We start from the raw sequence: 113,447 nt of genomic DNA on the forward strand, positions 1-113,447 counted from the left end.
TTCTTCGGGATATGCAAGATATGTTGCATATTGCACGAGATAATATAAAAATAGCTCAAGATAGAGCCCGTTTTTATGCCGATCATCATAGGCAAACTTGTGTATTCAACCCTGGACAGAAGGTATTTTTACGTGTACCGCACAATTCTAAGACATTGTCTACGGGTAAGTGCACTAAGTTAGCCCCATGGTTTTGTGGACCTTTTACCGTCCTCAAACGCATCGGGTCATCAACCTATCGTATCGCTCTTCCCGATGGTGTTGGAATTCATCCAGTCTTTCATGTGAGTCGTCTAAAAGAACTTTTAGGTTCTGGCAAGAATACAGTTACAACTGAAACTCTGGTTACTTCTGAAGAATTATCTTCTAAACCACATGTACTAGAAAGAATTCTCGATGTTAAAACAAAAAAATTACATATTAAAGAAATCCGAGAATTTAAAATAAAATGGATGAGTAAATCAATAAAAGATGCCACATGGGAACGCGAAAATACTCTCAGAACTAACTTCCCTAACTTTCCATTGCAAGAGTGCAATGTTTTAAAGAGGGGGAGTATGTTACGGGCATGACCATATAATATCCTGTGGTGAGAATTTACCGTAGTATTATATACACGTGGATAAGTGTGAGGGTTAAACGAGAGTGTAAAGAAGGGGAGGATTACTTTTAATCCTCGGGATTGAGACAACCCATTAGGCCAAGTGTGAGCATGGCTGGGGGCCTTGGGTATCGCTATAAATAAGAGGCCTAGCTACCCTCATTGGATTATCTTGTTGACTATGTCAAGATTTTGTCTTGTGGTGGGTCAACTCTTGTAGCGAGCACGCCAGCACTAGGTACGACTCGACGCCACGACGGTGGTATGGGACGCCGATCAAGGCTCGAGTCCGTCTCGATCCCTTCGCTCGGGGGTGGTCGGGTGGATCGGCACCCTTCTTTCTCTCTCTCCTTTCTTTCTATCTACCTAGATCTATCCTTATCTAATAGTTACTTTAGTACATGTCTCTAATACTTATGATGGGATAGTAAATGTCTTGCTTGGCAAAGGCCCATCCCATGTCTTCCTAGCCTCTACAAAGTCCTCTACTAAACTATCCTGCAACCATTTTGTATCTACGGGATCTTCTATAATTTCTTTCCTCTTCTTATTCCATACAGAAGATGATTGAACCATCCTTGACAACAATAATGTGGTAGACCTGCCACTTTGTATATTGAAATGTAGAGAGGTCTAACAAAGGTAATGAGAGGAGCAAACCTAGTGTCTCACAACTTAGGTCGAAATAGACAGGTCATGAAGTTTGCACTCCGCTCAGATTTGAGTGAATCTAACATGCTCAATCCATCCGGAAGGATCCAAAACCCCCAAAACAACTCAAACCTTGTCCGATTCCGACTCCAAATGAGGGAGATATGAGACTTGAAAGGTGGACTCTGTCTCTGTGTGTCACGTCATGCACATAACACCAATCATATAACAATGATGTTGCATTCCAGCATATGCTTTGAAGACCTCTATTGACAATAACCATGTGATTGGTGTAAAATGATTAGACATGGCTAAATAAATAAAAAACTAAAATGAAGACCGAATTTCAAATATTGGTCCAATCCAAATCCAGATTATTTTAACCAAAGAATTATGAATATTCTCAATCAGGTGGAAACCCAGTTAATTAGATAATGATGGGAAGGGTTAACAATCAATGACCATGTGGTAAAATAAAATTTCATATATTCTCTTTTCCTAAACACCAAAAGTTAATAAGGTGCAACATGTCGATAATAATACTACATCCAAAGTGTAGTAACTTTTGCTTGGAATTTCGATAATAGTTGTTAGTTTATCTCAATCATAATTACCGAGTCTTCAAGAATAACAGATCTTACCAATGATCAATTGACTAATATAAAAAATTTCCCCAATCAAATGCAAAATATTCATACGTACATACATAGAGAGAGAGAGCATCATGACTTTCCTACCTCAGCTAGCATCTTTCAAAATTCAAATTAACAATGAGCTCGCTTGCTCTCTTGGGTTCGAAACCCAATTTTCTTATCTCTCAATTACTCTATACATATTTACTAGGTGCCATTGTGGAGTGTCTCCATTGGACAACCTTACCAATTGACTTACATCCATCTGAGCAACATTCTCTCTCTCTATATATAAAAAAGTTAAGCTCATTTGGTAAGAGCATGTGCTATGAATAGGATGTCAAGGGTTTGAGTCCAACTCAGACCATAGGAGATTAAGTAAGTGCACATTGAGATTAGCTTTTACATGGGCCAAAGAACGTGAACGACGATCAAAGAACATTGTCGTCCGTGGGATTAAAGAAGAGAGTATGGAAACACCCGCATCCCTTGGAAAGGCCATTGGTGAAATTTTTAGCATGCATTATGGGATGTTAGATGTGAATGTATATGGGGGCACACCGAGTTGGGAAACATGGTGTTACTCGCTCCGGAGAAAGGCCTATTGTATGCACAATGACAGATGATACAAAGCGCTGGATCGTACTCGAAAATAGTTGGGTATACCTCAAAGGTACACAATGCTTTGTGAGTGAAGATCGTACTATCTCACAACAAAATGCTCGTCGTAAAGCATATGAAGAAAGATTGAAAAATAAGGTTAAGGATGTGCCTAAAGATGGAAATGTAGGCAAATAGGAACACATGATCTATGAGACTAACCCACGCCCTTTACGACTATGCTTTTGGAATTGCAATGGATACCCATGGAATGCGGGATTTAGCATAGAGGAGTTCACCGATGACTCGGATATCACAGTTCTTGTTGAAACATGGGAGCATGATACTCAAGGGATTCAAGGTTTAGGAAACTATAATGTACACTCTTTGATATGGAAGAAAAATCCAAGACAAAGAAGAGGACAAGGAGGGGTGGCATGTTTGATTAAGAAGGAAATAGAGAAATATGTGTCAATCATAAAAAATGATGAAAATAAATGCTACATATGGCTCAAAATAGAAACACCTAATGATTTGCCCACTTTTGTAGTTGGATGTTACATTCCTCATCAAGATTCTAACTTTTATGCTTGTTTGGATAAAGATCAACCGTTTGCCAATCTAGAAGATGATATTGCTTATTTCAAATCCAAAGGGGAAGTTATTGTCTTTGGTGACATGAATGCTCGTACAAGAAATTTCCAACTTGATTCACAAGAATCTTTCATGCCACATATCTCAAGGATGCAAGAGGATATGCAAATGTATAACCGCTCTTCTAGCGATGAAAAAGATTCGGACCAATTTGGGAAGTTACTCCTACAAATGTGCAATAGTACCCGATTGCTTATTGCAAATGGTATTTCCTTATGGCCCAACACTAATGGTTTTACATGTAGAAAACACAACGGAAATAGTGTGATTGACTATGTGCTACTTTCCGAAGGTATTTTGGATCGTATACATAAATTCTCACTTGGTGAATGGACACCGGAATCCGATCATAGGCCTTTATGTATTGATCTCAAATGTATGCATAGGTTTGATTGTGAGAAGGCTATTGAAGATAATAAACAACCGCACTTGAGCATGAACCTTAAGCGAGCACCCATGTATTCCAAGATGGTTCAGGATATGTTACAAATGACAAAGATACAACATGGTGCCACACTATAATGCAGATGGGAAGCTTTCGAGAAAGTCATTCTCTCATGTACAAACAAATGTTTTTCGACCAACCGCACATCTTGGAAATGCACCAAGAAACTTAGGAAAAAATGGTTTGATAAAGAATGTCGTGAAGCTCGAAAGTGCCTTATCGTTTTGGATGTAGTTAAGGATAAAGAGAATTACCAAAAGCATTTGCATGAGTATAAAAGGCTTATTCAAAGAAAGAGAAGAATATGGGAAGTTACTTAACAATTTATCCAAACGCAAGAGAAAGCACATGCATGTGCTAAATTTTGGGGAAATCTAAAGGGGAAACGTGTTGAGAGTTATGGTGACTTAACGCTTCACGACTTGTCTATGCATTATAAGAATTTATATGAGTTATCTCTTGCCGGAAAGACGATGTGTTATGGTTCTCTTTCACATATGCCTCCCTTCTTTACAATTGAAGATATATGCATATGACTTAAGAAATTGGCCTCTCGAAAGGCAAGCGATCTTCAATGTATAAAGGCTGAAATGCTCAAATGGACGGGAAAGGAAGCACATATATGGATAAGCGATATGTTTAATGATGCATTGCAACATGGTATGCCATACGATTGGACTACAAATTGGATCAAACCTTTACATAAAGGTGGAGATATAAATAATGTAAACAACTATCGAACCATCATGGTTGGCTCATTAATGGCAAAACTATTTGGATGTATAATGGAATCAAAGATAAGTGTATGGGTTGAAAAAAGTGGTAAGAGAGCTTATGGACAAGCTGGCTTTCGGAAACACCATACCACCATTGATCACCTTATCACCGTTCAAGTATTAATGGAGGAAAGTCGCCTTAGAGGTAGAGGTTTATATTGTTGCTTTGTAGACTTCAAGAAAGCTTTTGATATGGTACCTCGTGAGCATCTTTGGAGGTGAATGGAAGAACTTGAGGTGCCAAGTGAATTTATGCTTACAATTTCCCGAATTTATGAGAAGGTTATATGTTGTAACTTGTGTGCGCATGAGAGATAAACTTTCAGATTTTTTCAAAAGCACTATTGGTGTTAAGCAAGGATGCCCACTCTCACCAACACTATTTGGTCTATGCATTGATGAATTGGAAGAAATGGTTACCAAGTTTGCAAAGGAAGAATGTGTTGAAGAAGTTGCCATTGGGAATGTTGTAATTATGCTTTTGCTATATGCAGATGATGTAGTGCTTTTTGCAAATACTTTAGGAGATGCACAAAAGCTTATGAAGGCATTGGAAAATTTTTGCATGCATACTAAATTAAGTGTCAATAGCTCTAAAACAAAGATTATGCTTGTGAAGAGCCAAAAAAGAGATAAACCATGCATTATGTACAACAATGAGCCACTTGAATGTGTGGAAAGCTTCAAATATCTTGGCCTTGAAGTTCCTTCAAATCATAGATGGAATGAATGTGTTACACGTCGCTTAGAGGCGGGTAAGCGAGCATACTATGCATTTGAGAACACATGCAATCTTGTAGATATTAAGTGTTGGGTCCTCAAGAAATATCTTTTCGACACTTTGGTGACACCGGTTCTTCTCTATGGGGTGGAAGTATGGGGCGGTAGCATCCCTAAATCTATGTGGAAAGAGTTTGAAAATGTCCAAAAGCATTTTCTTACCAAGTTTCTACAAGTTAAGAAACAAACGCCCTACACCCTTCTTCTCCTTGAGACGAGATCGCTTCCCATTGAGATCATGGCCATGGAAAGGGTTGTTGAATACATGCTTAAGGTTCAAAAAAGTCCCTCACATCAACTTCCTAAAATTGCGTGGCAAGCAAGCAAAAAGATCCAAAAGATGCATAAAAGCAAAATTTTGTGTTTCGGTTGGATGCAAGATATAGAAAAATGGTTTGGTAGATGGGATGCGAGACACTTGCTTCATGATGCATCATTAGATTCCTCTGTAAATGAGGCATTTTTGCAACGCCAATGTATCATGACATGGGACAAATGTGGAGGCTCACGCTTCACACATTATACTAGACATGTTGCACCTAACTACAAAACCATATTCTTTGCGGAACGGGGAAATCATACACATCCCTACATGTTAGAGCCCATACCGTTATCTGCCATTCGAACCATTGTTTCCATGCGACTTAGCTCACATGCATTGCGATGTGAAACAGGGCGTTGGGGCACAAGTGATGAGAGTGGTCGGCTATGCACACTTTGCCCTAAACAAGTTTGCGAGTCTGAGTATCACACTTTGATACAATGCTCTGCCTTTGATCATATTCGACCATGCTTTCCACATCTCTTCGATCGAGCAACGACAATGTGCACTCTCGATTGCAACATTCATTAGTAAAGTTCTTGAACATCGAGAGTCACTACTCACTTTCACACGTATCACATGAAATGTAATATTTTTGGTCTCATAGGTCATATTTGACCTCCGAAGATGATAATATAATCTATCTATCTATCTATCTATCTCTCTCTCTCTCTCTCTCTCTCTCTCTCTCTCTATATATATATATATATATATATATATATATATTGTGGTGTGCGTGTGTTCCTTTGTGCCACCCTTTTAGCACACCCTTTTTAGCTAAGCCAACCCAAATGGGTACCTTTGTATCAACTATAAATTGAGCAAGAAGAAAAAAGTTAAGTAGGTTGGTTTTGATCTTTTATGTGCATTTCACATATTGGTGGAGATGCAGGGTACCAGTCCCCCACGTCCAAGCATCCGCCTCTTCCACTTCGTAGGTATGCATCACTCTTGCCACCATCAATCACTCGACCCACGCTATCTTCTTAGTCTCTAGTAGTAGTATCTCTTCCATTAGCATTGCCTTAGTTCACCAGTTAGGCCTCCCAACATCCACCGCTCCCTCCATCCAAGTCCTTTTTGGCGATACCAACATCTATACTACTCTCGCACGCAAGCCCATTGCATCGTCATCTTAGGCAATCTCCCTTTCTCACACCACTTTTATGCATTGCCCCACCAACTATTCCCCCTCACCTAAGGTTGCAATTGGCTCCTCAAGCATCACGCTATAATTGATTTCACTACTCACTAACTTCTTGTCCCACAAGCTCTCTCGATCCCCCTTGTACACGATAGCCCTCTTGTCCCCCCCTCAACCAAGTCCAGGTCGTCCTCAGTCCATAGGAGCGATTGATCTTTCTCTGCCAATTGATCTTTCCTTGATCCCCCTCCTACACGATAGCCCTCCTATCCCCCACCTCAGCCAAGTCCTGGTGGCCCTCGGTCCACAAGAGTGATTGATCTCTATCCGCCAATTACTGGCTCGTTTTCTGTCACTAGCCCCGTCCAATTATTATCTTATGTTGAGAGACAAGCTCAACATTTGTGCGTAATATGATGCGTAACCAGTGCGTAGACTGGGTGCATAAAATCGGTACGCATAACATGGTCATAGCGGTGTGTAAACCGCGAGGCCGTTTGAAAGATATTCCTCGTAAGGAATAGTTTTGGGAGTAAGTGTCGAGGTTCATCTATGAGCAGTCAAGTACTGTCAGTACTTGTGTCAACCCGATTGTCAGGGCTTGTATAAAAGGTGCTCACTAAGCACGGTGTATGTACAAAGATTTAGTATTTTTGAATTTAAGTTTTTGTGTATTCTCTCTCTGTCTCTCCTATGTACTGTGTATACTCAAGCTCTCCATTAAACCTGGGTATTTTCTCTGTGTTCGTTTTTCTATTGCTTTCGCACATAATCTTTTCATCTTATCAGGGCCGCCAGTTCCATGTGGATGCCCTCAACATCGTTACAGCTCAACGAGGTGTCCAACAGGTGTTTAAGTCCCCATACCCTCCTCAGACAAATGGCCTCAATGGACACCTCAACAAAACCTTCAAGAATGGGGATTGCCGCTTACATCGATCTATGCCACAAAACCTAGGATCAAATCTTGCCTTTTGTCACCCACACCTACAATACATCAGTACTGACGTCGACACGAATCAACCCTTTTTTAGCACTCTATGGGCGTAACCCTTGCCCCCCACTAGAATCGTCTATAGATGTCCAATTTCAAAACCTGCCAACATGGATAGTGCCACTTGGGAGCTCTATCTCCAACAGATGCTCCCCCTCCTTTGACAAGCCATTGCTCCTGTTCCTACTCCTGCTCCTCAGACTCTTGTTTCTCTCAAGGGGGAAATGTGGTGTGCATGTGTTCCTTTGTGCCACCCTTTTGGCACACCCTTTTTAGGACGCATGTACCAAAGCCGACCCACCCTTTAGCACACCCCTTTTAGCTAAGCCAACCCAAATGGGTACCTTTGTATCAACTATAAATTGAGCAAGAAGTAAGAAGCTATGTAGACTGGTTTTTGTCAGGAATAGTACTAAAACAGAGATGGAATTAGTACTAAGAACAGCAGTACTATTAGTACTAAGAGGACGGGACTGCGTAAGATTCCCGAGAGAGGAAGTGAGAAGAGGAGAGAGAGAGAGATAGCGAGAATGAGAGAGATGATGACAGCAGCTATATATTATGTGAAAAGATAAGTACAAGCGGCTAAGAGGCTTAAGACTGGCGTTGAACCAATTTGGTTCAAAACAATGCCTTGTGCCTCCTTTTATAGTGTTTTTAGGAATAATCTTGAAGCTTCTAGAATGTTCCAGAGAGATCTGGAATATACATCAATTTTCTATGATAAAGTATAAATGAAAATAATATCCTACAAAATACAATTCCTAATCTAATGGTAAGAGCTCGACCCATGTAGCATAAAGTCATGGGTTCGAGTCTTGCCATGACACTATCTCCCCCTTAAAGACGACGAGTGGAACGAGTCGGCGCTAACTGCGGACCGGGTTTGTCCGGATACTTTCGGTGGAAATCAGCAAGAAGATCTTGGGCATTGGCAACATTCTCGACGGGTTCCCAAGTACGTTCGCTCGGACTATAACCGAGCCAATCGACCAAGTAATAAAGTTTGTTGCGAACAAGTTTGGAATCGAGGATGGCAGCAACTTCATACTCCGGGCCGGCGTCCAACTCCAGCGGGGGCGGCGGTGGTGTCACACGATCGGGAATGGTGTTTGCTTTATAAGGTTCAAGAAGAGAACAATGGAAAACCGGATGTATCTGAAGCTGCGGAGGGAGATCCAGGCGGAAGGTGACATCATTAATCTTCCCCGTAATACGGAAAGGACCGAGTCGTCGATAATCCAACTTGTCGCACGGTCGAGTAGTCTTGATGTGACGACGTAAGAGCCATACTCGATCTCCGATGGCAAAAGAGGAGGGAATCCGATGACGATCCGCATAAGTCTTCTGTGTGTGTTGAGCATGACGAAGGTGAGTAGAGAGATCCATCTGGATCTTGCGTAGCCTCTCCAAATGGTCCTCGGCACGAGGGTTGGTAGGTAGCTCCGGAGTGTCGATCACCGACCAGCGAGGATGGAAACCGGTATAAGCGAGAAATGGGGAGACCCGAGTCGAGGAGTGAATAGCATTATTATACGCAAACTCCGCAAAGTGGAGAATCTCGGCCCAATCGTCCTGTTGATAACTTAGGAAACACCGGAGATATTGCTCCAACGTTTGGTTCGTTCGTTCCGCCTGTCCGTCAGTTTGAGGATGGTAGCCGGAGGAGAGGTTGCAGGAGACCTTGAGCATCCTGAAGAGATGCTGCCAAAATTTGGAGACAAATTGCGGGCCTCGGTCACTGATAATACTGTCTGGTAGGCCATGATGCCGAAATACCTCACGCATAACAAGAGCGGCGGTTTCCTCGCTAGTGATGGCTTTAGTACATGGCACAAAATGTGCCATCTTCGTATATCGATCGACGACGGTTAGGATAGCATCGAACCCCTTCGAGACCGGTAGATCTGTAATAAAATCAAGACAAATAGACTGCCATGGCTTACTTGGAATTGGTAAAGGTTCCAACAAGCCATATGGATGGTGTCGTGGCATCTTTGCTCGGCAGCAAGCATCACAGGTCCGAACGTAGTCGTCGACAAAACGGCGCATGTGGGGCCACCAAAAAGATCGCTGCACTAACTCCAACGTCTTGGTACTACCGAAATGTCCCGCCGTATGGGTGTCGTGACAATGTTGGACGATTTGAAGGCGACAGGAGCAATCGGGGACATATACGCGCTTTTTAAAGAATAACAAACCATCATGATATTCGAATTGTCGGTAGTCAATACCTGGTTGTTGAGACTGAGAATAGGATGCCCGAGAAGTATCAATGTGCGCCAGGATGTCTTGAGCAAAACTATCCGTCTTCAAGGTTGCACGTATGTCATCGGTAATCCGTGAATCCATCGGGGTGTGAAAAATCCGCGTCGTGTGCAATCGGGTTGGTCCCAAGATTACTTGCTTTTGATTATCAAATGTTGCGTCACCAGGACGAGGTGCAAGATATGAACGCCGTGATAGTGCATCTGCTTTTCCTTGCTGCTTCCCCGGTCGATATGTGATTTCGAAGTTGAAACGCGTGAGGAATTGCGCCCACCGAGCTTGCCGTCGATTTAGTACGCGAGCGTTCTGAAAATAAGCAAGATTTTTATGATCGCTAAAGACAATGACCTGATGTGGAGAGCCCTCTAAGAAATGCCGCCATTGTACAAATGAATCCACGATGGCTAATAACTCCTTGTCATGTATTTCGTAGTTGATTTCTGCGACATTGAATTTGCGCGAATGGAAAGCCACCGGATGCAACTCTTCTTTATCGCCTTGTTGAGAAAGGATGCTACCGAGGGCGAAATCTGATGCGTCGGCCTCCATGATGAATGGTTTGCTTGTATCCACATGAGCTAGAATCGGTGCTGATGTAAAGGCTTTCTTAAGATGCCGAAAAGCCATATCTGCTTCGATGGACCAAAGAAATGCTTGGCCCTTCTTCGTAAGTTGTGTGAGAGGTAAAATAATCTTCGAGTAATCCTGTATAAACTTACGGTAGAAGTTAGCAAAGCCTAGAAAACATTGTACATCTCGTACCGACCGTGGAATTTGCCACTCTAGTACAGTTTGGATTTTAGCTGGATCCATGGCGATGCCCTTTGAGGAGATGACATAGCCTAGAAATTCCACTTGCTTGCAGTCAAAGCTACATTTCTCTAGCTTGGCATAAAGACCATTCTCGCGGAGTCGCTTTAGTACTAATAGTACATGAGAATCGTGCTCTTCCTGGGTCTTCGAATAAATCAACAGATCATCCAGATAAATGATCAAACAGATATCCAAGAGGTCTCTGAATATATCATTTGCCATGTGTTGGAAGACTGCGGGTGCATTGGTTAGGCCAAACGGCATAACAGTATACTCGAAATGCCCATACCGCGTGCGAAAAGCGGTCTTCCACTCATCTCCCGGTCGGATCCGCACGAGATTATACGCTCCTCGTAGGTCGATTTTAGTAAAAAACTTGGCACCATTAACTCGCTCTAAAAGACTTGATATAAGAGGAAGTGCATACCTATTCCGGATGGTGACTTTATTCAATCCGCGGTAATCAACGACAAGACGAAGTGAGCCATCTTTCTTCTTGACAAAGAAGATGGGTGCACCGGCCGGAGATTTCGAATGACGGATGAACCCGCTTGCCAAGTTCTCCTCTATGTAGGCTCGAAGGACTTCTAACTCGGTGGGTGACAAGTTGTAAATTGGTCCCCATGGTGGCTCGGTTCCTGGTTGTAAATCGATGGGACAGTCATAGGGACGGTGATGAGGGAGGGTACCGGCTTTTACCTTGTCAAATACATCGGCATAAGGATGATATTTTGCCGGAAGTTGTATTGAGGAGTCCTTCTTAATAGTGCTAGAAGGATGTACTGATATGGCAAATAGGAACATTGCCTCCTTGGGTCCTTCTTCGCGTAGTTGATGGAGTGAAATGGTCGAAACTCGGTGAGTTGATTCTTGGGGTGGTCGATATCGGACTTCTCTTGTTCTCCAATCTATGGCTGGATTATGTAATTCAAGCCAAGGTAATCCTAGGACAATGGGATGCTCTGGACTACTAATTATATTGAATGATATTATACACACAAAACTACCTAGGACAACTTGAATGGGTTCTGATTCTTCTACAATATTCCCGGAAGCAATGGGACAACCATCAATGACCACTACAGATGCGGGACAAGGAAGTTTTCTTAAGGATATCTGAGAAGCTTGGGCAAAATTTCGATCCATGAAACAGGAATTAGCTCCGGAATCTAAAAGTGCTAGGACGGGTACTGGGGGAGTACTTTTAGTACTAACAATGACTTGGGCTAGGAACACATTGCTAACTTGCTTGGAAGGAATGGAACCACTAATGGGCTGTACAGATCTAGGGCTGTTGTCCAACCAAATGGCTCCTATTTTGGCTGGACTCAATCGTTTAACTCTTCATCTAATTGACTAAGGATTTCAAATTTATTTGAGATACTTGGGCTATTAGTACTATGAATACTATCTGACACTCTATTAGTACTATTAATACTATCAGACACTCCAAAGGGAAGAATTGACTCGGGTTTAGTACAGGCGACGATTTGATTTACCTGTCTTCTTGGCCTATGGGGACAATTGATGGCGATATGTCCTGGTCCACCGCAATAAAGACATAATCGATTGGCACGTCGTCGTTGCTTTTCTTCTTCCGATAACGGGCCGCGTCGACGCATGGTATCGATCTCCATCGGTGTCGAAGTATTTGCTTGGGTTGTGTCTCGTGCAAACGGTTTAGCCGCGACTGCGGCGTAAGTGGGCTCTGGCCTAGAGCGTGGTATCTGTAATTGACGTTCTGAACGCCGTTCAAAAAGGCGGTTGTCACATCGAACGGCTCGACTGATTGCCTCCGTAAGAGACTTTGGTTCTTCGGGGAAAGTTAGAAGTAGATCTTTGACATCGTTTCGCAAGCCATAGCGAAACTGCTCCATTAGTGCTTGATCATCCCAGGGTATATCTGAAGCAAGTAGGCGGAAATCCGCCGCGTAGGCAGAGGCTGGACGATCGCCTTGACGCAATCGCCGGATCTTGTTGATCGCCGTCCTGATGCTGTCGGTGTCTCCAAAGCAGGCTTTAAACTCACCAATAAAATCTTCAAAGTTATTAAGTAAGGGTGATTGTTTTTCTAGAAGCGGAGCAAACCATGCCAAGGCTGAGCCGCTAAGTAGCGTGCCTATTAGACCGACTCGAGATGCATCAGTGGGATATCGGGAAGGATGCATCTGGATGACTAAGCGTACCTGATTAAGGAATCCCCGGAATTGCGAACGCGTTCCATCGAATTTCACAGGAAGTCCAATCTTAGGCTCTTTATGAAATCCTTGGGAACTGGATCCTTGTTGTTGCAACGCTGCTTCGAGTTGTTGTACCCGTAACGCTAACTCCCCATGTTGTTGTTGCGTTTGTTGTTTTTCTAGAGCGATTTGTTGCAGATCCCCTATCAGCCGTTGGTTTTCTTGTTCCAGGGCAACAAACTTTTCTTTTAGGCACTGTAGCTCGGAGAAAACAGATTGGTATTCTTGGGCGCTAACAGTAGCCATAGTATAGGGAAAAGGGTAGGAGGATGAGGGAGAGTGACAAGTAGGCTAGAGACCAAAATTGGTTCAAACTGTCAGGAATAGTACTAAAACAGAGATGGAATTAGTACTAAGAACAGCAGTACTATTAGTACTAAGAGGACGGGACTGCGTAAGATTCCCGAGAGAGGAAGTGAGAAGAGGAGAGAGAGAGAGATAGCGAGAATGAGAGAGATGATGACAGCAGCTATATATTATGTGAAAAGATAAGTACAAGCGGCTAAGAGGCTTAAGACTGGCGTTGAACCAATTTGGTTCAAAACAATGCCTTGTGCCTCCTTTTATAGTGTTTTTAGGAATAATCTTGAAGCTTCTAGAATGTTCCAGAGAGATCTGGAATATACATCAATTTTCTATGATAAAGTATAAATGAAAATAATATTCTACAAAATACAATTCCTAATCTAATGGTAAGAGCTCGACCCATGTAGCATAAAGTCATGGGTTCGAGTCTTGCCATGACAGTTTTGATCTCTTATGTGTTTAACTAGCAATGGGCACGGTTTCGGCTCAAACCGAACCGAACCGTTAAACTGTGGCTTAACGGTTTATCGGTTCAAAATTAAATAATGAGTTTGGTTTGGTTTAAAGAATGAAAGTTCGGTTTGGTTTCTGTTCGGTTCGGTTTAACATTTATCGGTTTATCGGTTTATCGGTTTTATCGGGCTAACGGTTTCTATTAATTTGGTTCGGTTTATAGGTTTATAGGTTCTTACCCTAGCCCTAAATTTTCAATTTTATAAATTATACCCTTCCTAAATTTTCTATTTTATAAATTATACCCTTCTTATTTTTACTATGGACCTAATACTAGTTAGTAGTAGTAAGTACATACTACAAACTACAGTGTATCTACAAATAGACAGACACAACTATCGAACAGAAAGGATTCAGGAGGCGCACTACACAGGTGGCATTGTGCAGGTTGAGGCGGCAACCACCAATCACCACTTCCAATCACCACTTCATTGCTCTTCAGACTCCAGACTCTCCATAACACAGGTATGATCCATAACACAGGCTAAGTTTTTCCTTTTAGTTAACATGAAAAAATTGCAGTCTTCTCTTTGACTGATGAGTTGAAGATCATTTTAGACATGTATGAGAAGTAAATCATGCTCTTGATGGTGGAATTTATTATCACATCGTTTTTAATAAATTGGATTGAAACCTTATCATTTCCGGGTTTCCTCTGCATTACATTTGTATAGTGCACCATAACATATAGTTCCATTGCATTTAATCGGTTTCTCACAAATTGGGCCGAACCCTTATCACTGTTCCCAGTACTTTACTTTATATTTGTATTGTATTGTGCAGCCAGAACTTCAGTGCATGGGATGTTAGTTTCATTGCGATTTACTGCTCTATGGAATTATTTATATATACAAGATTCCTCTTGACATTATCTTTATGCTTATTAGACTCGGGATTTGGCTTATGGTGCTTCATAAAATAGGTCCAAAATTCTCTCTCAGATTTAATTATAACTAAATTTGATTAAATCACATAACTTAACATCTTCCCTCACCTGCTTTTGAAAGGCCATTGGCAAGGAAATTATAAGTGTTTATGTTGGGCACTTCTCCCTTTTCTTTCATCATCTTAAATAATGCAACATCTCCTGGTTTCTCTTCTTGCTAGAAGGAATAAACAAGAAGGTTACATATATACAAGTTTGTTAACAAAACATGTTGAAGCATCTTATCATACATCCCATAAGCTTGCTTTGGAAACCCTGCTTTCACCAATGCATCAATCATTATGTTAAATGTATGGGAATTGGGAATACAATCATATTTCTCCATCCTTTCAAAGGCTGTGACAGAAGCTTCAAGCATTCCAACATAAGCATAGACCTTGGCAATAGCTGTGAAAGCATTCGGTATCAAACTAACTTGATCCTTAACTATGTCTTCCATGAGAAATTCTATGGTCTTGAAATCCTTTGCCTCCCCAAGAATCTCAAAAAGCCACCAAGTTGAGCTAACTTAGCAATGTAACAATGTATCTTTCTATGTTAACATGTCTATCTTTCTATGTTTTCCATTAGACATAATGGTTGTTTTACTGTTCTTAGCTAACTTAGCAAACTTTCTACTTCATTTATTTTTCTCATTATAATGTATTTGAAATGTGCTAATTGAGTTAATTGAATTTTATAGGACACCATAAAATGGAATCATCATCTCAAACTGATGCTGCAATGAACTCATCTTCAATTGATGTTAGTCGTGGGTCAACAAGTAGCTCAAGAAAAAGGCTACGCACATCATGGACAGATGCTCACATCATATTTTATATGGATAATGGCACACCTCGACGACGATGCCATCATTGCCATGTTTGTTGGTCTTCTACAACATCCACAGGCACTATAGCCAAACATTTAGCAGAAAAGCATCGTTTATCAAGCGGCCCAGACCAAAATTCAGGTATATCACAGCACATTCAATCTTCAATTGAGTCAGGTAGAGTATCTCATGTTTTAGAGAAGAAAATTGATGCTGCCATCGTGAAGTATATTGTGAAGGGAACATTGCCCCATGCACATGTGGAATCACCTGAATTTAAGGAGTTCATGCAACAAATTGTACCTGGATATCAAGTAAAGTCAAGACGCACAATTAAGCGTTCTATCCTAGAAATGTATGTGGTGTTGCGTCGTCAGGTGATAGATTTGCTATCGAAATGCCAATCAAGATTTTCCATAACATTTGATGGTTGGTCAAATAGTAGTTTGAAGGGCTTTTACTCAGTGACACTTCATTGGGTATGTCATGAAACAGCAAGGTCAAGGTCAATGTTATTGGATTTTGTGCATGTATTTCCAGGTGTTGGATCAGGGAAGCGTTGTGCACATGCCCTTTTTGCTCGACTTCGATCCTTTGATATTTCTAGTCGACTCTTAGCTACAATTTTTGATGGAGCGAGTGATGCACAAGTAGCTGCAAAAGAGTTGAGCATGTTGTTACAAGATGAGCATGGTAAGGAAATTTTGGCTCCATCACATATGTTAAGATGTATGGTTCACACTTTTCAGTTGGGTATCAAGGCAGCATTAGAGGTTATCTCACCCTCAACAGAAAAGTTGAGAACAGTGCTCCATACTATTAGATCTAGCAAGGTTCGAAGGGAAGTGTTTAGGAAGTATGCTAGGATGGTTGAGCATCATGAAAGGGAACCCCCAAGGCTCGATGTTGTTACAAGATGGAATTCTACCTTGGAAATGTTTAGGCAATCTATCAAGGATAAAGATGTATTGAACTTTACAATTTCAGATTTAACAATATCAAGTGATTTCAATGGTAATGTCTTGACCAGAGAAGATTGGAGTCACATACATGCCATGGCGGAATGGCTAGATACACCGGCCGAGGTTTCTACTTTTCTGGGAGGCTCAAGATATCCTACATTATCACTAGCATCGCTAGCATATAATTGTTTACTAAATCATTGCAATCAATTTTTAGATTCTTCGCTTCCAGGATCATCTAGATTCACACAAGAGGTGCTTCAAAGAGCATCTGAGAACTGCTTGCAATATTTAATTAAGTATCAAGAATCGTTAAAGTCTATTCAATCTCGCATAGCAATGTTTCTTGATCCCAAGTAATGCTTACCTTTATATCGTACAATTATCATCATGATTTCTGATTTTTTATTTGAGTTTAAAACCATTTTATTTGTTTGATAGATTGCCTCTTCCAAATAATCATACAGAAAGAGAGTTAGATATTAAGTTGGTTGAAAGCATGATTGAGTCCCACTATCACTCGTTCTCGAGTGATGTTGAACCACCTTCAGCTTCAACCACAATACATGAAAATGATAAGAATTCTAAAATTTGGACGTTAATGGGTGTAAATAATAAAAGTCTTATTTCCGATTCATAGTCAGAAATTCAGCACTTTATGAGACTTCCTTCGGCTAGCACGGACAAGGATCCTTTACAATGGTGGAATGATAATAAATCGACAATGCCTTCACTATATAGGATAGCATGTGATTACCTCAGTATACCAGCATCATCAGTACCTGCTGAAGAGGCTAATTCGGCAGCAAAAATGACCTTTGATAATAGGATAAAACTACATTCATGCACTTTCAAAGCTGAAATGTGCGTTCGATCATGGATGAATGTTTTAAAAGAATGTAATGTTCAAATGTTAGATAATTTTCACATCAGTTATGCGGAACTAACAATGAATTTGGATGATCTTGTTGCTGAAGACGAGGTAATAGATTACATATCGCATGATAGTCAAAGGAAAATTAAGGTATGCATACTTGTTACTTGGTTGTTTTTTATTTGAGTCTTTACTTAAAGTATTTTTATTAATAATTACTTACTTGTTTTTATGTATTTTATATGTACAGGAATCATGTTGATTTTTGACATGTTAACGACAATAGTGGTTGCAATTGGAGATCTTCAAAGTCATTGTAATTTTTATTACATGTTGTTTACTATTTTGTTTTTAGTCGATTCTTTAAATTTGTTATTATTGTGAAATGCTCTCAAGAATAGCCCCTTTTTCATTATGTCTCAAGTTACATTTTATAGACTCTCTCTTAGCGTGGAGGGTGTTCTCCCGCTCCAATTAGCTCTACTAATTATGGGGCTTGGTGGGGGCCTAGTTTGGGTGTGGTGCATGAGGCTTGGTAGGGGCCTAATTTGGGTGTGGTCTATGTGTGGTGCATGGGGCTTGGTAGGGGCCTAATCTAGGTGTGGTCCATGTTACCACCACAATTCCCCCTTGTAAAAAAAAAAGTTACTGTGCAGTCGAAGCGCGACGAGGCGTGGACGACGGTTCTAGACGGGGGGATGACACGGGCGTGGGCGTAGGCATGAGTGTGGGCGGGGGCAGTGGTAGTTGATGGAAGGGCTTCATGCGAGACTGGTGAGCAAAGGTAGAGCGGTTGTTGGAGGCGCGGCGGAGCAGGTATGTAGTGTCGCGTATCTGCTTTTGAACTTCGAAGGGACCGATCCATCGGTGCATGAGCGATTCGCTGAGACCGCTGTCGTAGTGTATTTCGTACACTACGTGAAAAAGTAAAAATAATATAACTGATTTAATTACATATAAATAAATAAAATAATATATCAAGATATTTATCACGTGCATAGGGCAGGATTTGAACCCTGTACCTCCACATAGCCAAACCTCAACTTTACCATTATACTACCTTATCTTTAGTGTTCTATAAATAGATTTAATAACTATAAGTGCTTTATTTGCGCCTACCTTTATTAAAAGGTAAATCGTGCATTTTTAGAGTGTGTGAATATTTTATAGAAAAAAACGCAAGCAACTAAAAAGTGACTCGTGCACATCTAGCGTGCATGAGCACTATATTTAGCAAATAAAAGCAAGGATTAGAAAAGCATCACATGCATATTTAGTGTGCATGAACATATTAGAAAAAAAAGCATGTAGCTATGCTTAGTCTCTCCCATCACTACATAAGGATGGGGAGCACAATGTAATAGTGTGTGAAATATTTGGAAATTGGATATATTTCCGAAAACACCAACCGATTAATATAATCGTGGGATTCACGAAAATAATATAATCTATACTTGTGGGATTCACAAGTTTCTTATATCTTTCTTTCAATCTAAATACATATTCTTATCTAAATATTGATTAATCGAATACAATACACTCGTGGGATTCACGAAATTTCTATCTCTCTTTCTAATAATCTATTTATTACTAGCCTCATCTCATATTCTTCTTTCTCCTAGTCCAAAACCTCGGCGGTTCCCACCCGACTCACGCAACGATCCGGAGCCGAAAGGCACGACACCGCGACGACGGATGGGGAAGTAGACGAGGACTTTGTCACCGACGTGGTATTGATGGTCGACACGGCCTATATCGTGTTGTCGTTTTTGGCGTAGTTGTGCCTGGTGCAGGTTGCTCGTGAGGGATTTGCGGAGGAGGGGCTGGAGTTGTTGTAGGTGGGACCACCAAGACACTGCGTCAGCGTGGAGTCGTGTGGTTGGTTGCGGGACTGCCACTTCTGGGGGTAAGCGCGGGTCCCTTCCGTAAAGGGCCCGAAATGGGCTAATGCGGGTAGAGGCTTGCACAGTTGTGTTGTAGGCATGCGTAACGAAGGGCAAGATTCGGTCCCAGGTTGAGTGCAGCGGATCGATGTAGGCTGAGATTTGTTGTTTTAAGGTTCGATTGAGGCGCTCCGTCAACCCATTCGTTTGCGGATGGTAGGGTGACGTGAATAACTGTTGGATTCCTAGTTGTGTTGAAACGAGGCGTAGGAGCTCACCGTTGAACTGGGGTCCTCGATCAGACAAGATTTGGAGTGGGCAACCGTGGGGGAAGATGATTTTCTCCAATAGTTTGGAGGCGATGGTCATAGCCTTTGCATCTGGGATAGCGGCCGTCTCAGCCCAACGCGTCAAGTACTCGGTGATGACGAGGATGAATTTGTTCCCTCCTTGTGACTCGGGAAAGGGGCCCATAATGTCCCATCCGACGATTTCAAATGGAGCATCTGTGTGAACTGAAAAATGCCTTTCCTAGTGCGGAATGCAGTTTTGTGGGCATCGTGAGGATTCATCGGGATCTGCCAATATCCCGAGGCTAGATCGAGGGAGGTGAAGTATTTTGATTTGCCAAGCTGGTCGAGGAGGTCATCGATACGCGGGAGGGGGTATCGGTCATGGGTGGTGACATGGTTCAGTTGTCGGAAGTCGACACAAAAGCGGTAAGAACCATCCCCTTTCTTTACCATGTGTGGCTCCGAGATCCACTCGCTCTTGGAAGGTGTGATAATCCCTTGTTGGAGCATAGTTTTGACGGCGTTGTCGATGCGCTCGTGGTCGAGAGGCGAGCGACGTCGGGGAGCTGCGTTGATGGGGCGGGCGTTGCCTGTAGGAATCGTGTGGTGAATCGGAAAACGGACCGAGGGAGGTTTTACAGGTGGTGTAGACAACGAGGGAAAGGTGGCGAGGAGCCGTCTGATGTCTTTGATGCGCTCCGCCGGTGATATCAGGTACTGTGTGTTGCTGATGTGGGTGGTATCCCGCGGAGTAGTGAAGAGCGCGATCGGAATGTGATTTGGGAGGATGAGCTGTTGTGCGGAGAAATCGAGACAGGCTCGACTATGGAGGAACCAATCACATCCCAAGGTGATTGGGAACAACTGGCGCGGGAGGACGTAGAAACGATGGTGGATCTGGGCGGAACTAATGGTGAGCATGCACCTGACTTGCGTATGTGAGTGGTACACCCGTTGTTGGTCGCCGAAGAGGATTTTAATGGGCGGTGCGTGGCTCGTGGGAAGTTGTAATTGGGTGACTAAATCTACGCTGATGGAATATATGCTGCTGCCGGAGTCGAGGAGAACTTCTTGGGTCGTGTGCTGGAGGCGGGCGATTGTGGTACAAACGGGCGAAGTTGATGAAGTGGAGGCGTGGACGTGCGGGGGCGGCTCGATCGTGGGAGAAACGGGAGAAGTTGAGGACGTGGAGACGTGGACGTGCGGGAGCGGCTCTCCCTGCGGCACCCCGCGCATTAGTTTTCCGGGAGCTCAGAGAGGGAGGCAGCGTCAGCCAATTGGACGTTATGCTTCTGTTGGTGATTCTGCCACTTTCGGCAGTGACGCCGAATGTGGCCATAGTTGTTGCAGTAGAAACATTTGGGGCGTCCCTGGCTGTCTCGTTCGGGCAATGCACGCTTGGCACGTAATTGCGCGTTCTGGATGTCGATGTCCATGGGAGTGACGGCTGGTATAGTGTTTGTATGATCATGACTGAGATTACCTGGTGTGTGCATGTCGTGCGCGTCTGCAGCTTCGATGCGTTGGGCAGTGAGGATGGCTTCGTGTAGTGTCGTCGGGCCTTGATCGCGTACACGGCGGCGGAGGTCATGTCGTATACGCGGCCAGAAAAAAAACAACTTCATGTCCTCCGACATGTTGGCGTCAGCCCGGCGTAGGACCTGCACAAAACGAACCGTGAACTGGGTGATGGGTTCGCGTGGTTGTTGGGTAATTGACTCAAGTTGTTGTAGGGCCGTCTGGCGGGAGTCTTGATGAGCAAAATTCCGAATCATGGCTGCCCGTAACAGATCCCAGTCGTTGCGTGTCTCTTCGGGTTGTTGTACAAGCCATGTTGTTGCGATATTCTCGAGGAGTGTCTTCATCTCCATTGCCTTCCGAGGGTGTGGCCACTGGACCTGGTAACTGGCCACCATTTCGAAATGATCCAGCCAAGAGAGGACGTCTTCCGATGGTAGGCCGGAGAACGGTTTTGGGCGAACTCGAGAGTCCGGGAGATTTTGTTGTGGCTCGGATCGTGCTGAAAGAAAGGACAACATGGCTTGGTTAGTATGGTTAACTTGTAAAATGATGTTGGACAGAGCTTGAACCAGTTGGTCGATTGGCGATGTGGGCTGGTGTCCTTGATTGTGTTGTAGGAATTCCGGATTCATCGAGTTTGCGTTGCCGTCGTTGTTGTCGTGTTGCATCGTGGCGGGCGTTGTTGGGGTCGTGAGTTGGGGTGGCTTGGCCCGTCTTCTCCACCAAGATGTGAAATGCTCTCAAGAATAGCCCCTTTTTCATTATGTCTCAAGTTACATTTTATAGACTCTCTCTTAGCGTGGAGGGTGTTCTCCCGCTCCAATTAGCTCTACTAATTATGGGGCTTGGTGGGGGCCTAGTTTGGGTGTGGTGCATGAGGCTTGGTAGGGGCCTAATTTGGGTGTGGTCTATGTGTGGTGCATGGGGCTTGGTAGGGGCCTAATCTAGGTGTGGTCCATGTTACCACCACATTATGAATTACTTAATTCTTTTGTATATTTTATACTTTCAGGAATCCCTTATTCAAATATTGGAAACAAAAAGCTGGATTAAGTTTACATATATGGTCCTATGGATTTGGAAAATTGGAACTCTATTATATGGATTGTTGTTCTTAATTGGAAATTTGGAACTCTATTGTATGGATTTTTGTTATCATTCCAAAAAACATTTATCTTTTTATGTAATATCTTATCATGTTTCACAAATTAACAATTTTCAGAAAATGTGTTGTGAATTTCTGTTATTTTATAGTGTTCTAGTCTTTGATTTGGTACAATTTATTGTTTCGTGTTGCTTGGATTATGTCAAAACCAATTTGGTTTGGTTTGGTTTTGATGTTTGATACACTGGTTTGGTTTTGATTTTTGGTAAACCGGTTCGGTTTGGTTCTACATTTTACATAAACGGTTTGGTTTTAAATGGTTTGGTTTCTCATACCTATTAAACGGTTTGGTTTAAATGGTTTGGCTTAAATAGTTTGGTTTAAATGGCTTCAAATTTTTTAAATGGTTTGGTTTGGTTTTTATTCTGAATAACCGGTTTGGTTTGGTTTGGTTTGGTTTCAAGGTCAAGAAACCGAACCGAACCGAAACCGAACCGCGCCCATTGCTATGTTTAACTATATGCGTGCTAAAAAGGATGTGCTAAAAGGGTGGGTTGGCTTAGGTACATGCATGCTAAAAAGGGTATGCTAAAAGGGTGGCACAAAGGAACACATACACGCCACATTTCCCCCCTTAGAGAAACAATGAGGTTTATGCCATGGGGATGGAACGGGGGTCAGAAGTTAGGCCTAGGGTGGCATAGGGCTTGATGTGGGCAACATGGGAGGAGGTGAATCGACCGTTGGAATCGTGTCAGAGCAAGTACGTGGTGGATCTGATGGCATGAACTACAGTGAACGAGCCGAATCCCTCGGTGCTTCTGGCATTGTTGTGCGACTTGTAGGTTTCAGAAGTTGGCTTGTCGAAGGAGGGGGAGGCATCTATTGGAGATAGAGCCCCCAAGTGGCACTATCCATGTCTGCAGGGTTGGAATGGACGTCAATGGACGATTTTGGTGGGAGGCGGGGGACACACCCATAAAGTGCTCGAAAAATAACTAATTCGTACGGCCATCGCTTGCTGTTGAGGCATTTGGTGAGGCCATTTGTCTAAAAGATCAATCGCTCTTGTGGATTGAGGGCCACCTAGACTTGGCTGAGGTGGGGGACAGGAGGGCTATCATGTAGGAGGGGGGTCAGGGAAGCTCGTGGGACAAGAAGTTAGTGGACAATGAAATAAATTATAGCACGACGCTTGAGGAACCAATCCCAACCTAAGGTGAGGGGGCAGAGTTGGTGGGGCAAGACATAAAAGTGGTGTGAGAAAGTGAGATTGCCTAAGGTGACGTTGCAATATGCTTGCGTGCGAGAGTGGTATAGATGTTGGTGATTGTCAAAAAGGACTTGGATGGAGGGAGGCCTAACTGGTGAACTAAGGCGGTGCTAATGGAAGAGATACTACTAGAGACTAACAAGATAGTGTGGGTCAAGTGATTGATGGTGGCGAGAGTGATACATACCTACGAAGCGGAAGAGACAGATTCTTGGACGTGGGGAATTGGTACCCCGCATCTCCACCAATATGTGAAATGCACATAAGAGATCAAAACCAACCTACGTAGCTTCTTACTTTTTGCTCAATTTATAGTTGATACAAAGGTACCCATTTGGGTTGTCTTAGCTACATGCGTGCTAAAAAGGGTGTCCTAAAAGGTGGCACAAAGGAACACATGGACACCACAATATGTACATCCCAAATAATACTAAAAAACGTCCACATTTTTTAGATTTGAAAAGAGAAGGATGAGAATATCCATAAAAGCTAATATTACCTCCTTTCCAAGGGTGAGTGAAGGGGTGGGGGAGGGGGTATATGAGATCTTGCAAAAGAGATAGATGATTTGGTGCTCTTCCCTCCCTCCCTCCCTCCTGTTCACTTTCAGCAGGCAGAAGAAACAATCACATGCGGGATGTTGCTAATCAATCCCATTGTAGATATATATATACATATACCTTTAACTACTCTTCTAGCATATAGAGAGAGCCCAACGAAGATGAATCCCTCATCATACATGTCAAGCTCAGACATTCTAAACTCTCCGTTTTTCCCCACTCGTGGAAACTTCTTTCAATGTTCTTGTATTGGAGGTGCCACATTTTGAAGTTGATAGGTATGTATATGTAGACATGTGGTTATGATCTCAATCGCCAAATGATCCCCTCCTCATATGTAACGATCCTCATAATGGCATTTTTCTTGTTAATGATGAACACAACCATCTATGTGTTGTCAACGATAGTAGAGATCTTGTGGATATGAACACCTTTGTGGACTCTATATACATGTGGATGAGTGGTACTTGCATTATTTCTTGTTTTGTTTTGAGTTCTTTTTCAAGGGCGAGACTATTTAGATGGAGGCATGCCATTTGTAGTTCTCTTGGGCTACAAAATGCAATGCATCGTGTTGGAAGAATATTGTTACTTCTCAAAATGAAGTTATGATGTCATTATAAGGACATGTCACAAGAACCATCATATGAGTCAAATCAAGTTTGTTACCATTTTAACGGGAGTTGAATCCATTGATGTGTTCCCTATATTTGTGAAAACTAAACTAACTATTTTTGTGTACCTATTGTCATAAATATATATACATGGCCAAACACCAACAAAGAAAAACAAAAGATGAGATTCCTCCATGATATGATCAATTATGACAAATCAAGAAAGTGGAATAAAAAACAATGAAATTGTCAATAGAACCCGTAAATATCACTATATCAACATGATATTTACAATTTGATTTACAAAAAACGAATTATGTACAAGTATATCATAGTTTCCCATACACCATTTGATGGAGCATTGCCAAGGTGAGTAATTGATTTGTATTGCTTGGAGAACACAAGGTTTGGAATCAAAGTTTTATTCTCACACATCAATGCCACCCATATATCAACTCTCCTAAACTACATGCCATATCAATGAATCAATCTATTCTCAACCTCACTATTTCTTTTTGTTGTGTTGATTTTATGAGGTATATGATACGTAGGAATCGACAATGGCTCAATTCAAGCTTGAACCAAATGGTTAAACCGTTTTGAAACGGTTTCACGATTTAGTTTAGGCTTGAGCTTCGTTTGGGATGGCTCAAGCCGAACCAAACCAAACCGATTTGGGCCAAACCAATTTCCAAACTGGTTAAGGCTTAACAACTTGGCTAAATCAGTTCCAAAACAGTTTAGGCTTAATCAGTTTGGCCAAACCGATTAGCCATAACTAGTGTAGGAACCGGTTTGGTTCAAGTTTGGAAACTCCCAAACCGGTTAAGGCTTACTCATTTTGGTTTGGACTAGGCCAAACTGGTTAAGCTGAAACCGAACCGTTGTCGATTCCTAAGTGTATGCCTTTTATTACCGTGTGCATTCTTGCTTACCATCAATAATATTCCCTTTACTACTATGCCTTTTACTACGAATGTTTTGACTTGACTTGCCAATGACAACTTCCATACTAACAACTCAGAACCTCTTGTATACATTCCATCGATGCAATCATCCATCTACCAAAAATTAATTGAATATTTCGTTTCTCTAGAAACTACCATTCGAGTAAATTCATTTTCTATGTCAATAAACCGAACAATGTTGTGCAACCTCGTTAGTTCGACAAGGTTACCAATGTGACCCTTTGTATGGATGATAACTCAAACAAGCTGTAGGGAAGGGGAAACTTCCACATATTGGACATTCCTGGATTCGTTCTACACATGTAAATACAAACAAATGGCAAGAAATAAATAAATGAATAGTTAGCACAAGTTACAATCTCACGAGTGATTAGACCAACAAAATTTAGAAAGTAATCATGTTTCATTGGTGAGATTCTGAGAAATGCAAAATTTAAACCAGACAATGCTGCCAATGATTGCACAGCTAATGTAGCTTCTACAAAAAGAACAAACTGAAATGCTTAAAATTATAGGGCAAATGAATAGCAAGGCCTATTTATGAATATATTTTTCTATATCTTTATTCCAATAATTATTTGGCATCAAGCATCTGCAATCTTTCCTGATGCCAGTAACTCTTTCACATAGTGTTTTCATCTTCAAACACGGAAGAAGATTTTATAAGAATAGACAAAAAAATTGGAAATAGTGACATTGTGTATGCCCACATAATCACAATCATTATCTATTTACTTATTCCCAATAGTAGCTTCAACCATCAGCAATCTTTCCTGATGTGAAGCTGTTCACTATCAAGACTGAAATGCAACCCCTCAGTGCGAAAAATTTATGTTGGTAAAGGAAAGAAATTTCATACTATTTTTTCTTACGATTGAACTCCATATACTCGAATTCGCCTCTGAATGGGTGTTCTGCAAGATGGGCATTCTCTGAGACCTTGCTTTTGATGCAATTCGTTACACTTAGCACATACAATCTGATGTGCACATGGTAGGAAAACAACCGACATCTCTTCACTAAGACACATTACACATTCCCGATCTCGACGTACATCCGCCTGAGGCTTCTTCTGCATGTCAGCCATTTCCAAAAGCAATTTCAAATGCATTTGCTTTAGATTCTTCTCAGAATTCCTCGAAACCATTTCCCAGCTCAAAGGTGATGGTTGCAATCCTAAGGATACCTTGACCTTTGCAATCTCCTGCTCCAGCTTTTTCACTTCATCACGATGAAGTTGACACTCAGCTTCACATTTCTCTTGCAATGCCTCTACCCTCCTCTTCGCAGATCTCTCTAGTTGTTCCCTTGCCATTTTCTCAGTTCCAGCTTGCCGAAGTGCTTCTTCCTTGGCTGTCTTCTCTTGTCTCCATCTTGCCTAACATTTAAGCAGGAGGTGGAGAAACTATTCAGTTTGGCTATTAACCTTTGCTTTTAGGTCACAATGCAAACTTACGCATCCTATAATATAAACAAACAAATGCTTCTAGTTCACTAGCCATTAACGTATATTTATTCATCCAATAAAGAAAAAGCTCACCTCGGTCTGACAAAGTCGATCTTTTGCTTGTGAGAGCTGCCCCAAAATGTAAGATAAATTCCGTTTTCCATCAAGGATATCTTCCTGCAGCTTCAGCTTTTGTTTTTCCCATCCTTGTGATTTTTTTGTTGATTTATTTTCCCTTTTGGTAGCTTCTTGGCATTCGGAGACTGATACCATTGCGGCGAGTTTTGCTGCTTCCATCTCTGCTCTAACCTCTGAATTTTCAGCTTCCAATCTCCATGCTGTTGAGTTAGCTCGATCTACTTGACTTACCGCCTTGCGTAGAGCATTCTCCATTTCAGCCAATTTTTTCATCGTGCTCTCTTCCAAAGCTTGTTTCTCTTTCTTCAAACGTATGTACTCATCCCTTTCTTGCCTAAGGGCCTTGAGTTCGCTGCTATCCTTAGTTAATCTCCTTGCAGCTTGCATGACCTTTTGTTGTGCCCAATCAGTCCATTCCTGAAGTTGGGTTTCAATGTACTTTACACGGTCAACAAGCTGCCAAAGCATAACAGTCTTCCTCTCTTCTGCATTTGGGTCAATGCATCCCTGAACCTGGCTAGCCAACAAACTGTGACCTGTCTGAGAAGAAGCAATCTCCTTACTGGAATCAATCATATGTGAATTGCCTGCACCTTCCTTGGCTACACTGTCGATTGGAGAAGATGACGTTGCTAAAGAAAGATCCACTCCGCTTGCCACTAGGACTCCTTCAATAGTAGAAGCATTGTCACATGATGAATCTTGAAAACCAGACACTGTAGGCAACAGCCTCCCTATGTGGAGGTCTGTCTGCAATGGCTGATTACTACCAGGTTGTAGCGCAACATTTGGGCAAACATTATTGAAAGCCCTAGCTTTATTAGAATCATGCCGAAGGGATGTTGCTTGAACTGACAACATTGAGCATCTTGAATTTGAGCTGGCATCAGAGCATTGCGGAAAAGCAGCCATTTGCATGGCTTGACGCGATGTATCTGATGTATGCGCACTTGGAACCATATGGTCAGGCTGCCAAGTCTGAAGTTTTTCTGCATACTCCAATTTATTATTGCACTGCTGAAAATACAACCCTAGGTTTGCAGAATGTTCCTCCAACGTTGGAATATGAGGCAAAGAAAGTTTATAAGAATTCGCAACACTTGGATTGTGTAAGGTGTTCTGTTGAATCGAATTTACCGCTTCGTTTTTTGTAGATGTAGCGACCGGAAAACGTGTGCTGTTCGAGGAGGCGGACAGTTTGGAGGTAGTTTTCCGAGTTGCTACAGAAACCTTGCCAACATGAGAGGATGAAAAACTTGGAGTGGAGAATGCAGAGGGGTTATTATTATGAGATGATGATGATGACAGTGTCTGTGAGCTTATCGATGAGGCAGGTGTTTGTACAATGTATTCTGATAAAGGGATGCACGCTACATTGTTGTTGGGGGGTGCATTTGTGGGCAGGGAATCGAGATTTGATGGTGTGGGCTGTAAGCGAACATTGGACACTACCCCATCCTTGTCATTCGAGGCTAATAACATTGTATCTTCCTCCGAGGTGCATGCAAGGAATACATTCAAATCAGACATCAGTAAGAACCACATAGCATCTCCCTTACTCATATAAGGCCGAACCTTTCTTAGCATACAAATCATCTCTGTGAGGACATAACTCTCCAATTGTTTCAAGTCTATGAAATCTGGAGCAGAACTACCAACTCTCACTTCCTTATTCTGCAACCAAGTCAATGAACTTTCTACTAGGCTCGCAAGGGCATCCTGCCCATTCCATCTTCCATTTTTTAGCACAGCATTTAAAGCGTCTTCATGGCTAAAATTAAATGACGCAATTTTCTTAATTGCATCCTTGTAAACAACATCCAACATACTCATCAATATCTCTTCTAACTGAGCTTCCAAGAACCGATCCCAATCCGAATCCAGGATCTCAGTATGCTCATCGTGTTGAAGACCTGTGGAACAATCGCTCGGTTGCAACCTACAGTCCATTGATGGCATGTGGGTAAGGCCTGTGTGATTCTTAGGATGACTAAACTGATTTGATAACATCATGTGGTGTGCATAGCTACAACATCCAGCAGTGCAAGGAGAAGGGTTTGTATTGTGAGGATCCTTTGCGTCACTAATGGAAAGATTACCATCACTGCTTATCATGCCATTCTTGATACTCTCACCAATGGGAATACAAGCAAGCGATGAAACTGCAGACAACTGTCTCTGTTGATCTGTCCTGGATTTCCTCTTGTTGCGGCAACCTTTGTCCAAGCTGCTGGATGAAGGAGAATCAGCTGAAGAAGAGGCATTCAAAAAGCCACTACGCATTGTTCCTGTCAGGTAAGGGATAAATCAGTGATCGCATCCAAACACAAAACATATAAATTAGTTGAAGCTTTTTCAATCTGTTTTGAATCAAATTCTCTCTTTGGTTATGATCTGACAATGCCCATCCAATTGGACAAAGAAAAACAGCTGAAAGAAGAGAGGATTGATCAAGGGTACCTTGAGTCGGATGATGAAGAAGAAGCTAATGGCAATAGAAGTCAGTGCTAGTACTGATATGGTCTCCTGATAGCTGGTTTTTGTCTCTCCTGGATTTATCAGAGTTTTGCATCAACAAAGTAGACAATGTATAGTCTAAGCAATTCTTCAACTAGTTTTTAACGCAAAAAGCACCAAATAAATCAAAATCTGGGAACAATAAGTTTTCAAAACCATACCTGGATTGCAAAGACAAGTCTATGACAATAAAATTTAGTGCTAATGGCTGATACAGTCTCCTATTGGCTTGTTCTGTCTCTTTTGAATTTATTGGAGTTTGTATCAAAATACCAAACATAAGAAATGACGCGGCTTCTTTGACTCTATTGAAACAAAAATGCCTTGAATCGTCACATTGCTGTGCCCTGTGGATGAAATCAAATAGCAGAAAACCAGAAGTCTTAGATGGGAAGGAGAACACTGAGGTGATATAGCACATGGAAATTCAGCACTAGTACCGATATGGTTTCCTGTGACATATCCCAGATAGATTTATAGAATTTTCCATCAAGATACACAAATTCAATGGTGAGACCTTCAACACTTACTGTGTCAAAATATCTCTGGCTATCACCTACGTATGAAATCAAAATACAACATTTGCAGAAGCTTCTGCTACTCTTTTGAAGCAAAATACCTCTTCAATCAGTATTCCGCTATGCCTTGGGATAGAATCAAAGTTTAAAACGCATAAACGTAGGAGCTTCATTTAGTTTTTGAAGCATGATCCCTATCTGAATCAAAATATGTCTTATGTCTAGGGATGGAAATCCAATGCAAGACATTTGAATTATAGAACTCTTTTTGAAGCAAATTCTTGCTGAATCCAACAAAATCTGGCTTGTTTCGTAGGAATGAAATCAGAATACAACACATTGTAGAAGCTTACGCTACTCTTTCTGAAACAAAGTATCGCTTAGAATGAGAGAAAAAAGCTTCCTATATGCTAGGGATGACATCAACGGCAACGCAAAAAAACAGACGTCACAGAGCTGAAAACAAGCAAGAATTAAGCATACCTTCGCGATCCCACGGTAAATACAGCGTGGATGCTGGTGCGAAGTTCTTCTCCTTCTTCTTACCTGGGAAGCTGAAGATGGGAGCTTCTGTTCTGCTGTTAGTATTGTTCTTCTTCCTGACTGGCTATGGCGGAATAGAATGAAACAGGAGATTTTGATATAATACTAACAATAATATTAATAATAATAACAACAAACAATAATAATGAACGCTGTGTTTGGGTTTCTGCTTCGACAGAGATATGGGCGCTTTCACACCTGCGTCCATCATAAGATCAAAAGACCTTGTCTCCCACCACCTATGGTCAGTGGTCACTATTGGGTTCCATTAACCTCTCTTGCCTTTCTTGTTGTACTTGCGCTCTCGTACCTAAGAATCGGTGACAATTCATTTTGAGCCGCGAAACCATAGATTAATGGCTATTCGGTTAGGTTTTGGTTTAGAAATTGGTGAGCCGTTTAAGGGTTTGGTTTGAGCCTTTTATCAACCTAATATTGGTTTGGGGAATGTTGTTTAAATATCTACTAAATTATGTAATACATCTACTAATATGTAATGTTATTCTAAAGTTTTAGTTAGCTTTGAACCCTAACCATTCTTTGAGGTTTTAGTTTTCTTTCTTAACAAGTTGAAATTTGAGTGTAAATCACTAATAATTCAATCTGAGTTCGATTTGATCTTGAAAATCCTCAAACTGTTGAAGGTTTCATATTTCAATTTAAGTTTCCCAATATATTGAAAGGTTTGCATTCGAGACTCCCAAATTGAACCGAGGCATTGCCGATTACTACTCGTAGCAAGAAAGGTTCAAGTGTATCCACTCTCGACATGGTTACTACAATAAAAAAGTTGAACTTTTCGACCTCAAATTCCCATTGTTTTGACATGTGGCTCACTATATGGTTGCAAAACTCCATGTATGATTTGTTTTAATGAGCACCCATATAACATTAACATAGTCCTTGTTTTCTCCTTTCTAGTTCAAATTCAATTTATTTGGAAGTACTCCATGTAGCAATATTGCTTACAGAGGTGTTGCTTGTGATGTCTCTTGTACAACCTTTTCAAGAAGCATGCATAAACTTGGTTTGACATCTATCACTCTCAATAGGCTCTCTCAAATCACATACCTCTTGTAAAAAAACAACCTCGTGAAAGTTCATGACCCAATACAATGCTCAAAACAGCCCCCAAAGTGAATTTATGTTCTTTATTCGAGTTTTGTGACCACCTTTCAAATTCATTTTGTTTTAGGGTAATTGTATAGAAAAAAATGTGTTGTTTATTCATGATTCATAACTGTCTTTTAAATCTCCTCGATTACTCATGGTGATATGACATTGTAGCATTTTAGAGACACTAGTAAGCCTTTATTTCTAATTATCTCAAACTATTGTGACAAGGTGCAAGTCTGGCTAGTGGTGCATCTCAATCCACAAATGCATGGATATTCATATAGCATGGTCAACTATGAATTTAAATTTTCGATATTTGATAAATGATAATAAATATAATAAGATATTAAGGAATATAATGGACAAAGGGTGATTAACCACATTTAGCAATGGGTGCGGTTTGGTTTCGGTTTGGTTTGGTTTCTTGGCCTTGAAACCAAACCAAACTGTTTAAATTTTATGAACAATTTAGAACCAAACCAAATCGGTTTATCTTAAATCAAAACCAAACCAAACCAAAAAACCTATAAACCTTCAAAACTTTTAAACCTTTAAACCAAACCACATAAGCCGAAACTGCTAAACCTTGAAATTCAAAACCGAACCGAACCGAACTGAAACCAAACCGGATCATAATATTTGAAACCAAACCAAACGGTTTATATTATCTTTGAACCAATAAACCGATAAGCCATGGCTTAACGGTTCGTTTTGGTTTGAGCTGAAACCGTGCCCATTGCTAACCACATATCATAGACTCTTATGGGTTTACCGTAGTTTTTAAGATAACTAGTTTCCCGACTTACCTTAGAGTGTTTTTGGTTGACATGAAAAATTGAAAGAGCATTGATAGCATCAAGATGATAGGCAAATGAACCAATTTGCTTTAGGCCTATGAAAACTCCACAATGGCATGGTCTGACTATTTTAGCAGACATCAATAAATAAAGCTTTGGAGCTAGGAGGTGCATCTAATAAAACGATTTTACCAAGGTTAAGCGTAGGAGGATGCGGCCTATTGTGATCGACATAAAGAGGTGTTATAACTTGAGCAATAATGATATTATCTAACACCAATATTTAAATTTGTACACTTAAATATTAGAGACTCAATCATATTGAATAACATTTTGTGGTCATCCATCTTTAAAATATTATTGCGATCAACATGATATTGTTGGTTGTAAATGTAGATGGACAAATATCATCAAAACTTCAAATCGTTCGCTTATTATCCCGATCGTCCAATGAACTCAAGTGTTTATGTTCTTAGTTGTATTTACAAAGTTAACATGCTTAACTTCACGACATAAGAATCTGATATTTTTTTAGCAATGGTGAGGGAAATACTTTGATGAGAGTTTCTTTAGGGATGTATCTATGCACATGGTGGCTCAGAATATTTGTTATTGCAAGACATGCATTCATATTCACAAATCATGGATATCTATTGTTTGACATCTCATTGAGAATGAGGGTGTAGCACATCGGGGAACAATCGAGGTATTATGATGGGAATTACTTAATGGAAGCATTTCACTTAAAAGCCATGATTCTTCATGTGTTCGAGACTTGGTTTTGGTCACAATCTAGTAAACAACATTGCAAAAAGAGTTAATTGTGTCTTTTCAGTCTTTGTGTTTGTCTCGAAATGAGAGATTGTGCTTCAGTTTAATTTCTTCTTTTGTTTGGGGGTCAAAGAGGCGGGAGATGAAATTGAGGCTTGATCTTAGAGAATATTGGGGTTTGTTAAAGCGCAATGATTATTACACATATTACCCAATTATGGGTTTAATTGGCAAACAACTACAAACTATAACATATCTTTATACTTGGGTGATGATGCCATGATGCTATATCCACCACCTAACTCATCGGGTAGTAAGACATGATTGGAATGTGTTTTGGCATGTTTACCTTGCATTGGGGCCAAAGTTTAGGGTTAACCATTTGCAATTTCCTTTTCCAACTTTAACATTATCAATAATGCCTCTTGTAATCTATTTTCAATGATCATATACTTCATAACATCATACAAGCCCCCCAACAACCTTTTACTCCCCACATTTTAAATCACTTCATAACGTCAAGCACTCACCTAGAGAGAGACCGAGAGAGAAAACCTCATAAAGATTAGTTTAATAAGAGTCGGGTTAACAAATTCATATTCATAAGAGGGAACTTAAGTGGCGAGGCACGAAAGTGATAATGGTGGTTTGGACATGAGTTGATATATACATACATACACACACACACACACACACACACACACACACACACATTCATTAGGCCTTCAACTCATTTTTGATTTAGCACAAGAATGAAAGGAAGGCTTATTATGCCTCTCAGTGGACGACATCAACAAGAACCCCGACTTAAAAGGAGTGAGAACCATCAAGAAATGGGAGAGAGCCCTTCTTACAAGCTATCGACGCTTATCTCCTTCTAACGTAGAGCCAACGGGCCTCCCTTACTATATAGGGTAGTCGAGGCTCCCTGCCCTATTGATTGATTCCACACGAGCAAAGGAGAAGATTGTTCGAGTAAACCTCGACTCATATTGTGCTTGCCACCTGGCCCATCGTCCCCATAAACTCCTACTCCTTAGGGTTTAGGGTTTCATCTGGTTTTCGTTGAAATGCTTCTCTCTCTCTCTCTTTAGGAAGGACACCAACCACCTTTTGTTGAGACCAGGGTTTTACTGCCATTTGTTCGTTAAACCTCGCACCGTACATACACACCCACGTACGTTCACAACAGACACACATATACATATATGTACATATGTGTGATCGATTCTCTCTTCCATGTGACGCACACAGACAGACAGTGGAAGCTCGCCATTTCTTCTTCTTCTTCTTCTTCTTCTGCTCTTCTTCCTCCCGAGAGAGAACAATCAGAGCGAGCAAGCCTGCCAATATATATCTTACCACGTCTTCTTCTGCAGGTTCCTTGTGACAATATCTAATATCCTTTATCTTCCGAGAAAGGGAGAGATAGATAGAAATTTTACTCCTATCTTGCAACCCCTTCTGCGGCATCTCTGATCATGGTGAGGCATCTTTCTTGACTAAGGAGCAAAGCTGTGTAGGGATATGGCGACCGTGGAAGAAGTAGGGGTCATCATCAGCAAAATCCTTTCTGACAAATCGAAGCTTCGGGAGGTAAACATTCAGGCTTCGTGAAACTTCTCTCTTGAACTTTTCTTGTAATTGTGGAAATAGGACGTTTTCCTAAATTTTCCACGTCTTCTTGCTCTTCCGTTCCTCCATTTAATCCATATCCCGAGTCTCTCATTGCTTCATCTCCAGTTTACCATGAAAAACATTACATTTTCTTCTGTTAATTCTTTCTTTCCTCATTTTTAGTGTCTTCTTTCTCTGCATTCCCGCCATTTTCCATTCATTTCTCTGAAAAATGGCGTTTTCCCATCGCTTTCCTTCATTTTCTCTGTTCTTCTCTTTCTGCATCTTATTCATTTTTCTATTTCTTTTCTCTATTATATGTTTTTATGCAGGAAGGTGTAAAGGAACTTCTGAGCTATCTGGACAGATCCGGAAGTGTGAGCTTATGTCCTCTACTGGATCAGCAATCTGCTAATTTAAGCCACTTCGATAAGCTTCTTTGTAAGTTCTGAAATGTTACTCCCAGAGAGGTTTCTTGTTCAATATATTCTCCAAGCTACACAAATTCTAACTTCCACTTAATTCCATATCTGTGATTCATTATTCCAATAATCTTCTCGATAAGTTCTCACATGCTTCTTCTAGAGTCTTTGCTTGTTTAAGCTATGAATCCATTTATACCGGATGCTTTCACTGGCATACCTTTATGTAATTCCAAGTTATGTCTCCTAGAAACATTGCATGTTTAAATTATAATGGATTCAACTTTCATTTGATGTTATTTCTTTCCAAGTTCTAACAGAAATCTCCCAAAAATTCATTGTTCATTCTATAAAGAATGCGGCCCCCATTTATACCAAATTTCTTAACATGGAAAGGTCTCCAGAAACAATTCAATAAAATAAATTTATATCTCAGAAGCACATCTATCTCACAGCTGTAAAATATTTGGCACACAATATGCCTACAATATGTATGAGTAGTATTTAATAAATAGTCTATCTTTTTTAAATACTTAGAATATGTATTTAAAGATAAAATATGTAGAATACGTTGAATACTTCTTGTAGTTATGCATCTAACAATTATTTTATCTCACTAATTCTCATACAAGTATCACACAGAAAACTTCATGTAATGAAGGAATCGCTCCAAAAACGTTTCTCAAGGAATAAATCATTCATCTACAAAGTTTTTTTGGCCAAATTATTACAATTTATATTACTAGGAAACTTAAAATACTCGTTAAATACACGGAATATGTCAAATATGTGGAACATTTTGAAATTGCAGTTCTAAATTGTAGAACCGTTCAAATACTTCAGAGTATTCTAAAATGTAGTTTGTATGTATAATATGTGGTTTTCAACAACTATGATCTATATATCTCAAAAGCTGTTTGTTTTCTTCCTAACTTAATTGCTTTTTTCTGTGTTTGTGTCGTTAATCCTTTCATCTATCAATTTCGAAAGATCTGGGAAACATATTGTTTCTAACCATCACCTAGTTGAGTTATGAGATAGACAGTATACCTTTTGGTGGCACTACTCAAGTCACAAAAGTTAAATCTTGACAAATCCATCCAGTCCTACTGTCTGAGTTGTCTATATACCTAAATCATGCTAAAAATAAAGGAATCCAAATGTAACTCAAAATTAAGTTAGCCATGTTTCTTGCAGCTTCAACCTGGCCAGGTATAGTTCGAGCTCTCTGCCAATGCAACAAAATGGAGTACAGTTCTAGCAAGAAGAGGGCTCCCAAACCAATTTTTTCAAAAGCCCTCAGGAATGTAATCCAGAAAATGGAAGAACGTATTCGAACAGGTAGCTTTAGTAGACTTATGAAATTCTCCCTTCTGTAGATATATTGCGTCTTTCTAGTTGATCAGATATCCATCGGGTTCACACTAGATGATCTTTATGTGGTAAGAGAAGGAAGGACTCTATTTTTCTTTCATTTGAATTCTTTGATGTTGTCTAGTTCCTAAAATTTCAAGTTTTTTCAGGTGCTTGTGTACTTCTTGCCCAAGATATAAGGAATCTCTTCTCACATTTATTAGAAGGTATCATAGAGGCCCCAAGCTTCCTCTCTGATTATAGTCATGTACTTCGTCAGCTGCTTTCAGTTTCAGACTACTGTTCGCAAATGACTAGGCCGGTTTATGCAAGTAAATGTGACCCCAAGCTCTTTCCTGTGAATCTTTATATTGAAGAATTTTGTAACTTTGACTGGAAATGATTTAAAAGTAAACTTATTTTTCTTTTGCAGAGTTTGTGCTCCTTTTCCTAGAAAAAATGAAGGCTCTGGTGTATGAAAATACAACTGAAATCTCATTGTCTAAAGAAGAAGCATTTCGCACTGCAACAATATTACAAAGCCTATTGCAAAATCCTTCTGACCATTTCATGGAAAAAGTCAGAGAACCATTAATTGAGGGCTTGAATAACATTTTTATGCACTTGAGGTTTGTCCATGCTTGTTAAATTTGTGAATAATGGAATATAAATGTTGGAAATTTCTTTAGGGCACATTTAAGTTTAATGATTGTCAAATTTATGAACCATTGAATATAAATGGAGGAATGCTCTAACGATAATCTATGGTCTCAAGAATGTTTGATTGATCTCACAAAAACTTTTCTAGTTCAGGCATTATGATACACAATCTCAAGTATCTAAAATAGAAGAATCGGAAAAACTGAGACTTGTACTTCTCAAAGGGTAATGTGGTGCCTTCTAAGAATTTCAAGAACCAGGAAAAATCTATGTTCCTACTGGTCTAGGATTCTGTGAATGACTTCGGGTTATAGTTTGTGGGTTAAAGAGTTTTAGATTATTTGCGAAGTTATGGTTTCTGCTGTTTCCTATGGTAACTCTCCAAACATTGCTCTATATTGGGTTTCAAACAACATGTCTCATGATAGGATCAGGTCACAAACCAGAACGGCTTTAAAAAAATAGCGTAGGGTATAAGCATGTAATCTCTCATTGTAAGGTCTTTCACTTCAATTGGCTCGTGTAAGGCCATCACAATCCCATCTTCTCAGAAATAACAGTTTCTATGCCTAGTTAACTTTTTGCTAATGCTCTTTTTGCTTGTCTATACAGCAATGAAGGAAGAGTGGCGAGAAAACTGCTTGCATCTTTAAATATGCTTCTGCTGAAAGATGGCGTGAATCTTGGTGATTTGTTGATTGACATCCATTCTAGCATTAAGGGTTTTGTAGCCCGCACTTGGAAAGTAACACGTGATCGAGAACTCAAGGTACATTGATATGCATCCCTTTGTATTTTATCTCAAATATAGGATGGTGTACCATGCATGATTTCTGATCATGCACATTATTTGTAGGATGAACTCGTGTTGTATGGCAGGCTGCAATTGAAACTAAGGGCTGTAGTCGTTTTCTTGGAGGGTGAATTTATAGAAGAAATGTTGCAACTGGTTGAGAAGGATCTAGATCAAGCTTGTGCTTTAACTTTTTTATCTGGCTCATATCGGTATGTTGATTAGTCAAGAAGGCTGCTGGGTAAATGTAATGTCTAAGTTGGGGACTCCTTGTATACAGTATAAATAAATTTCTTTAAACCTTTGCATTGTTTGTTTTGTAAGGTTTGATGGAGGTAGAGATGGTGGAAAATCCTGCACCGTCACGATAGGAATGCGACACTTTCTCGAGTTTTCAGCGTCAATTTTATTTCAGGTGCAATATTTATATTTATTATTCTGTAGCTCTATGAAGTTATTACAACTAATGACAAATGTGGATCTGAGCTTCAATATTAATGGAATATAAATCTACATATTTCTACCTGTAGGCAAGTTTGAATGCTGGATCCAGAGGCCTTGCATCATCAAAGAAGCAAAAGAAACAAGATGTTTTTGCTACACTAACTGAGCGCCTTAATAATGGGAATACCTTGTGGTAATGTTGTGCTCAATTAGGCAATATATATGGTAGATTATACATAAAGTGGATAGACAAGTAAAGTGTCAACAAAATGACATATTTCAGCAGTGATATGCAAATATAGGTAGAACAAGATTTACTTTCACCTTCTACTTTCACTTTGCTGATTGCATATCATATATAAAGATTTATGTGACAAAATCATTGGACAATAAATTAAACAAAAAAATCAAGTTTAATTCATTGAAAATGGAAAAGTTAAAGATCAGTTCTGGAAGGTTCATGTATATTTCAGGCTAAATAGACACGATTTCAATAGCTATTTTATTTCAGCAGGTAAAAAACTTGTGCTTAAAAGGCACAAATCGAGTACCTGATGGTCAGACGTAATCAGATTTAAATTGCTAATGTGCATGAAAAATGATTAAATTTGATCAAAGCACTTGTGGTGTGCTTTCGTTTGTGGATTCTTTTCTCATCTTTAGATGCACATTTTTCTCGCGGAAGATGTGTGAAAGCCATTATTGGTCCTGTTCTTTTGGTCTCCCTTTTCTACTTGAGTTTTGATACCTAAGAAAGAACCTTCTCATCATTCACATTCACAGAGGTAAATTGTTTTAGACATTTTAGTTCTTGCAATTATGTTTGAATGCATTTGATGAAGACAACCAATTATTCCTCTGAATCCTAAAGAGCTTTTTGCTCATTCAAGATGTCTTTGATTTGGCTGGTTTCTTTATAGAAACATCATGAAATATTCCATGTTTGTACCCCAAAGAATATTTTGTCCTATTTAGGGCCTGCACAGTCTTGTGAAAGATTGGAACTGACTGGTTTTTAGACCTGGTAAAAATGTTTTTGCTGTCTTTTTCTACTATTTGACTGAAATGACATCCATTAATTCTGATAAGATTGCACGCTGGCACATAACAATGTATAATAAGTTTCCAGAAGGCACTGTAACCATTTTATCAGTTGGAGAACGACAAACCAACTCTAAGCTTCCTTGTAGCGGAAACTTACCACTGTTCAGTACTTTTTCTTAAGAGAGACATGTTTTTGTTTGAATAAATGTGTACAAATCACATTTTAGTTTGAATAAATGAAGCCACTCTGTTTTTTTTCTTTTTTTGCCTTGCAAATTTAATCGTAGAGTGCTAAGTATATTCATATACAATGCAAACTTACAAATTTGGCTAGAACTTCTTTTTAGGTGGGGAACTTTTTGTCTCTTGGTTCGCACCCATTATCAGGGTATATCTCTGGAGGTAATGTTCCAGTGGTTAAAGAATTTGTGTGGAATTTTGGAAAGGTGAGAAAGCAAAACCTTATTTCATGGTCCACGGCTTTGGATTTTATGATGCATTATCTAATCACTAGAAACATTGATGTTCCTTTGGGTTTAGATCTTTGTTAGAGGCTTCAAGAAGTACCCAAAACTTTGAATCTCTAATATGGATTCTGAGGTAAAAGTTAGCTTTTCCATACAGTACAACTGAAATATGAAGTCTTCTGGAAAATATTCAGACATTCTTGAAATCTGTCAGAAAACAACAGTCAATCTACCTGCTTCTAGGTTCTCATGTCTTTATACTTACAATTTCATTATATTGATAGGTGTCTCCAGGAGTTATGTTTAGTGTGGCCTGCAGTTTTATGCATCAGAAGTAGAGAGACTACCCCTCTAACCTCTCAAGACAAGGTAAATCTTATCAACATCGGGCAATTTATTCTATTAAATTCTGGACATGTGAATTATGCTTTTCATCTCCAGATCAAAATAAAATTTCTGTTGGCATGCAGTCTAAAAGTCTTTGGGAGTCTGTTTGGATGATGCTACTGCAATGGATACCTCTGTTTAGTGGTACTGCAATATTAGTAAGTATCCTATGAAAATGCTATTGTCCAATTAATGATGTATAAGCGATATGAATACCTTGTAAGTTCAAAATATTTTCTATATTAGTTTATGCAAAGAAAATAAAATTGTAATCAGATTACATCAATTCTAGATTTCTATGGTGATTTTATTTATAAAGAGTGCTTTGCAAGCGTTTTACCAAACAGGTTTGATTTTCTGCAGGTTGAAGAGTCATTTAAACTTTTAGGCTATCTATTACTGCAGGTATCTGGAAAAAGTTCACTTGATTTGTTTCTATACTTCACATCTTGGAACTTGCTTGTAGACTTCTGAATCACATTGTTGTTTTGATGTATGCGTAGAAACTCTTGTCAATATACCCTGTACCGCAAGATTTTTGGTCACTGAGACCCTTCAGTGAAACACCCTGCGGGTAAATGTTGCTTTTACTAATATTGAGTTTTGGATTTTATGATGCTTTGTGACCTTGAAAATACTTATTGTCAAATGTCCAGGAGCGTGTTATTCTTCATCGCTTCATTCTTCTCCTGTTCACCACAACAGGTTTTCTTTCTTGCAAGGAAACAGTGTAAAATTTTCTTGGTGCCTGCATTAATGCGCTAAGTCTGTTGTCCAATTGTTCAGGTTCCTTTCTTTGAGGATTTAGAGTTGTGGAAGAAATTGTTGACATGGTCAGTGCTAACTCCGGATAAGCAGGTAGGGACCTTTTTTTATGTATGTTGACAAAATGAAATCTATAAATGCGATAATATAATTTTCTAGTGTATATGTAGAATATTACTGTGAGCTACTTCATGTATTTTTTGGTTTGTTAAATTCTGAGTACTGTCAGAAGTTCATATTTAGTGTGAAACTTTTAATTTAGCAGAACCATTACATCTCTAGGTATGATACAAGTCTTATTGCTACCTTTTATGTATGAAGATCTTCTTTTGGTGTTATAATCTAGTTTCTTGCAGTCATAAGTGTCTTGTAATTTAATTGATTTTGTAAGTTTTTTCTGAGATGCAGGAATACCTACAGCTAAAAAGTGCAGCAATTTTATCTTTGTCTACTGGTTATGTGCCTCTGTCATTACAGCATTTGAGTAAATCATCTTGTTTTTTTGAAGAATTGGATGATTGGGCCAAGGTTTCTATCGCTTTCTGTAATTTCACGTTTTAATGTATCTGGGGCAGCTTATAACTTGGTGCATTTATTACTACTTAGGTTGAGCACTTAGGTGAGACTACCGAGAAAGATCTTCATGCACTTGATAAAATAGAAATTTCTCTAGCAGAATGCGGTTCTTCTGAATTTGACCAGGTTAGAATAATTATATGCTGGCTATATTGCTTGAAAGTAGTGTGTTCTTTTGATAGTTTTGCCTTTTATTGGAAAACAGCAGATTGCAATAACTCAGCAGACAAGGAATAATCCCTTCCCTGTAACACAAGTTCTTTTGAAGGAATTGGCAGATGTGATTGTGAAGAAAGTCTCTATGCTAACTGAACCAAAAACACAAGGAATACTGGAACAGTCCTTGAACTTTGCTTCAATTATTATGTCATGCATCTGCAATATAGTGAGCACTTTGCAAGGAAGGTACACTTTCTGTTCTAAAATGTAAGATACTTTTACATAGTTCTTCGTCAATGGTTCTATAACTAGTGGCATTGTGCACAAGTGAAATAGCAATGCAAAAATTGTCCATACATCATATTATACATTGAGCCCATGATCTATTAAGATCTGAAGGTAGTCACCAGGTTATTTGTTTTAGCAAAGTTGACTCAGAGTCAACGAAAGTGAGTCACAGAGCCACACCGTCACTGTCCTCGTATATTTTCTGTTGTTCACTTCATCATATTTGATGTACAGACTGCGCAAAAGAATGTAGAGCATACAAGTGTCACTGTAAGCCTTCTGGGGAGGCTGTTATAAGAAGTTAGAACATGTTGTGTTCAGATGAGTTTTTAACATTGGTTTATGGCATATTTAGAACGCCTGCATACTTTCTAACATTCTGGCTGGTGAAGCTCACTTTACCTTGGAGATGCTTGTGATTGTATGATGTGGGCTCAGTATCTTTCAATGAATGGAATAGAGTCATTACATTAACACATCCCTTATCTAGCAATTTATACATAGAAGTTCGTTTTAACATGCTTTCTCTAATATTTAACATAGTAGGCATGATGTAATGCAGGGGTCAGGTGAACCAAGAGTGGTCTTCTGAAGGGAGAGTGTATGATGCCCTTTCTAGAATTGTTATCAATTGCATTTCAATAGTGAAGGATTCTGCAAATGGGCTTCTCCAAATTAAGGATAATGTAGCGCTTGATAGCTTGTGCCAAAATGTCTCAGAGGTTTTCCTATCAGACCTGAGGAAAAGTTTGAGTATGCTGCTTTCCGGGACATCACACATTTCAGAATATCAGGCTGACAATGTGGGCCAGTTTTTGACTTTACTACCTCTCTTTGAAAGCTTTCTCCTCTCTATTGACAGTTTATTCAAGGCATGTAGAGATTTTCAAGGAACTGTTGATGCTTCTTGTGGGACATTGCCTTGTAATATTGATTATGTTGCTGAAGAATCTGTGGACGCCAGGATTTTGGATGCAGATTTTGATAATGTCAGTAGAGCAGTTATTAAAGATTCAAGTTGTGCTTATGATACTAGTACAGGGGATTCCCTGAACTTCAAGCAGAAGTGGATGATAGATTGTGTGACCATTATCACACTTTTTGCTTCGAGGCTCCCTGAAAAGACTTGTGACATACTTCTAGGCTTACTACGAGAAGAAGAACATCCAAAGGTGAGACTGTATATCCATTCAGGTGCATTGTTTAGTGAAGTAATGTTTGAATAGAAATATTTGTTTTGGCACAATTAGGTACGGAGGAAAATTATACTATCATTGTGCAAATCAGTTACATATAAGCGTCCAGATCATGTGGTTTTTGTGGTAAGGTAATGTTTTTCGTGTTGCTACTTTCTGTCAGTATGAATCTAAAAAACTTTCCTTACAGGTGGATGATCTTCGATCTGAATCCCAGTCAATTACTAGGAGTCTGGGAATGGATGCTTATTTTGTAGTTATAGCTGTTAATACGTTACTCAAAACTTTATTAGCATCCAAGGAAATCTATGGAACACTTGAATCTGATAAATCTGAAGGAAAGTGGAGCCATTCTGAGAAGGTGAATGCAACCCCTGAACCCCCTTCTAGTTTTCCTTTGAAAAATATTAACCATTCTGGTAACCTTGAATATGCGTAGGCAACATTTTCCTCATGCGATATGATCCTCGTTTATTTGGTTTCTTACCATGTTAGTGTGCAATGAAAATAGTATCACCAAGTTTTTCACTGCATAGGTTCATGACCGGAGAAGATACAACCTTTTTGTACAAATTTACAAATGGGAACTTGGATTTTCCTCATGCGATATGCGTAGGAAACCTTGAATATGCGTAGGCAACATTTTTCTCATGCGATATGCGTAGAAGATATAACCTTGAATATGCATAGGCAACATTTTCCTCATGCAATATGCTCCTCGTTTATTTGGTTTCTTACCATGTTAGTGTGCAATGAAAATAGTATCACCAAGTTTTTCGCTGCATAGGTTCATGATCGGAGAAGATACAACCTTTTTGAACAAATTTACAAATGGGAACTTGGATTTTGGTGCTTTAATGCCGAACAGTCTATAGATGTTTGATACATTGGACATTTGCTTTGCTATTTCGTACTTACTTTAGTTATGTGCTGTTAGGTCTTCAAAGAACTAGCAAAACTGCTGGATGATGCAAGCCAAAACAATTTCCCTTTTTGGCATTTGCGATGGAAGTTTGCAAAAGCTATTAAAAAGCTTAACATTCTAGACCCAGTTGCAACTGAGGTAATGAATTTCTGAATTGTTTGGTGTCCTATATATGCTTTCATTTTTGATATTTCTGAATGTTACAAGTGATGGTATTTCGTCCATTATTTTCCTATCTCTTTTGATAGGTTTTGCTCGATAAGTTCTTAGGCATGCTTCACGATGTAGACTACAGAGTAAGGTGGATTATGTCAAAAACAATAGACGTCTTGTTTCAAGTATACACAGGACATCAAGATTTGTTGCAAGACATATGGTGAGTTCTCAGACATCACTCTCAGTATGTTTTTCACTGCTGAAGCTAACATGCTAGATTAAGCTTTTTATTCAACTGTTACATTATTTGGATTCTACTTATATTAGGACTGTGAAATGACTTCTCACGCAGTTCAAATATTGGACTCAAGATGGTCATGACTACAAAGGAAAAGACGGTAACTGCTGCAGAAGTTTCTTTGACAACAAAAGACCGTTGTCTTGCAGAAACGGCTTTAATTACATTGGCTGAGGTTGCAGCTGCCAGTGAGAAAGTAGAGGTTGAGGTATACATTTACATTTTCAACTTTTTTGTTGTATGCATGTGATGGAATCATAGATTGACATATTCGCATTCGTGGGATTTTCCATTCGAATGCAAACGAATACGCATACATTCGTGTGGTCAAGTATTCGTTTTAAAAAAAAGGAAAAAAAATGAGATGAACTCCCTCCTTTTAGTTTCTTAGGAAAAAAAAAGGGACTTGACAATAAAAAGGGGATAATAAAATAGAGAGTTTAGAGAGACTTGACAGTAATAAATTTTCATTGGAGATCTTGATTCTTTACTAAATAAATAAATAAATAAAATTAAAATTTCGCTTTATTTTTAATAAATAAAAAAAATAAAAGAAAGGTTCATTAATTCTTCACCTTTTCTTTTCCCAAAATTTATGGATATTTTTATGTGACATTAAAATTGAGACTTCACATTAATCATGTTTTCAGAGTAAATATAAAAATATTCGTTTTTTTAAATAAAAAAATCAATTATTTAAATAAAATAAAGGTTCATAAACTCTCCTCTTTTTTTATTTGACACTAGAAAGGAGAGCTTATATTAATCATATTTTTATAATTTATTAATGAATAATTGTTCTATTTTTAGTGAATTAAATTTATTTATTTTTAAATTAATTAATTACTTAATTGTTTGTATATTTATTTTACAAAACGAATGGTTTTTAAATATTCTTAGGGCCATTTTGTATTCTCGAATATTGAGAATATCACGCATGGAGAATATGACGAATATCACGCATGTGTCAATCTATGGATGGAATTATGATTCTATTCAACAAGAAAGCTCCTTAAATGCCATGATGGTGCCCTCAACATGGTTGCATCCATAACAGATTATTAGATTAACATGATGACATTATGCAAACAGAGGATATATTTTGCTTTGCTAAAGGATATAATGCAGAATGGACCAGGGAATTGAAACTGGGGTTGTGAGTATTACTAAATGTGAACCATTTGCAAATGTGAACCATTACTTGAGATGTTTTATCTAAAGGCGAAAATCTTATGTGCACGTGGGAGTTAATAAATCCTCTTTTAACACACAATCATCATATCAACAAACCATAGTAATAATATGGACAAAAATCATTAGGTTGCTTATTTATGGTTCTCTTCATACTAAATTTGTGCAAGTTGGCTTTTGCTTATCCTAGACACACTTGTTTTTTAGAGACCTGTCTCTGTAATTATAATAGAAGGCTAATACATTTTCAGATGCTTTATTTTCCACATCTTTTTTCGTCGGTGTGAAATTCATCATACACTGTCTGAATTTATATATCGCAGCTAGTAAAAGACTTAATTATTGCTGTTTTTGCAGGCTGTGTTTGTAATATGTGCAAATGCTGCTGTTTTTCCTCGTGTGAGGTTTGGTCCACTAAATATGTATTTAGTTTAATCCTTAGAAACAAATATTTCCTCTTCACAGATTTACATGTTTCTTACAGGTTCTTATCACGAGTGACTTTGGATAGACTGGCAAGGAAAATGCAATATCCTAACCGTTGGAAGGTATAATTTGAGTCTACATTTATAGGCTCCTTCAATTGATGGGTTATCACACTATTTCGACTTATGGGTTATCACATTTATAGCTTCCTTAATCAGATTTAGTGTAATGTTTTTGCTGGCAGTATTTGTCACATCATCTGTGTTCAATTTTCTCATTTTGGGTTAAGGTGCAGTTACCACTTCCTAAATTAGTTGAGGTAAGCCAGTTTTAACTTTTGAATGAGAACTTTTGGAAGACAGTAATGTGAAATAAAAAATCGACTGGTAAAATAGTAATTAAATTTCAACATTCCTCCTATTTTTATGCAGATTAGGGAGCTTTTGGTTTATAAACTGGAGCCTATTGATTTCTTAAATTACTGCTGCCCATGGCTGTTACCTTCTCTATTATTTTACAACAGTGATAATGAGCTTAAATGGCTTGCGAAGGTGACATTGGATAGAACAGAATCGTCTTGTCATGTGGTGTTAATGATGAAATGGGAAATAAGTATGTGTAGATAGTAATCAGAATTGACCCTTATGTAGGTGATATCTAAATCAATTTCAGACCTGGTGAAAGAATTCTCTGCTGCTATATTTTCTGCTTTACTTCCTTTGTACTGTCATGGAGACGAGGCAGAGAAAAGGGTAGCTGTGTCTGTTCTTCAGGGGAAGATGCTGGTATTAGCAAATCTGTCAGAGGATGACAGGGATAAACTTATCAAGAAAAATATGGTTTGTAAAATGTTTCACTACATGCTATTGTTGAACCTTTGGGAACATTTTTGTTAGTGGATTACTTCATTATTAAATGTTTGTATTTATTTGTACTTGTCTTGTCATCCAAGAAAGTTAAAAACTGGCAGTTTGCTTTGTCATCACTATAAGAATGAAGAGGTTTTGCTAGTTCATAATGAGTACTTGGTTGCTGTTCACGTGATAGGTTTCCATTGTGAATGGTGTATTACAATTGTGCTCTTCAACTGAACAGCCTTCATTTCCTTTGTTTTCCAAGAAAGATGTTATATCTTCAGTGAAAATTGTAGTAGATGGCTTTTGTGGGAGGTAAGATACTGGTTTTGAGAATGGTTTTGTTTACTGCAAAACACATTGTAGATATTAGTTACAGGCGTACTGAATGAATTTTTGCCCAACTGGATGCTAGTGACTCTTCTGTGTGTCAGAATGGTAATGACATGGTAGGAGTGGAGGATGTGCTAAAGATTTTCCGGGCAGATCGTGTGTTTATGGTATGAATTGAAGCTGTTTCTTTTCATGACTTAAAAAATGCAAAATGTCACCTGATAAACAGTTTTATAAGTCTGAAAACTGAACATCTTTTATGCAGTTCATACTGCAAATTCATCTTCAGATCAAATCAGCATTTAATTCGCGGCATTGTCGAGCGAAACTTGCTGGATTGGCATGCCTGATATATGTCATAAGGAAAAATGTTGCAGTTCCAATCATTTGCCGGTAAATATGAATCTTTAACCTTCTTTTATTTTCTCATCTAAAATCTATGAAATAGAGAAAAATCAGTGCTTGATAGAAATAAAGTAATTGGGAGAGATGATGGTAGTTAAGATATTTTCCCTAATGTTTAAAAGGCAATCTCCAAGGCACACACAATCATTACATAGAAATTTCTATTTTCCTCTGTTATCGACAAATAAAGGCCATTGTTTCCTGCCATCGCAGGTGCTTCCCTTGCTTTGGAGACCCCGTCATTCGGGATCGACCTATGCTAGAGATATTTCGAAGACAAAAGTTATAATATATCTAACTTCACAATCTCACATGTGCCGAAAACCAGATTCCCTCGTCTGTTTTGATCTAACTTGACAATATTATTTTGATGTGTTGTTCTCAAAGACGAGACAACACTTAAGATGTAATCTCTTGTTTGGTCTTTATAGGCCATTTTGGCCACATTACATAGAGAGATTCGGGGGTTCCGGAGCACGCCTAGCAGGTATAGCTATACAAATATTACTATATGCTGATGACATTGTGCTGATTTCTGACTCTCCGGAGGGACTACAAAGCCATCTAAATGCCTTAAAACGATTTTGTACGGACAAAGGTTTGTCAATCAACATGGACAAAACTAAAGTGATGGTGTTTAACACCACTCAAGCATGGGTAACAAGATCAGAACCAGAATTCTTCTTGGGAGAGGAAAAGGTGGAATACACACGCTCTTACACATACCTAGGTGTAACATTTACAGGACCTGGGTTCTCCTTACAGGAGGCTGCTAGTGCCCGACTTTCTCATGGATATGCAGCCCTTGGTGCTCTCGAGAGACAATGTGCAGATCTGCAGTTCCAAGAGCCACAGACTAAGCTATGGCTATTTGATACACTTGTCACACCAACTCTTCTCTATGTAGTAGAAACATGGGGACAGAGTCTTAACAAGGCAAATCATTGGAAAGATTTAGAGAGACCTTTAGTGTCAATGATTGCCCGCATGATAAGGAGCAAACCATCGGTGCCCCACGATATAATTTAGGCAGAGATGGGAACAACACCTATAATAACCGAGGCATTGTTCCGATCAATGACATTTATCCAACGTCTTTGGGAGCTACCTAAACGAAGGTACTCAAGGTTGGCACTTATGTCATGAAGACAACTCGCTGAAAATAGAGACACTCATTGTTGGTATGCTGAAATGCAACAACGGTTCGAGTCACATGGGATGAGTATAAATGCACTACCGCCGTTCCAATATAGCTTGGACTGTCCCCACCTAAATATGACCAAAGTGGAAAAAAGAATAGAGTGATCCGGACTTATATTATTAACTTGGAAAACAACATAACATGGATAAGCCCCAAAATGCCACTGGGTACAAAGATGGCCCACTATAAGACGCACTTCTTACATACATCAGAGGATGGATTCGTCATCAGGCCACCTTATATGGACATACATCTATCCTATGGCTGCGTAGTGTGGGCAGTTGCGAACTCCATCACATCATCTACAGATTGAGGTAGGCAGATATACACGACTACCTCTAGAAGAGAGAATTTGCCAATTGTGTCATCAAGGAGTGGAATCTGAGGAATACTATGTTTGTCATTGTAGTGTCTTTTATGAAATCAGAGGGAGATACCATTGCCTCTTTAAACAAGGCTTTGGCCCACTACGCAAGGTAATGGAATATTAGGACCAACGATGCCTAGGACTTTTCTTGCTAGAGCTCAAGAGACATCGGGAAAAGTTGTTGAAGAATACAACCACACAAGCTCATCCACAAAGAACAATCACAACTTTCTTTAGCCCCATCACTCCTACTAATCCTACAAGTCCATAACAAATGGGCTCTAGACCAGGACATAACAAAGGGGTTACAATTGATCTGGCAATAGCAATTTGCCGTGCACGTAGGTCCTGCCCCCATGGACCAGTGTCATCGACAGATAAAAAGCCATTATCTCCCGCCATCGTAGGTGCTTCCCTCGCTTCGGAGACATTTCTATTTTGGATCGACCTATGCTAGAGATCTTTCGAAGAAAAAAGCTACAATATACCTAATTTGAGAATCTCACATGTGCCAAAAACCAGATTCCCTCGTTTCTTCTCTTTTCATCTTATTTACTTTTATATTTATTGTGTAGTATTTATTTTATTTTGATTTGTTCTCAAAGACGAGACAACACTCAAGATGTAATCTCTTATTTGGTCTTATAGGCCATATTGGCCTCTTAAAAGACGTAAATATATTCTTTCTTTCTTTCTTTGTGTGAAAAATAACGGCCTGCTGGCCTGCCTACGATGATCGTTAAGACATTTTCTACGAGAACATAAGGTTCTTCATTCAAAACAGAAGAATTTTTTGACCGACGGAATTTTGTGCATGTGTTAAATCAAGTAGTTGAGTTAGAGCTCTTTCATGCTTGAATAATGTTGATGTTGAATTCACTTTCTATTTGACATTTTTCAGCTATCTTTTCCACATACTCCTACAGTCACTAGAACTGCGAGACCTGCATGAGGAATGTTGCGAGATTATTGGAGATATTCTAAATATACTATCTACTTTGCCAAAAGAAGTATCATCTGAAGTTCTTGGACCCCAATTGCAGGTTCCCAAATTCAAATATATCATTTATATGCCATAAAATTTATAAGCTGTAAATTTTCCTATTTTTAGTAAGTGCATGCATTAATTTTAATGACGTCTTGTTATTTTGTGACAAAATTTGCAGCTTGTTGTATCACATCTCGTTTCAATCTGTATAGCACTCTTTGAAAAAGATGGTATAATTGATGTAACAAGTTCGCCTGTTTATGCTTTACTAGAGCGAGTAACAATTCATGGAGATTCTTCTACCCATGGATACATAAAGGCAAGTGGACGTATCCTATCACCACTGTCAATGATTTCTGTGAAGATTAGTAATAGACGGGATGGTTGGTATCTCCTTTGTACTATAGGATGCCACCTGAAAGTCCTCCCAGGCTTCAGATTTGTTCTTCTGGTAATTCAAGTACAATTTTATGATTGAGATCTATGTGGTATTTTGTGACATGTCCATATGTGTATCTAGATACTCGGCACTGACTCCTAACTACGGCTTATAGCTTGGGCAATGAGTGACAAGTCAATGATATTCTTGCAGTTAAGAAGCATCAAAGGATCTTCCAATAAAGACTCCTACAGTAGCTATAAGTTCATTAGTTGGATTATTACATTCCCGTTTTTGGAAATTTTGGTTTGAATAACGGATTCTTACTAATTTGCATTAAGAACATAGTGTTATTTTGTGGTGGAAGAACTTCATTTGACATGTGATATGATACGTACTCTAGAACTTCTATGCTGGATTTTGGTTTTCACCATTTGTTCTAATCATTTTGCTTGTAATTTAATAATGCATGTGTCTACAATTTTCATGCTATCACCCAAAGATGGGAAGCATGTATAAATCTATAACATGTATTGTGTCTGTTTTGCCAATGACGTCAGTTGTCAGGTTTGATTGTGTAAGTTATATGTGGCAAGCAGTTTTGCCAAGAAATTGAATTATATTTTTCCTGTTGTGATATTAGCTTCTGAATATTTTTCAGGAACTTGCTCCCTTTCCTGAACTTCATTGTTTTGAAAGAATCCGTACCTTCCATTCAAGACTATGTGCTAAATTCAATGTAGTTTTTGACTTTGGGAAGGTATAGTTTAATCAATTTTATGCCATATTATTGAGTATTCAAGACTCAATGCTGATTTCTGTTAAATGGTTTGCCATTGTTTCTAGTATGTGGTGAAGATATCTGAACTTCCTCATTCACTGCAGCTGAAGAGGTGCTTTCTTACCTCAACAAAATAAAGGGGAGGAGATTAGTTAATTATGTAAAGTTGTTCTATAATGCTGTTCAAAGCAATCACACACTATTCTGAGTTGTAATTTTAATAGGAATACAATTGTAGTTTGCTATTTTTATTTTTATTAATGCAATGGAAAGCTTTCTAAAGGAACTTTGAATTGAGATTTTCATCAAGAATTTATTTTGGTATGGTTTAGGAGACGAGACAACATTTTAAGATTAATCTTTGGTTGGTCTTATATGCCATTTTGGCTTCGTAGAAAGACTTCAATATTTCATTCACTTTATAGGATATGGTATTTGTGTCAAGGTTGTCATATGGATCGATTTGTGCAGTTTGCAGAATCTGCATCGAGTGTACATGAACAATAAGGAGAGCTTTCTGGTGCAAGGTGGATGCTTCAACACATGGAATGACACTCAAAAGCAGGCCTTAGCACTCTTAAAATTTGTTAGACAATGTATAAGTTACAATATCAGTGATGTGATAGATTTTGCAGGAGATTTTATTGCAAGGGTGATTCACTCAGCTGTGCTTATACGTTTTGAACTTTCCTGAAGGACATGCATAAATGAATCGCCATTAACATTTTTCTCACCTTTTATGATCTCTAAACAATCTTGCAGATGGGAATAAAAGATCCACATGCAGTTGTGCTTGGATTACCAGAAAATAATGATTCTGTACCTTTCGTTCACCTAGGAAACACATCATCCATGGGCACTGAACAAACTAATGGTGTCTCAGAAGATCTGTGTAAGATGATATTGCTTCAACTGAAAAATTATCTTATCGATGAAGATGTTCTGGTGATTGAGCTTGCTGCTCAGACTCTGAAGGTGAATTGATATTTTCCTTAAACTATTCTTGAACTGAAAGATGATGATAGGACAGGGCATAATCCTTATGTGCTGAGAGGTCATTGTTTCTCTCCATTGTGCTTTGTTGAAGGTCAGCATGTGTATATTGAGTCTTGTGTGTCTGTCTGATAATTAGTTTGCTCTCCTGGAAAGATAAGATACCACAAAATATTTAGCAGTGTATGCTGTTGGGATTGAGGCCGACTCATGCATGGAAAGATTTCTGGATTAACATTTTGTAATCCAATGTAGTGATTTCTGGAGAAATATTTCTGAGACCAGCTTGTATTTTAACTGAAGGATTTATTCAGGTTTAGCCCTACTACAGAATCTGGAAGGTAAGAAAGAACAATGAGGAAACCTTGCTTTGTCATCTGGGAACTTGAACCATAACATTTCTTTGGACTATTTGTGATGACTTAAACTGGCACATCTCATGGTTTATATCCTCACTAAGCTCATAAATAAAATCTAATATGCAGGATGTGTTACTGAGCTCTGATAAGGCAAGATTTGATGATGAGCACGCTTGAGAGTGTATCTATATCTCAAAATTTGCTACATGATTACATCGTACCCTGTCAGGAAAATTAATTTTCTGTATTTTGGTTTTCTTTTCAGCCAACAAAGTATGTTATTTTTCAATACTAGTTATCAGGCCATGGCTGCCTGTGTCCATTGAATACTTCTATCATTCTTCTCTTGTCTCTGGCTTACTTGGACTTCTTCTATGTAGCCATACAATCATTACATATATCGAAGGTATTTAGTTCTAGATACTGGTTATTGGAAATGGTTTGGTTTGGTTCAGTTCGGTTTGGGAGTCTAAAACCCAAACCATTTAAAATTTTTGAAACTTCAACTGAACCAAACCTAGCCATGAAACCTTTAAACAGTAACTGTTAAAACCAAACTGTTTGAGGGATTTTATGGTCTTATGTTAACATATCTTTCATTCTGTCTCATAGGCCATTCTGGCCTCTTATGAAACATTAATATATTGCGCGTTCCTTCTTTTTGTACCTAGAAAACAGTTCAAACCCAGTTTCTGATCAATGTCAGGTTTAAGTCTGATTTCGATGTGGCCAGTTGGCGTCATGAAAGATTGGGTAAAAAAGCTGCAAGCACTTGCTTTTTCTTCTAGAATAATTGTGGATATTTAATTATTTTGCTTTGCTGCCATACTGTCTCTCTCCTACCTCATGTACGCTGCAATGCAACAAGAGTATGTACTTACATGAGGGCAGTTTGATGCCAAAGCCTACTAGTTTTCATGTATTATTAAAAACAATTTTAAGAGACTACATTCACATCCTTTTATAGGGTAAATGACCTATAAGGCGCAACCTGATATTACATCTTAACATGTTTTCTCGTCTTTGAGAGAAACAAACCAGAATTAATATAACTAAATATAGGTTACTATAGAATCTAGATATCTAAGAACGTAAGATTCTGAAATTAGAGAGGCAGAAACTTATGCCTTCGAAAATCTCCAGCATGGGTTGCTCCAATGTGGGAAGATCTCTGTAGTTTGAGGAAAGCAGCTACAGTGCTGGGTGATGCTGGCCTTAATTTGTTGAGGGTAAGGGTAATAGGACGTGGTCCAAATGGTTGTGGCTGACATGCACAACGTATTGCTATAGTCTGATCTATTGTAAACTCATTCCAGTGTCTTGGAATGATGGAGTTGAAGAAAGTCGTGATTGTTTATGTGGGAAGATCTCTGTTGTTTGAGGAAAGCAGCTACAGTGCTGGGTGATGCTGGCCATAATTTGTCAAGGGTAAGGGTAATGGGACGTGGTCCAAATTGTTGTGGCTGACATGCACAACGCATTGCTATAGTCTGATCTATTGTAAACTCATTCCAGGGTCTTGGAATAATGGAGTTGAAGAAAGTCGTGATTGTTTTGCTTATATTGTTCTTCAACAGTTTCTCTCTGTTGAAACAAATACAAGCACTTGCTTTTTCTTCTAGAATAATCGTGGATATAATACCTGATATTAAATCCATCCTCTGCTCTATGTGAAAAGAGTGCCTTATAGAGGGTCATCTTTCTTCCAAGAGATGTTGTGTAGCTGATTCATGTTCTTTCATTTTCTAATTTAATGATATTGACTTGGATCATTCCATTCTTTTTCACTATAGTTAGTTTTAATGTGGACATACTGGAATGAAGTTGGTGCAATTATAAGTATGCCATTAAACTGGAACCATTCTTGCATTTCAGCATACCAATACTGATTATCTCCATTTTTAGCCCTGTTTGGCGACATAAGTGCTGGTCTTGAGTACCTTTGCTTAGTGGGTTCCCAAATTCGTTGGACACTGGTTACTGGTTGTATAATGTCTTGGTCAAAATTGGGCAATCATTTAGACTAAAAGCCTCTCCAAATCTGTCTTGTCTTGGTTCCCAAATTTCTACTTCATAGAGAAGATTTGGTGTTACAAGTGTATGAAACCACCACAATCTAGTTTGTGGTTCTTGGAACTGGATATTTGCATATTGTCTTCTGAGGGCACTGAATGTAATAAGAAGGGTTATGTCGAAGTCAGTTTTTAAGCCCTTGCTGTACTGCACACAACACACAACTGTCGAAGACACTGCCATTGACGAAGAGAAGGGAGAAGGCTAAGCAAAGAACAAGGACAAGAAGGGAGAAGGCGAAGCTTACTCTAGTGCATGCTGCATATCCACGAGACTGCTAAGCACAGGCAGCGTCCTGTAGTGAGAACCGAGGCCCTGTGAATGCTACTCCTATATACGTGTAGGATAATGTGTATGCCATATTTTCGTCTCCCATGAAGAATTTCTGTTCTAATCTCGTTACCCAATGTCAGTGGTGTAAAACCTCACTTTAGTTATATCAATGTTGACCGACAAATCGTCATCTGTAAAAAATGACTTTGTAGTTGCTCCAGAGAGTCTGAGATGAACACAATATCATCGGCATATAGTAGTATCGGTATAGCTACCCTGCATATGCAATTTCCTAAATCACCCGATCTCTTTATTTAATTAGATCTCTCATCTATGTAAAGATGGCAGAAAGAGGGTGACGGTGGGCATCCTTGTTTACTCCAATTGTGCTCACGACGGTGTTCAAAAACTCAATAGGAGTGCACAATTTTCTTGACAATAACTCATACATTTTTTTAGCTCAATCTTCTATCAGAAATATAGGTGGTAAATGAGGACATTATTTTCCTTCTGTATATGGCCTTGATAGTTTTTCCTCCATCAGTCAAGGCTACTGTTCTTGTTGTGCAGGGATTGCTGTCAACTGATAAGGGTCATAAAGTGCTGAACAGCATGGAAGCAAAAGATGCAACATTCATAGATGTAAGTTCGTTCTTATATTTTAATTGGGGAAAGTATGGTCCAAATATCAACTTTTAAGGCCACAGCCTTAATCTCTTAAATAATATCATATAATTACTTCATACTCATTGTAAATAATGTCCTAACCAGAACATTGAAATAATCGGTTAACCAGTATGTTGTATTCACAGATTTTCTCAAGAGGAGTTAATCATAATACAGTGGAGAACATGTTAACTTTAATGAGAGCTGAATCAACTAGTAAGTGTAGGATGCATTTCTTGTTTATACATTTTTGACATGCCAATTGAAATTCCTTAATATTTATGTTCACATAGATTTTTTTTTTTGAGAGATGGTATCGGTCTGATTGGTGACTGCAGTTTCTTTTGGTGGAGTGAAGCTTGTACATTTTAATATAAAACTGCTAAAACGTCTTCTTGTTTCTCTGCAGAAAAATCAATTCCATTGGAGAATGATATCCTCTGGGATGTATCACATCAATGCTACGATGAATGGGTTTGTTCGTTGGTATACTGTCTAATGCATTATTGTGAAGATACGATATTAAGGTGTGTGCATTTTATGTTCTAATTGATCAGATTGTAAATTGTCTAATTCCTTTTTTGAATCTAAACCTCAAAATGAAGGATTTTTGTTGAAACATCTTCTGGTTTTGTTGAACTATTTTAAGCCTCGGGTTTTACGTTAATGTGACTATGCTGAGGTAGCAACTTGCCCTAAGTGACTATTGGGCTGGTGTGTACACATTTTTCCATCTCTTTTGATTTTCGGAATTCTGGCTTCTAACATTTGAACCAGCCTAAACCTTCATTAAAACACAATTTTTTTCTTCCAATCCTTGAGCCCTTTTTCATATTTACCGAGTAATATTTATTTTATTTTGATTTGCTGTTCTCGAAGAAGAGACAACACTTAAGATGTAATCACTTGTTTGGTTTGTATAGGCAATTTTGGCCTCTTAAAAGACGTTACTATATCTTTGTTTCTTTCTTTCCTCTTAAAATTCTATTTGCTGGTACTGAAACAGATGTGCTGTGTGCACCTTCTTATAATCTGTTTTCTGGAAGTTTCCATCTCATTTAGCAGCTTGTTACTTTGTAGTTCTAAAGTTAGTGTTCGAGTTTGTTTGTCCTCGCTTAAAACCTTGTCTATCTCTACTGTCCCAATCTTTTGACTAAAGAAAGTTCTGATTGTTCTTTGTTGACGAGCTTGTGTGGCTGTATTGTTGTCCTTCAACAACTTCTTCCTGTTTCTCTTGCAATTTGTCGTGCACGTAGGCCATGGCCCCATGGATCATGACCTCAGCACCCTTGTCATCGACAGATAAAGGCCATTATCTCCCACCATCGGATGTGCTTCCCTCACTTCGGAGACCTCTCCATTCTGCATCGACCTATACCAGAGATCTTTCGAATACAAAAGTTACAATATATCTAACTTGAGAATCTCACATGTGCCGAAAACCAGATTTCCTCGTCTGTTTTTATCTTATTTACTTTTATATTTACTGAGTAATACTTATTTTATTTTACTTTGTTGTTCTCAAAGATGAGACAACACTTGCGATGTAATCTCTTGTTTGGTCTTATAGGCCATTTTGGCCTCTTAAAAGATGTTAATATATCTTTTGCTAGTCCAAGAATTACGATGCATGGGCCTGAATTTTGTAAAGAATCTAACTCTAGTAGAGTTTAGTATTCAGAAGCGTAGTGTGTGTGTGCGAGAGAGAGAGAGAGAGAGTGAATGTATAAGCAAGAGAAGGAATTACAGAGAATAACCAGAAAAATAAGAAAACACACAGTAGGGGGATGACAGCTTATGCACTTAAGAGAGCTATATTAATTATCTAAAGATCATCAACTAAACTAAATGGCCAAAGGGGGTTTTATATACAAGTCCTCAAGGGACTGCCCTATTAAATGTGTTGGTGGAATCTAACCAAGATATCCACTTGAGTACGATTTTGTCATAAGAATATCTAATATTCTTTGACCACACTAACACTCGACAACTACATGGATTACAATAAAGTGTGCTCACACACTTTTTCACACATCGCCCTTTTCTTCATAAGCACATGTTCACACAAGTTGAGCTTGATTCTCAACACGCCCCCTTAAGGTCAATTGTGTGTCCTCTTAAGCTTGAGTGTCTTGGTGTAGTTGAAGACCCAACTGCAGTTGGTCGGACTACTAGACCGTGGTTTTCCCATTGTTCCTATGTACTCAATCTTGATCTAGCAATGTCGATCTTGCCAATCCAAAATTTCGAGCTTCAAAAATTCCGGGCTTTGGAAAGTCTTCCTCTAACTTGCTGGGTCAAGTCGATTAGATGTGCCGGCCTTACTTTGCCGATGCTGGTCTCACTCTTCCTCTTGTATCGTGCTGATTCTCCATGTTTTCCTTTGTCTTTGTACTTTTACTCTCCCCCAAGCACAACATATCGAGTGGTCTAAGGCCTAGATCCATTGAGAATTGTCGTAGCTTGTCGAGACCTAGCGCCTTAGTGAAAATATCAGCCACTTGCATGTTGGTGCCAACGTATTGGAGGTCAATGTCACCGGCCAATATGCACTCACGGATGTAATGATAGTGCACCTCGATGTGCTTAGTCCGGGCGTGAAACACCGGATTCTTTGCAAGCTGGATGCTGTTGAGATTATCGCAGTGGATCAGTATTGGCTTGTTCACCAATTCGTTGAAGTTTTTCAGCAGTCTTTTAAGCCATACAGCTTTGCAAGCAGCTATAGTTGCAGCCCTATACTCTGCCTCAGTGCTCGATAGAGCGACTGTTGGTTATTTCTTGCTGCTCCAAGAGATTGCTCCACTACCGAGTGAAAACATAAATCCCGAAGTGGATCGCCTATAAGATGCATTGCCCGCCCAATCAGTATCCGTGAAGCCTTCAAGTTGAAGTGGTGCTCCACGTTTATAGAAGATACCATAATCAAGTGTTCCACTAATATAACGTAACACTCGCTTAGCACAATCGATGTGAGCGTTGCGGGGGGTTTCCATGAACTGGCTAAGAACCCCGACCGGATAGCTGAGGTCTGGTCGGGTGATAGTTAAGTAGATAAGATTCCCAATTATTTGGTGATATTGTGTCGGCTCACAAAATTTTCCAGAATTTGCTGTTAGCTTCATATTTCGATCAAGGGGTGTTGAGATGGACTTACACTCGGTCATTCCGAACTTGTAAAGCAAATTCAACACATAGTGTCGTTGTGAGAGTAGGAACCTTCTGGAGTTTGAATGATCTCGATGCCAAGAAAATAATGTAAGTCATTCAGATCTTTCATGTTGAACTTCTGCAAAAGCAGCTTTTTAATCTTTTGTGTCTCGGTGAGGCTTTCTCCACCAATGACAAAGTCATCGACATACAAGATTAAGAAGATGGGGCTTTTGGGATTGTTCTGAACATACAACGAGTTATCAGATTTTGACATCTGGAAGCCAATGTTGTGAAGATATGATGTGATGTTTGAATGCCATGCTCTTGGGGCTTGCTTCAGTCCATAGAGCGGCTTCTTCAATCGGCAAACTGCATGTGGATGTTTGTTTGATTCGAAGCCAGGTGGTTGCATCATGTAAACTTCCTCCTCGAGCTCACCTTGGAGGAATGCGTTCTTCACATCCATTTGATGCAAGTGCCATCCTTTCGCTGCTGCGAGAGCAATTACTGTCCTCCCAGTGGTCATTTTTGCCACCGGGGCAAATGTCTCCTCATAGTCTATGCCATGGGTTTGAGCATACCCTTTGGCGACTAGTCGAGCCTTGAACCGATTGACTGTGCCATACGTATTATGCTTTATCTTGAACACCCAGCGGCAACCAATTGGCTTTTTCTTGATTTCAGAGGATGGGACTAAATCCCAAGTATCGTTGTCAAACAACGCGCGCATCTCCTCCCTCATTGCCTCGATCCACCGGGGATCTTGGGTAGCTTCTTTGTAAGTCTCGGGTTCTTGGTCTGCTGCGACCTTCATCATGAATGCATAGTGGTGGGCCATGTACTCATTGTACCCGAACCTAACTATCGGGCTCTTTTGTCGGTTCGATTGACGGAGTTTTCCTTTGGTCATTTCCGGGGCCTTCTTCATTTCATACTTGCTGTGGACTGATCGGGGTGAATGATCTGAGTCTTCACTGGATGTCATGTCCTTGGCCTCTTGCTCAGGCATCTTGCCCTTTTCTTTCTTTCTACGGGTGTAGCACAAAGGTGATAGCACATCAGAGGTTTCTTCATGCTGTGCAAGACTCTGATTGCTGGATGACACCTCAGGTCCAATCAGCTGGAGTGTGGGTAGACTCTCTGCTGGTTCTCCACCCATAATGGTCGTTAGCATCTCTTCTTCTTCACTCTGAGAATCTGCTCCAGATCTGCTTGTTTCGAGCACGGTGGGGGTCACTGATGTTGGGCCATACCATGATGTCACCTCATCAAATACCACATCTCGGCTTACTCGTGACTGTCGAGTGATGGGGTTAAAACACTTGTAACCCTTTTGCTCAAGTGAGTAACCAACGAGGATCATCTTCTCTGATTTTGGGTCAAGCTTTCTCCGCTTCTCATCGGGGACATGCACAAATGAAATGCTGCCAAAAACCTTCAAGTGCGAAAGGTCTGGCTTTGTCCCAAAATACTTCTCGTGAGGGGTGATGTCATGGACACCCTCGGTTGTGTACCTATTGATGAGATACACAGCCGCAACTGCTGCCTCTGCCCAATAGATCTTGGGCATGTTCTTCTCATGCAACATGGTGCGGGCCATCTCAAGAATTGTACGATTCTTCCGCTCAGCAACACCGTTTTGCTGCGGTGTGTAGGGGCAAGAGAATTCCCGGCGAATCCCCTTCTCTTCTAGAAAGGCCTTGAACTTGGTTGAGAAGTATTCTTGGCCACCATCAGACCGTAAGCATCGAATCTTGCGATTCGTCTCATTTTCCACGCAATTCTTTAACTTGAGAAAGTGGGAGAAGAACTCACTTTTCGACTTCATCGGGCATATCCAGGTATGCCGCGAATAGTCGTCAATGAAGGTAACGAAGTACCTACACCCACCGATTGTCGTTGTTTGAGCTGGGCCCCATACATCTGAGTGGATGACGTCCAACAAGCCTTTACTCACATTTCTTTCGCTTAGGAATGGATGCCTATGTTGCTTGCCTAGTTGGCACGCCTCACATACATTATCAGGATGTTTCGAAGTAAATTGTGGCAATCCGTGCACAGCCCCTTTTGTTTGCATTGATCGGAGTTTACCAAGGTTTACATGGGCAACCCTTTTGTGCCACAACTCAATATCAGATTCAGCCTTGAGTCCCTTTGCATACATTGCTGTGTTCACCTCTGTTGCATCAAGAATAAACATGCAACCTTCTCTTCTTGCATGAGCGATAAGTTGGCCTTTATCCTTGATGAAGCAACCTTCCTGGTTGAATCACACTTGCATTCCTTGTTCGACAATTTGGCCAACTGAGACCAAATTCTTTGTGATTGTCGGGACATGCAATACATCCTTCATGTAGCCCTTGTTGTCGTGATTGTTAAGGGCCACATCTCCAATGTGCTCAATCATGTGTGTGGAGTCATCACCGGTCTCCACCACGCCGGGTCTCTCGGGTTCCCTCAAATTCATGAACCATTCTTGATAACTTGTCATGTGATTTGAGGCACCTGAGTCCGCGAACCATACATCATCAGGTTGGGAAACACTTGTTATCATGCTATTCGCCCGGTGTCGCATAACAAACATCGGCGCTTTGTTTTCTAGGTCAGTCATCACAGCATAGTTTGTTTGCTGCCGGGGTGAGGCAGCTGAGTCATTCTTCTTCTTCCGACACTCGGCTTCAAAGTGGCCAGGCTTTCCACAATACCAGCACTCGGTTTGCTGGTTCTGCCTGGTTGATGCAGGCTGGTGGAAGCTCCCCTTTCTACCGGAATTCCCTCGGCTGTTTCGACCTTCTTGCTGCTTGGGATTAAACTGTTGTGGACCTCGTCCACCTCTTCCTTGGCCATTCCTTCCCCAATTTCCACGACCACGACCGTGACTTCGACTAAGATCATCATGTGTATATAGCATCTGCCCATCAGAGGCTGTGCTTTTCCACCGTGTATGGTTCTCCTCAACCATTAGCATGGATTGCAAGTCGAAAAAGCTTGGGGGGTTCTCCCTTGTTGTTATGGCAGTTCGAAATGAGCCATATTTTTGTGCAAGGCCGCCAAGACAGATATGCACCATCTCGTCATTATCAACTGCGACATTGATGGAGCCAAGTGAATCGCATAAGTCTTTGATCCGGAGGGTATAGTCCGTCACAGACATATCCCCCTGCTGAATATTGTTCAACTCTTGCCGGAGTTGAAGTTTTCTCGCTGTGGTTGAAGCCGCGAAAATCTTCTTCAAGTTTTTCCACGCTTCTGTTGGGGCTTTCGCATCTCGAATATAGCTTAACATGTGATCTTGCACACATGTTGCCAAACAATACATTACTCTACTGGCGCCTTGTTGCCATGTGGGGTAGTTGGGACTTGTAATATGGGGGGCCGTTTCCTGAGCTCCCTTGATATAACTCCAATACCCTTGCCCAACTAAGTACTGTTGCATCTTATATTCCCAAGATGCGTAGTTGTGCCTGTCCAACTTCTCTGTTGGAAGTGCGCTACCCATCTGTGCATTCATTTTTCTGATTTAGCTTGATTCGTACGATCCTATTAAGGTGAGCCTCTTGCTGTGCAAAACTGTAGCGACGATAGCAGGTTTTAAAACAGCGTCTCTAGCTGCTCACACAGTTTCAATGGTAGAGCTTAGTGAAGGATCTCTAACCCTCACGCTCTGATACCATGTAAAGAATCTAACTCTAGTAGAGTTTAGTATTCAGAAGCGTAGTGTGTGTGTGTGAGAGAGAGAGAGAGTGAATGTATAAGCAAGAGAAGGAATTACAGAGAATAACCAGAAAAATAAGAAAACACACAGTAGGGGGATGACAACTTATGCACTTAAGAGAGCTATATTAATTATCTAAAGATCATCAACTAAACTAAATGGCCAAAGGGGGTTTTATATACAAGTCCTCAAGGGACTGCCCTATTAAATGTGTTGGTGGAATCTAACCAAGATATCCACTTGAGTACGATTTTGTCATAAGAATATCTAATATTCTTTGACCACACTAACACTCGACAACTACACGGATTACAATAAAGTGTGCTCACACACTTTTTCACACATCGCCCTTTTCTTCATAAGCACATGTTCACACAAGTTGAGCTTGATTCTCAACAAATTTGAGCACGAGTTTGTGTATGAAGAAGAAGATTCAGGTAGGGCGGGATTCCGCATTTTTAAACCAAGAAATACTTGGTTTCCATTTCGGCTGCAAATGTAGCCAACCGGCTAGTAAGGACACTCACATGGATTGTGCTAAGCGAGTGTTATGTTATGTTAGTGGAACACTTGATTATGGTATCTTCTGTAAGTGTGGAGTACCACTTCGACTCGAAGGCTTCACGGATGCTGGTTGGGTGGGCAATGCAGCTGATAGGCGATCCACTTCGGGATTTATGTTTTCACTCGGAAGTGGAGCCAACTCTTGGAGCAACAAGAAACAACCAACGGTTGCTCTATCGAGCACTGAGACGGAGTATAGGGCCACAGTTGTACCTGCTTGCGAAGCTGTATGGCTTAAAAGACTGTTGAAAGACTTCAATGAATTGGTGAACAAGCCATTATTGATCCATTGTGATAATCTCAGCAACATCCAACTTCGCAAAGAATCCGGTGTTTCATGCCCGGACTAAGCACATTGAGGGGCACTATCATTACATCCGTGAGTGCATATTGGTTGGTGACATTGACCTCCAATATGTTGGCACCAACGTGCAAGTGGTTGATATTTTGACTAAGGCGCTAGGTCTCGGCAAGCTACGACAATTCTCAGTGGATCTAGGCCTCTCGATATGTTGAGCTTGGGGGAGAATACAAGTACAGAGGAGAAGGAAAACATGGAGAATCGGCATCATACAAAAGGAAGAGTGAGACCATCTGACTTGACCCGGCAATTTAGAGGAAGACTATTCAAAGCCCGGAATTTTTGAAGTTAGAGATAAACCCGACCTTGTCGGCACCTTTGACAAGCTCGAAATTTTGGATCGGCAAGACCGACATTGTTGGATCAAGATCGAGTACATAGGAACAAAGGGAAAACCATGGTCTAGTAGTCCGACCAATTGCAATCGGGTCTTCAACTACACCAAGACAACCAAGCTTAAGAGAACACACAATTGCCCTTGAGGGGGCTTGTTGAGAATCAAGCTCTTGTGTGAACATGTGCTTATGAAGAAAAGGACGATGTGTGAGAAAGTGTGTTAGCACACTTTATTGTAATCCGTGTAGTTGGCGAGTGTTAATGTGGTCAAAGAATATTAGATATTCTTATGATAAAATCGTACTCAAGTGGATATCTTGGTTAGATTCCACCAACACATTTAATATGGCAGTCCCTTGAGGACTTGTATATAAAACCCCCTTTGCCCATTCTGTTTTGCTGATGATCTTTAGTTAATTAATATATCTCTCTTAAGTGCATAAACTGTCATCCCCCTACTGTGTATTTTCTTATTTTTTTCTGGATATTCTCTCTGATTTCTCCTCTTGCTTATACACCCACTCTCACACACATATTACACTTCTGAATGCTCAACTCTACTAGAATTAGATTCTTTACAAGTTCTTTTTCTATACAGGAGACATTGAGGGTGTTTCATTTGAAAAAACAAGAGATGTAATATCTTTCAAACATAAGGAGACACATGGGAGGTGCTGGTCAAGCCTCACAGCATAATCATTGATGTTATAATGGATTTTCAGAAGTAAAATGTGAATGGGAGTGTTGATAAATACAAGGCTCATTTAGTAGCCAATGGACTATGAAGACACCTTCTCACCAAGTACAAAATTTAAGATAAGCATATTCATTCATTCTCAGTCATTGCACTCACAATGGGTGACCAAATTTCTAATGCATCTCATGTTTGTGTTTGTAAATGGAGATCCCAAGGAAGAGATTTATTTGGAGCAATCTTCAGGCTTTATAGATTAATAGAACAATAAAAGGCGACTTCTAAAGAAGGCGTTGTATGGAATGTAGCAAGCACGAAGATCTTGGTACTTTAAAAGATCCCTAAGTTTTTCAGCAAATTTTTGATGATAGATCCTGGTCTTGTCTATTATTATAAACGTAGGGATAATTAGAAAATTCCATATTTGTGTCAGAGTATTAGTATCTAAAACTCATCTTGGGAATTAGACAATTCAGGATTATGGGCGGCATATTCTCTTGAATCACTCTTCCTGCTGACCAAGAATGGTTGATCTTGCCCTAATTTAAGTCACTTATTATTTTTAACTGACACCAGATCAGATTTTTTCTATGTAGGTCTCAGGCTACTAAATAATTGTCCAGCACAACTGATTAAAGTATAATACTTCAGTTGTGCTGAAAACTGTTGTTATTCCAACACTGATTGGGATAAGTGCATATAAAATAGAAGGTCCATTTCAGGATATTGTCTTTGTTTAGTGGTGGAGAGATTTCAAGGATAGTAAGAAGCAAATTTCTGTGTCAGCGTCCTAATTGAATCATAATATAAAGCATAACTTCTATGATACGTGTGAAACCGTAACTATAACCGCTCTCAAAGAAGAAAGAAAAGGATATTAATGTCTCCTATGTCATCACTAGAGAACTGGATAATGATGGAACAGTTAGGCTGGAGTAACTGTTGAGATTAAAAAGGGGACCTTAGACTAGTAATATTTCTCAGGTTGTCTTAAGATGGCAGCCATAGATTGACCCATGCGTGAAATTCGTAATATTTGACATCTGTAATATTCGTAGAATTTGAGAATACAAAATGACCCCAAGAATATTACAGAACCATTCGTTTATTTATTTATTATTTAAAAAACAAATATTTTTACATATACTATATAAAAATATTACTAGTCTAAGGTCCCCTTTTTAATGTCAAGAGAGTAAAAAATGGGGAATTAATGAACATTTTATTTATTTATTATTAAAAATAAAACAAAAAGTTTTTCATCTATTATAGGAATATTATTAGTGAGAAGTCCCTTTTTTAATGTGAGATAAAAATAGGAAAATTTATGAGAATCTTTTATTTATTCTATTTATTTTACATATATATATATATTATATATTGTTTTATTAAAAAATAAAACATATACATTTAAGTTTTATATATATTATAAAAAAATATTATTAGTGTGAGTTCCCATTTTTAATGTGAGATAAAAATATGAAAGTTATCGGAACCTTTTATTTATTTATTTTAATTTATCTTTTATTTTATTAAAAAATAAAATAAATACATTTAAGTTTTATATATATTATAAAAATATTATTAGTATGAGGTCCCGTTTTAATAATAAAAACATCAAATTTTGTGGGAGAGTAAAAAGCAGGGAATTAATGAAGCTTTTATTTATTATTATTTTTATTTTTATATTTATTAAAAATAAAACAAATACTTTTAACTTTTAAGTTTTCCATCTATTATATAAAAATATTATTCAATGTAAGTCCCCTTTTTAATGTGAAGTTAAATATCCCCTATTTAATGTGAAAGTCTCTTTGTTATATAATATATATATATTAGAAACTAAAAAGTATGAACTCTTTTTTTTCTTTTTTTTTTAACGAATATTTTTTCATGCATTCTTATGCGTATTCGTATGCATTCGTTTGGTAACCCCCATGAATGCGAATATGTCAATCTATGATGGCAGCTTGCCTCAAAGAGTTACATTCTTTTTGCAAGTAACTAACTTTTGCACCTCTTTCTTTTCCAGTCTCTCAATTCGTCTTTCCTCTTAATTTTATAATTAGCTTGTACTTAAATAGCAGTTCTGTGTAAACCACTATTATACAAGTCTCAGATTTCTTCAATACCAATTTCTGTGTTTTATAATCCGTTTCTGGCAGTTGTAGCATGCTAACCATCTTGTTACTCCTGTATTTCTAACACCCTTTTCTGAATTAAATTTTTAGATTGTGTCAAGGGGTTGTTCATTGCAAAGTGTCTCTTGCCGAGTCACTTCTCCCTCATGTACTTGGAAGCTTGGCAATGACAAATGGCATAAGCAGCAACATCTGCAAATTGATATCAATTCAGGTAATTATTCGTTTTTCAAGTAGCTGGCATTTTATGTCTGAAATTTGGAGCTACGAGATTCCACTCTTTACAACAGGTAGAAAGACATATTTTCGGTGGAAAAAACCACAACACAAGGTCCATACAACTATTTATAGATGCATTGAATGAACTTCGACATTGCGATGTTCTTGCGCACATGAAATTGGGGGCAGAGTACAAGAATAGGAGGGCCAATGCAAAGGTAGAGAATGCATGCATTCTTAAATTCGTTGAATCTTTTATATGTGATAACCTCGACAATGATGATAAAGTTCTTTGGTCTCTCCATGTTGGAGATCTTCTGAAGCCAGAAGTTTCTGTCTATCTAGATTTCTTAGCCAACTAGATTTTTGAGAGTACCCTATATTTAGTTAATTTTTATTTTGGTTTGTTTTGAAATATGAGACAACATTTTAAGATGCAATCTCTTGCCAAATCATTGATTACCACATCTTGCTTGGAATGTTGGATGTAAGCCACAAAAGAATCATAAGAATAAGATTCTTTCATTTGGTTGGGTTGTTGACATAAGGAAATGGTTTAGAAGATGGGGTGTGGATGATCTTTTAGAGCTTTTGAGCGATGCTATGCATTATGTAATGATTGAGGAAAGGTAGGTGGAATCATTAAGGATGAAGTGGGAAGATCCTAAGAGGACAAAGCTAGAATACTACATTGCTAATTTCAACCCTAAATGTTGGTCTCAATATAAAGCAAGAATGCCTATTGATCGTATCCAACCTTATCTCATATCCAATATGAGTAGTAATGCTCTTAGAGCCCTTACACTACTTCGCACTTGTTCTCACAAGTTAGGTATTGAAGTACATCATGGTATCAAAATGTAATGAATTTGAAAACATGTAAAGTATGTAATGAAGGCATGGTAGAGGATGAATGTCACTTGCTCTTCACATGCTCGACATATAGTGCAATTCGTTCAAGACATGTTGACATACTAAGAGGGAATGATGACTTAAGTGCTATACTTAAGACACCACCTAGAAGGTTGAGCTCATATGTGTATGCTTTATTCACACATAGAGACGTTGTGCTTCAATGTATGAATACCCCTTCTTAGGAAGGAGACACATATCAAGAACACATGTATACTTTGGTCATATAGGTCAAAATTATTAGAAATATTGAGAATCGAGTAGATAGGTATATAGAGTTACAACTGCAGAGATGGATATATGAAAACAGAATTTCTATTACATATGAGAGTAGTTCAAAATGGTAGTTTTCCCATGCGCTCACACCTTAGAGCTTAGATAGGATATGGACCGGCTCACTACAAAATTAGTGGGGACTAATGATCAATCTAACCACTGTGTGAGAAAAGTGACTTATAATCTATGTTTGGTCTTAGTATAAATGTGCAAGTCAGTTGACAGTAGTGGAGATATTCCTTTTCTGTCAACTGACTTGTCATTTAATATGACCCAACTCCCTAGGTACAGGCTAGTGCTAGATAATACTTATCTTGAAGTCAATGACGCATACTTCAAGACTAAGTACATCGTAACTTGCCCACAAAATATTCTAGCTGACTTGATTAGACAATCCTTTTATCTATTTCTCTCTTTCCTAAATATATTGTGTCCTACGCATCTACGGTTTCCTAGATTAACACCTTATCGACCCATATGGTCGAGTTGCACACTAGCCGCTCCTCATTTGGGGCGCTATCACAAAATGTGCACTCTAAGAGCACATATGGGGATAGATTTACAACTTGGGGCTGATCATTGATTATATCTAACACGCCCCCTCAATGATCAACCCATTGAGTTCACTTGGAATTGGGCCAACACCTAGTCGTCGAAGGTGTTGTTGCAACTGTTCTGCTCCAAGCGCCTTTGTGAAGATATCTGCAGCATTTTCTGATGTTGGACAGTACTCAAGCTCCACAATCTCATCATTTATTAGCTCCCGCACATAGTGATACTGAATCTCTATGTGTTTAGTACGTGCATGAAATACGGGGTTCTTGGCAATGGCCATGCAACTCTGATTGTCACACCTCAATACCGTTGCCGTCCTTATTGGGACTGCCACATCCATAAGGATTCTTCTTAGCCAAACTACCTCGCATGCCGCTATGCATGCTGCTTTGTATTCTGCCTCCGTTGAAGATAGTGCCACTGTTGGTTGTTTTTTACTACTCCATGAAACAGCTCCAGATCCTATTGAAAAACAATATCCAGAAACTGATTTTCTGGAATCACTATCTCCAGCCCAATCGGAGTCGCAATATCCACTAAGTTGGTCAATTGTTGGCTTGTAGAAGATTCCATAATTTAAAGTACCCACAATGTACTTTAATACACGTAGAGCAGCTTTCCAATGAGTCTCCTTCGGCTTGTTGCTGAATCGACTCACCACATTGACTGCAAAACAAATATCCGGCCTAGTGTTGCATAGGAAAATTAGACTTCCTACTAGTTGTCTATACTTCCTTATGTCAACCATTGGTGATGAGTCTTCTTGGGATAGCTTGCAGTTTGACTCCATTGGAGTCGACTTCGACTTGCTGTCCATCATCCCGAAGGTCTTCAAGATCTCTGTTGCATACTTTCTTTGTGACATGAAGATGCCGACCGAGGTTTGCCAAACCTCAATTCCAAGGAAGTAGTGTAGAATCCCCAAGTCTGTCATTTCAAACTCAGTTTTCAAACACTCTTGTGTTTGGCCAATGCACTCTTCATGGTCACCAGTAAGTACTAGATCATCCACGTAAATGATAATGATGACTTGTTTCCCGTCCTTCATTTTGACATACATACTTGCATCCGAAGCACATTGCTTAAAGTCGATTGATCGTAAGAAGCTGTCTATCCTCTTGTTCCAAGCTCTTGGTGCTTGCTTTAGACCATATAGTGCCTTCTTCAGCTTGCAAACTTTGTTTTCTGAATTCGGTATCTCAAACCCCGGTGGTTGTGTCACATATACCTCCTCCTTGAGATGCCCATTCAGAAATGCTGATTTGACATCCATTTGATAAATCGGCCATCCTCTTGAAGCAGCCAACGCTATGACCATTCGAATTGTTGTCATGCGAGCTGTCGGGGCAAATGTTTCTTGTACATCGAACCCTTCAATTTGGGAGTATCCTTGCGCTACTAGCCTGGCCTTGAATTTCTCCAAAGAGCCATCAGCTTTATACTTTACTTTCCATACCCACTTCGTGCCTATCACCTTCTTCTTTGTTGGCCTCTCTACCAACTCCCATGTGTCATTTTTCATGATGCTATCATATTCTGATATCATCGCCTCTTTCCACTTCGGGTCAGCCATAGCTTCCTCCACCGAGGTCGGCTCACTCACTGAGCCTATGATGTCCACCATCAGAGCCATGTTGACAATGTGGTCAGAGGTTCTTCCTTGCTCCTGTATTCTTCTTGATCTTCGTAATCCATCAGTTGAAGTTTCAGGAAACTCAACTTTAGGAGTATGATCATTGAAGAGTTGTTGAGCCCACTTAGGTATTTTCTTTACATGTGGGACTGGCATAGGCTGAACTAGTGAACCATTACCATCAGATGGTTCAGCTTCCTTTTTTGGATAATGGGTCGGGATTGGGTAAAATACTTCTTCAGTTGATGAGATAACTTGAGAATCGTTGTTCTCAGCTAGCTGTGGTTGTTCCTCATCGAACACCACATCGCGGCTTGTCAATATCTTTCTTGCCTCTGGATCGTAGAGTCGATAGGCCTTTGACTCTTCACTATATCCGAGAAAGATACACTTTTTGCTTTTAGCATCCAACTTCTTTCTGCTCACATCTGGAATATGTGCGTAGCACATACACCCAAAGGTTCTGAAGTGCAGTACTGAAGGTTTCTTGCCTGAATAAGCTTCTTGGGGTGTTTTCCCTTGAAGTGCCTTCGTGTAGCTCCGATTGAGGATGTAAACTGCTGTATTCACTGCTTCAGCCCAGAATGGGTCGGGCAGCGCTTGTGCCTTCAACATACACCTAGCCATCTCGACAACTGTTCGATTTCGACGTTCGACAACGCCATTTTGTTGTGGGGTGTAGGCAGTTGTAAGTTGGCGCTTAATTCCATGCTCTTTGCAATACTCACAGAATTCTATTGATAAGAATTCTCCACCTCGATCAGAGCGTAGCTCCTTCACTAACTTTCCAGACTCTCGCTCGACAAACTTATGCCATCTTTTGAAGATTTTAAAAGCTTCAGCCTTCTCCCGAAGGAAGTAAACCCACATCTTTCTGCTGAAGTCGTCGACTATTAGCATATAGTAGAGAGATCCACCCATTGCAGGAGTCACCATTTTTCCAGAGAGGTCAATGTGTATTAGCTGTAGAGGAGTCTTTGCCCGATTTTGACTCTCTTTTGGAATGGCTGATCTTTGATGCTTGCCCATCATACAAGCATCACAAACATGACTTAAGTCAGATAGGGTTGGCAACCCAACTACCATATTCGACTTCTTCATCTCCTTCAACACAGCAATGTTGAGATGCCCAAATCTCTCATGCCATTGCTTTGTGTTGGTACTTGTGCTGTGGTCAGTAGAAATGGTAAACGCGCTCAGCTCATAGAGATTGTTGCGCCTCACCCCTATTCCTACAACCTTGCCAGCAGAATCTGTTATTTCTGCACCCGACTTCTTGAATCGAACATCAAGACCCTTGTCAGTCAGTGCAGAAATGGACAGTAGATTCTTCTTCAGATCTGGCACGTACAACACTTGAGAGAGATGCTTTGTCCCACCGGTCGTTGCTTTGAGGGAGACGGTTCCGGTTCCTTTGGCCGGACATCGAGCATTGTTCCCGACCACAACATTGATGGGCTCTTGTAGAGGTGTCCAAGAACTGTACCAGTCACGATTACTGGTCATATGTCGGGATGCTCCACTATCGAGAATCCAAGACTCATCAACAACTTGAGTGTCAACTGAAGAACACACTTCTTCAGTTGCGACCCATAACTCAAGTTCATCTACGACATTGTTAGCGGACTCGGGCTCTCTCCAAGAAGTCTTATTAGAACCATTCTTCTCATCCGCCATCTTCTTTCGACAATCCTTGATTGTGTGACCCTTCTTGTCACAGTAGAAACACGATCCATTGAACTTCTTCTTCTTCGGTATCCTATTCGCATTGTTTGAATTGGATGCCCCTTCACCCTTAGTCCTAGAGACAAATGCTGAATCTTCCCTTTCTTCTCTTGTCTTCAGCCGAAGCTCCTCTTCAAGCAGCATTGCACTTAGTTCATCAAATTTTAAAGGAGTGGGTCGAACCTGAGTGTTCAATGCTGTCACAATGCCATCATACTTGAAAGGAAGTACTCGAATGCACCGACGAGCCATATCCTCTTGAGAGACGACTACTCCAACAGCCGCCAGCTGATCTTGAAGATCCTTAATCCTTTTTACAAAGGATTCTACTTTCTCTCCATCAGCGAGCTTCTCTGCAGCAAGCTGATTTTCGAGGTTTTGTATCCTTGTATAGTTTCTGGTCTCATACTGGCTGGCCAATATGCTCCAAGCTTCATGTGCCCTAGTTGTATGTTGCACTAGTGTTAGTACGGAGTCACATACACCAGTGACTATGGTACATAGCGCATCAGCATTCCTTCTCTTCCAGGCTCGAAGTAGATCAGCATTTGGAGGAATTGATGTGGTAGGCTGTGCAGGGTCAAAGGTTGCCATGGGCTCAGGGTCTCCCCCTGTGGGTCCCATGATTGTTTCCAACAACTCGTAGGAATCCAAAATGGCAGACATTTTGAACTTCCATAGAGTGTAGTTGGTTCCATCTAGCTTTCCATCAGACAATGGAGGTGGGCGAATGCGCAATGGAGCAGCTGCAACATTCGTGGACAAGGCCATTGATACGCTGTCTCTCTCTCTCTCTCTCTCTCTATTTCTCTCTGTTGCTAGACAACAACTACCCGTATATACCTAATCTAGATCAACCTCTTCGCTCTGATACCATATTAGAAATATTGAGAATCGAGTAGATAGGTATATAGAGTTACAACTGCAGAGATGGATATATGAAAACAGAATTTCTATTACATATGAGAGTAGTTCAAAATGGTAGTTTTCCCATGCGCTCACACCTTAGAGCTTAGATAGGATATGGACCGGCTCACTACAAAATTAGTGGGGACTAATGATCAATCTAACCACTGTGTGAGAAAAGTGACTTATAATCTATGTTTGGTCTTAGTATAAATGTGCAAGTCAGTTGACAGTAGTGGAGATATTCCTTTTCTGTCAACTGACTTGTCATTTAATATGACCCAACTCCCTAGGTACAGGCTAGTGCTAGATAATACTTATCTTGAAGTCAATGACGCATACTTCAAGACTAAGTACATCGTAACTTGCCCACAAAATATTCTAGCTGACTTGATTAGACAATCCTTTTATCTATTTCTCTCTTTCCTAAATATATTGTGTCCTACGCATCTACGGTTTCCTAGATTAACACCTTATCGACCCATATGGTCGAGTTGCACACTAGCCGCTCCTCATTTGGGGCGCTATCACAAAATGTGCACTCTAAGAGCACATATGGGGATAGATTTACAACTTGGGGCTGATCATTGATTATATCTAACAAAAATTGGCCTCTTTATGGACGATAAAAATTCTAATTGAAAATCTAATATGTCATTTTGGCCTCCTAAAAGACATTAACATATTTTTCTTTCTTTCTCCATTGCAACATCGTCTTGTCTCTTCTATGAAACAATACGATATTTAAAAGAATCCTTTCATCTTTCCTGGTGTTTAGAACCTTAGCTTTTTATGAATGTCCATATAAGCATACTTCTATGTGGATATGTATCGATTTGGTAAGTTACCATCAGTTTTGAGCCAAACAACAAACCAAAATAAATAGAACTAAATTAGTAAAATTAAATTTCTAAACCTGGACTGAGACTTCTAAAACATGGATCAATCCAAGATTGAGAGGTCGGCTGAACCCAGTAAAGCTCTATGTTGGGTGATAATGGCCTTGATCTGTCGAGAAACTTGGTGTCAGGGTTGTGGCCTCTTTTGAATGTTGTGCTCAAGCCTTGCTTGTGTAGCCCTCGATTATCTTGTAGCCTAAGAAAAAAACAAAGATATATTCACGTCTTTTAAGAGGCCAAAATGGCATATAGGACCAAACATGAGATTATATCTTAACTTTAAATATTACTTAGTAAACATAATAGTAAATAAGATAACAAGAGACAAGGGAATTTGGTTTCGCTACATGTGAGATTCTCAAGTTAGATATATTGTAACTTTTGTCTTCAAACGATCTCTAGCATAGGTCGATCCAAAATGGAAATGTCTTTGAAGCGAGGGAAGCACCTATGATGGCGGGAGATGCTGGCTTTTATCTGTTGATGACAAGGGTGTCGAGGTCGTGGGCCATGGGGCCGGGGCCTATGTGCATGGCAAATTGCTATTGCCAGATCAATTGTAACCCCTTTATTATGTCCTGGTCTAGAGCCCGTTTGTGTATCCCGTGATGGACTTGTAGGATTAGTAGGAGTGATCGGGCTAAAGGAAGTTGTGATTGTTCTTTGTGGATGAGCTTGTGTGGCTGTATTCTTCAACAACTTTTCCCAATGTCCCTTGATCTCTAGCAAGAAAAGTCCTAGGCATTGTTGGTCCTAATATTCCATTACCTTGCGTAGTGGGCCAAAGTCTTATTTAAAGAGGCAATGGTATCTCCCTCTGATTTCATTAAACACACTACAATGACAAACATAGTGTTCCTCAGATTCCACTCCTTGATGACACAATTGGCAAACTCTGTCATGTATACCTGCCTACCGCAATCTATAGCTGATGTGATGAAGTTCGTAACTGCCCTATCACACTATGTAGTGCATAGGATAGATGTATGTCCATATAAGGTGGCTAGATGACGAATCCATCTTTTGATGTATGTAAGAAGTGCATCTTATAGTGGGCCACCTATGTACCAAGTGGTATTTTCGGGCTGATCCATATTATCTTGTTTTCCAAGTTAATAATATCAGTCCGGATCACTCTATTATGTTCCACTTTGGTCATATTTAGGTGGGGACAGCCAAAGCTATATTGGAACAGCGGTACTGCATTTATACTCATCCCACGTGACTCGAACCATTGCTGCATTTTAGCATACCAACAATGAGTGTCTCCATTTTCAGCGAGTTGTCTTGATGACATAAGTGCCAACCTTGGGTACCTTCGTTTAGGGAGCTCCCAAAGACGTTGGATAAATGTCACTGATCGGAACAATGCCTCGGTTATTATAGGTGCTGCTCCCATCTCTGCCCGGATTATATCGTAGGGCACCAATGCTTTGCTCCTTATCATGCGAGTAATCATTGATAGTAAAGGTCTCTCTAAATCTTTCCAATGATTTGCTTGGTTCAGACTCAGTCCCAATGTTTCTACTACATAGAGGAGAGTTGGTGTGACAAGTGTATCAAATAACCATAGCTTAGTCCGTGGCTCTTGGAACTGCAGATCTGCAGATTGTCTCTCGAGAGCACCAAGGGCTGCATATCCACGAGAAAGTCGGGCACAAGCAGCCTCCTGTAAGGAGAACCTAGGTCCTGTAAAGGAAAAAGATACATTTATGTCTTTTGAGAGGTCAAAGTGGCCTAAATACAAATTAAGAGATTACATCTTAAAATGTTCTCCCATCTTCGATAAAACCAAAACAAATGCACCTAAATAAAAAGTAAATTAAAGATGAAAGTATCCCGTTATCTATACGTGTACGATTCTCAAGTCAAATAGATTGTGTTTTCTGTCTTTGAAAGATCTCTAGCATGGGTTAATCCAGAAGGGAGAGATTTCTGAAGTGTGGCAAGCACGTGGGAAGATGTTAATATAGCTACAGAAAAAAGGTAATGTCTTTTAAGAGGCTAAAGTGGCCTACAGGACCAAACAAGAGGTTACATCTTACAATGTCTTTTGCCTTTGAGAACAACAAGAAAGTGATGTGGCTAAAGAAATATGTGATTGTTCTCTATTGATGACTTGTTGTACTGTTGTCCAACTTATTTTGTTTTGTTGTGAAGATAACATTTTAAGATGAAACAAGTGGGATTCTGACCAAGATATTGCAAATGGGTTAAGATAGATCAGGCAATAGCAATTTGTCGTGTGCATAGGCCCCAGCCTTGTGGACTACGATCTCACCACCCGTTACTTCCCACAAATGCAGATGTTTCCCTTGCTTCGGTGATCTCTCAGTATATCAATCACAAAGTTCCTTAGTCCTGTTGCGACAAGTCAATCAAGAACTACAGAAATGGACTCCCAACCAGGGCATAACAAAGGGGCTACAATAGATCAGGTAATAGCAATTTGCCATGACGTAGGGCCCGGCCTCATGGACCACAATCTCACCACCCTTGTTATCGATAGGTAAAGACCATTATCTGCTACCATCGCAGGTACTTCCCTCGCTTCGGAGACCTCTCCATTCCGGATCAACCTATGCTAGAGATCTGTCGAAGACAAAAATATCAATATATTTGATGCAAAATCTTACATCTACTGATAACAATATGCTTTAGTCACTTTTTATCTTATTTACTTTTTTTTACTTGATAAAATTTAAGATGAGATAGCACTTACGATGTAATTGTAAGTGTTGTCTCATCTTTTTTATTTGTTTGTGTTTATTTTGGTTTGCAGTTATCAAAGATGAGACAAAACTTCCATTTTGGCCTCTTGTTTGTTGACTTTGTTGAACAATATATGGATATTTTCGCGTCAGATTGTAATTTTGAGTGATGATTAAATACAATATATGGATCTTTTCATGCAAGATTTAGTCAGTAACAGTCTCGGAATTCCACCTTCAATCTGCCTTTTGTAACCCTTGTGACTGATTTTAATTCATAAAAAAACTGTGCTGTCACTTTTTCTTCTAAATTTCAGCACTTGAATTTGGATGCCATATGCAGTATGTAAAACTAAATCTACGTATTTTTTACAGTATATCCACTCACTCTGTCTGTTCTATTGCAAGGTTTATTGGCTGGACATTGACTATTTGAAAACTGCAAAAGTAGCACAAGTAAGTTTTAGACAGAATAGGGTAGAGGTTGAGTAGTTTTATTTCTGGTAACCTATGATGTTCTATATTGTGGTATTCTATGCAGAAATGTGGAGCATACTTCACTTCAGCTCTCTATATTGAGCATTGGTGTGAGGGAAAATATGGAAGACTCAGTCTCGGAGAGCCAGATTTTTCAGATGATGAAGAGGTGAATTATTCTTCTACCATGTTGTATTATGACTTTTGCTTCGGACCAGTGTTTTATCAATTTGTTTATCTTGCCGCTGTTGATGATTATTTGACAGCTTCCTATCCATGTGGAACTTCTGTTGGAGGTTTATTCTAGAATCAATGAACCTGATGGTGTGTATGGTGTAGTTCAATCACATAAGGTTTGTTATGTTTCCGATGACAAATAAAGATTTATGGAATCAGATATACCCAGAAGTTGATGATTCAACTCTGTACTACTCTGTTTTTCAACAGCTTATGCCACAAGTACTAATATACGAACATGAGGGGAATTGGAGTAAAGCGGTTGAAGGCTATGATCTTCTTCTTAGAAATAAAGATTTTGTGAGCTCAGCAAAAATGAAATCTACGGCTTCAAATACATTCCTCGTAGCAGAAATGGAAGCTGTTGCTTCCCCCAATCAATTTGAATATAATAAAAGTTTGATGAGGTCTTTGCAACAGACAGGTTGTGATCATATTTTGAAGATGTATTGTAAAGGGCTATCTATGGAAAGAGAAACCCTGGAAAGAAACGTTGAATTTCAAGAACTACAGGTGAGAAATCAAATGCTCATGTGTGTTTATGATATGTTTGACCTTTTTTTGATGTTGAGATGATTTAAGTCCCAATGTAATTTTTTTTTACAGTACGAGTCTGCTTGGAGAGCTGGCAAATGGAACTTATACAGTATATTTCCAAAGATAGAAATTGAGTTCAATGCTCCGGAATATCCAGGAAGGATAAACTTCCATGCAAATTTATACTGGTTTGCAGCTAACTACAATCATTGTTCTATTTAATCTATTCACATTAATTACAACCTCTTATTACATCTCGTGTGTTCATAAGAGTGTAGATTACTGACATCTCAGTCCGTCATGCCTGCTCATGTAATGGCACTTAAGTTTTCCTGTAGTTTGTATAATTAACAGCAAGCAAGCAAAGACTTGGTCCTTCTTTGTGGATAGGTACAATATCAATCATCATCCACTCAGTGGGTAACATCAAACAAGGTGTGCAATAATTCTTCCACGCAGAGTGTGGAGTCATGAGTATATATAAAATGCTCAGGCTGAATCCCCAAGTGATCAACTGCTCGTCCATTTTGTAATCATGAAGTGGCATAGGAAACCATGTCCCTGGTGAATAAGTGAAGGAGATGGGGCAGGGTGTAGGGTGCAGGGTTTATGGTACTGGTGGCTGGTCTGGGATGTGATAAAATTTTCCTGCATACCTAGCCATGCATTGTGATTATGATATAAGGTAGGTATAGAGGTCTCTCTCAAGCACTTCCATGGTGTTCAGAGCTATCTCAAACTTTCATGTGGCTATTTCCATTATAGATAACTAACTCTTAATAGATTATGTGTTTTTCCAATATCCATATTCTCTATTGTCTGTCTCTACATCCCTAGGGGCTCTGTTTCAGTGTAGTCCTTGGATGCACCATCTCTCACCACATCCCAGAGGATGGATTCATGAAATGCGCTGGATTGAGATGCAACATTGGATGGAGCTGCATCTCATCAGGTGTGTGGTTGTGCCTTTCGACCAGACGATATGTCCATTATGTCATACATAACCAGAGTCTGAGGAGCTGTGTATGCCACTGCACAGTTTATAATGAAGACTTCTACAGTCAAAGATCCCCATGATTCGTATGGATCAATGATCAATGAAGAGTTTCTATTCCCCAGCCTCCGAGAAGCATAGTAGAATAGCCATGGATTATCTTCTTAGGGCTTTTTTTTACTAGAGACCCCTAGATTTAGAGAGTTGCTATTGGGGAGTGGATAGCCAATGCCTCTACAATGGCAGATTTTAGACTTCTTCGGAAAACCGTTCAAAGAGACCTCGAGAAAGCTCAACCAACACTTATTGGATGGTTATTGTTTGACTGTGAAATTCATTTTGCTTATCCCAGATGCTAACGGTTTATATTATCACATGGAAGATGTGGCCTGCAGTGGAGGATATATTCATTGGCCAAGATCGGGGACAATCTCATGGACGAAATTTGTTGAGAATCAAGCTCAACTTGTGTGAACATGTGCTTATTCTGAAAAGGATGATGTGTGAAAAAGTGTGTGAGCACACTTTATTGTACTCCGTGTAGAGTGTGTGTGAGCACACTTTATTGTAATACGTGTAGTTGTCGAGTGTTAATGTGGTCAAAGAATATTAGATATTCTTATGACAAAATCGTACTCAAGTGGATATCTTGGTTAGATTCCACCAGCACATTTAATATGGTAGTCCCTTGAGGACTACATGAAGGGTGTATTGCATGTCCCAACTATCACAAAGAATTTGGTCTCAGTTGGCCAAATTGTCGAACAAGGAATGCAAGTGTGATTCAACCAAGAAGGTTGCTTCATCGAGGATAAGGGCCAACTTATCGCTCATGCAAGAAGAGAAGGTCGTATGTTTATTCTTGATGCGATTGAGGTGAACACAGCAATGTATGCAAAGGGACTCAAGGCTGAATCTGATATTGAGTTGTGGCACAAAAGGGTTGACCATGTAAACCTCGGTAAACTCCGATCAATGCAAACAAAAAGGGCTGTGCAGGGATTGCCACGATTTACTTAGAAACATTCTGATAATGTATGTGAGGCGTGCTAGCTAGGCAAGCAACATAGGCATCCATTCCTAAGCGAAATAAATGTGAGTAAAGGCTTCTTGGACGTCATCCACTCAGATGTATGGGGCCCAGCTCAAACAACGACAATTGGTGGGTGTAGGTACTTCGTTACCTTCATTGACGACTATTCGCGGCATACATTATTTTCTGAAGTTGCTTTTAGAGAAGTTCGAGATGAAGGATCTGAATGACTTACATTATTTTCTCGGCATCGTGATCATTCAAACTCTAGAAGGGTTCCTACTCTCACAACAACACTATGTGCTGAACTTGCTTTACAAGTTCGGAATGACCGAGTGTAAGTCCATCTCGACACCGCTTGATCGAAATATGAAGTGAACTGCAGATCTTGGAAAATTCTGTGAGCCGACACAATATCACCAAATCATCGGGAGTCTTATCTACTTAACTATCACCCTACCAGACCTCAACTATCCGGTCGGGGTTATTAGCCAGTTCATGGAAACCCCCTGCGACACTCACATGGATTGTGCTAAACGAGTGTTACGTTATATTAGTGGAACACTTGATTATGGTATCTTCTATAAACGTGGAGTACCACTTTGACTAGAAGGCTTCACGGATGCTGATTGCGCGGGCAATGCATCCGATAGGTGATCCACTTCGGGATTTATGTTTTCACTCGGTAGTGGAGCAATCTCTTGGAGCAGCAAGAAACAACCAATAGTCGCTCTATCAAACAGTAAGGCGGAGTATAGGGTTGCAATTGTAGCTGCTTGTGAAGCTGTATGGCTTAAAAGATTGCTGAAAAATGAAAGACCTCAATGAATTGGTGAACATGCCAATACTGATCCGCTGCAATAATCTCAGCAGCATCCAGTTTCGCAAAGAATCTGGTGTTTCACGCCTGGACTAAGCACATCGAGGTGCATTATCATTACATCCGTGAGCACATAATGACCGGTGACATTGACCTCCAATACGTTGGCACCAATAGGCAGGTGGCTGATATTTTCACTAAGGCACTAGGTCTCGACAAGCTACGACAATTCTCAGTGGATCTAGGCCTTAGACCACTCGATATGTTGAGCTTGGGGGAGTGTACAAGTACAAAGATGAAGGAAAACATGGAGCATCAGCACCATACAAGAGGAAGAGTGAGACCGGCATCGGAAAAGTAAGGTCGGCACATCTTAGAGGAAGACTTTCCAAAGCCCAGAATTTTTGAAGTTAGAGATAAACCCGACCCTGTAGGCACCCTTGACAACCTCGAAATTTTGGATCGGGAAGATTGACATTGCTAGATCAAGATCGAGTATATAGGAACAATGGGAAAACCACGGTCTAGTAGTCCGACCAACTGCAGTCGGGTCTCAACTACACCAAGACAACCAAGCTTAAGAGGACACACAATTGACCTTGAGGGGGCATGTTGAGAATCAAGGTCAACTTGTGTGAAAATGTGCTTATGAAGAAAAGGACGATGTATGAAAAAGTTTGTGAGCACACTTTATTGTAGTCCGTGTAGTTGTCGAGTGTGTGTGAGCACACTTTATCGTAATCCGTGTAGTTTGTCGAGTGTGGTCAAAGAATATTAGATATTCTTATGACAAAATAGTACTGAAGTGGATATCTTGGTTAGATTCCACCAACTCATTTTATATGGCAGTTCCTTGAGGACTTTTATATAAAACCCCCTTTGCCCATTCTGTTTTGTTGATGATCTTAATTTAATTAATATAACTCTCTTAAGTGCATAAGCTGTCATCCCCCTACTGTGTGTTTTCTTATTTTTTGGTTATTCTCTCTGATTCCTTCTCTTGCTTATACACTCACTCTCTCACACACACACTACGCTTCTGAATACTCAACTCTACTAGAGTTAGATTCTTTACAAATTTGATGGCTTATGAGAGCTTTTATGAGCTGATCTACTTACTCTCTACCTGACCTAGATATGTGTTCCTTTTGTACCTTGTATTGTTCACTTTAATTGTACCCATGGTTCCTATATTGTAATTGGATCTCAGGCTAGTTATATACAGAAGTTATCTAGTCTATGATATAGATGTTACCTATATTCACATGGACATTTTAACGTAGCACTTCTCTCTTTTCCTTTTGATGGTTCAGTTCTTTTTTGAAGATCTTAATATAATAGCTCATTTTATTTCATTTCATTTAGCTTGGCTGTGGTATGGCCATCTATCCTACCAATATCCTTGTAATTGTCTGTTATGATTCACAGATTTTGAAAGGACTCGTTGTTGACTGTTACCCGTAAGAATATACGGGGAGGCATAAGGGTAGGTGTAATGATGTGGTTAATGTATATGTGTAAAGTAAATGAGTGTGTGAGAATGAGTGTGTATGGACACATGCACAATTATGTGCATGTGTACAAGAATGTGTAACGGTCTTATTTATAATGGTCGTGTAACCGTTACATTGGATGTATTATATAAACCCCTTATGGGCATGTAATGAATATACATTTTTTCCCTCTCACATTTGTGTCATTTTCTATTTGTCTTTCTCTCTAGCTCTCTCTTTATCGTAACCCCCTTGGGAGGGGGGTGAAGCCACCCCCAACAACACTGACAGAGAAAAAGAGTTTGTTTTTTTTGCAGCTGCTTGCGTTCATTATATGATGGAGATCGTGAACTATTCTCTTCTCAAACAAAGCTTGCCAAACAGGTTGCATGTTTGCTGCTAACAAGCAATGGCATTTCTATTGTTGTATGTTATTTTTTATAGGGTATACAACAGGCATATTAGCATCATTGCCAAACTGAATGAGTTTATATGATTCGTCATTCTGTAGTTTTGAAGCACCATGTCCGACTAATGAGCTTATATGAGTCATGATTCTGGGTTTATCACATCTAGCAAGAAATTGCTGGCATGCATTTAATCTTCAATATATTTCATGCACTATCAATGAGTGCAGCCAACAGTACATTGTATCCAGTGTCATGTACATCCTCATACAGACGAGGCTGTAATGCTTTCAGTGATCTGCCTCATGAATCTATTGAATGGGTGTAGGAACAATTGCTAGTATTGTCTGCAGTGTCATGTACATCCTCATATAGAGAGGCCATAGCACTTTCAATTATCCACCTGATGACTCTATTGAACGGCATAGGAACAATTTGTAATAACATTACCATCTGAAGCATCTCGAATTCAATTTTCTCAATAGTGCCGTACAATAGTCTTCTCTTTTTCAAAAGAGCTTATCTCATAAACTGGATATTGATTGCTTGAAACCTTTTAGATTAGCATTCTATATCAGTTGTCAAATGAAACTAAAACAAGAATTAAATAAACATGAAAATGGAAAGCAAGTTGGCTATTCTGCAGCATTCTTCAATATTTCCTTGTGTGATTTGCCAGATAAATGAAAAAGGTTTTCCGGGTTTATGCAGGAACTTGTTAGACTTATTTCTCTTACTAGTCTTGAAAGTGCTTCAAACATATTTCCTTCTATAATAAAACTCCAGGTGTGGTAATAATTAGGTTTGTCAATTGAGATTTGAATCTCTTCAGACAGATATTTGATTGCCAGGATGTTTTGATTGTGCAGATATTGGATTGTCTTTGCAAGTCATGGGGTTTGCGCTGGAACCATTTGGAAGAAAGTGGAAAGGTCATTGGACCTTATATTCCGTCGATTGACCAAGTAAAACATACGTCATGTATCGTTTTTTGTAACCTTTAGGTAGGAACGTTTGTGTCTGGTTTTTCCCGTAAGGGTCCTTCCAAAGAGATTGATACAGGAGCGAGGCATTAGCGCCTTCCAAAGAGAGTAATGAATAGGTCCAGGAGCTGGCATATACAGATGCAAATTTAGAAAGTATAATGTTTTCTTTGTTCAGTTAGAAGCAAGAACATACACATTTGCTGTGCGTACTGGCATTTACAGATACAAATTTAGACAAGGGGGAGCATGTTCTAGACTTGGTGAAATAGTCATTAGTGGTGGGTGTGATAAAAATAGAAAAAAGTAACTCCGGGTACATCCATGTTTGAATCTTGACATATCTGGGGCTGGTAATAATGCTTGCAAGTTATAGTGATGCTTTTAAGAGAAAAAATCTGTGACATTTCTCTGATGAATGATAGGTCTTCTTTCTTTCTTTCTGGTAGATGATTACCATTGATCAGGATTGGAAAAATAGGCTCAGCCAAATGCAGCATCAATTTGATTTGTTTGAGCCTTTTGTAACATTTCGTAAAGTGTTGCATCAAGTTCTTGGATGTGAAGAATCCATTCCTCATCAGATCTTTGAATTTGCAACTTTTGCACGGAAGGTTGTGCTGCACTTTTGGGGGCTCTGTTGCTTTAATCTGCATATACCTTGCTTAATGATGAAACTTATTCTCATAAAATCTTCTGCTGAAGGCTGGAAGAATCAACCAAGCTGCTGCTGCCATTTATGAGCTTAAGCAGTATTATAAGATGAGGAAAAGTGGGACTAACAGCATCACTGGACTTGAGAAGATCAGCATGCCAGCATCAGCTAAGGTAAATAATTGAACCAAAAGGCTTTAATGTCTTAATGTTTGACTTTACCTACACAACGACATTTTCTTGGTGTTATGAACTAGAAAAGGAATAGAAAGTCTTAAATACCTGGTTTACGTATCAGAAATGCCAGTCTTACTTTCAGCACCACAATTATTAACCATGGATTTGAAAACGCAGTTTCACTTCTAGTGTTGATTGAAGGTTGTCTTAAATTGTCAAGATTTCTAGCTTGAAGAGAGTTCTTTTTGACAAGTTTATAAATATCATATTGTAGTATATGCATATTTATTCCGATCAAGATTTCTGGCATAAAGGGAGTTTTGCAGATACTAATATTTGATGAATGATTTTTTTTGACAAATTTGTAAATACCATATCACAGTATATGAACATTTATTTAAGATTTGAATTATCATGAGTAAACAATTTTTGTATTGTGTATACATCTGGAACTTTTTGAGCATCCTTAAGGGATTATTAGTTGCTTTATTTATAATTGCAGTATTCATTTTCCCTAGAAAAATGCTTCTGATATGGTGAAAATTTTCAGGACCTTATTTAATCACTCAGGGATTTGAAAATCTTTATCTTTTATGAAAACCAACATATGAGGCTCTCTGAAGTCTTATAGCAGATCTCAGGCTAACTATTATAGGAACAAGAGACGACGACAAAAGAGGGATAGCTAGGGAGTTTAAATCCTTGTGACAAGGGCCAAAAAAAGTAAACTTTTGTTGAATTTGTGTTGGGACTTCTGGGGTTTTGTATTAGGTGAAAGAAAACTAATGCGTAAGAATATGCTTAATTGTAGTATTAAGAATTAAGTGGACCATGGGTATAGTTGAGAAAACGAAGAGTGGATATTTTATTTGTTACGCACTATGTGTATTGTGGTCTGGCTGCAGCCTGTGATAGCACTAGTCCTTCGTGTTGATGTATAAGTTCTTATGAACCTATTCATGAATAATTGTTACTGTGAATATTCATGAAAGTTTTGAATAAATTCAGGTGCAAGAAGCAAAAATATTATGGGCTCAGGGTCATCATGAAATTGCAGTGAACTTGCTGAAATATGTAATCAATCATTGTAATGTTCATGAGGATTCTGCAAGTGTATATTGCCTTGCAGGAAAGTGGCTTGCAAGTACACACTCTGACAGGTTCTGGAACGTTTTTATCATTTTAATCCTTGTAATTTCTGTTAGGTTTACAACTTGTGGTAAATCACAACTATCTTGAACTCGCAGTGCTCGGATAATTCTAACACAGTACCTACACAAAGCTGTGAAAATTTCTGAGAGAGGCTCAAATAAGAATTTATCAAAATTTGTAGAGGAAAAATCACGTGCATGTTACCGTTTGGCACATTATTCTGACTCTCTTTACAGAAGCTACAAGGAACGCCTGAATTCAAGTGAATGGCAAAATGCACTAAGATTGAGGAAACATAGGGTATTTTCGATTACATTTCTTTCACTTCTTGTAGATAAGAATAATGGTCTATATTTTCCTGTCGTTTCTTGTAACTTCTATATCCTCACTTCTGTACAGGAGAAAGAAGTAGAAGTGTTATGCCGAAAGCTGAAAGATGCGTGGAAGGTACAAATTCTTTAACCAATGCTGTGAAGTTACTTTATTTATCATAGCTTGTAGAATGGATCCTTTTCTTAGTTAATGTTAAGAATAGTAATGTTTGACATAGGTTTTCCTTTTTATTCAAATGTGTATCAATAATCCCATTTGTACATTTTTGGGGTCAGTATATGAAAAGAAAATAATGTGCAAGAAAAATTGTATACATGTAGCATTATCTTTGGTACATTGTATGGGTTGGGTTTCCTCTAGGTCAACGACAATGCTATTAATGTATCAAATATGAAAGATTCTTGAGGTAGTTTCATAATTCATATAACGAAAATTTTGATAATTCATAGTGAATATTTTATCTAGCAGACATTGGAGAAGAAAGACTCGATGAAAAAAGGAACCATGAACGTTGAGGTACTCTTCCTTTCTTAAAAGAATATCTATATTGTTTGTTCTTAAATCAACCTGACTTATTTGGTTGCCTACCTGAAATGTAAAGGATGAGAGGATTGATTATGCAAAGAAGGTTGCAGAGCTGCAAAAACAACTAGCCATGGATAATGAGGAAGCTCAACGTCTACAGGTTTGTATATTGAGTTTTGCTAAGTACTTACTATATTCTTTCTTCTTTGTGCATAAATTAAATATGTATACCATCATGAAATATATTTTGCAGAGTGATAAAGATTCATTTCTGAAGATAGCTTTGGATAGTTATCGTTGTTGCCTAGCAACTGGAGATAAATATGATTTAAGAGTGGTAGATGCCTTTGCTTCAGCTGTACCCATATGCAGAAGTTCTTTTACAATAAAATGGGCCGTTTCATGAAAACAGTTTTTACATGGTATGGTCTGCAGGTTTTCAAAATCACATCCCTTTGGTTCGATTTGTCAGGACAAAAAGAAGTTATTAATTCAATGCTTGAGGTAGTAAAAGAGGTGAGAAAGCACCATTCAATTCAGTGTAGTTGTACTTTTTCTTTCTCCAGTGGATGAAGAATTAGAATTTTATAATCATGCTATTTAGTGAAGAGTTTTGTTTTGCAATTTACTCAAGAGCTGCCAAATGAACTATTGAGCTGTACGATGGAAAGGTTATTCAGTTATCATATTAGTCCATCAAGTTTTAAAGAGTGATGTACACAGTAAAATGAAATAAAATCATTAAAATTGTATCGTGCTGATAAACATGTTCAAATTAAAATATATTTCGATGTACCCTACGCTTAATTTTTATAGGTGAAGTCACATAAGTTCTTACCTCTTGTGTATCAAATCGCTTCACGCTTGGGTTCCTTGAAAGATGTAAAAGAACCAAGCTTCCAGGTGCTTCATATTCTCAAATATAATCATAAAAGGAGACGCTCAAAAATAAATTAACAGAAAAATATGTAATTTCAGTATGCCCTAACATCCCTGGTTAGAAAAATGGCAGTTGAACATCCGTACCATACAATATATCAGGTAAGCAATCATGAAATTTGTGTTGGAGGGAGGAAATAGAAATAACAATTGATACAAAATGTTTTAGTTACTAGCTCTTGCAAATGGTGATCGTGTCAAGGATAAGCAGAGGAGCAAGACAGCATTTATCATAGATCTTGACAAGAAACAGGCGGCAGAGGCATTATTGAATACCCTTATGTCAGAGAAAAAGCAAATCATTTTGCAGGTTCTGGCATATTTTTGCACTCTTTGTTTTCATCATCTTATCTTACAGAAATGTTTTGGGGTATAGTTTCTATTTGCATACATTGAATGCAAGAGAGTTTTTACAATGAGGCCCCACTATTTGATTTCAGATGAAACAATTGGTGGAAATTTACATTAAACTTGCAGAGATTGAGGTGAAAAAGGAAGTATGTTTGATATTCTCTTCTTGTCGTTCTGTTGGCGTATGAAATAGGTTTACCTTTGAAATTCATAGATTAAATATAAAGTTTTCACCTTTAATGTTCAGGATATGAATAAGAAGCTAACACTCCCACGTGATATAAGGAGTGTACGTCAGTTGGAACTGGTAATTCTTGTTTTTACCTAAAAATTTTGAATCGTCACATTAGTGAGAGTATTTTTTCTCCAGGTTCCAGTCATCACTGCCTCGCTTCCAATTTCACCAGATGCAACATATCCAGAAGGATCTTTTCCCTACTTCAAGGGATTATCAGATCGGGTTACGTAAGCATGATATGTCTAGTTGAACCTCTTGATCAGTCAAATTCTCAGATGTCTTATCTATTTAAGTAGGTTTGTACTTATTTCACAGGGTTATGATGGGAATTAATGCACCCAAAGTTGTTGAGTGCCTTGGATCTGATGGCAATTACTATCGACAATTAGCAAAGTCAGGGAATGATGATTTACGCCAAGATGCGGTACAGACTGAGCACTGCTTAGACAATCCAGTTTATTACTAATAATAATTGGGTGGAGGGAAAAGAACTTTCGGCTGGCAGAAACATTATGTCTGATGTAATTGCCCATGACATTCTTTCCATTTTGTAGGTCATGGAACAACTATTTAGTTTAGTTAATAGTCTTCTACAACATCATCCTGATACTCAAAAGAGGAGACTTGGTATAAGAACATACAAGGTATTGTTGAATTACTTTAAAGAAATTTAATTCTTGGCTTCTTCTTAGAAGAATCTAATCACATATGTCCTGTTTTTTAAGGTTTTGTGTTTCATAGTCCTGTGTCTTCCTTGTCAGTACTCAATAACATGAAAAAGATGAAGAGACAATGTAAACAAAATATATGCATTTTTTATTTACATGAAGGTAAAAACTTCCGAAATTAATTTTGAGGAATTCATTGTATCATTCCCTAAGAATTTCAATGTATATGTATGCATTTAAAAGGTGGGTATATTTCATCTATGATTATTGTGCCCTAAAACTTAATGAATGCAGTTCTTCTCCTTTGCTCAATATCAACCAGAAATAAATAAACTTATGATTCTGATGCATGCTACCTATAGTAACACTTTGCCCTCTCCTCCCATCAGGTCATTCCTTTTACTCCGAGTGCAGGTGTCTTAGAATGGGTTGATGGTACAATGCCTCTTGGAGAGTATTTGCTGGGCAGGTTTAGAACTATTTGTTGCTTTTTTTTTCCTTGTCTCATTTAGACAATGTACAGAAGCAACAAAGTAAGGTAACATTTGTAAAAAAATCGGTTTGGCCTTTCGATCGCAACTAATAGCTGCTCATTTTAGCAGTAATCGAATTGGCGGTGCGCATGCTCGTTACAGGCAAGCAGATTGGACATTTCCAAAGTGCAGAGCACATATGTTTGATGTATGATTAATTATTTGCTATACATGGAATCAATGCTTTTCAAAGGCTTAAATTTTCTCATGAGAATTTTCAGGGTCGAGTAATTTGAAAACAAAGAAGACCTTATGTTTTTGGTTCTATAGAATTGTGTACTAAGAGTGTATATTTGTAACTGCAACAGCAACAAGACAAACGGAATGCATTTCAACTGGTTTGTCAAAATTTCCGGTAGGTCTAGTTTCTTAGATGATTTTTATTTCTGGCTTCAAATATCCTGATACAGACCAATATATGTTACTCCAGCCCAGTTTTCCACTACTTTTTCCTTGAGAAGTTCTCTCATCCTGCAGAATGGTTTAATAAGAGGCTTGCATACACACGAAGTGTTGCTGCAAGTTCTATGGTACATATTGCAATTTTTTATTGTGTATATATTTGAAATCCTTTCTCAGAGCATGTATCATGAGGGGAGCTCTGTGACTTTAAGCTTTTGTGTACGAATTCATGTGTCTCAGTATTTTCTACCAACCAAATTACAAATTTTCGCAGGTGGGTTATATAGTGGGTCTTGGTGATAGGCATGCTATGAACATATTGATTGATCAACAAACTGCAGAAGTTGTGCATATTGATCTGGGTGTCGCTTTTGAGCAGGGATTAATGTTGAAGATGCCAGAAAGGGTATGTGCATTCAGAACTTGTCTATTTGAGGCGGGAACCAATAGTTGTAGTCTAGACATTCTGTTAGATTTAAAGTAAATAGAAGAATGAGGTGTAAAGACATTTCTGTGTATAATATTACTGTATTAAGCAGAGTACGATGAAACCCGAGAAAACACATACTGTTTGAAGGAGAAGGTATCAATAATAGTTCTCACATGAAAACACAGTGGTTACATTTTCAAAATAATTGTGGTTTCTCTTTTTCTATTTTATTTTTTCTTTGAGAATCCTTTTGATGTACTACATTCAGACTTGGGGTTACTTTGCAAAGGATGAGTCTTTTTTGTCATATAGTCAATACACAGCACAGCTAGCGTTAGTAATAGGTTAACTAGAGAAGTTCAGTTTCGTCAGATCAGTTTGCCACATTTGCACTCTTGCTACTTCAGTTTGTCTGGTGTTATACCGCGTATGGAACAGGCTACATGTGAAGCCGAGAATTGGAAATAATGGAGGGAAATTTTCAGATGCTGTAAACGTTCTAAGACTGTCCTTGTTCATGATCAAAGCATGTCAATGATAAAGGCTTTTATGTTCTAAGAATTCTTGCACTTTGAAAGGTTATTATAGAAATTACCTTTTTCAGCATGGGATATATTCTTGACCTTTCTTTCTTTTTATGTTCTGGTAGCTTTGGCGTTATTATATTGACTGTAAATGAAATTTGTTATGGCTTATATTCACAGGGGTTATTTATGCTAAAACTTTCTTAGGTTTTCTTGATGTGTTTCAACTTTCACAGGGCATATGTGAACTTCTGCAATGTAACTTGGACTCATAGAATTTCTTGGATCATATGGAACAGGTTCCCTTCAGGCTTACAAGAGACATAGTTGATGGGATGGGTGTAACTGGAGTGGAAGGTGTTTTCAGAAAGTGTTGTGAAGAAGCTCTCTTTGTCATGAGAACGAACAAGGATGCGCTACTTACAATCATTGAGGTGGGAAGTTTTAGAAATGCAATACAAATCTAGATTCGACCATTATTCCTATTTATTCATCTTGCATCAGGTCATTATTTGATTTTGTAGATGTCATTTTGACTAGGTCTTCATACATGATCCTCTGTATAAATGGGCACTATCCCCACTTAAGGCTCTCCAAAGACAAAAGGTTAATGTATTCCTTTTTCTTTTCTGGGAGATACTAACAGGTAACTGTATACTAAGAAATGGTGTTTCCCAGGACATGATCGACCTTGTTGAAACAAAGGATGAGAATGCCGAGACGGACAACGAAGGAGAAGCTAATGAGGGAAACAGGGATGCAGCTCGAGCATTGATGCGAGTCAAACAGAAATTGGATGGTTATGAATGTGGTGACATAAGGAGTGTTCAGGGTCAGGTAAAAGTGGGCCTAATTCTTGTATCTATGGTTAGTCTATAACGAATAATTATATTCACTATCTGTTACATTTGATAATAAGTGTTGTTAAATGCTAGTGTTATCTGTACCAAAGCTCTGCGAATGAAACTATATGTGGTAAGGTCTGTATCAGACCTACTTGCTGGACAAAAAGAAGCTGATGTGGACTTGATCATTGGAGGATAAAATGGAAAGAGATAGCCGACATTTTGGCTGTGCAAGTTGGCCAAAAATAAGAATCCACGTAGACATGTCATGAGATTACCCCACATAGGATTTGAACTCCAGCACATCATCCATCTGCTTGGGCATCCACTCACATGGAAACATATGATCTTGCGTACTTCTAATGTGGCCAGAAGTCTGAACCCAGTCTGAAGTCATATTATAATAGCTCTGTTTAGCTTAAATAAATCATGTTTGCAATACTCCAAAACAAATGCAAATTGTTATACAGGTTCTGTAATGTTTGAATCCTAAAACCTTTATTTGCCTACCGTTTTGTTGGTAAAATCCATTTTCCTAAAAAGGTTTTGTTACATTTTGCAGGTACAACAGCTTATTCAAGATGCTCAGGATTCAGATAAACTCTGCCAGATGTTTCCTGGATGGGGAGCTTGGTTGTAACAGAAAGAGAAAGTTGGAAACTTTGGACTTAAATGCTTATTGCTAGGGAAGGAGTAATTCTCAGATGTCTTGGTGATAGAATGTAATGATGGCCCTCATGTTAACATGAGGTATGGCTGTATTTCTGAATGAAAACAGATCTTTTGGAGGTTCATGCTCATGGCACTCAGGCTTTGATGTGTGCATCATTTTTAGGAGAAAGTTGATAAAGCAATACGAAGATTATTGTTGCCGTCTGGGTCAAATGAAATACTGATTTATGTTATTCCGAGAACTTGCATCATTGGAGCAGTGGCATAAAATAAAAGAATGTCAAAATGATCAACCTCGAGTTACAGTCACCAGGGCACATTGTATCTGGACTGGGTGTGCAGTGGTTGTGACTGCTGTTTTTTTTTAAATATTTTCCAATGGCCTATTTTTTTCCTATCATATTAACAATCTGGACAGTCGATCAAGTGTCCCTGGACAAAATCTCGTACCTGGTAGATGCGGAGTGGCTCTGCAGAAACTGCCAAAATGTATATACACCACTTTCTAATCTGTTAAATAATGCATCCTTGTAATCTTCCTGTAAAGTCTTAGCACTTTCATGCTCTATGAACGTGTGTTTTCAGAAGAAAGGGTTTTAATATATGGTAGTGCAGGTATTAAGAAATCATTAGCGTTTTACTTGGTTTAACTAAGTTGTTGCGGAGAAAAGGATTATTAGCAATCTTCTAAACCAAAAGATCAGGGCTCGTAAAAGATAGTCTTTATCATTTATCACACAAACAAATTGGTATTTTTTTTCTTGTTTGTAGAAGAGTTCCTTGATATTCAGAAAGGATGAAAGTACATATGGTATCTGAATTTTAATGATAATAGAATTTTCTTACACGTAGGGAATTCCAAGTCTAGTTAAACAATTTATTGAATTTCTCAAGCTTCCAAATTCATCATTTGATTTGATAGGACTATATAATAGTTGATAGTAGATACCAATAGTGATTACAATTTTCAATGCATGTTTGAAGTCAAGTGTATATAGAATCAGATAGATAATGGTAGCTTTGTAGTGTTTGTGGTTTAATAGGTGTTTGGTTTGGGATTCCAAAAACTATTATTTCAGCCAGTTAAGTATTAGAATTCCTGATTGTGATGATGGGTAGAGGTTCTCTTCTCAAGTTGGAGAAGAGGTATAATGTTGTAGCTTTATGCATCATCAACGATGCATAGTTGTATTCTCAAAACCTCAAAGCTATTATTTTCGTGTAATGCTAAGACATATTTATCCATACACATGAAATTTGGCATGGCATAAAGATTTATCATGAGTGGATGGGAGTGCATCATATCATACTAAAATTACAAGTTTTTAAAATTATGCAACATCAATCAAACCTATTCATCGTCTAAGACTTGATCTCACATTGTTAAGCATGAGTTTTACCATCACATGATGATGTTTATGTATTTGGATGTAAGAATTTGTATTTCTATATTATCAATTAATATATTTTGTGAATGGTATTTCATAAAAATTATTGTCAAATTCTGCATTATCAATATGTTGGAATTTGATTTATGAAATGATGAACCTAAGGAAAGGTGATCTTGGGAAAAAATGGAATGAGTATCTTTTCCCCATTATGTACCATCTATAAGATGTCTTATTATGAATCGGAAAATTGTGAAATCATTAATCTTGTATAAGTTGTAATATAATGAATTGATTATGTAACTTTATACAATTTATACATGAGCTTGTCCCTTCATTTTTATTTAACATTGAGACATTGAAAGATTGATGTACGTTCTCATAATTATAGGAAAACTTGACCCGACCTTGTAGATCATATACAATGTTAGTTTGAACATGTCGTGTGGGGTGTGGATTCTAGATGGTCAATGCTTTGTTTGGAAGACGGTGGATTGGCACAATCAAATGATATATAATGATTGAAGGTACCAAGTCATGTGTGAGCCACAAAGGAGGGGAGGTACGTGAATTACATGCCACGAATTAATATGAAAAAGGCCAAAATAAAGTTAAATAATGTAAATTATCTACAATGATTGGAGTTACCTCTAGAATCACATGATAGCCTCTACAGGTAGATATGAGGTTATGATAGGAAGAAGTTTTTAAAGCAAAAAGAAGCACATTGCAAGATCTCATCACATATCAAAGAATTATCCATCATAAATTGGCATAACCCATGGGAATCAAATAGGAGTGGCTTGCCAAGCTCTATTGTTATATAATATATTATTATTCAATCACATTCATAAGAAGGTTTAGCTTTGATACTTATAGATGCACTTTTTTATCTCGTCAAGGTGCCTTCAATAGATTAGGCAATTACAACTTGTAAACCTTAAAAGATGTTATCATTTATAAGTTATAGTATCATGTAACTTAAGTATGCACATTATGTTAGTACAACAAGTGAAAACATTTGGACAATTCTGGTAGTCGACTAATCTATTGGCATAGGCATATGTCAAATGAGAGGAAACACTTGTTCCACTTAGACCTACATTTCCTTTGCATTTTTGTCAACAATTTTGAAAGACCTTATGCAAGTGGTTGGCTTGAAATCCAAACCCTTTTTTGTTATTATTATTAATATTAGGCATATTGAATGGGGGGGACTCATTCCGATCAAAATTTATATGTTTCCTTTGCGTTTCTATGGACATTGTTGAAAGGCCTTGGACAAGTGGCTGGTCATGAAATTCGAAACTTGGTCCAATGCCAATTTTTTGACACTTGAAGTATTGAGAGGCAGGAAACTCATTCTTGAAACTTATATAACTTAGGTAGTTCAGTAGGCTATATTTAAGTAATTAAGGATTTCCGTATTTCGAGTTGATCCATCGGCTCTAAAGTACGATATAGCATCTTGTCAGAAAGAGTAGATTATATGCCCACTTTGAAGTTAATCCTTGAAAAAAGTAACATCAACGATGCACATTTTTGTACCATATTGCGATGCCATGACTCTTTACCCAAACTTGATAAGCTCAACAATTGGTATTCCACATCAACAATCTAAATCGTACACGTGTTTAACATCAATGTCTTATCCTATGGTTCTTGTCACTTATTTCCATCCCAAAATCTTATGGGTTCAACATGTCATAATATCAAAAAACATGTCGAATCCACAACTCGCATCAATATTATATTGTAAGATGCTTTCCAAACCTTACATCAATCAAATTTATAATAGTGCTTACATTTACATAAAGATGAAATTTCTAGCCATCGCAAACTAAAAAAGTGCAAATAACTTTCACAACCTTTGGCATGCTAGTAAGTTTCTAACAATAAGTAAATGAATAGCTACTTACAAATTCAAGTGTTAGGTAGTACAACATAAGATAATTGAATGTTGAACACCTACATGATAAAACAACCTATTTGGGTGGACATTTGTTTAAGTATTCTTTACATTTCCATTGGTGCATAAATAGCCCCCTTGTTTCTCCATTGATGGAATATGACAACTACAACACTTAATCGAGCATGACAATGGTGATACCATCCGAAAGGATAGATTATTATGTTGAGATGACATCATACAATAACATGGATAGTCAAACTATAATATACTAAATTTACAATGGATAAAATTTAGTTTTGAAGCAGAGGAGTAGGCAAAGGGGTATATGAGTAACCACAATGACTTAGAATGGAACATTTCTGTTTGAATCAGGTATCTATCTAGATATATCTATCTAGATATGGATGGATGTTTGCCCCCCCTACCCCCATCATTGTTTCTAAATCAATATCCCGATTTCTTTGTTGCGTCTTCCCCTCAAGTATAAAAAAACTGTGAATTCATTCCATTCTATCCATATCTAACGAATCATTACAATCCACCGATCCATTTGGTTGATTGGATAGATGAATCCCCGGGTGTAAGCTTCGACAATTGGCTATCCAAAGTGAGGATCCCAAATGGCATGAGCAATTGGTCTCACGTGTAGTGGGTCCCGTACCCATGCCTCGAAGTTACCCTGCCAAGCTACATGAAATAGATTCCCGGAGGTCCATAAAAAGATGATAGCTAGTTGCGCGAAATGGGAAGTGCTACATATAAACCTTGCTAAGATTAGAACATGTTAGGTACCCTGTAGATGTGGTGTAAACATAAGGTAATGAGGTAAGAATATCATTTGGAGAATGTGAAAAGGGTGTGAAATTGAGGGGAGGTTGATAAAGATATAACTACACACAGTGTCTCTAGGAGGGCATTTTATATTTTGATCCACTAGGAAAACCCACCACATGTGATTTGTGCAATTGTGTGTTGAAGACAACTTAGATGTTTGGATGTGGGAAGACAAAGCAACTTATGACAAAAAGGAAAATCAAGCCCATGATTTGTGAGAGGGGAGTGTGTCTACATGGAGTATTCCACGTATTGAACAAAATGTCTAAACCAATAGTAAATTAGATAAAGAAAATAATTTAAAACAAATGCACGTAATTCATATGGACACATAACATTATTAGGGCAAGTACAATCACACCTCATATTTATTTGTAGGCAAATTACATATCTGGATACGGAGAGTCCGTAGGAAGAAAGCAAAGAAAAGGATGATAGAAAGAAATGTTGATTAACACCTTTCAAGAGGCCAAAATGGTCTATGAGGTCAAGAGAGAGATAACGAAAATGTTGATTAAAATGTTGACTTAGAGAAATTGATGATAAAAAAGATTTCAAATGTAAGTGTGGTTGTTCGTGGAGAGTAGTAATTTGTAAAAAGGAGGCATTTCATTATGTTTTTCCTAGGGGATAAGGAAGCATTAAAGGGCCACCGTCTTAAGATGTGAAAATCTAAAAAATCTACTAGTAACATGGCATCGGTAAAATCTCCAACCAACATCAAACCTCAACAAAGTTGAAGTACTAGGAGATGTAAATGAAGAGGAAAAGATATGATGATGATGATGGATTAAAAGAGAAAGAGAGAAAGGGAATGATTGCGATTCATTTATGAATACGAGGAGATGTTTGAACTTTGATTGGCTCGCTCCCTCACACGCTCTCTCTCTCTCTCTCTCTCTCTCTCTCTCTCTCTCTCTTCTTACATAAATACGAGGACCCAAATGCATAGATCCCCATGCAAACATCATAATTCCACTTTCTTTGTCTCTTGAACAAGCGAAGAACAATTTACGTGATACATATTGTTTTAGTCTCATAAGCCATGCACGAGTGGTGGTGTTCTTAGGGACATTATATTTAATACACCACTTCTTCTTCTTCTTCTTCTTCATGGATCACCCTAATGTAAACTTTCCATATGGGTAACATTTTATGACACTCAAAACCCAATATTATTTGTAGTAACTATCTAGGCATGGACAGGATGAGGAACAACATTAATAGTGTTGTTGAATTAGAGGGAGTGGTATTGTATGAGACCCCTAATTATATCATTAACCCTCCAACTCCCACTTCTACCCCAAACATTAATATCACCACCACCTCCATTGCACAATGTACTCATCCTTCCTCCATTAATCCTACTCGTGATATAGTTACTCATACCCCAACTACTAGTAACCCTCATGGTTTAAGCATATATGGTGTCACTAAGCTTGATGCCTTAATTACCACCAATCCCATATCTACTACTCGTTTATCTCCCTTATCTCAAAGATTGCATGAGCATGATTGTGAAGTTGATAATCAAATCATGAATACTGGCACAACAACTACCACATTCCCACACATTGTCGCCAACGTTGATGTTGCATGCACCCCATTTGTTTCTCGACATAATGATATTCATGCAAGGGGTCATCTATTGAGAAACCATGCCCATCATGATCCTGAGTCAATGATTAATTGTGAAAATATACTGAGTACTAATCATACCCAAACATCATCAACAATTACATCTTTGAGGCCTCCTCCCTATCCCCATGATAAAATTAACATTGTCGTCTCTAGTGCAACCTCTACTCAAGCAACAAATGTAATATCGAATACTCCCCTTCGCAAAGGTACGGCATCATATCGTCAAACTCATATAAATTCCGAGAGGCAACGTCGCAAAGCTATGTCCAACCTCTTCACCACCTTGTACTCACTCATCCCCTTCCAAAATGTCCTCAAGGTAACCTTCTCATCACTACTTAGATATCTTCTTAGTTTATATCATGTATTAGCATTCATTTCAAAAAAGTATACTCATTAATGATGAAAAAATGTAGTTTAGAATAGTCATTAGCAAAGAAGAGACAATCAAAATCGTTGATTATTATACATAAACTAATTCAATGTAAACCATCCTTTACGTTGAGGGAAGCTTAATTATTTATTTTTTGCTAGCACTCTTCATTAGATTCTACATGAAAATTGGCTCACGTAAAATGTAACAAACGCCATTAGGAATTAACAAAGAGCCCAAGGTTCATTCACACATTATGGTTAGCCTCCCCAACAACATGTTACTTGTAGCATGTCCTGTCCTTGTATGTATGTATATTGTGTGTGCTTATAATTAAGTTGTATTCATTCACTCACATGCAATAATGCATGCAATACTCGCTAAACCCCATCATCAACGTAAAAGTCATCTCAAACGTGTTTATGGTCATGCTTCCCTGATTATGAAGTCCAAACATGTAAATAGTTCAAAATAACTACTAATTACTTTATAATTACATCTCAATCTTTGCTCATTAGCTAACCAAGCTGCCATCAAATGAGAAGTAAGCATAACAATACAAACATGAACATAATACAACAAGGATCAATATTTAATAACTCTTTGAATGCTAATTAGGCTGTCATTTTTCCTCATATTTAGAATGTCGCGTCATATTCAGAAATGTCACCATATAGTTATCATAATTATATTGAAGAATGGTGAATGTTAACGATCATTAACTTTGTTCAAATTGTTTATTGATAGTGGTACATGCCATTTTATTTTGTTGTTTCCTAAACATATTCTATATCTACATAAATTAGTTTGATTATAATCTTCCCTATCATGCACGCACTCTAATTATGCATTGTAGTTTCCTTAGGATACAAGGTTAGAACTTAGAATATTTAACTTGGGGTATTCATAGTATAGAAGCTAAAACATGCAAACATACAGTTTAAGTTCAAAATATAAGTGTGAGAACATTGAAAATGTGTGTAACCATTGAAATAGAGTTTATTATACATTTGTGCTATGAGTTGTTGTAGATCAGAGTCATTAATGCGTTTGCACCTTCACGATATCATGAATCATGATAAAACCAAATTAACTTTCTCTTTCTATAAAGTACTTGAGCATGTGATTAATGAGGTTCTTGATTTCTATGCAATTATATTTTCTTTGTACTTTGAACAAACGGTCATTCCAAATGCCTCTTTTACAAGAGAAACACATTAATGGATAAACCTCATAGCATCACTTCGAAATGTGCTATAAAGTTAATTAGGCCAACTTTTCTTGATCTAAATCACCTTCTTAAAAGTTCAAAACATGAACGATCGACCCTAATCTTGGCTCAGAAAATCGAAGCGGGAAGTGGCCGAATGAAAAAAGCGTTTGATTTCATTAAATCCGCTTTCAAAAGAGAGAAAGTCGGGTATATACGGGAACCGACTCCTTGTTGTTTTTGCAACCATAGGAACTGCCATGAATGTAGGAGACTACCCTAGGTATAAATCAATTATGCAATGAAAAAACAAAGAGCAACATTTGACGTCTGCAATTTACTCCCAATCTTATGTAATGATTGTGGCATAACTTGGCATTTAGTTAACGGATTCCTATTTTGCAAAATTATAGATCTCGTTAACTTAAACTTAAACTTTACAATTAAGATCATTGTCATATACATCATTCTCTTCATTCTATGAATGCAACATAGTCTAGCAAGTTGATTTGTGAGACATACAATTAATTAGAGGCATTGGAATTTGTATCTTTATAGCCATGAAATTGATCAATTGGAGCTATTCATGACTAAATCAATTGTGAATATGTTTGTGCAGCCAGATAGATGCACGATTGTCAACTATGTCATCAATTATGTGGAACATTTACAAGAAAAGATAAACGATCTAGGAAAGGTGAAATCTACACTAGAATTGGACATGGAGAGTCGACAAAAATATGGTCCTATAACCTATAGATCGGAAGCTATCCCTCAACGTGATAAGAATATTCACAAAGTTAATCAAAATGAAGGACATGATCATCTTAAGAGAAAAGAGTGTCGTAGTGGAATTCAACTTCCGATCAATGCGAGCGTGAGGTACTGGGGTACTATGGACATTTTCATCACTTTAAGTTGTCCGAAAAGGAGAGGTGTTTGGTCGGATGTACTTGGCTTGCTAGAAGAAACCTTTGCACTTGATGTGCAAAGTGCCACGTTTTCCTCTACATCAGATGTATGCTTGCACTCCATATATGCCAAGGTATGAGTTTGACAACATTTGAAATAATGAAATTGGGCCTCTTGTAATATGTCGTAGTCATTCATTATATTATTAATCTCAATGCTTCATTAAATACGTTATTGAGATTCTAACAACATAACATGATTCAAACACAGGTAATCCATGTTGATAAAAAATTATCAATTGAAGAGCTACAAATAGCCATTATGGACTTCTTGCATATGCATTTCAAGTAACAATATAAATATAGAGGTTTACCAATTTGTACTCCAGCATAACTTGTGAATTTCATCACCTTATAACTCTTCATTTATGTATTATCTTCTACCTTTAATATCAATGTGACTAAAATGTTGTGTGTGTTTTTGCCCAATGTTTTGAAATAGTTTTACACAATCTATGAATGCTCGATAATGAAATTAAATGTTCTATCATAAGCTTACCAAATTTGAACATTATTGAGTATAGACTAAACGTTAGTTTGTATACGATTCTCCTTGTATTAGAAATTATAGTAGGATTCTCTATCAATAAGTTTTGCCTTCTTTAAACTTGTATGTAATAAGTCGACACTATGTTGTATCTGTTGTTGAAACTAGTACATCACCTTTTCCATTCAACATTTTAACTACATAAACACAATGACATAGTGATAAAGTTTGAACTTAACAACATTGATCTCAAGTTCCGAAAAAAGGGGTTTGACATTCCATAAATGTGATTGATATCAATAGACCTTATTACACCAAACCCAACATTTGAGTTCAAACGATTTGTTAGAAGCAAAACAAAATCGATACTACCAATGTAATAAATATTACACATACTTCTTCAATCTATGTTCTCATTGTTCACTCTCTTAATCTATTTGTATTAACATTTGAACCTAGAGGGGTCGACCAATGTCAAAAGAAAAGGGAAACATAATGTTATAAAGCTTGCGTATTGATTTTTTATAAAATTATAGTTCGTTTACCAATTATGTGATCCTTGATAACATGATCCATGAAGATAGCATAAGTAGATCCTTGAAATGTAATAAGTGAATTTAGCACATTTCCCACCCAAATACAATAACACAATAAGAGCCATTAATTGATATTGCATCCTCCATAAGAAGATTTGATCAACAATGAATGGTGTATTATAATCTCTCCCATAGTTGTCAATTTTTTATAGAATTGAATTTTTTGACCTTGTGCCTCAAATGTGGCAATTGGATGAAGAACTAACACATCCATAACCAACTTGTAGTACAATTTAGAACTCATTATATGGATCGATAATAATGAGGAGTCTTTGTTGAGGTTTTATATTGTGTGATTTTTCTTCAAAGGATGAGATAATAGGTTCAACTTGTCCACCTTGCCAGAAGATCCCCACTATTGTCGTAGAGACAATGGATGGTTTTCTTTTAATGTGTATATAACTTGTATATTTTAGCATCCATATGAGTTTGATAGCAATAATATATGAAATGAAGCTACGAGAGAGAGAGAGAGAGAGAGAGAGAGAGAGAGAGCAGATGGATGTAGCTCAACCCAATGGAGACCAGGTGGTCATGGGTTCAACCCCTACATTCCACAGTGGCATCTAGTGAAAGAAAAGATATATATGAAGTATATAAGTTTGATAGCAATAAGATATGAAATGAAGCTACGAGAGAGAGAGAGAGAGAGAGAGAGACCAGATGGATGTAGCTCAACCCAATGGAGACCAGGTGGTCATGGGTTCAACCCCTACATTCCACAGTGGCATCTAGTGAAAGAAAAGATATATATGAAGTATATAACAGAGAGGTGAGAAAATTGAGTTTCAAACCCAAGACACACAATTCTTGTAGTGTAACAACTTAGCACCAGGACAAGGTAATTACGATAATAAAAAGAGAGAGATGGATGGAAAAAAGAGTTATAAAGATATGGGATTTTCGTAAGCCCATTATCTGGTGGTTTCATGTGTTCAAGGCAGGTTGGGGTTCTCGATTGATGCTACGAGCTAAAGTATTCATTTGGAGAGTTATGGTTGCAGCTTTGCTTACTCCACTTAGAGACATCCACACTAAATTGATACACCTCTAAACCATCCTTTAGTTGGGTTTTTGCACGTATGGAGAACAATGAACTGATGTTTCATTTCCAAATTATTTTTGAGTTCTTGAGGTATTGGGGGCTATGGTTCAATTGGAATATGCAGAATGCCTTCACTTTTGATTTGCACATTGGGGTGAGAAAATATGTTGTAAAGTTAAAAGGACTTCTTTGTCACTGTACAGATTTAAATGTGGAAGCTAAGACCGAACACAACCAGCTCAGCTGGACAACAACAACAAACATAGAGAATCAATGGAGAGAAAACACAATACGCAGGAGAGACAGAGACAACATAAGACTAACTTTGATTCAAAATAATACTATGCTCTGTATTTACACTTGTGCTCAGAGAGCACTTTTATACAAGTCCTTAAAGGACGGTAAGAAGTACTGACAAGTACTTCAATGTTCATAACTGAGCTATTGACACAAACTCGTAAAAATATAAGTACCTACTAAACTAGGATCTTAGGCCTCTAACGGCCTGCCGGCTCCCCGCGGATCCGGTTCTCCGATCCGATCCGGGCCTACACGATCGGTCTTCATCCGATCCGGCTCTTAGATTGTCCCGCTGATCCGGCCCATGTTGAGATTGCTTCTCAACACTCCCCCTCAAGCTCAACTTGAGGTTCCCCCTGCTTTGCCGGTTCCTTGCCTCGGCTTCTCATGGCCCACGCGCCTCGACCCGTCTGGTCCTGCACTATTTGACCTCCTTGGTCAGCTTGTCTGCTCTTAAGGCCCTTGTCAGCTCCCTCATTGTCGCGGTATTGGCGCCCCTCAACCTGTCGAAACCTTTGTGTCAGTGTTCGCTTTGGTTGCCTCCTTGTCTGCTTGGCCTTCATGTAATTCGGCTCATTCGAATCAACCCACTCAAACGAATTGGTTGTCTTTGATTCATTCCTGCTCTTTTCTGAATTGCTTGTCTCCAATTTGTCATCATTCTTCAAGCCCTTGACCACATCCGACCATGTCTTAATCTCGGCCTTTTTCTTCTAGTCGGTTTTGTCCTTCTTGACTCTGCCGCTTGTTCCGGCTCTACCGGATGTTTCGACTTCCTCAGTCGATTCAGCTTTCCCCTTGCCTTCGGGTGGCTCTTTCTCCGACCCATCATCACAACGGTTGTCCTTTCCAACTGCTCTCCCCCTCAAGTGCAACACGTCGAGGTGCTGGATACCAAGCATCTCTAAGAAGTGTTGCAATTTGTCTGTCCCAAGGGCCTTGGTGAAAATGTCGGCAACCTGTCGATCGGTTTGAAAATACCGAAGTTCGACTTCACTGCTCATGACCCACTCACGCACAAAATGATAATGCACTTATATGTGCTTCGTGCGAGCATGGAACACGGGGTTCTTGGCCAATTGCATGCTATTGATGTTGTCATGATAGATCGGGATTGGAGTGGAAACTTCAACCCGTAAGTCCTGCAACAGCCGCCAGAGCCATATAGCCTCACAAGTTGTGACGGTGACGCCTCTATACTCAACTTTAGTGCTTGGCAAGGCCATTGTCGGCTGCTTCTTGCTACTCTAGGCTACGACCACACTCCAAAGAGAGAACATAAAACTTGACGTCGATCGTCGATTCGTGGCGCCTCCGGCCAAGTTGGCATCAATATAGCCGACTAGTTGTTCGGTTATGCATTGTCGGTACAATATTCCTCGATCCTTCGTGCCACTTACATATCGCAATATTCGATGCGTGTACTGAAGGTGCTTGATTGTTGGTCTCTGCATGGACTGACTTATCACGACGAACGGATAGTTAAGATCAGGTCGGGTGATGGTTAGATAACTTAGGCATCCGACAATTTGTGGGAACCATTTCTCATCGCAAACCGCTCTCGAGTCAGGACGAAGTTCCAGGTTTCTATCGAGAGGAGTAGAGACGGATCGACAATCCATCATCTCAAACTTGTACAACATATTCAACACATAATGTTGTTGAGTGAGCAATATGTCGTTTGGTGTGTGGATCACTTCGATCCCGAGGAAGTAGTGAAGGTCCCCCAAGTCCTTCATCTCAAATGCATCCGATAACTAGGACTTGACTTGGTTGATTTCAGCAAGGTCAATGTCGGTAATAACTAGGTCGTCCACATTCAACAATATGCACACCAGACCCTTTGAACCTTTCCGGATGAATAGGGACGAGTCGGATTTTGAGACTGCAAACCCCATCTTATGCATTCGGTGCGTGATTTTCGAGTTCCAAGCATGGGGGGCTTGCTTGAGGCCATAAAGCGCCTTCTTTATTCGGCATACCGCCGACTTGTTCAATTCTGACTGAAAACCAAGGGGTTGGACCATAAATAGTTGTTCTTCAAGGTCGCCTTGAAGAAACACGTTCTTAACGTTCATCTAGAGGAGATGTCACCCCCTTGCCATTGCTACCACCAATACCACATGAACTATCGTCATCTTTGCCACTAATGCAAAGGTCTCATCATAATCAATGTTGTGGTTCTACGCATATCCTTTGGCCACCAATCAGGTCTTGTACCGGTTGACCGAACTGTCGGCGTTTTACTTTATCTCGTACACCCATTTGCATCCGATCGGTTTGCAATGTCGCGGAGGGTCAACCAAGTCCCATGTTTTGTTAGCATCAAGTGCCCGCATTTCTTCTTCCATGGTTGGTCGCCATTTGGCATCCTGTGATGCCTCCACATAGCTCTTCGGCACGCGGACTTCTACCACTTTCGTCATGTACGCATAGTGATGTAACATGTATTCGTTGTATACGTACCGGATCACCGGGTTCTTGTGGCAAGTCGATCAACGTAAGTTCTTATTCGCCGATTTCAGGGCCCTCTTGGCCACATCTAATCTCAACTCTTGAGGTCCGTCTTCGCTCCGGTTGGTGTCAAATTCATCTCAATCCAATGCACCCTTGTTTATGTTGTACTCTGGCATCTTCATCTTCAACTTCTCTTTGCGCGTATTATGTCTCCTCGGTTCTTTGCACGGCCGAGTCTTCACTACTCGCCTGCTCTTCATTCAGCTAGTCACTCTAACTTAGCTCTTCATTCAGGCCACTAAGCCGGAATGAAGTCGGACCCTCTTCTAGAGTTCCTTAGTCTTCTTCTTCTTCCCGGATATGTCAGCCTCACTGGCCTCATCCTTGGTAATCGGCATTGAGTCAGGGTTTTGAAGGGAATACTAGGACGCCAACTCATCGAACATGACATTTCAGATTAGTCGGCCCCATTTGGTTTGGGGGTTATAGCACTTATACCCCTTCTGTTCATGTGAGTGGCCGACCAATATGCACTTCTCCGCCTTAGCGTCCAACTTCTTCCGCTTCTCATCTCGCACATGCATATATCCAATGTTATTGAATACTTTTAGGTGCTTTAAGTTCGGCTTGCGCCCAAAATATAGCTCATGAGCTGACACCTTTTCTCCGGTTGTAGAAATCTTATTCTAGATGTATATAGTTCTCTAAACCGCTTCGGCCCAGTAAAACTTGGGCATGCTCTCCTCCTCTAGCATTGCTCGTGTCGCTTCCACAATTGACCGGTTCTTCCTTTCGCCTACGCCATTCTGCTTTGGTGTATATCTATAACTGAATTCTCGTTGAATTCCATTTGTTGCAGATAACACTTAAACTGGTCGGAAGAGTATTCCTTTCCTTCATCTGACCGAAACATTTGATCTTCCTCTCTGTTTCCCTTTCCACTAAGCTCTTTAGGTTCAGGAATAATAGAAGACATCACTCTTCTTCTCTATGAGGTAGATCCACGTTTGTCGGCTATAGTTATCGATGAAGGAGATGAAGTATTGACTCGACCCGCTTAGACTCACATTCTATGCCTGTCCCCACACATACGAATGGATTAAATCGGTTACGATTACGCTGAGATTGTTATGGCTCCGATTACGCTCATTGGGGAATGGAAATCAGTGTTGTTTCCCTAGCTGGCAAGCTTCACAAACTTGGGCCTTTTGGCCTGTGAACTTCGATAAGCCGAACACAAACTGTTTCGCTTGCAATTCTTGAAGCCTTTGATAGTTGACGTGGTCAATCCACTTATGCCACAAGTCGATATCCGATTCAACTTTTGCCCATTGGCGAACATTACAGAACCATCATCATTCACGTTGAGGATAAACATCCTCCCTTCTCGTCGCCCTTGCGCAATGATTTTTTCTTCTTCTTCAATGAAGCACCCGAGGTGGGTGAACCGGACCTGCATCCCTCGGTCGACGATCTATCCGAGCAACACCAAGTTCTTCGTGATTGTTGGGATGTGCAGGACATTCATCAGTCTCCCCTTCTGTCTGACATGACTCAGGGGGATATCACTGACATGCTCGATAGGATGTGAGGTGTCATGACCGTTTTTGACGACCCCCGGTTGTTTCAATTTCCCAAATATGAGAATCATTATTCGTGGTTTGACGCTTCGGAATCGACATACCACACCTCGTTCGGTTTTGAGGTGCTTGTCTTCATCGAGTTGGCTTTGTGCTTCATCACGAAGGCAAGGCCGTTTCCGGCTCTTTCTGAGCCTTCGACGTAGTGCGATCGCTATTGATTTCCTTGTTCGGCTCTGCTCGATCCAGATTTATCCGAATCGGCCTTCTTCTTCCAGCCCTTGCTTTCTTTGTGGCCTTTCCAGCCACATTACCAGCATTTCGTTTCAGCCTTCCCTTGCCGATTTCTACCGACCATGTCTCAACCGGTTAGATCTATTGGACCAACATCTTGACCTTCCAATCTGAACCCTTCCCTTTCTGCATGCATTGCCCAGGTGATGATGCCTGCTATCACATGCGCCCAAAAAAGAAAAGAAAAAAACTAACCCTAGCTCGTGATATGTACATGTTGCCTTGCAACCACAAACACATGGGTCCTTTCTTGTAGCATGTTGTGGATGTGATGTTTGTTTCCTCCATTCAAGTTACTTGCTTGCCCTCCTATTGCCAGCTCCTAGCTCCCCAAGCATGACATCTCATAGGAGCATTAATCCTTGTTTCCTAACAAATATTTGATACTCAATTGCCATTGCTATATATATGAGGGATTTGTTAGTTTCCATGTTCATTAACTAAAGATTGATGATCTTATCATGTGGGTCATCTTTCCAAAGCTAATATTACCTTTAACCCAATGGTGAAAATTAAACACTATTAGCCACAAGCATGCCTAACATGACATTGTGATTGTTTCCAAACTAATTTGCTTCATGTGAAGCAAATCCAATCAATCCATTCAAACTCAAGTTGAAGTATATCCAAAAATATATATGATGCTTCAAAATGGAGGAGATTCTGTATATGTTTCCACTGCTTCTAAATACAATGAATTATCTTTATAGGATAGATGGGTGATTGACAAAAACATGATTTTGTCAAAATGCCCCTCAGATATCTACTTCGTTGCATTTCTTAGAAGGCCCTCCAAGTTTACAAAATCCTTGAAATACAACTATTAATATATTCCCATTTGGTCATTAAACCAAAAATAATAATCTTAAATGTGCTATGTACTCCCCCTGCTCATGGAGGGTCCGGAACTGTTGTTGACATGTAGATTATGCTGAGTTTAATTCTGCTCTTATCGGCCGCCACCATTGTGTGCCGATCCACCTTGTCCTCTAGGACCACAAGATCGATCCGCCTCTGTGTACAACATCCGACTGTTAGATTGCGTGCTCCTTGACGCACCTGCATGGTTTTCTTCGACCATGAGCATCGATTGCCAGTCGAAGAACGATAATGGTTTCTCCCTTGTGCAAATAGTCGTCCGGATTGGCCCGTACCTCTGAGCTAGAACACCAAGGCAAATTTGCACCATTTCGTCCTCGTCCACCGTAACATTGATGGACCCCAAGGCATCATATATTTCCTTGATCTTCGTGGTGTAGTCAGTCACTGTCATATCCCTCTCCTCTGTTGTTAACTCTTCGGGCCGGACAATGGCCTAACACAGGGTGTCTACGTGAGACACTTCACCAAAGGGTGTTACGGCAACCAGATTAGACTTCAACGCTTAATCCGACTTAGTTAAGTTACTTATTAGGATCGTCTTTCATAACACGCGTAAGATATAACAATTAAGACAGAACGGCAATTAACACAGAGAGATAACAACGCTTAAGTTTTCATTAATTAACCGCTAACTATTACATTGTATCCGGGCCTTTAAATAGGTTTCCGGTCTGTATTACAAAATGGTGCCATCCGCACCTGTTCGGGATCGGTCCGGATCCGGAACGGCATACCGTTTCTGGTCCGTCCGTCCACACTCATAGCTTAATTACAACCACATTCCTACTACTTAATTAGCTCTCTGTTTCCCACTCTGGACTCCTTTCCCGGCCGGTAACACATGGCACGCCCGTGGGACAGTACCTTGTACGTCGAATCCACAACCGACCCTTGCTATTCTTCGTCCAAAATGTCCAGAATGCTCTGTTCGAGAGGCTCCAATGGTTCATCTGGAAGTGGTTGTTGTTGTTGTTGTTGTTGTTGCTCTGTTGTTGTCTGCTGCGGCGGGTCCGTTGGTGGTTGTTGTGGCTGCTCCTCCGTTTGTGGCTCTGACACCGGCGTCTCCGTCGTTGCTCCCTGCGTCGTAGTGGTCTCCGGTTGACTGGTTCCCGAATGGCCCTCAGCCGGCGACGGTTCCTCATCACTAAGGTTTTAACCGTTGTCGCTTCCCGTGCTTTTTCTTCCCGTACCCGGGACCGCTCGTAGCTTTCAAACTGGATTTGAGCGTCTAGCCTATCATCGTCCAGCTGAGCTACGAGCTGCCTGACCTGCGCTAGCTGTTCATCTGCCAGGACTTGGAAGTCGTCGGCCAGCTCGTCCCGTATGGCGGTGAAGTCCTCGGAAGTCAACGTATAACAATCATCTCCTTCCTTCCGCCGGTTTGCCACATCCACCCGTAGCAACTGGAGTTCCGCCGTGTTTTGTGCCCACTTTGTCCACCATTTTACGGAGCTTTCATCAATCAAGTGTTTCGTCTGATTCAGCCATGCCCGGAGGATGGACTGAATCCGGCTCGTTCCCAATTGCGATTTGGTTTCCGCCGCTTGCCGTTCCTCCTTCAGTTGTTTGATGATTTTGACGTTGTCCTCCGCCTGCGCCTTGTAATGCGTCAATTGCCTTTGATATGTACTTTGTAATTTCTGCAATACTGTTGATGCTCTCTCTTTGTCTTCCTGCTGCTGCCTCTGGAGCTCCATCCGGACCTTCTCCGCCTCTTCCAAGCGTCTTGTATTTTCCGCCCGTTCGTCGGCGATCGCCGTCGCGGCCCGATCAACTGCCTGCTGGAGCTCGGCCATCCGTTCTTTATGCTCCGTTTCCAGCCGTTTGTAGTCCCGGTGCAGGTGCTCAAAATCATCCATCTTTTGCTTGAGCCGTGCATTGATCTGACGACGGCCCCGGTCCTCGCGGTCCTTCTGCTGGCGGAGCTCTTCCTTTAGCCGTTCAATCTCTGTTTCCGCCGTTTTCCGCAGCTTGTCCTTTTCCTGCATCACTTTGTCTTTCTCCTCCTTTAGCCGATCGTACGCTTGATGGCCTTTCCGGAGGCTCTCCTCTGCCCGGCGGAGGTTCTCAGCAGTCTTCTTTAATTCGGCTTTGGCCGCCGTCTTCAATTCTCGTTCACGGCTCCTTAGCGCTTCTTGTGCGGGAAGTTCCTCTCTCAATTCCGCAAGCTCCCAAGCTTGCGCCGCATCTCTCGCCGGAACGGTTTCCGTTGCCGGGGTCTTATTGTTATGTACAGGTCGTTCCGTTTCTTTATTCTGTACACTTACCGGAGTCACCGGTGATTGGATCCGTATTTTGGCCATCTCTGTCGTGACTTGATCCAAATCTTTTTCAAGGCACCGGATTCTGGACCGGGCCGTCTCTAGTTGTTCGGTTGTGACGAGCAACCGTTCGCTTTGCGCTCTTTCTTCCGCCTCTATATACCCCACTGCTCCGGCTATTTGTTCGCCTATCCACCGGAGCCACAGGCTACCGGTGCCTTGTTGTGCTTGCACGGAGGTTTGATAGATGGGCTCACTTGTAGAGGGGTGGTCCCGCCTGGTTGCGCCGAGTTGCAGTTCCGTTTCTGCCCGTGGACCATCCTGCTATCCTGGTTCCCCTTGCGCTTCTTCTTAGCTGACCGAGGGAGGCTGCAGTGACCTTTCCGGCTCTGGCGGGATGGGACTTGCCGGTGTTGCCGGTGGTGCCGGGGCTTCTGTTTCTGGTGCCATCTACACCGGTTCCGGTTCCTTCCTTGGCGTGGGAGTCTCAGTCTGGGGAGCCGGTGTTCCCTCCGTCTGAGGGTTCGAACGTTTCCCGGTTGTCTCAACGGTCCTTGCCGACGACCGTCGCTGGAGGTGCTCCGTAGGCTCCTCCTCCATTTCCTCCTCCTGAGCTCCGACATTGAGTTTTGCCGCCAAGGGGTCCACTTCTCGATTCACCGGTCGGCGGAGTGTGACCTTTACGGGCCGTGCCGGTGGTTCCTCCTGCGCCTCCGTTGGGTGCTTCCAGCTGCCGCTTCCTGCTGCCGCCTGTTATGCATCCGTCGCCTTTCCCTTAGTGGCCTTCGAGGCCAACAGCTGTTGCCGTTTGGAAGCCGTCCTTGGTGTGTCGTCCGGCACTCTTCCTCGCTTCTTGGGTTGGACGGTCTGAACGGGTGGCACCAGCAAGGTGAGCCACTGCGTTACGGCGTGCCATATCCTTCGTCCGTCTCGGCCTTCTTTGTCGCCCGGGGACTCCACTATACATAAGAAAGTTGTATCACGTGCGTTCATGACATCATTTATAAACCCCTTATACGTATGGTTTTTACTATTTTAGTAACCCTTCTGTAGAAAAAGATTAATAAAAATACCCCTTATTACCAATATATTTTTTGATAACCACCCATTTTAAATACCCTTACATATAAAATATACATGCACACATAGGTTGTGATCCTAGAAGGGATCAATGACCATCTTTACAATTGATGACTCGCAAAACTATGAATCGACATTAAACATCATATGCAAATTCCTAGAAATGTTTCATTAAGTGCCACATAGATTGAAAACACAATGTGTAAAGTACAAAGTAATGTACACACTATTAGGAAACATTACCCAAAAACACTACAGGTATAACATATACAAGCCACATATAAGTTTTTGTTTTTAGTTTATTGAGACGTATGAAGAACATTGAGTGATAAAAAACAATGTAATTTACAATAAAACAATCTTGAACTTAACACATACATCTCAAAGAGCACATATGGAACAATCCAAAATGCATATCAATAATGAAATTACTAACAAATTAACATTATGTTTGGTTTCATGGATATAGACTCATATAAAGACATAATACTATTTTTTCTCAAACACATTGATCAAACAAATGGCAACCTACTTCATATTTCCATTTGAAATGTAAGACATCATCTATTCACATACTCTTACCCAAATCAAAATGAAATAAAATAAATCATTTTGTTATTGCAATATCTACTTAAAAAACTTATTGCAATAAAGGTTACCCTTATAAAGACTGAGTATATAAAAAGAAAACCCTAAGAAGTTCATTTTAGGCTGTAAATTTCATGTCGTTTCCATCTTCAACATTGGACCTATATCATAAAATGTAACAACAAAAGCAAGAAATCTTAATATACATGGAAGTAAAGAAATCAGAAAATATATTTGGAATACAGTAGGTTTATATTTGGTTTCTACATTTCTACTTGCAATTCTTTGAGCTCCAGGCCAATTTTGCCTATCTTCTCTCGTAATATCACATTCCCTTAAGCCATGTGCATCAATAGAGAAGTTATTATATACCAAAGACACATGATTCAATGTGATCCATACATCCCCAATTACTAATTGTCTTGAGGGATTATCTAGTGCATTCACAAGTTTCTTTCGATTATGGATGAAATCTTGATCATGAAGACAACTTACCATATCATTATGCATTTGACCTGTGAAGATCCAACCATCCCAAGGCAATTTATATCTTAAGCATATGCTTGGGGTTAAGTAAACTTGAAGCATAATCTTTCTTCTCCTACTATCTCCATCAAATACATGTCCAACAATTGGCCCAATACTTGTGGAGAGGTGTTTTTCCCATAAAGTTTCCACTTCATTCCATTGGCATTTTACAAAATCTGCATCAAAGCAATTACATGTACATTGTACAACCAATACTAATCGTGGAAGTTTAGGGTGAAGAGGATTCGCAATTAACACCCTAGCATAATGTCCAACCACATAGTCTTTAAAGGAGCTAACAATGGTTTCATAATCAACATTAGAGTCACCAACCTTTATCATACATGATGAGACACATTAATGATTGGATGACTTCAACCCACAAAAACCCAAAAGTAATTCATTTGAGCTATCCCACTTAACATTCCGCTTAATCACAGTCTCATCCTCAACAATATGTTTGTGTGTGTATGTATGTTCCATACAACATATATATGTGTCCATATGTGTATGTATATTCTACACGTGTGTGTGTGTGTGTGTGCGCGTGCGCGCGCGCGA

General features: G+C 39.3%; 3 protein-coding genes across 3 annotated transcripts; 2 read left to right on the top strand and 1 right to left on the bottom strand.

Moving 5' to 3' along the window:
* Positions 1 to 25,856: 25,856 nt before the first annotated feature.
* LOC147864581 (putative E3 ubiquitin-protein ligase RF4) lies at positions 25,857 to 29,460 on the bottom strand. The gene is made up of 2 exons (XM_087320517.1): positions 27,090 to 29,460; positions 25,857 to 26,927 (listed from the first exon to the last, which is right to left on the bottom strand). Exons 1-2 carry the CDS (start codon positions 29,415 to 29,417, stop codon positions 26,418 to 26,420), a joined length of 2,838 nt encoding a protein of 945 aa, XP_087176643.1. The 5' UTR covers positions 29,418 to 29,460; the 3' UTR covers positions 25,857 to 26,417.
* Positions 29,461 to 34,617: 5,157 nt separating this feature from the next.
* Positions 34,618 to 93,219, top strand: ATM (Serine/Threonine-kinase ATM-like protein). Its single transcript, XM_087320518.1, has 79 exons — positions 34,618 to 34,992; positions 35,346 to 35,454; positions 36,633 to 36,776; positions 36,959 to 37,120; positions 37,222 to 37,417; positions 38,061 to 38,217; positions 38,305 to 38,453; positions 38,566 to 38,656; positions 38,772 to 38,878; positions 40,077 to 40,175; positions 40,270 to 40,329; positions 40,481 to 40,565; positions 40,667 to 40,741; positions 40,947 to 40,988; positions 41,087 to 41,157; positions 41,240 to 41,288; positions 41,370 to 41,441; positions 41,757 to 41,876; positions 41,955 to 42,050; positions 42,133 to 42,329; positions 42,934 to 43,543; positions 43,622 to 43,693; positions 43,758 to 43,928; positions 44,505 to 44,630; positions 44,741 to 44,868; positions 45,001 to 45,154; positions 46,495 to 46,541; positions 46,622 to 46,685; positions 46,808 to 46,882; positions 46,995 to 47,114; positions 47,214 to 47,402; positions 47,611 to 47,732; positions 47,833 to 47,917; positions 48,016 to 48,143; positions 50,625 to 50,766; positions 50,890 to 51,030; positions 51,752 to 51,850; positions 51,937 to 51,983; positions 52,343 to 52,523; positions 52,634 to 52,846; positions 56,140 to 56,211; positions 56,382 to 56,451; positions 56,645 to 56,762; positions 67,290 to 67,413; positions 67,490 to 67,636; positions 77,444 to 77,491; positions 77,577 to 77,681; positions 77,779 to 77,865; positions 77,960 to 78,262; positions 78,356 to 78,474; positions 82,944 to 83,010; positions 83,745 to 83,819; positions 83,903 to 83,998; positions 84,466 to 84,630; positions 84,722 to 84,844; positions 85,856 to 86,007; positions 86,095 to 86,299; positions 86,399 to 86,446; positions 86,801 to 86,848; positions 86,934 to 87,017; positions 87,111 to 87,194; positions 87,293 to 87,373; positions 87,674 to 87,760; positions 87,836 to 87,898; positions 87,966 to 88,106; positions 88,237 to 88,293; positions 88,395 to 88,454; positions 88,518 to 88,612; positions 88,701 to 88,809; positions 88,940 to 89,029; positions 89,443 to 89,522; positions 89,656 to 89,734; positions 89,895 to 89,941; positions 90,017 to 90,116; positions 90,263 to 90,394; positions 91,242 to 91,376; positions 91,483 to 91,548; positions 91,621 to 91,779; positions 92,350 to 93,219. The coding sequence occupies exons 1-79, from the start codon at positions 34,924 to 34,926 to the stop codon at positions 92,425 to 92,427; spliced, it is 9,063 nt and encodes a 3,020-aa protein (XP_087176644.1). The 5' UTR covers positions 34,618 to 34,923; the 3' UTR covers positions 92,428 to 93,219.
* Positions 93,220 to 97,542: 4,323 nt separating this feature from the next.
* On the top strand, positions 97,543 to 101,206 carry LOC147864583 (uncharacterized). Its single transcript, XM_087320598.1, has 3 exons — positions 97,543 to 98,553; positions 100,437 to 100,862; positions 101,000 to 101,206. Exons 1-3 carry the CDS (start codon positions 97,792 to 97,794, stop codon positions 101,078 to 101,080), a joined length of 1,269 nt encoding a protein of 422 aa, XP_087176724.1. The 5' UTR covers positions 97,543 to 97,791; the 3' UTR covers positions 101,081 to 101,206.
* Positions 101,207 to 113,447: the final 12,241 nt, after the last annotated feature.

Source organism: Azolla caroliniana, unplaced genomic scaffold (assembly GCF_043228905.1).
Source record: "Azolla caroliniana isolate FFs.n. ecotype wild unplaced genomic scaffold, voAzoCaro1.0.p SCAF_5, whole genome shotgun sequence".
Lineage (NCBI taxonomy): Eukaryota > Viridiplantae > Streptophyta > Polypodiopsida > Salviniales > Salviniaceae > Azolla > Azolla caroliniana.

Excerpts from the sequence above, each read along its gene's own strand:
- ATM (XM_087320518.1), top strand. The coding sequence starts at position 34,924 with ATGGCGACCGTGGAAGAAGTAGGGGTCATCATCAGCAAAATCCTTTCT. Across the intron at positions 86,849-86,933 it reads AAGGAACCATGAACGTTGAG|GATGAGAGGATTGATTATGC; the intron begins GTACTCTTCCTT and ends TGAAATGTAAAG. Across the intron at positions 88,455-88,517 it reads GTGTACGTCAGTTGGAACTG|GTTCCAGTCATCACTGCCTC; the intron begins GTAATTCTTGTT and ends TTTTTTCTCCAG.
- LOC147864583 (XM_087320598.1), top strand. The coding sequence starts at position 97,792 with ATGGACAGGATGAGGAACAACATTAATAGTGTTGTTGAATTAGAGGGA. Across the intron at positions 98,554-100,436 it reads CCTTCCAAAATGTCCTCAAG|CCAGATAGATGCACGATTGT; the intron begins GTAACCTTCTCA and ends ATGTTTGTGCAG. Across the intron at positions 100,863-100,999 it reads TGCACTCCATATATGCCAAG|GTAATCCATGTTGATAAAAA; the intron begins GTATGAGTTTGA and ends ATTCAAACACAG.
- LOC147864581 (XM_087320517.1), bottom strand. The coding sequence starts at position 29,417 with ATGCGTAGTGGCTTTTTGAATGCCTCTTCTTCAGCTGATTCTCCTTCA. Across the intron at positions 26,928-27,089 it reads ATCGACTTTGTCAGACCGAG|GCAAGATGGAGACAAGAGAA; the intron begins GTGAGCTTTTTC and ends CTTAAATGTTAG.